This window comes from Tinamus guttatus, unplaced genomic scaffold, assembly GCF_059628265.1.
Source record: "Tinamus guttatus ecotype Peru unplaced genomic scaffold, ASM5962826v1 Tinamus_guttatus_pri_ptg000076l, whole genome shotgun sequence".
Taxonomy (NCBI): Eukaryota; Metazoa; Chordata; class Aves; order Tinamiformes; family Tinamidae; genus Tinamus; species Tinamus guttatus.
This window is the reverse complement of record NW_028288610.1, coordinates 466358-610536: the sequence shown is the minus strand read 5'-3', so window position 1 is coordinate 610536 and position 144179 is coordinate 466358. Positions and strand designations below refer to the sequence as shown.

General features: G+C 39.1%; 2 protein-coding genes and 1 pseudogene across 4 annotated transcripts; 2 read left to right on the top strand and 1 right to left on the bottom strand.

Moving 5' to 3' along the window:
• Nucleotides 1–31517: 31517 nt before the first annotated feature.
• On the bottom strand, nucleotides 31518–32348 carry LOC104565429 (GTPase HRas pseudogene; annotated as a pseudogene).
• Nucleotides 32349–63425: 31077 nt separating this feature from the next.
• On the top strand, nucleotides 63426–108709 carry SPIN1 (spindlin 1). 3 transcript variants are annotated; one of them, XM_088519936.1, is made up of 6 exons: nucleotides 63426–63446; nucleotides 92661–92884; nucleotides 98306–98354; nucleotides 103516–103769; nucleotides 104668–104901; nucleotides 107922–108709. In XM_088519936.1, the coding sequence occupies exons 2-6, from the start codon at nucleotides 92833–92835 to the stop codon at nucleotides 108119–108121; spliced, it is 789 nt and encodes a 262-aa protein (XP_088376062.1). In that variant the 5' UTR covers nucleotides 63426–63446; nucleotides 92661–92832; the 3' UTR covers nucleotides 108122–108709. The 3 variants fall into 3 exon arrangements, with proteins under 3 accessions (XP_088376062.1, XP_088376061.1, XP_010226257.2); XM_088519935.1 differs by lacking the exon at nucleotides 63426–63446 and adding an exon at nucleotides 63611–63708; XM_010227955.2 differs by lacking the exon at nucleotides 63426–63446 and having other exon boundaries at nucleotides 92646–92884.
• Nucleotides 108710–125444: 16735 nt separating this feature from the next.
• Nucleotides 125445–133409, top strand: NXNL2 (nucleoredoxin like 2). Its single transcript, XM_088519933.1, has 2 exons — nucleotides 125445–125749; nucleotides 133070–133409. Exons 1-2 carry the CDS (start codon nucleotides 125448–125450, stop codon nucleotides 133236–133238), a joined length of 471 nt encoding a protein of 156 aa, XP_088376059.1. The 5' UTR covers nucleotides 125445–125447; the 3' UTR covers nucleotides 133239–133409.
• Nucleotides 133410–144179: the final 10770 nt, after the last annotated feature.

The window sequence follows — 144179 nt, the reverse complement described above, 5'->3', positions numbered from 1 at the left end:
CAGGAAAGATCTTTTGTCAGCAGAATAAATATAAAAGTTTTAACTGAATTGCAGCTTCAGTGAACAAGCTTTATTAGCCCATTTGGAAATCAATTTAGCTGAGTTACAGTTAAGTATTTCTTATAAAATATTTTTGTGCATAGCAAGGGCATGTTGAAAAAATGGGGCTGTAAAATAAGTGGTTATATTAACGCATGTGTTCGTTATGTAGACAACTTGATCCAGGGGTGAAGAGATATCCTATTAAAGATCCAGTGGTGCTTCGTAAGCCTCATGTGGGTCATTATACCCTCAAGAAGAGCTCTTCTGAGCGGCCATTAAGGGATTTCTGCTCTTTTGCAGAAGAACTTAAAAATACACTTATTCTAAACTATTCCTTTCCCAGCTCCTTGGTTGTAACAGATAACACATTATTATTTTAGCTAGTGTATTAAATCTGTGTCAGCATTCCATTGAAATATCCCCCGAATACTGTCTCTCCTAGTGTTTACCCAGTGGCAATACGAAGATTTAAACATTTGTGCTCAAATGCCACCATTGGGATTGACCAGAGCTTCTTTGTATAGAACATCTTTCACAGAATATGGAAACTTAAAATCAGTTTTTCCTTCATCTTTATGAACTCCTGCTCTCAGATTTGCTTTGGTTAAGATCAACTATTTAAACTGTTTTCCAGTGCCTTTACAAGTTTCTTTTCCAGTTCTCCTATAACGAGATCAAGACCAATCAAGTCAAGCACTGACAATCATATTTGCCTGAATTTGCCACCAATAAATGGAAAAGGAAAAAAAAAAAAAAAAAAAACAGAATTTGTAATTAGAACAAATAAAGATATGCCATTGGCTGTAACATCATCATGAAAATCACAGAATCACAGGACGGTTGAGGTTGGAAGGGACCTCTAGACACCACCTAGTCCAACCCCCCTGCTCCAGCAGGGACACCTAAAGCACATGGCACAAGGTGGCATCCAGGCGGGTTTGGAAGATCTCCAGAGTCATCTCTGAACCTTCTAGAGCTCTTGCGAGGGATCTTAGGGATAAGCAAGGAACAGGATGGACAATTTGTGCATCATCCTATAAAGTAAAACCCTCCCCACTGAAAACTCCTGGATCCAAAAAAATAAAGAATTAAAACAGCCAACCACCACAGATGCCTGTTTTTAACTCCATACCTACTCAGAACTACCTACTCAAAAAACCTTTCCAAAATCTATGTTTAGGTTTTCTTGATAAGAAATTAATTAGATATTAATTACAACAGCTCTATAATATACACACTTGCTTAAAACAAATGATCAAGTACAACTTTGCACACTGCTCCTAATACTTAAAAATGCTGTGCTTGCATCAGTCTCTTCATTCAAAGCATACTACATTCAGGAGGCTTTTTCATGATGCAGGTATCACAAACTACGTAGTGAATTTATGTTGCCGTAAGACTTCCCTTTTACGAATCTTCCATTCTTTTTCCAGAAACTAATTTTTTGCTAAAGCTGAATAGTCACAATTTTACCCCTTCTAAAAGGGCATTTTTCCCTTGATACTGTTGAAGTAATTGCTCTAGACTTGCATACTGCATCATCTCTACTCTTTTTGGCTAAATAAAACATATCCATCAATCCATAAAAATATTTATACACTGCTTTGGACTTAATGCTTTACATACAAGAGCCACAGTAAAATTCAGCTCAGCTCCTTTTAGCTGTATCAGCTCCGAAATACGAGTTAGAAAAAGTTGTATAGGAGCCAGCAGTCAGTGGGACTGACTAGTAGGAGAGGATATCAAATTAAAAGTTGAATCTGCTTTTACTTACTTTTAGTGACTCTGAATTTCTGATTCTTCTTATTTTTCCTGACCTTTTCTTCATGGAGATGTCTCTCCAACAGTAAACGTAACAGGTTAGTACATCAAGTAAGGAAGTGCCATTTTGCATAACTGCTTGATAATTGATTGCTGAAAGCCATTTGAGATTCCAGAGTGCCTCTTAGTGGTCAGAAAATAATTGAATTGCAAGGACTGAAAATAAATCTTCATAATACTTTATTACTATCTATGTAAAATAACAACAGTTATTGCAGAATAGTAAAAGCTCAGTGAGTATATTTCAGTACAAACAAGGAATTCAAAGGAGATTGTAAATACTAAGCATGCATGCACTTCACTATGCCAAAAAAGTGATCTACAATGGTAGTCTATTAAAAGTTAATACAACATCAATAAAAATAATCACACATTTCAGTCATTCACAGATTCTGTTTGCATGCTTCATTAACTTAACATTAGCAGAGTATTAACATTAGCAGAGTACAGTGATCTCATTTCTGAGGCTGAATATTCTTGTAGTTTTATTTTGCATCCATAGTTTGTTCCAGGCATTGTAAACTTAGTTTAAAGCCATTTTTTCCCCATATCTTAACTTTCTAATTTGACTGTATCTTTGTTTACTATTTTGCTATTAACCTAAGAACAACCTTCCTTCAGTCAGTGTCATTAAGCCATTAGCTACACACTCTTCAAAGCTGCAGTTCAGTTTTGCAAACCAAGCACATAAAAACAATCCTTGCTTAGGTGACTTCAGGCTTGTACAGCTTCGGTTCCAGGAAATCCCTGGCAATGATACTACTCAGGTATAAAGCTTCGCTACTTATCATTCCTCACAGAAGCAAAGCTTGTGCTAGTGAATGAAGATAGGGGTGTATAGGATCAGACACTGAAATGTTAAATGACTGCATTTCACAAATTTCTTGTGCTTATTAAGCAGGAAAGTGAATAAAATACAGACTTGAAGGGAAAAAAAAGAAACACTTAGGAAAACCTCAAGTTGAATATGCTTCAGAGAAGCTTTATCTTAAAGATAGCCTCTCTGAGAGACTAAAAATCTTTTAATCTTTTAAGGCATGTATAGTCATATTTAAACAATCAGATATTTGGGGTATATTTTCAGTTTTGTGATTATTTTATTCTAAAATCAGACACTGCAAGAGATTCTCAGAAAGCACAGAGTCCAAAAGAGGCCTGGCTCTAAGCCAAAGAAAAGGAGAATGACAAGAAAAGAAGAGATCTGTAAACTAAGAGGAAACTTTTTTATTTTTCCAAATGAGGCTGTATAGCTGTGGATATAACCGAAAATTCCATTTGGATCTTTTTTTATATGTGCTTTAGGCACAATTCTTATTGCAAAACGTTTTTCTTCTTTCTTGAGCACTGCATACCAAGATGATACAAAACCAGCAATATCTAAATACTCCAGGGAACTGTTAGAACAATTCACTGACTACTAGTTCTGAGTAGCATTTTTAAATTGCTTTCAAATACTCTACTTGCTTTTTCTCTTGTTCAGCTTCTTAGTTCTGTTTACTGGACATGGGAGATGGAACAATTGTGTGAATGCTAAACACATTTTGTTTCACCATAGCATTCTAATTTATTATTATGAAACTCCCACATTAGGAACTGAATGCAGAAAACATTTATTTTTTAGAAAGCTAATAAACCCTCTCTTCTTATACTGCTTTATTGGTTATGCATACATTTGAAACAACCTAATGTGCCCATGCAGATTCAGGCAGAATTATTGTTATTTTTGTAGTTGTTTTTATTATTATCATCGTCATCAAAATACCTTACCTGTATTACCATAAGGGCAAGGACAGCCTTCAGAAATTAGAATGAGGGACAACACTATGAGGTTAAGCTTGGATGTTTTCCCTTCTCACAGAGCAAGTCAATAATGCAACTCCAAGTCTTTTCACAGAACGAAGACCCAACTCGGGCTGAAGTTGGGATTTGGCTGCGCAAGAGCTGACAGCAGTTTCAACCTGTGCTGTGTGTCCTGACATACCCATCCATGTCCTGAAGGTTTCTGCAAACCCAACCTTGCCATTTACATAATGGTGAGCACCCTCTGAGGCTCCTTCTAGATCTGCAGAGGTACCTGACTCAGTGCAGCAGTGATTAAAGGGAAAACAAGGGCAAAATTTGCCAGCTAGATGCCCTAGGTTGTCCGAGGGTGTTGCAGAGTATATTCATATGGTGGCACCCCTAAGGAGAACCTTTAGGATTGCTGCTCTACCCTGGCTTTCCCGAATATCACGTGGGACAATAGCCATGTGTTTGTTGTCTGAGATTTTTCCCATCCCTCCTAGACAGCAAGCAAGGGGACATGAGGCGCCTCATGCTGAGGTAGCAGAGATGAGGACTTGGCTGGATCTGAGTCCCATGCTAGTGATCAATCATTTTTAACTTAGCTAAAGATGTAGTTTACCAGAGCAGTAACTCTCCAGTATTTGTAGAGCTTGGCTGGATGGGTAGCAAGGTACCGTCACATGACTCCTTCCTCATACCAATTGCTGTATCTGGATGTTTCATCCCCAGCCTCTCTGAAGAAGATTCTCCGTGGTGAGTAGAGGCTGAAAGAGGAACAGCAAAGCACTCAGCAACTGCTTCCCATTATGCAAGAGTTTAGAGGAATGTGAGCAGTCTGCTGAAAGCCAAAGCCATGTGACCAACATCATAGCAACAACACAGCCCGAATAACAACCAAGCTCTTATGTACCAGCATAAAGACCCAGTTAGCAGTGCCTGATGGAGGTCTAGCTTTACATGGGGTGAATATGAATTCAGTGTCAGCAGGTTGTTCAGCTGGCTGCTTTTCAGCTGTGCGACAGTATTTTAATTAAATTCCCACCTTACTATCTTTAGTATATTTCCCATTATGGCTGGACGTTTTTCATCAAATCTTTGAAGATTCATCTCTTTGCCGTCTGTGAGATTTAAAAAGCAGGAAAAGAAAAACTGTTTTACGAAACTTGTGACTATGATTTTTTACTTCTGTCTTGTAGGATCAGGAGAGGAATGGTTCTTAAAAGAAAACAGATGCATTCCAGAGTTGGACAATCATTTGTAAAAAAAAAAAAAAAAATCCAAATTCAAGTCATTATTTTAAAGATCTTAGATCTAAGAAAATAGTCCAAAGATAGCCAGATTAGTCTCTTCAGTTTTTCTGGTCACAGTTACAAACTGTAAGAGCAAAGAGCTTGCCTGTAATACAGAGATTGTGGAGAAACTTAAGGACAGAACCTTAACCTCAGAAAGAACGGCCCGTGTATGGACTATGCTAAAATAATTCCGTAACAGGTCAGAAATTTCTGTTTCTTTTGGGGAGTGCAGCTCCAAGGCCTTTTATTTTTTCATACTTGAATTGAGAAGGACAGCCATTTCAGTCATGTACTTTTTGACATTAAGCTGTGTTGCCTTTTCATATTTAAATAGGCTGCTTTATGCCATCAGTTGTCAAGCCAGCCCCTCAGTGTCTTAAATCTGTCCTGAAATACTGAGTGTGGCATGCTTCTGTATCTTAAATGTATATATTGCAGGCAGCTGTCAATGCTTGTGTAAGGGAAGTTATGCCATGTTTATTAAATATTTGGTTGCTCTTGTTGTAAGACAACAATAGGTATTTCAGAAAAGAATCAGATAACAGATATTTGGAAGAAGATCACAGAGGTTGCCTTATTGTAAACTGGTAAAGCAAGTTCCAGTTTGTTGTCAGCAACACATTATTAAATAGAAAAATCCATATCAATTAGTAACTAAACAACTATCTAGAGAACTACCTACCTTCTTTACCTACTGTCTGCATAAAAACAGTATGTGGTAAGTGCACTTCAGGCCATTTTTCCCGCAGACAAGCGTTCCCTCATCAACAACTGTGTACACAGGCGCAAGCCAATCTCAGGACAGATGGAGACCCTTTTACCACAAAATGGCTGCACTTCAGCCCTTTCTCGGTATAGGGGAAGTGGTTACCAACTGTGTATCTAATCACAAACAGCACACAAGAATAGTTTGGTTGGAACATGTTGACCACATCCAGATTTGATGATATAAAACTAACCCAGGGCTTTCCAAGTTGGAGCTATGTTCTCCTTGGAAGCAGCGAGTCTGCAGTGAGCTCCCCTTGAGTCAGGATGCGGCCTAAGGAGACTCCTCGAAGTTTAGAGACCTCTCTCATTTTGGGGGGTGAGTGTTTATTGTGCATTTGTACATTAGAGACTAAGACCCCCATGTGGTAGAGAACTTCCTATACTGACATCTGAAACGTGCTTTCCAAAAGTTACATTTGAATAAATCACGCTATCCATAAACACAGCTAAATATTTTGAATGCAGCCAGACTTATAGACTGTTTGCAAATCTGTTGCTGTTGGAGTCAGACCTGTAGCTACCACCGTATTTGGCATCTCTATTTAGATGTGAGTCCAGGCACCCTCATTCTATCTAGCCTCTGAGGATTGGCTGGAAGGCAAGGGAATTCATCTCTTTCCAAATTTGCCCTCCTCAAACCTCAACGGGGTCCAAAAAAACTATAGCAAAAATTTATAATTTTGCTGCAAAGGCTTTTGCTGACAAACATGTGATTTTTAACTAAAATATTGCTCTTTGAATCTTAAAGTTTTGGACTGAAAAACCTAGAAAGCTGCTGTCCCAAGTATGAGTCAGACTATCACAGCCTCAAAGTTATCAGAGGACAAGCGTTAGATAGCTGTGAGTTTTAGACACATGTTTACTTTTGCATGTCAAAGTCTACTCAGAGTTTGACTCCTATTTGCACATCTTTTTGCCCTCTCCTCCCAACAAGGCATCATGTCAGATGGTGACTGTTGGTCAGCTCATCCGTAAGCTCCACTGCACCTTCTGGCCTGGTGATGGTTCTGCTGCAGATCTCTGTGGTCACATTTATCTTCTCATCTTCCTTGCTTTGTGGGTCTGGTCAGCCCAATGACTCAGAAATTAGCAAACACCCAGGCATACTCCACCCCTTCTTTCACTTCAGAAGGATATTTATAATCTTGCTAGTTTCAGGACAGCCTTACAGAATCATTTTGTGCATCTTTTTTTGTTCATGACCAAAAAATAAAATAAAATAAAAGATTTTTACCTCAGGGAAATCAAAAGTGGTTTCTGCTAGTGTTTTCAATCTTGTAGCTAAGGTTTATCTTAATTCCATTCAACAGTATCTCTTGTAAGCTGGATTTAATTTAACCTCAATTAACTATAATTACAGAGGTTGACAGAACAGCTTCTTTCTAGCAGAATTGTACATTGCAATAACTGTCTTTATGGTAATGTACTCTTTTAAAAATGAACTTACAGCTTCAAACGATTCCCTCCTTAGCAAGTGTGTGCATTCAAAGCTGAGCTACTTCTTGTTTTTAAAGGAAACTGATCTACCTTGTGAGCCTGACCTCCACTGAGGGTGACTTAAGATGCTGGAGGCACTATAGCTCCACTAATGCTGGTGAGAATGAGAACAGCAGAGTAGGTCTAGGGGACTCAGTACCTGCTTGCAACCGTGTTATTTCAGTTAGCCACTGAAACTACCTGGTACCAAATCCACTCTGAGAAAGTCTCATACAATAGGCAGCATAACTAAGGACTTAACCTACTGCATAAAAATTTACTGCATAAAAAACAGTAGCAGTTAAGTTTCTTAGTTTCTGAGGTAATGATGTATATCTTTGAAATATCAGACAGAAGAAAGATGTTCAAGACTTCTTCAGACAAAATTGTTAGAACTAGGATAGATCTTTAGCAAATAAGTTCATTTGCTCTTTAAAATAAAAATATTTTACTGAAAGTATCTTTATAATGTCTGCTGGCTGTTTGACATTTCTTTGGTATTCGGATTTCTTTTACATTACAGCTTGTCACACCAGTTATTTGCAACATGGCATTCTCAACCCCAAGAAAGGAGGTGTTCAGGGCTGCAAAGCCCAGTACATGACTCCAGCTCACATATTTAAAAAATAAAATAAAATAATAAAAAATAAAAAACCCACCATATGTTATGAATTTCAAACATTTTCATATTTTGATGGCCAACTTGGTATAATAATAAACAAGAGATAAGGCAAATTAGGTCTGCTAAGAGAGACTAGATAATATGGAAATCTGTGTCAAAATCTTCTGCAACTAAGTATGCATATATATCAGGATATTGGAAACTGCTGTGATGGGAGTGTGTGGAAGATTGATTCATTGGGTCGGTTTTAAATTTCAGAAAAAAGTTTTATTAGACAGATATTCATTAGCAATACACATTGCCAGTGGTTGTCCTTTATTTGATATTAATCATTGGCACTACATATTCAAACACTTTGTAATAATCTCATCCTAAATTAGCTCTGAGGATGCCATCATGTTAGTGCTGTTGGCTGTAGCCCTTGGTGGTATTAGACTGAGGTCCCATTGATCAGGCTTGAAAGTCGATTGAGGAACAGAGAGGAAGCTGAAAGGGGCAGCGTTTTTTCTTCACTACTTTTGTTTGCTCATCACTGGCGTTTTAATGCTTCTTGCTCCCTCCAGCACAAAAAAAAAAAAAGAAGGTGGAGATCTCATCTTCTGTTGTCTTACTTTTAGGACAGAGGACGTGTTCCGGTTCCTTCAGACATCTTTTCTGCTTATTCAACAGGCTTATTCTGGTTTCTCCAGATACCTTCCCTGCTTATTGAGCATCCTTGGTCTTCCAGGTTGACTGCTTGAACCGCTTTTAACACATTTTCCTGTACTCTATTTATGCAGCCATCCACTTGCTCCTTTGCAGTTAGGTATTATGTGTATATTAACGCTTATGTTACATAATGCTTATGTTACATAATGCTTGTAGGTCATTGCCAGTTTTACTTTTAGCAGTATTACAGCATTAAGAACAGCATACATGATGACAGACCATTTCACTACATTTATGCCTATGTTCAAGGCAGTAATTCTGTACATTGTAATTCTGCTTTACAGGTGCAAAAGGCCTCTACTTTGCTGCAAGTTATTTTATGTTAAACATTTGCTTTCCTCACACTTAAATACCAGTAAAACTCTCAAGATTATTTCATGAATCCTTGAACATAAGAGTTTGCCAGAGAAATGCTGTAAAACCCTTAAAATATGACTGTCAACTCGGATCTTTAATAGAATTACTTCTCTACACTGAAGACCTTGGTCCTCCCTCAAGGCTATTCAAAACTGAAATGTGTGATTTTTTAACAGTTGTTATCATCCAGTGTAAAAGATTATAAACCACAAACCCAAGTGGTACAATTTAGCCTAGTGATTTTTTTCTACATTGTTTTCTCTAGTAGTCATTATTACTAGGCTGCTGTTTCTTCTTTTACATTATTTTTAGATTTGATTTCTATTCTGTCATGTTCACAGCAGATAAGCAGTTCCCACTATGCATGTTTAGTTTAACAGCAGTATGACTACTTTCTATAATTACCAGGATGCACTCATTAATCATGCTTCAAATGGGAATGATGATGGTATCCAAAACAACCACAAACATATGTTTTTTGTATATAATCATTTGGATAGATTAGCTTCAGAATATTCACTGTTACAATTGACCCAACTTCTAAACATTAATGTATTAGTTAGTATTAGCTAGTATTAACTAGTATTAGCTAGTTATTGTAATAAACCCATAATAAGTGCCTTAACCTTAAACTAAAAATTTATAGCAGTTTCCTTATTGTACTGTTTGAAAAATTGCCATGGCTGCTGTCTGCCTCTAATTTCAATTTAGCTGCGGAGAAAATTATTGTCACAGGTAACTTTGGGGTAACACAGGTAACTGTATCTCAGATACAGAATGTATCTGAGATCTTCTCAGGAATTCAAGCAAGCACTCCAAGAGCATAAAAATAATGAAACAAATTTGAGTTTGTCCTGTCCCATATGGCAAAAGTACCCTAATAAATACAGGAAGGTTACTGGTTATGTCTGGGTGACTGGTCCTCCCTGTTCAGCTGAATTGCCGAGATTCTGGGGAATCTGCAATGTGAAAGACAGCTAATCCCATAGATCTTTAGTGGCCCTACTTCCAAGGCGATGATGTTGTAGGAAAGATTTCCAGGTGGGAAGTCACTTTCTAGTATTCTGTTAAAGCACGTAGGATGTAGGATTTTTTTATACCAGTGTCTCCATTTTCATTGGAAAACAGTCCTGAACAGCTGTCCAACAAGTCACATGGTAGCCTGTAGTGACCATGGAGGAAGAATGCAGGTAAATAACAGCTTATACTCATGTGATCATGAGAAACATTTAAAAAAAAATGGTTTAAGTCACAGAACTTGAGCCATCCACTACAACTGCCGATAGACCTGAACTTGGAAGTAGCCAAGTTTGCAGTGTTTTTTTACTTCGCCTAAAATTAACAGCAAATTTCCTTATGCTTGAATTACTGTTGAGTAATGCACCAAATTCTGGTGAGTACAGGGAAAGTACAACCTGGCCTGAACATAGCCTAATATACCTAATCTAGAAGGTAAAAATGGGATGCACATGGTCATCATCGCACATGGTCAGTGACCTTCACTTCTGAGAGCCAGCCGCCTCTACTGCTAAGTATTAAGCATCATTGTTGATATGTGCTAGCAAAAAAATGATATCCTTGTTAGGTAAACTAACTCCTCTTTTCAGTCTTAACCTTAGCTTTGAGGGAGGATAATGTGGCTTATACCAATTTAAGTCCTTTAAATAAACTTTTCAGAAATTTGCTTTATGCTTATCATTCTTGAAGTCCTTCCTTCTTGAGAAAGCAGATTGGTCTGGATAACACTGGCATGCTCAAATGCATTTCTGGCAGCATTCCAACAGCTTCTTACAAAAAATCTGAGAAAAAAAAATGAGCTTCTAGAGAGGGTCCAGCGGAGAGCCATGAAGATGATCAAGGGACTAAAGCATTTGTCATATGAGGAAAGACTAAGTGAGCTGGGCCTGTTTAGTCTGGAGAAAAGAAGGCTGAGAAGAGATTTGATTAACATGTTCGACTATCTGAGGGGTGATTGTAGGGAGGATGGGGCCAGGCTCTTCTCCGTGGTGGCCAGTGACAGGACAAGGGGTAACGGGTCTAAGCTGAAACACAGGAAATTTAATCTCCATATGAGGAAGACCTTCTTTTCTGTGATGGTGACAGAACCCTGGAACAGGCTGCCCAGACAGGCTGTGGAGTCTCCTTCTCTGGAGATCTTCTAAACCTGCCTGGATGTGGCCTTGTGCCACGTGCTCCAGGTGTCCCAGCTGGAGCAGGTGGGTTGAACTAGATGATCTCTAGAGTCTCTTCCAACCTTAAGCATTCTGTGATTCTTTTAAAACTGCTCCAGAAGATAACATGTGAGAAGAAGATCAGCTTTTCTGAGACATTTCAAGTTTCCCAAGGCAAAGCCTTTTTCTTTTCTTTTTTTTTTTTCCTGCAAGAAGAGAATCCTAAAATTTGTATTCCTGGGAAACATGTCTGAACACTGTGCAATAATCGTTATTGTGTCATGTGTCATGATTAGCTAAAATAGTACATCAGCTCTTTTGCCAGTTCAGGTCCCACATCGTACCCATGAGTGTCGGGGAAACTTAAGATCATCAGCCACCAGATATGAATCTGACCCTAGGTTACCACTGAGGAGAAGTTGGAAATAAAATCAGAGCAAAGCAAATTTTAAAGACACATAGCAGTTATTCCAGCTCAAGCTGGGTACCTCTGAAGAGGGACTCTGTGTGAAGAAATCACTAGGCAATTATGACCTTGTTCTTCTTGTTCTTCACCGAGTCTTGTCTCTCAAGGTCCTGACATGAAGGAGATAATCCAGGCCACTGCAATTAGCACTATTCAAAGGGCGAGAGGAGGTGTTTGTCTCTCCAGGTGAGGGCAGAAGTCTCTTGGCGCCCAAGTGAACCTTATCCCAAAGTCTTACCATCCTCCCTTTTGCAATGTAAATCACAGGAATGCAGAGTGCTAATTGCAGCCTGATGCTAAGTGATTAGCTCAAGATAGTTCCGATTAAGATCTTGTCATCCTTCACCTATATCGGGGAACATAAAGGAACTTTAAATTCTTCCACAACTTTCCCTCACCTGCCCCTTTTTTTTGCATTCCTGCTAATACAGACAAAGCTTCCATGGCGTCAGGTGCACAGCTTCCTGCACAATTTCACATAAAGGGATAACAATAAAATTAAACAAATAATAATCAAAATTAATACTATGACTACAGAATGTAAAATTTGATTATATATAGTTACAGTTGTAGGGGACCAAGCAATGAACATCGTCGGTGTTCACCTGTTTTCTTAACTTTTGGAATGCTTGGAAAATTTCTCCTACATCTTGATGAACTGTACTCTTCTCCTCATTACACCTGTTTTCTAATAGATGATTTAGATGATTATGTTCTAATAACTTCTTTATCAATGCTAGCTTCATTCTAATGGGAGTAGATGTTCTTTCCTCATGTAACATGTAATAGATTAGTAATTGGCTTGATGTTACAGGAGCTATGTAGACAAAGTCACACTCTTTGATCATAGTAGAGTTACAGATGGAAATATTCAAATGATTTTTATACTAACAGTTATATCATCTACAGCAATCATAATACAAAGAGTTCTCATGCACACACATCCTTTCACAATGCATATGTATATATAAGTAGTTTCTGGTGTTGTACAAGGATGTACTTCAAAATTTTGAATTTTTTGTTCAGTATCGAGACTGATACCTTGAGCCCTTGAAGTCATGAATAAACTCTTGTTGCTTTCATATGATACATACATAAAGATCAAAAGTTTTCTATTTATTTCCATTTTTCTGTGCCCATATTTTGTGTCCCACTGGGTAAAATATTGTTCCATCTTCGTTAATTCCTAATACAACAATTAAAGGTATTGTCAATACTGAGATATTAAATGTAGTTAATGTAAAAGCAATGATTTTGTCTTCCTCAATGGTATAGGTAGAATTTACTAATTTACACAAGGAGTTCTTTCTCAAAATTTCTTGTATTTTCCGAAATTATTTTTGGGATTGCTTGGTGTAGGATCCCTTCTCAAATAATTGCAGCTGTTATGGATTGTGTCCATAGTTGGGTCTGGATACAACTTAATGCTAATGAAATATTATTCTGAGTTACTCCCAATGCATCTAAAATTAAGTTCATAATCTTTGTAATTTATCCACTCCCATTGAGGTAAAATCTCAGATGACAGCCATTGAAATTAGATTTCAATTAGCCATTAGCTCCAGGAGCTAATAGAGATGATTGCATTGCATGTGTCAATTTATGTAAATTGCTGCTTGTGGTGCACCATTTATTCATTAATATCTCAGCATTGATTTAAACTCTCATTATTTTAAACTGCCAGTTCTGTCCCGATAATGTCACTGACATCTTTTCTAATTTGTATTAGTTTCAGTTAGCATCTTTCTAGAGCTAGGCCATGAATCACAACAGAAGATCTTCAGTTAAATATCTCAAAGTAAGATTAAACCATACTCAATTCCCTTGTTTTATTCTAGTTAAAGAATTGTTTCTGACTATCCGTATCTCCTTGTCACATTAACTGGAGACTGCCATCCTTTGTACTCACTAAAGCAAAGCAAGATAGTCATCATCCAATACATTTTCAATTTATAAGAGGTGTTCCTTCAAAATTTCATCTGTAACATAAAACATACCTGATGTTTTTACATTTCCTCCAGCATCAAATTTCCTAGTTGGAAATGTTTTTACTCATCTTGACAATTGGTCAGCTATTGCTAACTAATAAGTGTTTTAATCCAGCAAAATCTATTTACAAACTTTGAAAGGGAAAGTACACTCAAGGTTTTCCTCATAATTCCAAATTTTCTCTATGATCTGAGAATTTTTGACATGTTAAAAAGCTATTGGTTTTCACTTTACAGCAGCATGTACTTCAGGAGCAGCCTATGTCAGATTTGACACCACCTCTATTCCCTCTGGCAACTTATTATGAAACCTTTGATCTACTGTAAGCAAATACTTCTTTGACAATATCATTGTACCACCAATTGTCCAGATTCTTCTTCTTGGCACACTTCCCACTTTTTTCTCATTGACTCTTTTCTTTTAGTGAACAATCCTCATATATTAATTTCGATTCTGTAATTCTTTTGGTGTGCTACTCAAGTAAATGCAACAAGTTCTTCTCCTTGAGCACTCTTACCAGCCTGCAAAGGATTTGCTTCAACAACTTCTTCACTGTCCACTATAGCATCTCCCTTCTTGCAGCCATCTTGGTAATATGGCAGTCTATCCATATAATAAATTAAATCTGGATTACTCAAAGAAATGTCTGCTAAACCAACTCTTGTTTCACTAGAGGTTTGGAGGACATCAACCCACTTATGGTGAGCTTCTTCATCTGGCAAAGGGAGCAATGTCACTGGATTCAGGATGCTACACCATTCAAAAATTGCATTTTCACATTAAAAAAAATCATTTAATACTTTTGTGCTCAATGAAGAGAAAGAGCCTGCATTACATGTTTCTACTTTGTGCATCCATGGGTAGCCATGGATTACCGGGTGGCCCAGGATTAAGGATTGTTTTTTTCCAGGATTACAGCTACTGCAGCTTTTGCTTTAATATGGTTTGGAGTTCCTGGAATTACTGGACCTAATTGGACGGAATAATATGCAACTGGTCGCTGATGCAGGCCTATAGGCTACATTTTTATTCCATTTGCCACTCCTTTTCTCTCATGAGTGTACATATTAAATGTCTTTCAACCATTTGGGAGATCTAATGCAGGTGCAGTTATGAGGGCTTTCTTACAAAAGGTTTTTCTCACTGGGTCGTCCAAGCAATTGGATATGTTTCTTCATTTTTAGTAGTTTCTACTGGAGATTTTATCAATTCCACTAACCCTGCTAACCAAGATCTGAAAAATCCTGCAGGCCCTAAAAATCCTCTTACTTTTCCTTTTTTAAAGACATAGTCAGATTTAAAATAACCACTGCTCTGATAGGGTATTTTAATCTTTGTCCCTTTTTCAAAATAAATCCCAGATATTTTACCTCCTCTCTGCGTAACTGCAGTTTCAATGGAGATGTTTGGTGCTCCTTTGCTGCCAATGCAGAATACAATACTAATGTATCCATTGTACATTTTATTCATTTTCACTAGGCTGTACTCAATCATCATCATGATGGATTAATACAGATTTCCCAGGTAATTCTACATCTTTTGGATCATTCTGCAAGATTCAGGAAAATATTGTGAGGGAACTGGTAAACCCTTGGGGAAAACATGTCCATGACAACTGGCTGCCCTTTCCAGGTAAATATCAATAGTGTCTGACCCTCTTCTGCTAAAGACTGGGATGCTAAAGAAAAGCTACTGTTAGATCAGCTGCAGTAAAACAAAACACCCGTTTTGGTATTTGTATTAGCATAGTAGATAGGTTTGGTACTACCAGATGCAGGGCAGTAACATATTGGTTAACAGCTCATAGATCTTGCACAAATCAATATTCAGGACCTCCAACTTCATCTAATTTATTTATTTTCACCAGCAACATGGAAGTATTAAAAGCAGATACACTCGCATCATGTATTCCTTAAATTAAGTATCAATCTATTTGTTTTTGAATACTCTTCTCTTCTCTTGATATAGGATATTACTTTACATCTGGGAACAGTTTCCCTTTTGTTTTTATTATCACTGGGAATGCTGACATATCCTTGGTAGAGGATTTGCTCCATTGTTTAGCAAATACCTTTTGTAGCATTCCTTGTATTTCTATAGCTTCTACCATCAGTGCTGTTACCACTCTAACTCCCATTATTACCATATCCATTCCTGATGGGGTCATCCACAAATCTACATTCAATGTCTGTAACAGATCTCTCAATAATAAACATGCTGGGGGCTCCTTTTTCAAAACTAAACCTTCCTTATATAGTTTTTTTGTAATCAATTGTTTATAATAATGGTTTACTTAGTGTTTTTTCTTCTTTCCCTAATACCCCTTAAATTTTTACTATATCAGAAGTTCCCTTAGGGATAAAATTTAATGGTGAAATAGTAGCTATAATTGTACAATTACCAATTTTCCCTTCAGCTTCGCATTTTTTTAGGCATCAATAAAGTTAATAATCCACCAATTTTCTATCCATTTTCCTCTATAGTCATCTTTTAGGCTGTGAATCTACCTGGCCTACAACTTGTGACTCCTCTTCATTCCTCCCTATTGGAGATTGTGGATGAAGGGGATTCCCACAGCATACAGCCCCAATTCCCATATAATAACATTCAACATCCAGTCTTCTCTAACCAGGATTTCTGTTCTGTACTTCTCCTCTTCCTTCTCCATATCTAAAATCATCTGTGTCCTCTACCCCTGCTTCCACCTTGCCTTCTATGCCTAAAAGCACTATTCCACAGAACTGCTGCCATAGGAAATGCCTTCCTTCTTTCATTTTCTTTTCTCTTTCACCTTTTCTTCCTCTCTTCCATTATATGTGAAAGTATGTAGGCGAACAATTTCATCAAATGATCTTCTTGAGCAAAACAGTACATGTTTGGAAAAATATTTCTTAATATCAGACCTACATATGTAAATGCTATTAAAGGTTGATTTGTGGCATTTTCAGGATCTGTAACTCCCCCGAATAAACAAATTTGTTTAAACAAACAGGAAAAAAAGGCAGAGTGGTGTTTGTCGATGTGCTGCTGACATTCTCTGATTTTTGACCAGTCGTCAATACTCTGTCCAGGAAAACAGAAATCTTCTTCTAAGCCCTGTCTAGCTATTTGCAATTGTCTAGTCATGTTTTACATTAATTTGCCATGCAGGATCCACAGGAGGCCCTGCTGTTTGACCACCTTCTGAGTATTGTGCTGCCCAATGGTGGATGGTCTCCATGATAGCATTTTTTTCATCGAGGCAAATAAATCTTCCAAAAGCATCTGAACATTGTTCCAAGTAGAGTCATACTCAAAGTATCCCTCCTCCTACTTGTAAAACTTTACCTGGATCTTCCCAAAGCCTAGGAGTTTGTTGACTCCAGTCAATTAGGTTTTGGAAGCCCCCATGGTCAATAAAACCTAATGGAGGCTACACAGAGTACCCATCTGGACCCACAGCAGGCATGTCTGGAAGGGTCATTACCCATATGGGAGCTTATACTACACTATCATGGAATGAAGGATATAAGGTGTGTCCAGGGGGATATGGTGGGCAAGGAGTTTGTAAATCTGCCTTATCCTTCTAAGTAGCACTTGCCCATTCCAGCCTTGCAGTTTCTGTTCTATGTCCAGTTATCCCAAACATACCAATCATCTATTTGTCTGAGAACCTGTCCTCCAAATGGCAATGCAGGAAAATTAATTCCTGATGATTAAAGGTTCCTTACAGTGGCTATTGTTTGTGCCTGGCTACCTTCCTTTGGAATAGCCAATCTTTCTAACATTGTTGGATGAACTTTTTTCTTGGGTTTTTGGTACTATCAATCTCACGCCTGTTTTGTAAAATTTTGGCTAAGGGTGTCCCCATGTCTCATACTGAATTCTTGATCAGGCAGTGCACTTCCTTACACTATACTCATGTCCCAGCAACGCTAGAATTTAAATTTTCCTCACCCACTGCAGTTGATGTAGTCACAGTATCTCACTCTCTCCAGGAAATGCATTCCTACTACTTACTGTTAGAACTGATGTCCTCTTGCAGTGGGCAGTATTATCAGCCGATGGGTGACCCCTCGGTTCCTGGGTTTCACATGCACCCATACTAGTTACAATAGCCAGAACCATCCATGCTCACAGTAGTCACAGTGACTACAGGTTTCCTTAGCCTGAACAGACTGAGCATCTGCTCACCCCTTCTGGCCCAACTGAGATAGGATTTGTACCTTCTCAAATCCCAGTGGTGGGACTCTGGCTCCTTTTCCCCAAACTTTATTCCTGGTACAGTCACCAGTGCCCTTTGTTACCAATCCAAAATAAATTTTGGTGGGAATTTAAGACTCATCCTTTCAGCGCCTTCCATTATCAAAGGTCCCAAGTGATCTTACCTGATGGCACCACATGATCATTTGGAGAAAAGCAGTCTTGACTAGGGTCCCATCTGGGTTGCCAAATTGTTATAGTGGCTGGCAAGCGTTAGGTTTCCATAACAACAGGTTCAATAGCTGGTTGAATTATTTTTCAAAATTAAAAGTATTTTTTTTTCAAATATTTTGTAGCATATATTAATCATATATATATGTTAATAGATTGATAATATATAATTTAAATTCACTAGGAAAAAATCGCAGAAAGTGAATATTTTGGATGTTTTTCTGTGGAAGCTACACTTATGCAACTAGTCTGCCTGTATCATAGAATCATAGAATCATAGAATGCTTAGGGTTGGAAGGGACCTCTAGAGATCATCTAGTCCAACCCCCCTGCACACGTAGGGTCACCTAGAGCACGTGGCACAGGACTGCATGCAAGCGGGTTTTGAAGATCTCCAGAGAAGGAGACTCTACAACCTCTCTGGGCAGCCTGTTCCAGTGCTCTGTGACCCTCACTGTTAAAAAAATTTTCCTTAAGTTCCTGTGGAACTTTTGGTGCTTCAGTTTGTGGCCATTACCTCTAGTTCTGTTGGTGGCCACCACTGAAAAGAGGCCAGCACCATCCTCCTCACTGCCTCCCTTGAGGTACTTATAGACACTGATTAGATCCCCTCTCAGCCTTCTCTTCTCCAGACTGAACAGGCCCAGCTCCCTCAGCCCTCTCCTCGCAGGGCAGATGCTCCAGGCCCCTGATCATCCTTGTAGCCCTGTGCTGGACTCTCTCCAGCAGCTCCAATCCCTCTTGTACTGTGGAGCCCAGAACTGGACACAATACTCCAGATGCGGCCTCACTAGAGGGGCAGGATCACCTCCCTCGACCTGCTAGAGACGCTCTTCTTAATGCACCCCAGGATCCCATTGGCCTTCTTGACCACGAGGGCACACTGCTGCCTCATGGTCAACTTATCATCCACCATGACGCCCAGGTCCCTCTCCGCAGAGCTGCTCTCCAGAAGGTCGGTCCCCAGCCTGTACTGGTGTCTGGGGTTATTCCTTCCCAAGTGCAGGACCTTGCACTTGGCCTTGTTGAATTTCATGAGGTTTCTCACTGCACAGTTGTCCAGTCTGTCCAGGTCCCTCTGGATGGCAGCGCAGCCCCCTGGGGTATCAGCTACTCCTCCCAGTTTGGTATCATCAGCAAACTTGCTGAGGGAGCACTCTGTGCCTTCATCCAGGTCATTGATGAATAAATTGAACAGGACTGGACCAAGGACTGACCCCTGGGGAACACCGCTAGCTACAGGCCTCCAACTAGACTCTGCACCGCTGATCACCACCCTCTGAGCTCTGCCATCCAGCCAGTTCCTAATGCACCTCACTGTGCACTCATCTATCCCATACTTCTGGAGCTTGCCCAGGAGGATGTTGTGAGGGACAGTGTCAAAAGCCTTGGTGAAGTCCAGATAGACGACATCCACCGCTCTCCCCTCATCTATCCAGCTGGTCATTTCATCATAGAAGGCTATCAGGTTAGTCAAGCAAGATTTCCCCTTGGTGAATCCATGCTGACTACTCTTGAGCACCTTCTTGTCCACCACATGCTTGGAGACAATGGCCAGTATGAGCCATTCCATCACTTTTCCGGGAACAGAGGTGAGGCTCACTGGCCTGTAGTTGTCTGGGTCCTCCTTCTTGCCTTTTTTGAAGACTGGCGTGACATTGGCCTTCTTCCAGTCTTCCAGCTCCTCCCCTGTTCTCCAGGATCTTTCAAAGATGATGGAGAGCGGCTTAGCTATGACCTCTGCCAGCTCACGCAGCACTCTGGGGCCCCATCAGGGCCCATGGATTTGTGGGTATCGAGGTTCCTTAGGTGCTCTCTTTGTATGCTTGTTTATATGTCTATCTGCATGTCTTCCTACCCAAAATAAACTTTGGACATGTTGGTTTATTCAACTTCTGAATTTAAATCAAAAGATAGAATCAGAGAATCATCGAATAATTATGGTTGGAAAGGACCTTCAAGATCATCGACTCCAACTGTAAGCCCCTGAACACTGTGCCTGCTACACCATGTCCCTAAGCACCTCATCTACACATCTCTTGAACACTGCCGGAGATGGTGACTCTATCACTTCCCTGGGCAGCCTGTTCCAAGGCTTCACCACTCTTTCCATGCAGAAATGCTTCCTAACGCCTAACCTGAACCTCCCCTGGCACAACTTGAGGCCATGTCCTCTTGTCCTATCTGTAGTTATGCTGGAGAAGAGACTGACCCCCACCTTTCAGGTAGTTGTAGAGAGCAATAAGGTCTCCCATGAGCCTCCTCTTCTCCACACTAAATAACCCCAGCTCCCTCAGCTGCTTCTCATAAGGCCTGTGCTCCAGCCCCTTCACCAGCTTCGTTGCCCTTCTCTGGGCACGCTCCAGCATCTCCACATCCTTCTTGTAGTGAGGGGCCGAAAACTGAACACAGTATTCGAAGTGCGGCTTCACCTGCATCGAATACAGGAGGACAATCACTTTCCTGGTCCTGCTGGCTGCACTGATACCAGCAGTTCCTGATATCAGTCCTTGGCCTTCTTGGCCACCTGAGCACACTGCTGCCTCATGATCAGCCAGCTGTCAACCAGCACCTCCAGGTCCTTTTCTGCCATGCAGCTCTCCAGCCACTCTGCCCCAAGCCTGTAGCGCTGCATGGGCTTGTGACCCAAGTGCAGGACTGGGCACTTGGCTTTACTGAACCTCATGCTGTTGAACATGCTGTTGAACTCAATTCACCGATCCAGCCTGTCCAGATCCCTCTTCAGAACCTTCCTACCCTTAGCAGACCTACTCTTCCTCCCAGCTTGGTCTTGTCTGCAAATTTGCTGAGGGTGCACTCAAGCCCGTCCTCCAGATCATTGATGAAGATGTGGAAAGATGTGACTGGGAACAGCAACAGAACAGATTTTTACTTGCGCTGCTTAACAAGAGGAAAGGCTATAAGTTATTAAACAACAAAGAATCTACATGAAACAGCACTTCCTAGTGTCCTGAAAATGGGAGAAACTCCAAAAAAGAACTTATTTCAACATGGAAACAGGAGACATAGATTCATAGGAATCCAGTTTTCTCCTTTCTTTGTACACTCCTTTTCCCAAGGAAATATTAGATGAAATGTTTAAGGCCAGGTTATAAAAGACAGCGTCTTTTTTTTTCCTGATGTTATCAAAAATAATTTATTTTTCATGAAGTACACAGTTTTTGTTTCTAGCTTTATAGCTGCATTTGCAGACCTTAATTCTGCATTTCTTATGAATACTGAGGCACATGATGAGCTTCTGGCAGTTAATAAGGGGCCTTAATACAGACAACATAAAGACTAATTTGCCCTCATAGAATTAATTAAGATGATTTGAAGGAGCAGCAAATTATGTTTTGTTTAACTTGATCACTAAAATGAGGCTAATAGTTTAAATGAGGATTTTCCTTCTCTCTCTTTAATTAATTAATTTATTTATCAGGGAAAAAATCAAAAAGGAGAGGAAATAGAAAAGGAGGTAATTTCAGATAACTAAAGCCTCCTTGGCCAGTAGTCAAGAGTTTACATTACAAATATATAGAAGTTGAGTATACTGAAGTAATGCCAATTCTGTGTCATAAATGTCAGTAATGCTGTTTCTGTCACCTTACTCTCTGGATTCCAGTTGTCCTTGCCGGTTGTTCATCCTATTTTGTTAGTTTTATATGTGAGGGTCAAATGTTTTGGTCACAATGAAAGTATAAAGGGCAAGTAACAAGCAGAAATAAAACAGGGATCGGGAGCAGAAATGAAAGCAGATTGAGAGAAAGGAATCAGAGCATTGGAGATAGACAGAACAACAACAGCTATGTATATATGTATATGTAAATATACATATATTATATATATATAAGTGAGATGAAAGTTTCTGCTGGTGAGACCAAATGCATTCAAATTTGGCTGAGGTGTCTGTTTACTAGAAGTTACTTACACTTTGGCTGTTACGTCAGCCAAATCACTCTGCCAAGTTTCTGTCCCTGGAGTTGATTTAGCCCTTCATCTAAACAATATATGCCTTTGGCTACAACGCTGCTTGAAATAATCACTCTTTTGAAGAGCTGGAAAGTTTTCAAAATGTTGAACTACCTCTACAAATACAACTCAAGGAAATTTTTTTAAAGAGGCATCTATTATTGGGTACGTCATGCCTACTTCTAGCAAAAATGGTGCTTTCTTTTGATGTTCTGATGTTTTGATGTTTGTTGGCCCTCCAAGCCATGTCACTGTTCTCAGTTCAATTCTCCTCCTTAGCCTACCCTGACAAAATGTCTTGTTTCTTACTTGCTCAGACTCCTCTTGGACAGTCTAGATCAACAAACCACTACCCTAAAGTGTCAGGAAGTGAAAAAAAATAGGGAAATAATAATTTTTAAATGGTCTTCAGGGAGATTGGAAGCTGATACGTCTTTTTTTGTTTGTTTTGTTTTTCAATTTGGGATGACTTGTAGCATCCAAAGTAATTATGGAGAATTTATAGGGTAACAGAATGACAACAGAAGATGTGGCTGTGTTTGCGTCTTTGGACAAACTCCTTCAAACAAACAAAAAAAAAGTCTCCATCCCAGAACAAATCCAGTACAGATGTGTTTAGAGCTAAAAATATGCACAGACTGAATTCTTTTGGCTCATGTAAATGGCCACGGATTCAGAGACAGCAGAAATTACAGATCTTGAACCTTTTTACAGAGAAATTACAGACCGGACAGTAAATGAAAGAAGCTTTGAATGAACAAACTGCCTCCTGGTGATTGATTTCTCTCCTATGCAGAGCAAGAGACTTTAGACAATATATTTGTTAAAAAAAAAAAAATGTATCAGAGATGACATGCTCTGTCTTCATCCTCTTACCATTGTTCTTCCTGCATAAACTTCTGACCAGAGAGTTGAGTCAACAGAGGTAGTGAGGTGGTTGGAATTACCCTAATTTTTCAGTTTCTGAGCAAATATCTTTTTTTGTAGTTTCATATTTAAAGAAGTCACACATTTTGGCTGGGATGAAATTTCCTCTGGAAAGGTTAAGGAAATGTTTACTTGCAAATGGAGACACATATCAGTTTCCAGACTCTGCCATCTCTTACACTGGCATATATTTGAGCAACTGTTGAGAAAAATAAAATTACTCCATAGCTGTCCTTGTTGCAGATCCAAGACCTCAGATTGGCTGCTGCTGATGGCGTTGATAACCCCACTTGCTTATGCTGGTGCAGGATTTAGTAACAGCAGAAGATGTTAGATTGGCTTAACATAAGCAAGCCCAGCCTGCTTATTTTTATCTTTTTATTTCCGCTCACATTGTTCCAAATCAGGAAATAAAAGGGAAAGAATGTGTGTGCATATGTGCATAAGCACACATTCTTATCTCTGCTAAGATAACAGCGCTCTCCAGTTGTTTAAGAGGAAGAATAGCAGACCCTTCTAGATCCGGGAGTGTGACTAATGGAAGAAGAATTCCCAGGAATTAAGTGGGATTACACTAGTCTTTCATCTTGCTCCACCTCCTGCAGAAAAAGATCATGAAACCAAACATCCTCTCCAGAAGTCCTTCACTTCCCTCTTTCCAGCCACTCCCCCCGCCTATCTCAAGTTAAAAATCCTCCATGTTCCTCTATTTCAGGGCTCATTCTGAACAGATGTTGTCAGTTTGGGATAGGGATTTAGTACAAAGTGGAGATACGTAGTTTGAAAACCCCAAATGGAGATTTATTTATTTATGGTTATGTTAGGTCCGGTTTTCGAATCGACAGAGAAAGAGGCAAACACCATCGATATTTTGTGCTTTTAATAATAGGAGAAAGATAATAAGTATTACCAGCTAGCTGGGGTCCGGGCTTTCCCACGCAAGGGTCACACCACGGACCCCGACTACTTCGGTCGTCCCTCTTTTATACCGTTTTCACCCCAAAAATGTTCCCCCCTCCCGTTTCTCTGTTCTACTTTCATGTTAATGTTATCTATATTTTATTGCTAACTAGGACATCTGGACAGGCAACCCCTCCATGCGGAACCTCCTGACTTGCCATTTTTTTAGGAGTCGTCCTTGTAGATAGGCAACCCCTCCATGCAGAGCCATCTGCCATGCCATTTATCAAGAGTCCTTGCATTTTGAGACTAAGTATTGACTAGCTTATTAGTACATTCTACATTAACTATTTAATCCCCATTAGTACACTCTACATTAACTATTTAATCCCTACAGTTATAGCACACTGTAGTTTAAATCCCAGTTTTCCAGGTTCACTCTAATCCAAATGCATTTTGTCCTAGAATTACTCCAGAGTTGCCAGCGTTTTGCCCATGAACCTCGGCTCACATGTCCCAGAAAGTCATCTGTGGATTGAAAAAATAAATAAATAAATAAAAATCCCCAGGAAGACCTCTGAGGTGCCCAAGAGTTGTGCACCCTCTCTTTGCACTCGTTCAGCTGACCTTAGCTCTCAGTTCGCTTTATGAGCTGTCAGCTGCAGCCAGAGTGGCAGAGGGCACAGGGAGAGTGAGCTCAGCTCTGCCATTTGCAGAGTTTTACTAAACATTTTTTATTCAGTCCCCACTGTGCCTGTGTTTTTCCTTCCTGTCATATTTGTTCTGTAAAGAGCAGTAACACTGCACTTACCCATACACTAGAGTTAATTAATGGCCAATTAGGCTGACTCACTGACTAAACAGACCACAGACTTTGTCTGTGCCTTCTCCTGCAATGGACAGTGGATTTTATGTATCCAAGTAATGTATGATTCCTTGTATTAGTTCCAATTATATTTCCTGCCAAAAATGCCATTCCGGTGGGAACCTCCCCAGTATCGTCTTACAGCAATTGAATCTTGTTACACCTTCATCTTGACCTCTGGGCTTAGAGCACTTTGCATGATACCACCATAACTTTGAGCTTTAATTTTTCCTAGTCTGAAGTTTCTTTGTTCACAAGACTACAACATTCCTGAAAACGGGTTTTGTTACTGAACATCACTGCCATCCTGTTGGCAGTGACACTGCATTTCTCCTTTTTTTTTTTTATCTTTGAAGAATTAAGCTCTCAAACTGAAGAAGTATAAGGATAAAATAAAGGGCTGTTGCGTAGAGGCAACTTGGGCTTAACAAAACTGATTAAACTTAACAAAATCATTTTGCCAGCAATTATTCTCCTGAAATCTTTTGTGTGCTCGTTGCCATTATATTCACTTGTAGTTTTTCCTTTTCATGATGAGACACATTGTTTATTAAACAGGATTGATGATGAATACATACGAAGGAACCATTCCACTGACACTGAATGCTCACTTTTCCTTGCAATATTCTCCTGGTCTTTTCCAGAAACTCTTCTTCCTTTCCCTCCCTATCATCTTCTTCTGAAATTTATACTTTGTGAATATGATAATTTCATAACCATCCAAAATGCATATACTTTTCTGATATGTGGTCTCTCCCATACTTTCTGAACACCAGTTCTTTGTCTTATAGAAGCCATAGACAGTTACTAAGTGCAAAAAGGTGATAGAGATGAGAAAAATACAGAAAAGTGAAAGTGAAAACTACAAATTCATCTATCTATTCAAGATACTATAAACCCTGGTGCATTAAAAACCTGGCTTCTCTAACAAGCATTTGTACTTTTATTCAGGTTTTGCCTAGTACCAAGTGGATGCAACTTGTGAAAATAGTTTCCCAGATAAGGAATGCCTACTACTAACAGGTCCCCACTAAATATAAGCAAAAGAGAAACTTTTAAATAGGCGGCTCCAGAACTTGACAGTGCCATGCAAGCTAACAGTTAGCCAGTTTTACTTTAACAGCCTCTAGAATATACTTTTTGTTTTAATGAATGTTTATTTCTGCTTGGGATCGTGAACTTGCTGCATGCACATGCCCATCACTGCTCTGTGCTCTACTCAGTAGCGTCTTTCTGTGTGTTTTATCTCCAGGTTATGGTGGTACTCCAGAGAGCAAAGAACCAGAGCTAGCAATAAAGTATGGCTAAATCTGATGGCTCTGTTGCAGAGAGATGGTTACTCTGGGTGCAGGCAGTCCTCTAGCTGGGAGAATTGATTTATTAGCAAAAGATCACCTACCAATCACAGAACCAGGCGAGCAGCAAAGCTGCTCATGGCAGCTGCGAGGTGCCCCAACAGCAAGATGCCCAAAACAAGGGCAGTCTCGAGTGTTTCTTCTCTAGACACTTTGGAGGAGGCTGGCCTCGGAGCACAGAACTCTCAGGCTACTTCCTGCTTTGTCAGTAATCTGTATTTAATTGTTCCTACTTGTGCAAATAAAAGGCAGCTCATCCTAGTGAAGCTTGGCAAAGCCTATTCCTGAGTTGCGAGCTATGCTATTAGTAAAAGAACTTCACCATGCTTGTTGTGGAGTACTAATCTGGAAGAAAAATGCTTTGGGAGGCAGTAACACCTCCCAACCAGACCACCAACAGTGTTGTCTCATACTAACCTTACGATTGAAGTGCCCGCTAAGAGGTCTAGACAAAGCACGTCTTGATGCGGGAGTGCTGTCTAGCTCTACCACCAGAGTGAAAGAGCTTTCTGCTTATCTCAGGAGTATCCAAGGAAGAAAAATCACTAAAGCCACTTGCATCAACATGTTCCCAACCCAGCATTTCTGTGCTAGCACCTGCATTCCCATTGCATTGTTTAGGAATTTAGCCAGACTGGAATTGACGTTGCCTTTTCTTTGTTTGTGGTATTTGTATATGGGCACTAGCGTTACTCTTCTATCCTATGCCTGACAGGACTCTGGATCTGCTCTCCTTTTCTTCCTAATGCTTCCCAGCTCATTAGGAATTCTCAGGACTGAAGAAAACTGGACTAATTCCAGGACCTTAAATTCTCTTTTTCACTGAAGACTAAACAACTTCTTCCAAGGATTAGTGAATCATCTTGAATACAAATAAATCAATCTTTCTCTGTGGTCTTTATTTTTGAAGGATAAATGGCGCACCGTCAGAAACAATAGGAGATTTAAAAAAATAATAAATGGAGAAACAGGAAACTGAAGTAATTCAAGTGTTCTGGTCACGCTGTCATCAACCTGAAGCTAGCAGCTGTCTCACCAGTCACTGAGCAAGACACACACAATTTACTCACATTGAAAGGACAGTTTCATAATAGGCATATTGTTAGATAGATTATTTTAATAATTAGCCTTCCAGGCTAGATAACACTTTCTCCAAGCACAAATATCCTATCATGAAGGTAGGATTCATATATGCGCTGATATTCTTTAGCAATGGTACTCTTGGACAAAATAAAGACATTATCATACTTGCTGTTCCATTTTCTTTCAATAACAATCTTCAGTCTTCCACGACACTTGAAACAAACTGCTGCCATGGACAAGTTAATAATCTCAGTGTACCTTGGTTTTCCCATATATTAAGTAGATAAAATTTCAAAACAGCATTATGAATATTAAATTACTTTGACAGACTTTGATAGCTGTCACTATACGTGAAATCCATAGATCTGTGAATTTATATGAGTATTGAATATAAGTTTGAATTTTCCTTTTGTCTTTTCTTTACCTTTAATCTTCTTTCCATTTTTTCTTGTATCATAGAATGCAAATAGTGAAATCTTGGCCCCATAAAAATTTTTGGCAAAACTCCCAACAGTCTGAAATGGAGACAGCATTTTTACTCAGTAAATCTGGTTGATTGCTTTCTGCATTTTAATACTATTTATTTTGTCTTTTTTTTTTAATCTCTACTGTTTTCACGGCATATACCGCTAAGTTTGTATTTGAGTTGCATTTTATTCATCTGAGTAGTTAACAAGCTAGTGTGCATATGCATATTTACAGAGTAATCTGAATATTATTTCATCAGGTTTAAAATGGAGTACACGTGAGCTGCAGTCCTTTGTGCTCCTCTGTTGGGTATTCTAAAGCATCTGAAACCTCTTCTGATTTCTCACAACAATTTGAAATGTCTGTTACCTTCAGTATATTTCACAGAAAATGTCCTCAGCATTTTCCAGCTAAGTTCTGTGCCTTCATTTCATTTATGAGGAGAACTCCTTTGTTAGGTCTTTTCAAGTTCTACACAATCCCAAGACATGCTTTGATCACTTTGGAAGTAGTGACAGGCTACACTCAAACTCTTTTCATTTAAAAGAACAGGCATGGCAGTAACTAAAGTGACAGAAGTCAGCACAAATGCATTGGAAGAGTTATTCTGTTCAAGATCATGCATATATCACATAAAAAGTTAAAGAAGCAATTGGATCAGTGAAACAATAGGAACAATCTAAAAATTGAAACAGCTTTAAAATGTGAAATACATCATTTGAGCAAAGAGAAAGCAAATCAGATTATCCAAAGTGTCTCAGTGGGGAGAGTGAGCTTACAGATGGACTTTTTCCTAGCCTAGTTTTTTCATTCTTCACACTAAAAGGACATAGAAAAATTAACTAAGTGCACATCTTTAGTCCATCTGCAATTAGACTTCCAGAACTTGTGAAGTTTGATATACATTTTTACTTTTGAGGTGAGCTCTCCAATTTTTGTGTTTTAAGAGCATCAATTTACTCGATGATACTTTCAGATCCTTATGTTTGAGAAAAGATAGCTACAAATGATCCAAACAAGCAAAAGGAACACTGTGTATGGCAATCTGTGGTACGTCTGTGATGATCCCTATATCCCCAGGGAAGTCATTTCACAGTGACAAGCAGTAACAAGCCAGATGCCAAGTAGATTTAGCTGAGCTTCATCTTTTTTGCATTCCAGCATATCCCACTATGCCATAAGAGTGAAACTGTCAGCCGTGATTTTTATCATGGTGTTTTAAATAGTCTTTTGAGTAGCATGGGTTCAGGCAATGGAGGAAAGGATTGGTTCTTTGAATTGCATTGGGAATCCAAGTGCAGACAGATAGTCCCCATAAGCTGTTGCTGAGGATCCATCACAGGCTACTCTGTACGAAATGGAGTTTCCCAAGTTCTAACAACACCATGCCTAGGTATAATGACTTTCTGTGGTATAGCTGAAATATGGTGATATCTTTAATCTGACGAGATGATGCCACCATCTTTCAAGAAGAGAGTTGCCTTGCTAACAACTTCATGGGCAGGGGAAGGAGAATAGGAGAAAGATAGTTTTCCATCCTGATTCAGTGGGATTTTTTTTTTCCTTCAGCAAGCCTTGAACTTTCTTAGCACATTTCACTGGACACTGCCATCAACTTAAACCTAAAGGGTTTTGTGTTTCCATTTTCTTGTACCTCGCATTTAAAATCCATCTTCACTACATAGAGCACTGCATGACTCATTGCCCTAATGAGTTCAACATTTCCTTCTCAATAACTGTAGCTTTTATTCTGCAGATTTCAAAGGTTGTTACTAAGGAATAACTGTGTCTTTTATTCCATACATTTCTAAGAAAATGAAGAACTGAGAGGACTGTCTGTTATGAAATGTACCTACTATGGATCTATTCTAAAAGAGCCATTAGTGGTATCTTTGTAGCTGCTCATTTGGTCCCACTCTCCAGTGTTTATTTATGGAAAAGGTTTATAGATAGAACCAGCCATAACACCTGACACTAAAGTCTGGTGGAGGAATTTGATTCGTTCCACTACTGCCAGGCACTGATCAGTGAAAAGTTTGAACAAAACTTTGCCATTCCTGCCTATATGAGCTCTCTTTGGTTTTTCATGTTTAAACTTTCTTTTCTTCTGAGTTATATTTGATATAGGAATTTTTCACCTTAGCACATTTTATGTGCTCCTCTAGCTGCTGCATGGCATGTCTTCCATATTAAATGATTTGATTTCTCTCATAAGAGGACTGAATTTTCATTTTATTTTAAGAATAACTTTAAAGAAAGGGATATTCAATTTGGTGCTGAACTTCACGATTTGATAAAAATTCATTGCATTTAACATGCATATTTGTTCCATATTTTTCTAAGTAATTTGATTTCAAGGTTATGTGTATATATATATCTATTCACATTGTGTCTCTGATGAATTCTCAGCTTTAATTAGTCGTTGTGAGTACCAGAATAACATTTGATACGACCAAACTGATACTAACCCTGAGATACTAACAAAGAGAGATAGCCTAGTGAGAAATGTGAGGGTTGGTGGCAGTCTTGGCTGCAGTGACCACGAGATGATGGAATTCACAATCATGCGAGAAGGAAACTGGACAGGATGGTAGGATTGCAACCCTGGACTTTAAAAGTGATGATTTTGACCTCTTCAGGGAGCTCCTTGGAGGAATTCCCTGGGCCAGTGTCCTAGAAGGAAAGGGGGTCCAGAAGAGTTGACTATTCAAACACCACTGTCTCCAAGCTCAGGATCGGTGCATCCCTATAAGAAAAGTCTAGCAAGAGGGTCAGTACACCTCCATGGATGGGCAAGGAGTTGTTGAGTAAACTTAAAGAGAAAAAGAGCATGTACATAATGCGGAAGAAGGGCCAGGCCACATGGGAAGAATATAGTAACATTGTCAGAGAATGCTGGGATGCAATGAGGAAGGCCAAGGCCCATTTGGAATTTGAGTTAGGGAGAGATGTCAGGGACAACAGGAAGGGCTTCTATAAATACATCAGCAGCAAGAGGAAGACTAGGGAAAACATCATCCTTAGTGACAGAGGATGCAGAGAAGGCAGAGTTTCTTTACTGCTAAGGCTAGTCCCCATGAACTACAGAGCCCAGAGACAGGAGAGAGAACCAGGAGAGAGGAGGACTTTCTGTGGGATATTGAGGAGCAGCGGTCTCTGGAGGTGGTGAACAAAAACCTTTATTTAGGGTTAACACAATTTATAGAGCTTCCCATTCTGGAGCAGCCCCGTTCTGCCCAACAGCACGTGAAGCCCAGCAACCCCACCAACCAACCAGGCAGATGATCACACGCAGACCATGCGGGAGGCCATCCAATGAGCTTCCTGGTCATGTGCTGGCTGAGTGGCTGCAGGTCCCGCTTCTCCTGCTCAGCCCCCTCATCTGTCGAGGAGACACTCCCCATCACCGGCCCCATGCTTATCCCAACATCTCCCCCTTTTTTTGTTTTCTTGCCTAAGCGGTGTACCAAGCAGTGATGTTCCCAAGGTCTGACTACAGGCTGACAGAGTTCTTCAGGCCAAAGTGGCTTCTTGTCATCCAGCGTCTCTATCAATATCTCCACGCAGTCCATCAGCATGAAGTTAATGTTGTTCCTTAAAGCTGCATTCAGTGCTGCGTTTATTGTGGATCGAACCAAACGTAATAGGCATGGTAGGCATACTACTATCACTACAAAAGCAACCACTAAAGCAAGCACTCCAAGAGAGCTAAAGCAGTTGCATTAGTTTGCTGTAACAACCAACATCCCAACTTTTCCAACCTCTTGTGTGCAGCTGCAGCAGGCACTCCTGGTGCAAAATGACAGGGTGGCATTCTCTGTAGTTTGATTGCACCAATATGTATGTGTGTGGGGGTGGGGATTGGGGACCATCAAATAATAATTTACTGTGACTCAATCTGTGGCTTTTTACAGTTGTCGGGATGGGAGGAGGCCAAAAGAGGAGAGGATGGGAAAAGAAAAAAAAGTCATCTGCTGCAGGCCTGGGTGAAATGTGAGATACTCCATGGAGGGGCTCATGCCCCCCCATCCTCTTCCTCCTCCTCTTCCTTTCCCCCTCCCACCACACTCCTACCGTAAATCCATTTGTTCCTTCTTTTGCTTCACCTTTCTTTGCGCTCTGCATAGTGGAAGCCCCTCCAAGTCTCAGTCTAGGCAGCTTAGTCACGATATCATACATTTACAGTTCATGCAGCCAGGGCCGCTCTCATCGGGTGGATTCAGTTTGTGCAGCTTGTGCTGATGGATTTTCTGCACTAAGGTGTAGAAGGCATCTTCAACACCCTGTCTGGTTTTGGCAGATGTTTCTATTTAAGGGATCCTATAACTGCGGGCCAGGTCCTGTGCATGCTACCTCTCCACTGTCCAGGCATTTATTTCCCACCAGGACCATGAGAACATTATCTGAGTCTTTCACCCTCTTAATCTGTTCTCTGTCCTGGTGACTGTCCTCAAAAGACTTTGTATTGTTAATGGTGAAGACGCACAGGAATCCCTCCCGTCCTCATGTACTGGTCTCTCATGGCACTGTACTCTTGTTGCCCCGCTGTGTCCAAGATGTCTAACAAACAGGTCTCTCCATCAATGATGACTTGCTTTCTGTAGGCATCCTCTATTGTGGGGTCATATTCATCAACAAAGTGGTTCTGAATGAGCTGTATCGTCAAAGCGCTCTTCCCAACACCACCAGCTCCCACCACCACGAGCTTGTACTCAGTCATCTTCCAGCCGACCCCAGCTCCGGACTTCCAGGAGCACCACCACCCTTTGGATGGCTAACCAGTACAGCAGAGAAATAGGGTCCTCTCATCTGGGGATGGCTCCAGACCCCCCAGCTTGCGTGCCCCGCCACACGGGAGGAGCCTCCTGGATGGGGAGAGGGGGATGGAAGTTTTAAGGAGAATAATAATCTTTTTTTTTCCCTCTTCAGAGTGGCAGGGTGCTGATGGGCATGCACATCCTTGAACTACAGAATTAGTTACCACTACTTCTTTCAGCACATTGGGAGGGGGAGAGTGAAAACCTGTCTTCCTCTGGCTCTCCACCCAGGGATAGCAATCCTCTGGCCACAGCAGCACAGGCCTTCCCTCCCTGGGTGGTGGAGGAGGCGCCATCGCTTCAATCCCAGTGGCTGAGGTCCCCACAAACTTCCTTAGAATCTCCTAGACAATTTGCCATGGTCTCAATAAGGAAGATGTGGTCAGGTCCCTGTGAGTTGCCCAGTCCCATAGCAGTATTCCAAAACTCCCAGGCCCCAAGGTCGGACACCATTGCCTCACTTAAAGCATTACAATTTTCCAAACCCCATTTTAAAAGCTGGATGGGGTCCCCTGGCTGAATGTCCTTCTCTTTTCCAGACTTATGTAAAATGTGCGGCAGAACCTGAAGCGCCCTTTCCTGCTCCTTAGTCATGTATCCTCCTATGGTCCTAGACAGCTAGGCTCCCCTTCCCAGTGGCTAGAGCTTCTGAAGTTCCCACTACCAAGTGGCTCAGAGCTTCATTACCATTTAACAGTTGTGGCCACGTAGACATTCTCCCCGGTTTGTCCCATTGAGCTTACCCCACCATGCAATCTTCCCCGATTGCCTATCTCTGTCCCTGTTCAGGTGCTGTTTGTGGGGTATTGAGGAGCAGGGTCTCTGGAGATGGTGAACAAAAACCTTTACTGAGGGTTAACACAACTTGTATAGCTTCGATCCCCGAGCAGCCCCCACTCTGCCCAGAAGCATGCGAAGCCCAGCAACCCAGCCAGCCAATCAGCCAGGTGATCATGCACCGACCACACATGAGGCCGTCCAATGAGCCCCCTGGTCATGCGCTGACAATGTGGCTGCAGGTCCCGCTTCTCCTGCTCAGCCCCCTCATCTGCCAAGGAGACAAAGGAGACACTCCCCGTCACTGGCCTGAGGCTGACTGCAACACTTTTCTGCTGGTCAAGGAGGATTGACTTAGGAATTATTTAGGCAAACTGGACACCCATAAATCTATGGGCCCAGATGGGATGCACCCAAGAGCGCTGAGGGAACTGGTGGGGATTATTGCTCAGTCGCTCTCCATCATCTGCGAGAGGTCATGGAGGGTGGGGGAGCTGCTGGTGCACTGGAAGAAAGCCAACAAGTCTTCAAAAGGGCAAGAAGGAGGGCCTGGGAAACTAGAGGCCAGTCAGCCTCACCTCCATCCCTGGAAAGGTGGTGGAGCAGCTCATCCTAGAGACCATCTCTAAGTATGTCAAGGAAAAGAAGGTGGTTAGGAGTAGTCAGCATGGATTCACCAAGGGAAAGTTGTGTCTGACGAACCTGATAGCCATCTATGATGATGTGACAGGCTGGGTGGAGGATGGGAAAGCCATGAATGTTCTCTACATTGATTTCAGCAAGCCTTTCAACACAGTATCCCATAACACCCTCATAGGAAAGCTCCAGAAGTGTGGACTGGACGAGTGGACAGTGAGGTGGATAGAGAACTGGCTGGATGGCAGAGTCCGGGGGGTTGTGATAAATAGGGCCATGCCTAGTTGGAGGCCTGTGGCCAAGGGTGTTCCACAGCAGTCAGTACTGGGCCCAGTGCTGTATAGCTTGTTCATCAGTGACTTGGAGGAGAGCACAGAGCGCACCTTCAGCAAGTTTGCAGACGATACCAAAGTGAGTGGAGTGGCTGACACTCCTGATGGTTGTGCTGCTATTCAGAGAGACCTAGACAGGATGGAGAGTTGATCAAAAAAGAACCTCAGGAGCATAAACAAGGACAAGTGCAGGGTCCTGCACGTGTGTAGGAATAACCCCAGGCACCAGGACAGATTAGGGGTTGATCTGCTGGAAAGCAGCTCCATGGAGAGGGATTTGGGAGTCCTGGTTGACAACAAGTTAACCATGAGGCAGCAATGTGCCCTCGTGGCCAAGAAGGCCAATGGGGTCCTGAGTTGAGGGAGGGGATTCTGCCCCTCTACTCAGCTCTGGTGGGGCTTCACCTGGAGTATTGCGTGCAGTTCTGGGCTCTCCAGTGCCAGAGGGATATGGAGCTTCTATAGAGCTCACCTGGATGTGACCCTGTGCCACGTGCTCTAGGTGTTCCTACTGGAGCAGGGGGATTGGACTGGATGATCTCTAGAGGTCCCTTCCAACCTCAACCATTCTGTGATTGTCTGATTTGAGGAGGATTGACAGTTTGGACTTTATATGACACATTTTTGGAGAACAAACCTGGCTTCAAGTGGTAAAAGTTGCTTCCCTACTGATCTGTAATGTTATGTCTTCAACCATCCCCACTGACTGATGCTGAGGGGAAGGAATATACCAAGTTATTTTCTTCTGTTCGTTTGCCCTCCAAACTAATGCTTTTTTTTTTTTTTTTTTTTTTTTTTTAGTGTTATCTCCCTCCCTTTTCTTAGAGTTGCCTGTCTTCTCAGCATATGAATTGAACTGTCATTTAGGAGACCCACTCTGTCAATAAAATCTAGGTCTTCTGGCGTTTAGAGCCTCTGTTGTATTCATTCCTGGTTGTGTCAGTGGTAGTATCACAGAGCATGGCTACCTCTTGGTTCAAGTGCCCACTTTAGACAATTTGCTCAAACTGGGCCTTATTTCAAATATGCCAAATAAACTTTGCTGGATCACTTTCACAAATAAGGATGAATGCTGTTAAATACTTAAGCAAAAGAAAACCCTCTCTGAAAATCATGAGTGGCAGGCACAGGAGAGGCTCATCAAAGTTCCCCTCCATGATTAGCTTCAGTGAATCTGAGTGAAAATCTGCTTGATCCAACCTGATTTCTCCTTTGCTTCCCTTCAACTGCTTGCTTCACGGTGCTTCAAAGTGATTTACGATATTTTGCAATACTCTTTGTCAAATAATTTTAACTACTTGTATCACTTTTGTGTTACAACAGAACATCATTTCTCCATTTTCTGAATGCTTTTCACAATCTGTACAAAATCTGTTTGGAGAAAACCTTCACAGAAAATCTACTCCTTTACCTTTTTTAAAGAATTAACTATATAGAGATTATTATTGGTACAAGTGAGTTTGGTTTGCTCCTTATTCAAGTTCATGAGATTCTACAACCTCCTTAATCAACCTACCCTTGTGCTTATCTGTTTTTAAGGTTTTGCTGGTCTCCAAATTGTTTCTCACTTGCTCACAATGCCCTCTTTTATCCAGTGCATAAGTGGGTTAGATTAGTCCATTTCTTACTGTAGCCACCTGGTGCGTATTTGAATATTGTTATTGTGTCCCTTGATTTTTTCCTCCTTTCAACAAAATAATCCCTTGAACTTTACTTACAGATCCTAGTATCTAGACCTTGCATCCTCCACTTTGTCAGATGCCCTATTTTATGGTACAAGTAGGTTGTCTCAGGAAAAAAAAGAAAAAATAATAATTTTTTAAAAAGCCTATTAGTGAAAGCTGGAGTGTTATTGTTTGGGGGGACAGAGAGATAAAAAGTTACAGAACACATTCATTGAATACTACTATACATAAATTTGAATAAAATGGAAATATGACTATTTAGAAATGAGAGATGGTAGGAGGAAGTTTGTCAGTTTAGTGCTTTGCTGTCTTCAGTTTATTTTAAGACTTTTTTCAATATTCTATAATACATTCATCCTTAGAAGTTTTTCCTGAATATACGTCTCATCACATAGGTAGAAAGATTTTCTCATCCCATTGATATCACTGATAATAAATGATCATTTATAAAGGTCATTTATAGCTCTTTCTTCACTTTTTCACACAGCTTTTTGTCGGTTTGGTGAGACTTCTGATGTCATCGTACTCCAAAGGTTTTATTGCTTCTTAAGTGTCTCTACAGAGAGATGTCTTAACTTACTAAGAATTTACTAAGACACCCCTCAAAGAGGAAGTATCAAATCTTCATGTTGCTTGACACCAAAAAATGATTCCTGTCTAGATGAGATGAACTTTCTCCACCAGAATGAAGTCACCCCACAATTGGCTTGGGCACAGAACAGGCATTCAACCAACAACCCTATAGCTTTTATAGGCCCTGTTACCATGGCAGGAACATTAGCAGAGAACCTCTGATCACCCCAGCTTCTGTAAAAGGCTCTTACTTACTAGGGGTCAGCAGAGGGAAGTAGCCCTCTGTTGCAGCTTGCCAAGGAATGGGCTCCAGTATCCAATGTCTTCATCAAAGACATTTTATTGATCATGAGACAAAACTTATATACCGTACTAGTTCGGATACAATAGCATATTTGTCTACAAGCATGCAAAGTACAGTTACTAAATAAACCAATAATCTAAAGGCTTATATTAAAACTACCCAATCATCTTCATGGTTATGTAGCAGCTGTACAGTTGCTTTTGCTTTGTCTGCTGATAGAACATCTGCACTGCCGTCCTTGAGGTTGATTATCTACTGACAAGACATCCTGTACTACTGTCCCTGAAGCAGGCCTCCACAGCCCGCCAGCTGCTAAGATGTGTTTGTGTTGCAAATTGCTGAGCACTGTAATAAAATGAGCCCAGGACTGGCAGAGAAGAAAGAGTATGGCTTAATGTGATTACATAACCTCTACCAACAGCTGCAAAACCCCTGCCAATGCTCTGTCTTCTGGACTGTAAGAGGCCTCCTTTGACATAAGAAAAGATTTGACCAAGCTCTTTTCCCTGTTTTAAGAGTAATGAAGTCTTCTGTTTTCTAATTTCTTTGACACCATATGTGTTTAGTATATTTCACAGACAATAAATAAATAAATAAATAAAGACCTGAAGACTATAAACCTAGATTTCATTCTAACAGCCTTGAGGTCTAGGTTTAACCTCATGTTTAACCTCATACATAGACTACAGTAGCTACAATAGCCCATTAAATAAGGTGATCTATGCCTAGTGTTAAGAGACAGAATACATTTCATCCACGTGTATCAAATATTCTTCTCTTACAATCCAGACAATACGCACACATACATATGTGTTGGGGGAGCTGGAACGGGGAGTATTAACTTTGAATTTATTGCAAACAACTTAATTGAAGATGACAACACAGCATAGTCATATCAAGTGAATCTTACTGCACAATTGTTGTTATCCAAGTTTCCAGCGGTTTCCTGTCAGAGGTTATCTTAATTAATGGAGTGTAACCTTGAGAGGCATCTCCACCCAAGGGGAGATTCATCGTTGTGCAAGAGAACTCCATGGCTGAAGTGCTATTTATGGCCACAGAGTTTGACTCATGTTCATATCATATTTGGTACGGAGATGTACCTCTTTTGCTGATCCTTTTTCTGGCCTCACCAGTGTCAACCAGTATCACCTAGTTCCTCCTGTTCAGTGCTGGGCACTCTTAGTTATTTGTGGTCAGCTGGGCCTGAGATAAGAGGCAGGAGGGCAGTTGTGCTCCACCACAATAGGTGTTTGTTCTTTATGCACTACAGTGCTTTAATATATTGCTCCTTGTGACTTTCCCAGGAAAATTATAGATTCTAGATTTCTCACTTTCTGCAGATATGAAAAAAGCCCGTTGAATCTTCCCTGACTTTATGTGCTTATATCTGAAGATCAGTCTTGATCAGTCTTGATACAGCTGTAGTTAAAAGTAGGGACTCTCCTTGATTCCAGTGGCATAAGATCAGGTCTTCATTTTCAGTTGCTTTATTTCAGTCTCAGTGCCCTTAACTGGAAGAGCCTCCTACCTCACCCTTCACCCGCCCTAGGAACCAAAGAAAGTGCACTTTAACTTCCTGGTCCTGTGGTAAGTGCATTCTAGCTAGAATTTGCATTCATATATCCACTAAGAGGATTAACGTACGAACAAGCCATCCACTCTGAAAGCAGCACCTAACTGGGCTCATTATTTCTGTCCAATTTCGTAGCTTATTTCTGAAGCAGCAGAAATTGAATGAAATGGAACTTTGTTTCTGACATTCTTGGCTGTGGCAGGAAAAGAGGTAGGTGGCACAAAGAGTGCGTGATATGAATAGCTGAATTTTGCAAATTAATCTTCAGATGTGGTTCCCATTCTTTTAGAAAGATGAATGTATTAATACAATGCCTGAGAGGAAGGCTGCCATGGCAATGGAGAGAAGAGATGGACAAGTTTTAGCCTTGAATAACAGAGTATCATTTCCACAGAATCAGTTAGGATTTCATGGACATCTCATTATATGACTTCACCAACCCTATCACTCCTTTATCATTTTTGCATGTCAGTCCTCTAAATAAATTGCAGCCATACTACAAAACTAATTTCTCAAAATCAGAGACAGGTTACTTAAGCATCCTGCTCAAATAAACATCTTCTATGCAGAATGAAGAATAGTCTCATGGCAAAGATTAAATTTTTAGTCTTGATCTTTTAGTTAGAAAAGTGGACTGGGATGTTGGGACTTGTTGGTTGTATTTACTTCTGAACAGAAATTTTTTGATAAGGCAGGGGTGTTCATTCTGCAATTGATGTTACCAAAATTATCTGTAAAAACAAAGTTATTTAAACCTTGCACAGTTATGATGAAACATTATTTATGGACTATATTATAGCACATAATTTATCTGATATACAAGATGGCATTATTTATATATGTGTTATATTGTGTGTATATATATACACACATATATCTATATTCTCAATAATGCATTTCCAGTCAATTCTGGTCTAAGATGATACTCAAATTATAGGACAAAAGAAGAAGTATGTATTACTACTCCATCCTATTTTAAAATCTTTCTGTGCTCCTTTGGGAGACAGATTTTTTCTGTAATTCTTAATGCTAATGCTGTATTAAATGGAATATAGCAAAGATGATAGGGAAAACAGCCTTAGGATAAAGGATAAACACACTTGATACATAGCTTATCACATATTCTACACTACTATTTATTTTCTGGGTCATTAAGGCAGTTATATGTTAGTAACAGTTCATGACAGTTATCCAGCTTGAAGGATAGGGAATCTGTAGAATATAATTTATTTGAAAGTTCCTGAATCTTTCACTTTAAACATTGAGCTAATTCAAACTGACAAAATGTAATCATGAGCTCTACAGTAAATGCAAATGCTACCATCCTGATCGATTTCTGTTTTGGTTATGAAATCTACGTCCATGTCATTATGTGTGTAGGTTCTTAATTTGCTGTTGCTGAAAAACGTATGAGTTGACCTAAATATAATTGGAGAACAATAACAGTATCTAGATTTAATTAGACCTTGCAGTGTAGATGTGCATGGTAAGTTAAATATATAAGTAAAGCAATATTTAAACATTGTAAACTTCTCCTTTTTCAGGTGCAGTGGTAAGCAATGTCAACATCAGGTGTTTCAGAACATTCATGTCAAGAACAGGTATTCAAGCATTCAGCAAAACATTGCTTCCTAAAATCTTGCCAGAGCTGGCTACATTTTAGAGATTTTTTTTGATCTTACATTAAAAGGGAGCTGGCAGTGAGCTTGACAGTGAGATCCCCAATTTCTTCAATACATACAATTGTACCTAAGTAGAAATGTAGAAATGACTGTGTCATAGAACAAGTACTGGAAATTATGTGCACCATTCTTTACTGTTATGTTAGATACCTGAGGTTAATTAACAGTTTATTCATTCTAGATAAACAAGACCATAATGCCAGCCAATGCAAAGGTACATCTAGGTTTTAGGATTGTCTTGAATTGCTCCATGTTAACCATCATACCTGGGGTGAGCTGACTGTACTTAGCTCAGGAAGCTTAATGTTTTCGTACAATGTTCTTGCAAATATCGATTCTGGAATTAAAACCTTTTTTTTTTCTTTTTTTTTTTGCTTAAATTCATCACAGTTGTATAAAAGACACAAAAGTGAGTGTAGATTTACCCAGAATGTTGAATATTTCAGTCTTCACAATGCAATTAAATAAATCAGAGGCACAGGAGCTGTCAAAAGAGGGAGTCCCACCACGTCTTTCTTCTCATCCCCCCACCCAGTAAACTGTTCCAAAAAATACATATATTATTAATAAATATAATATTGCTAAATAAGTAAAATGTTCCTAACAAGAAAGCAAATCAAAGACCAAAACAAGATATGACCTGTTGGCAAAAGCACAGTTTCCACAGCTTAATTTGAACCAGTCATAAGGCTGCCTCAGTGAATGACAAGAGGGCTAGGATATTTTCCACTTGTTTTTATTTATTTTCAAACTTAGATTAATGTTGATTGACCACCGATGGGATTCATAGTGGAATTGTCATGTGTGTTGAACTTACTGATAGTATCCATACACCTTAAATGTAATTTCACTAGCCACAAGCTGAGCGTTGCTCAAATGCTTTTCAGGCCTTCATACACTTCTTGAAAGAAGAGAGTATAAACTTAATCCAAATGTTACTCCAGGTCTTCTTGTTGCATCTTTACAACATTACTGAAATTTCTACTTTTCTTTTTATCTTTCATTATCACTTTATCATTGTACCACTGGTCTATCCAAAAATGGAATTGAAGTAGCAATGCTGAGTCTCACATTTATGCACGAACCCTAGTTGGCAGGTTATCACACAAGCTCACACTGTAGAAAGATTTTTCTGTGGAGTTACTCCCATCTTGTTGATTGATTCACAAAACCAAGTCTCCACGATTCAACAGCAGTGCAAGACTCTGTAATTATTTCCCTTTTAAAAAGATACAAAAAAAACCCAGCAAAGTATAAATAATAGTTACAGATTGTACAGCTCTAGATTGTTTTTGTTGGGCTATTTGGAAAAAGGATCAGAAGAAACTGAAATCAAAACTGAAAAATAATCTGGTGTTTTTTGTATGTCCTGCTTATATGTCCCAGTTCTTTATGTACACATTGTGCTTTGGATGTTAGGTAAAAAAAAAAGTATATATTTAAAAATAAATTTATTATTCAAAATATTCATTTATTATTTAATTTATTATTTATCTGTTATCTGGGAGAACCTGGCTTACATAGGATGTCTTTCTTAAACCATGATAGATCTCTCTGCGTATCCAAGAATCTGCAAGAAACTGCTGTAAGATTTTCTTTGTTAGTTTGTTTGAAAGGAGATATCACTAACAAAAGATTGTTAACCTTTTGATCTGTTTGTTTCTGCTGCACAAGCAAATAAGTTCCCAACTGTGATGTGACTGTTTAAATAGTAAACTTTTATCTAACAATCAGCATATTTCATACCATCTGTTATTTAGATTCATGTCTGCGGATCCTTCTCTAAACCACAAATAATATGAATTTCAAGTGAACTCATTCAAAATGTTATCATTATTTCATCTGGGGTTATCATTATTTCATCAGGGGGATTCAAATCAAATCCATCACTCAAACTTTCTTAGCATGAATTAGTAGTTTTTGGTCAGATATTTAGAGATAGTCATATTCTGGGCAATTAGTACAAGTGGCAAATTATTATGCTTTTTTATCTTCTCCTACCAAGAATCTGATTCAATAAACAAACAAACAAATAAATAAATGTAGGGGGAGACTCTGATATCAAAGAATATCTAAATAACCTTCAGGCATGCAGGCATATCCTTAAAGCTGAGCAAGCACAACATAAAAGTCTCTTTATGCATTCCTGAGAAGGTCTACAATTCAGATAGCTGACAGCTCCGTTGTGGGAGCATATCTAAATAACGGAGACTTCCCGATAGAAGACGGATACGATGAGCCAGACTAAGACCAACGCAAAAAGATCGTGGGAAAGTCACCAGCTGCAAGAACACAGAAGTAGGAGAGAAAGAACCTGTAAACAAGCTTATCAGTGCAGGATAGAGGACTGTGTGCGGGCCAATCATGTAAACGTGTGCCCCGATATCTACAGCCAACCTAGTACAGTAGAAGACGCGTGGACAGTAGTATGCAACCAATCGCAATGTAAGCGTACGCGTGGCTAGATGATTTAACAGAAATGTAGTAGATAAATAGCGTGCTGTAACGCGAATAAAGTGATTTCTGTTAGACTCATATTGAAGACTTCAGGAGTCGTCTCTGGCCTCCTGCACTCCGTATCTACAACAAGGTATTAAATAAAACATCTGGATGAAGATTGGGCATTCTATACCATGAAACCGTACTCTCATGAGGCTGGCATGCCCACAGATGAGCCACACATTTGTCAGGTGAGGCTGACGGACTAACCAACCAACTTGTCAATGTCCTATTTTTTTTTTCCTGTAACAAGCAATGTAACAAATTCAATGTGAAACAGTAGAGCAGGCGGTGCAAAAAATTGCTTGATAATGGGGAAATTAGAGAAAAACTAACAGAAGTTATGGCATTACAGAAGCTTGCTTGGTGTGAGATACAGTTGCCACTTCCAGAATGGTTGGTACGCTTGGACTCTACTCCCCTACGGTTCCCTAGGCAGCATAGTCCCCCTCCTTGCTGCTGCAAAGAGGAGTAATGGACGGTGGAGTGGAAGGAAGACACTGCAGCCAAACTCTGATGTACTCCCTGCGGAGGTGGTGAACTGAGGGTGCCATGCAGCTAGTAAGCCACACAGTAGCTGTCTGATAGGAAATATATGATAATGTGTCCGGTGCTGGGCCAGCAATAATGGCAAATCAATCTCTTTGGATGGACTTTCCTTGAACTTTGCTCATTATAACTTCATTATAATACCAATGCACACCTCCATCCCAAAAGTTACCTGCCTCCAAGGTACAACCAACCCTTACTTAGCATGAGTTTGGTATGTCTATTGACCATACCTTTAAATGAAAAGCGAGAGAATTTTACACCAATAAGTCTGACTAAAGTCACTCAAGTTCTTTCATATATATGAAAGGTGAACTAAGGAGGGGAGAAGTTAGCAAAGATTCCATCATAACTTCTGGGATCACTGATAGGCTGAACCTGCCTTTCTCTCCTTGCATCAGGACGCCGCCTGAGGAGACTCCTCAAGAGAGAAACCCCTCTCCCATCTTCCTGGGTGAATGGTTATTGTGCATTTGTACATTGGAGCTAGCTAAGAATCCCACACTATAGTAGCGAACTTCCTATACTGACATCCAAAATCTGCTTTGTAAATGTTGCATTTGACTAAATCTTACTATTGGTGAACTCAACCACTTAATTTGAAGGCAGTTGGACCTATAGCCAGCAGACTGTGAATCTGGTGCTGCCAGAGTCAGGCCTGTATCTACCACAGTATTTGATATCCCTATTAAGAGATGAGTCCAGCCAGCACCAGTCCTTCTAATCTCTGAGGATTGGCTGGAATGCAAGAGGATTCATCTCTTACCAGATTTGCCCCCCTGCTTCAAACTGCAATACAGGCAGAGATTATTTTTGCTTTAAACAAACTGATCACACTCAGTTGTGTGCATCCTTTCATATTCATTTTTTTCATAGTCACCAGACACAAAATATGTGTATCCAATTAGTTTGGCCAGACTTTCTTATGTGTGACCCAAAAGGAAAGGGATGGCCACTCTCAAGTCCTTGGCTTGTCTCCTGCATTCTTGTGACTGACAACAAGCAAGTGGTTTTCAGACATGCCCCTTAGGATCTGATCATATTACATCTCTTGCCTCTTTACCCCATCTCTCAAAAGTCACTGTGCAACTTTGCTGATTTACTCAATTCTTGTCTCTTTTTGTTGGGTGACCTATGACTCTAGCTCTTCTTTGCATCTTTCTGCCGTCATCTCTTAATGGCTTCAATCAGTCCTTTGCTTCCCTGTTCGTGTGAAATATTTCTACCATGTCCTTCAGTCTTGAAGACCTGCTTTTCTAGGTGCCATTGTCCAGATAGCTCCTTAAAGGAGACAGTAAAATAATCCAGAAGGGTAATAGCCACTAGGCTTTATTGAGTTGATTTTATTCACCAAAACAGTATCCACCATTACCTGGCATGATTGCTGTAGGGATCAGCTTATCAATTAGTAAATAGAAAAAAGCAACTAGCGGAACTAAATGGATTACACTGCTTGTCCCAGTAAAATGCTATCATATTTCTTCACCATAAGTGTAGAGAAGGCTCTCAAACTTCCAAGGAGTTGACAAACACTGGTGTATTTCTTCTTCCTGGATGTACAGGAGACTCTCAACCTTGCAAGCAATTACCTACCCCAGCATCCCAGGTAAGGAATACTCATGGTCCAGGAGGAGTTGGTCTGCTGTCATTCCCGATCTCTGCTCAACTTGTCAATGATAGACTGTCCTTTATACCTTTATGGGGACACCCTCATAAGCACGAGACTATGGTCATCATTGTAAGGTGATCCTTCCAGACCTTCAGCTGAGACACGTAAGAGTATCTGCTCTTTGCACTGTCAGCAAGGCGAGTTTCAGTACTTTAACTAGTTGGGTATCATTTGCAAATTTTAGCAAAGCAATACCACCCTGCCTCTGCAAGACTTCCCACTTCCCTTTCTTGATTTTGAGGAGAGTACTCACAGTTTCTCCATCCTGTTTCTGCCACCTTGGCAGAGGTCATGCAACTTGATCGTTTCGGTTGTTAACTCTTTACTCGCCCATCACCTCATTCTTTTAACTCTTCTTCAATGTATTCTTGTGTTTTAACTCATGTACCTTCACTTTTTTTTTCACACGTTAGTATTTCTGCTATCAATCTCCATACTCTCAATAGACTCTACAGGGTTCTACAAACTACACTTAAGGAATACCTCCCACTGGAGATGTATTGTTTACCTCCAAGGAAGACTGTCTCATCACATCCTTCCAAAGCAGAAATGATTTATGTCCATAGAAAGTGTTTTCTTGATCTGCATCACATCTGATATATGCATTCATCTTGGTATGTGTGTGTGCCACATTCTTGATTCCTAGTTTTGTAGCTGGAAATTCTCCTGGAAATCTGGAATTCTCCTGGATCCAAGTTTTCTAACACTTAAAGCAAGACCAAGGATACATTTGATACAGTCTGGCTGCCTTTAGTGAACAGAATTAAGTCTTTGAAAGTCTAAAAAAGTAGTCATAGAAGTATTCTAATAGGACAATGGGGGGAAGGCTGAATTCCATCTGAAACTTCATCCTAAATCCTTTGTGCTATTCTCTAAAGCAGGTAGGACTGTCTGTAAGATGTATAAGAGCTAATTTAGCAGCATTATGAGATTACCAGTCTCTGTTCTGAGGACATCTGTTTTTCTTCTTCCATTATAAGGGCTTTTTTTGAAATAATTATCCTAAGTATTTCCCCCATGAACTGGATTACCACAACACAGCACACTAAATCTGCTATTATTTTCCTTAATAGAACCACCCTTTCAGCCCTTAATGACTTACTCATTACATCATGTATCAGGGAATAATTCACTTCTAGACTCTTATTCAGCAATATATGCTGAATATGTATCTCAACATAAATGAGAAACAAGCTTTTAAGGCAAATTCTCATTTTTATTTTCATTGTTAGGACAATAAAAGTGAGACCTGCCATATACTTATGTCACCAATGGTATCATATTTTATTATCAGTCAGTATGAATTTTTTCTGATTTTTTTTACACAGGACTTTAATTCAAGGATAAGTATTCTTCAGGTGTCAAAAGAGCACAGACACATTATCTCCATAAAATGCAATCCATTCACAAATCATCTGAAACGTTTAGTTGCAGAATCAAAGGAAAAGGAATTTTGCTTTAGGTTTTCATAACAGATTCCTGGTTGTAAATGACAACATGTAATATTAATAGAGTGATACATTCAGATATTCCTGGAGTTCATTCACCATAGATGCAAATTAGATCACTGCATGCCTTAGTGGAAGATCCATAACTGAAACATAGTGAATGACCATATTGAGTCAATTGTTAGTCCTGAGGGATGGTATCAAACCAGTTCTTCATCTCAAAAAAATTTCCATGAGAACAAACCATACGCCAATCGTCAAATTTGGGATTCAGTCATAAGAAAAAGAACACAGCGACATTTACCTTAAAAATGGTCTCTCTTCGATGGTCTCTACCCATGAATCCCATGACTTGCCAACCTTCCCCACAGTTTGGAGTCTTTATCATCTGGATTTCAGATGGAGGAAGAACTTAAAGGTAGGTGGTTCCTTCTGCCTGTAGGCCACAAGAGTGCCTGAATGCAACAAGCAAGATGCAGAATAAGCAAAAACAGCCTTTCCATAATCTTTTGTAACAACCATATATCCTCAAGGACAAGGAACACTAAGTATCTTAAGGACTTGCAGTCAATGTAAAGGTGATTTGTTATTTGCTGTTAACTCCCTTAAAACGTAACCATCCTATAAAGCAAGCACAATAGCTGATTAATAGTTATTGTTGTTTTATTCATTTGCTGCCTCATTCATCTGGAAAACTAAAATCAAACTTGCCTGCTTTGCTTCCTTAATCTGAAGTAAGACCTCATTGCTTGCACTTTGAGAAAATATAAAGACAAAGAGAAGTAAATCAAACTCAGTTATGTAGACACACAAAAAAAAAAAAGAAATAAAAAACATTTGTTATAAAAGCTTTATATTAGATTAGTATTCTGAGAGATTCTTTCCTTTTTTGTTCTTTTCCTCTTTGTTCTTTGAGCTGCAGTGATATTTAAATGGATATGTGAGCCCTCTATGTAGTCTCTGCTTGGGGTGGACTTTTATCCACCGGCTCTTTTTTAACACAGTAGTAACAGGGATATTTTGTGTTCTGCCATTTCTTGGAAATAATTGAAATGCATCCATCTGCTGATTTCCATAGTGTTACAGTTGTGTGAGTGAGGTGGACAAAAAAATGTGGTTTTATATATTACAGCTGTGACAACTTAGTACTATTTTGTTTCACACAAGAGGAATATGGTGGGCTCAGGTTTTCTTTTTAACAAATGTTCATGTGAAACAGGGCAATAAAATTCCAGCTGTTGCTAATCACACAGGACTTCCTTCATTCTTGATCCAAATTTCCCAGAGCCACAAAACTACCATTTTCCACTATTGTTGCAAGTTACAAACATTTGAGGTGTTAACTACAAATCCCTAAAAAAGAAAAAAAAGAAGAAAAAAAAAATGCCTACATCATTCCGTCATTGCCTACATTAGCCTTTTCTCAGACAGAAGTAGGTTTGCAAGGCAGGAATACTTCCTCCCGCTGTTAGTCCTAAAGCATCCAGTACAAGGTATTCTGCTAGTGAGATTAAACTGAAGTAAAAGGAGATCTCCAGTGAAATATTAGCTAACTGGAAAATTTGGAAAACCGGGAAATCATGCTGTATGCGCCTGCCATGCCAGGTAGTTCTTGTCTTTCTATGTCTCTCTCTTGACATTTCTGAATTATATTTTAACAGCCATATACAAAAAACATTAAGATATGTTTTTTTTTTGAAATATATACTAACTTACACTCTTAGTGTCACATTTAACTGTGGTATCACTTAAATATATTGATCATAAATGTCAATTCATTTGTGACTTAAAGGAACATCAAATATTTCTGTAGGTACTTTTGAAAAGTATATAGATCTCTGTTATTTTCATGTCTGTTCATCCCAAGCCTCTTGCCACCAATTTCGCACCTTCTTCCCTGCTCTAACGATGTCAGAGGTTTTTCAAATATTAAATGATTCAAAACTTTTTTCCTGTAGTAGCACAAATGTTCTTTCTGCAACACTGGAATCCTTATTAAAATAACGAATTGATATTAATATAATGATATTAGCTATATTACCATTTTTAATTCACACATATTCTGCGTAACAAAAAGTTGGAAACTTTTGGACTCATCTATTTGATTTATAGATCATTAAAATTTGGTGATGGATTGAACTTAAAGATTGTAATATCCACTTTTTGCTCTGATCAGTCAATTCCCTGTTTAAACTTTTCAGGCAGCTCTCTAAACACTTCCATTGATTAGTTCTTGTTTTTCTTTTCATCTTCTCATTGTATAGTACTATACATACATTATGCCGTTTTTTTGCTTCACCTTGTGAATTACTTTCTTCAGAAGAATCCCTGGGTATAAAAATAGCAAATTAATCTGAAAACCCTTTTATTCATGGACAAGGATATGGTAATTTGTAATATTGATCTTCCAAAAGATTCTCCTTTCATTGCTCTCTCAATCTGACTTTTCTTACACAGAAAAGTGTATATTTTTTCCAAGTAGTAATGGACATGTATAGCTTCTAAATGTATCTTATCACCTGTGCTCAGTTTTTCATAGCATTATCCATGTTATAAGAAACAGTAATTGTGAGGGAGATAACTAAGCAGGAGGATCATTTTCTATGTCGACGGGATTTTCCTTAAGCACACAGGTTACTTATTGTATCATCTCCTCCTTTTTTTCACATTTACTATTTAATCACCAATACAAACATACAAATAATTACAGATTCAATCAGATCCTTGATCACTGTTGACAAAAGCAGCTAAAAAATCATAAAACCATATAAAACAAAGGCATGACAGACACTGTAATCAGCAAAGACAAGCTATTGTAGATGCAGAATTTAGTCAGGAAATACATAAAAAAGTAAAAAGAAAGCATTTTAACCTGCATTTCTCTATACTAATGATAATAATTAGAAGTAGTTTAAGAGGGTTACTTTCTCCCCATACACACAAAAAAAACAACAAAATAAGCTGAGCCCAGACAAGATAGTTATGGAGTAACCATAATCCAAGTTACATGAGTCTTCTTTGTTTTATGGCAGCCTGGCAGGTGGGTTGTGAAAAAGATGTTATTCATCTCATAAATATCATTTTGCAACTATGTTTTATTGACTCTAGTAATAAATTAATGTATGCCATGACTGTAATTGTCTGAGGTTTTATTACTGCCTCTCCACACATATTTTTTGATGTATTGATGTTTATCGATTTTGTATTTATAATCAATCGTTTTTCATGACTCATCTTTATTCTGCAGGCAATTTAAGCTTTTCGGAGATTTCAAAAAAAGTCATATATGATATTAACTGATCATGTTCTTGCTGTCCTTTTGCTGTTTAAATATCTAAATATCTTCTTCTACAAGAACTGCAGAATATGAAAATATTAAAAATATAAAGCAAGGTCTACTTATTCTTATGTCACCCTTTCTGATATTTTCATGTGAACTGAGATAGCATTTGCTATTTTTTATTTACAGATTTGTTGAAATCAAACTTTAAAACATCTGATAGTATCTAACACTCACAAGAATGCGCTTAGATGCTTTTTTTCCCTCAGTAACAGGGAAGGAAAGAGAGACGTATAACTCTCCAGCTAAGAACTGCTAAGGACTCAATAAATTAACACTCGAAGTGGTGATACACATTCCACAAATGTATTCCATACATATTCTTGAAACTATTTCTCAATATGTGAATTATTGGAGAAGGTAGGTGAAGGATGGTCACAAGCTGTTTTAGGTACTTCCTGCTTCTCAGGATGCCAGGTATTTCCCAAGATAAAATCAGCAATTCTGAGCCTCAGGTTTGTTAGAAGCATATAGTGACAGCCACATCTCCATAGGTGTTATTTTTTTCATTTATGGATCCCTGGAGCATACACGGTGCTAGATACCTTCACACTGCATTTGGAAGGGCAGAGCCTTCTACAAGCCCTTTGGGAGAGGACTGGGAAGTGAGATATTTCTCCATCATGTTTCCAAGGTTGTCTTTAGGGCATAGAGTACAGGCCAGAAGTGCCTCGTAGCATGTCCGTAGTTCTGGATCACCAGTCGTCCTGACCACAAGAGATACAAGAACCTACTTGTCTCCCTCCCTGCCTCTCTGCACAGATCGCCTTGCAAAAGAATCTGGGACACATAGAGGAATTCTGCAGATTATTGTAGCTTTAATACAGTGAAATGCTTTTAAGATTCTCTGTCTGAATCTATTCAGTGCCCTACAAATCTATTCACTTGAATGATTTATCCATCATAGCTGCTCATCTGATGCCTGCAAGTCTTTTCTAAGATGGCATTATGCCCTTGTGGGTGTGTGTCTATATGTAGAGAGTGTTTGTTTTCAGGTTGATACTCTGTTACATTATAATGTAAAGGGCATATGCCTTTTTTTTTTCTGTCAGATAGTAGGTACATGATACTCTACTAAGTATGACAAAGAAAAAAATTTAAAATGTGTAAGCCAGGTCTCCATTATCTGTTTTAAATTGTCATTTGAGTTTAATCCTTCTTCCATCCAACGCTCACAGCTGAACCATGATAATTAAAATTATTGAAATGAAACAATTGCAGATTTAAATGTTAAATGCCAAGTTGTTTTCTGCATCTTTCTCCATAGGGAGGTATGGAAAATTGACATCTCTTTCATTTGATCATAAGCAATATATTACCACCATAAAAATGTAAACTATCCTGTATGGCTAGGAAATGCAGTGGAAATCTGAAATGATTCAGGCATGCATCAGTCTTGCTGGGCTTGGTGTATTTACTGAATGCTGTTTATCACAGGTTTATGACTTCAAGCGAAAGAGTTAGGGACAATATTCTTTATATACAAGTGTTAATAACAGGTTTTGCATGAAATTCATAAATAAGTGCAATCTTTGATTTGTTTAGACAATGCATCTTCCACAAAATTGTGTTCTGACTTTGAAATAACATGCTACCTATTTAAAAACAATTACAGATATTTGTAACATCTGCAAGTTATTTGCATTAGCACAGTACTTTAAAATTTTAATTTCATTGGTTCTTATTTTACCTTATTTTACCTTTTATCTTATTTTATGTCATGGTTACCAGCTAAGGTGAACCCATGCCTTCAGTTTTATGTAACTCAAGACAGAAGAGTGGGACTGGTCGCCACATTCATGTATGAAAAAACAACAACAACAAAAATGTTGTTGGGTTGTGAAGTAAAAGGAAGGACTTCTTTTTTTTTCATATCAACTAATAATGTTGTCCATAGTAGAATGTACATTCCCGCAAGCTGCCCGCACTGTTGGGGTAAAAGCTTTCTAGAAAGGTTCAGGAGAAATGAACTGTTGACTACAGAAGGAAATGCATGCTACATCCTTCATGGGAGTTTAATCCTCTAAAATGTCTCCTGACCTGGTATTTCATAGATACGTTAGCAAAATACAATCTAGATTACAGCTTGCCTGTCTCTTTACTGGTTGTTAAATTGCTTAGTTGTCACTACAAGAAGGCAGATTTCTTAGTTGGGAAGGAAATTATATTTCTACCTCATATGTTTATAAGAACATTTCCCAGCAGCTGTTTAGAAAGCTCTGAGTTGCTTCCACAAGGAAGGATCCTTAAGGCAAAGGCAGGATGAAGACATTAAAGAACTGGGATTTCATTATTAGAATCACCGAAAAAGCACAGCTTGGAAGGGACCTCCGGAGGTCATTTACCTGCCCTAGGTAAGGATGACTTAAGAGTTAGATGAGGTTGCTCAGGGCCTTATTCTATCCAGATGAGTTTTGAAGAACTGCAAGAGCAGGAATTCCACACTTCTGGGCAGGTTGTCATAGGGCTTGACCTTTCACAGTGGGAGCAAGATGTTCTTTACATCCAGCCAGAATTTCCACTGTCTCTTGTCCTTTTGCTGTGAACCCCTAAGAAGTGTCTGTCTGGTAGAAGCTAGAGCATGCCCAACTGTCTTGAAGAAGAATCCTTATTGTAAAGTAAAGCACAAGCTTAGGGAGCGTATAATTAAGATGATGCATATAGAGATGGCAAACAGCTGCCAAAATGACTCTTGAAAATACATCTTTTTCCACATATTTTACATTAGTCTGGCTAAACCTATCTAAGCCATACATAGTTATGTTGCAATAAGTGTAGATAGGTACAAACCTAAAGGAATTGATAACTCATCAAGGGCCTTATCTAAAACATGTAGCTATCTTGTGACTAATTTATGTGATCTGCCTCTGTCCGTGTTGAAATGAGAGGCTGTACCACAACATCCCTTTTATGCTCAGTTAGCACTCACTTTTAACACTCTTGTTGGTTAGGCAAGTTATATTAATTATCATGCTAGAACATGCATTTGTGTTTCAACAGCACATTACACAGCACATTACGTTTTGAGTTAATGGAGGAGACTTAAGAAAGCTCCATTCCTGTCAAGCAAAGTGAAGGACATCCTCATAAAAGAGGACCCAGTTTAATTTCTTATAGCTGCAGGCTTCCTCTAATCTTCTTTCAGTTTTCAATATTTCCTTTGCTACACAGCTCTCCATGTAGGAAATGTTGCAACACTAGTATCAAAGCTCGAAGTGAGACCCTGCAGGGACAGAAGGTGGTTTTATTTAAAACAGAACCGATTTCACTCACACAGCCACATCCACATTTTCACAGGCAATCAGGTTTATGTCCAAGCTCAACACAGGCAGCAGGAAGTGGGAAATCAGGTGTTTCTCCAGTATTCAGGCTTCCTCAAGGTGACAGTGGGGAAAAGGAACAGCTCAGGTATCAAGTCCTCAAAACATCTTGAGAATCCTCTTTTTATTACTGATTGTGTGCTGGCTGTGGATGCACCTTTTTGTACCATTCCTGAGCTGAGAGATCCCACCTCACCTCTGCAGATCACTAGTATTTACTTATTGTCTTTTATCTCCCAATCACTAGGATTTACTGTCTTTTATCTCCCAATCTCTCTGTCCTGAGGAGATGCAGGGGGATGTGCTAGGATCTTGATGACCTGCTAAGCTAGGTGCCATCAACACATGCCCATTCCCATATCTCTCCTGCTGTGCTTTGTTCCGCAGGCGCATCCGCATCCACACTTTGCCATTAATAAAATTTTGAACTTTTCTGCTACAGTTCTCTACATCTAGGTAAACTAAGAATGTCATTTATTAAGTGGTGCCTGTTCACAGTTGCTGTCCCCAAACCTCCTACTTTAGATGCTGTGTATGCACTTTAGTTTGCATCTGTGCCTATTTGCTGCAGTGTGCCTGTTATTCACAAGCAGCTGTACCAATGCAGCACAGGAAGTGGTGAAAAGTGGGGAACAAGCTGCAAAGAGGAAGGTAGCAATAACTTAATACCCCTGAGGGACATGCAGACACAACCGCAAATCCCCATTTGGCATCTCCATCTACGCTCACTTCTCCCTCCTTCCAATTAGGGTGAGTACTATTACATTGCTAATTGGCATTAGATGCTACTTGTTCCTTGTCTAGAAAAAAAAAGTTTTCCACCTGGAAAGATGGAGAAGATACTTCTAAGTCCTCATGAGTTACAGGCAGCAAAACTTCCAAGGATTATCGTCCTCAGTCTTGCTACAGTTTACAACAACTGCATCTCAAATCTTAAGGTATTCAGTTACAATCCTGTTACAAAGACTGAAAATTTCTACAAGTGGTTAGGCATCATTGCATGGTGACATTTTGCAGGATAACTTTAAACATCTCCTACCAGTAGAAATTTCTCCTGTGTTTTGTTTTTGTAATAAAACCAAATCCATTCCAGATTGAAAAATAATAGGAACAGTTTACCTATGTATTTTTCAGTCTACATAATTTTTTCAGTAGTTTTGCACCAGCTACAACTTTATTCACTAAGAGAAAGCACAGGACTACTGCTTCATCAAAATTTTCACATCTAAAAATTTATCTGCATAAGTAGAAATATTGGGAGATTGTTTTGCTTATTTCAGATGCCTTTGGTTCTTTAGAAAGTCAAGCTAGAACTTTATGAGGCAAGGCCCCTACGTTTTTCAATAATAATTTAATTTCCATGGGATATTATTTATTCTCCCCAGTAGTCATCTGATTTTAGATTATATAATTCTTTACCACTGCAGAGGAGAGTTAAAACTGAATTCCTATATGAAATTGAAGTGAAATGCTCATTTTGCTTAGACAGGAATACGCTTTCCTCAATGAAACACTTAAAATGAAAATCTTACCAGATTACTTACAAAAAACACTGTAGACTGTTTTGTAGCCTTCCATATTTTAGAGATTGTATGGGGTAGTGTATTGGAGATGGAAATTTTTATGATCTGTAGAGTCATAAATAAGCATTGTGTGAAACAAAATCCAGACCTTGGAGGGAAAACACTGAACCTTGATAATGCTCAGCAGAGGCCACTAACAAAGGAAGGTTGTAACACCCGCATCCCTGAAGAAGAACGAAAAGCAACGTGTTATCTAAACCAACAAAGTAGTAGCTAGTTCAGAAGAAGCAAGAACTGCTGTTCAGGCTGGTTTGCAGCCAGCCTGACTACAAACTGCTGTCTAAGGAAGTTTGAAGGCCAAAGTCACTGTGAGAATGAGAAGGATACGAAAAGCGAGACCACCAAATTGAGGGATGAGACTCCCTTCTGGAATTTGTTCAGGCGCAGTCCTAGAAGGATTGTATAACAGGAAAGCGGAGATTTACCCATCCCCAGGTGGCCACCTGGCACGTACTGGCCCTACACGACTGGATGCCCCAGGGGATAAAATACGAAGGGCAGATTTGGGGGATGGAGACTCCCAATATCGAGGCCAATGTTGTCTCCCGCGGGGACGCCCGCTATGATCGAGAGCCTGCCGGCCCCTCCAGCCCGCTACCTTGAAGAGATGCGTGCTCTCGTAATTCTGCTGGCAAGTATAATTCAGTAAGTAATCTTTTCATATTCACATGTACTAACTAATTTGTGTTCATTTGTACTTGTATCTATGTTGTGTTAATTAAAGGCATCATTGTCATTAAGTCTATTTTTTGTCCTTGGATTGCTGAATCCTGAGCCCATCTGGCACATAATTGGCGACGAGGATGGAATTCAGCAATTAAAGTGGTGGAGCTCACTGGTGTGGTGCAGAGCTGGGTGAGGCTGTGCCACCAAAAATCATTTTGTGTTGGTTGTGCTATCGAAATAGTGGAGCTCACTAGTGGGGTGCATAGCTAGGTGAGGTTGTACCACTTGATAGAAGTCGTATTCGTGCTGTCAAAGCGGTGAAGCTCACTAGTGGAGTGCACAGCTAGGTGAGGTCGTGCCACCGAATTCAGACTGCACCTGTGTTATTAGTGTTGGTGACATTTGTATGCCACAGGAAAATCCAGTTTTGTGTTTTAGCAGTAGTTTTTGAAGGGATCCATAGTAAGAGCATGCTAATAGGAACAACAGAAGTATGCTACACTTTTTCCTCGGGAGTGCTGCAGGCAGCACTGGTGAGGGAAAAGACACAGCACCCCCACAGAAGCATCCTGACTGGGGACGGGAGCCTTGGAACACGCTCTGGGAACGACGGCTAACAGCATGAAGTATCTGGGTATTATGTGGAATTCAGGGAAGCAAGAAATACCTGAGCAGGTACAAAAGTCTATTCAGGACTGGCAGACCCCAGAAACAAAGCAGCAGGTACAGCAGTATTTAGGAACAGTGGGATTTTGGCATGCTTATTTACCGGGCTTAGCCACTGTTTTAAGTCCCCGAAAGAAGTGTAAGTGTACCTGGATGAAGGCACAATTTGAATGAGGTAAATCACAACAGGATGCCTTTGATAAATCAAAATTACTTATTCAAGAATACATGGAGCTTCACCCCATACTACCGGGGCCAGTAGAAGTGCATGTGTCCCTTGAAGCTGATGTAGCCATGTGGAGTATGTGGCAGTTACAGTATGGCCGACGTAGACCACTGGGTTTCTGGTCCTGTTGGCTGTCCAATGCAGAAATCAGATATACTGGTTTGAAAAACAACTCCTATGCCTATATTGGGCTCTCATGGACACCAAAGCCCGAACACTGGGACACGAGGTAACTGTGAGGACCCCATCGCCTGTGGTCTCTTGGGCAGTGGGTACCCACAAAATAGGGCATGTTCAGGAAGCCACTATAATGAAGATGCGGTGGTACATACAAGAGAGCGCCAAACCAGGGCCCCATTCCACTCATACGTTACATGAGCAAGTGTCACAGGGAGTGGAGGGGACCTTTGATGGCTCTCCACAGATATTAGAAAAATTCCAGATGGGAAAGTGGAGAGCCCCATGTGAGCAATTAACAACAGAACAGTGAGAGACGGCGTGGTTTACTGGTGGAAGTGGTGTTACCAAGGGAAAATGGACCGCTGTAGCATATAATCCGCATACTCAAACCAGACTGGTAATGACAGATGAGGATGGCAGTAGCCGACTAGCTGAACTGGTAGCCGTGTGGCAGGCCATAGATGCCACTCCAGAAAACCACATTTGCCATACGGACTCCTCGGCGGTGGCACAGGGGCTAGTACACTGGCTGCCAAAATGGAAGAGGGATGAGTGGAGAGTAGGATCAAAGGAAGTATGGGGAAAGAGTTCTGGATTAGGATCGATGAAGCCTTACAGAACAGACACGTGTGTTCCATGTGGACACGCATACCACTCAAACCACAGAGACTGCATTGGGTAATGCGGTAGCAGACAGACTCGCAAGAATACGTAGTGTAGAAACAAGTGATGGAGAAGAACAGGCTATGGCATAGTGGGTCCACAAGAAAAGTGGCCACAGATGGAGAGAAGCCACCATATCTTGGGCCCAACAACAAGATGTCCGATTATCACTACAAACAGCACAAGCTGTAATCGCTGCCTGTGAAACATGCACACTGTTAAAGCAGAGGGAGGCGTTCTCCCAGCCTTTAGGCCATATACAGCAGGGAACAGCAGGAGGAGAGGTGTGGCAGATGGATTATATTGGTCCACTTCCAGAATATCGAAGACAACGTTACATATGTGTGGCAGTAGATACTTACTCAGGCCTCATGGTGGCTACTGTCAGTTGGTACGTTAATGCACACACGACCATCAAGTGCCTAGAAACCACAGAGCTGCATTATGGTACTCCTGTAGAAATACAGTCAGATAATGGGTCTCACTTTAAAAACAAGCAAGTGATACCATGGGTAAATGATTGACATATTACCTGGACATATCATCTGCCATATCACACTCAAGAGGTTGGTCTGGTGGAACGTATGAATGGGTTATTGAAACAGCAATTGCGAAGGTTGGGGGGTGGGAAATATCCTAAGTGGATAGATCATCTACATGAGGCAGTAAGAGTGCTCTATAACAGAGGTCTGACACAGGAAACAACACCCCTCACCTTGATGAAGGGAATACCTCACATAAATCGTGTTGTGGCTACTTCAGTTATAGTGTATGAGTCAGGGATTATGTTCAAAATTTTCCCCCCAAGGAAGCACTGGTACCAAGCCATAAGGAGATGCTCGAGTGGCATCCTGGAGGAACTTGCTGGTTACGACCAGACGTCCAGATCCATAGTGCTCCCAATGATGAAATTCTGTGATTGGTTTATCTTGCTCCTCGGGGAGCTGCCCAAAACAATTGCTTTTATTAAATCCTAGTCAGAGTGCTGAGAAAGATTTGATATTGGGCATTAAAAATTCATCTAATCAAGAAATTAAGTTATTGCCTGGGCCAATAGCGACTGTCATCCACATACACCAAATTGTACCTCAGAAGAAGCCATTCCAAGGATTTCCTGGTGGTAAAGTATGGTACATCCCCCCAGATACTCATACTCCAATAACAGCTGAAGTAATAGCTGCTGATGATTCCCAGGCTGCGACTATTGCCACAGAAGGGAATCCTGAGTAGAAAAGAGTTCCAATGGACCATCTCAAAAAACGTGTAGAAAATAAAAGAGTAAATTAATCAATGCTGTGTCCTCAGATGTTGTCAGATTACAAAGTTAGACTGGGAACTGAACTCACAAAAGGTTGTGAAACACTGTTTGGTACAGATCAAAATGTGTGTTAAGAGAGATTGTAAGAAAACATATCTCAGTGCTACCCACCTGGCTGTGAAATGTTCAGGTGAATTTTTGCTTTAAGAATGAATATACACTACAGAGAAACATCTAAAGTGTTCAAATGTCTGAAAGGGACAGAATAAACATCTATAATTAAAATACTGCAACCTCATGGCTACCTATGAACAGTTATTGTGGGTGGGGGGAAAGAGGCAAAGGTAGACATTAAAAAAAACGTACTTGCTTTGAAGCCTAAACACTAGATGTGTTTCTCTTCCAAACTAAAATAGTAGTAATAATAATAACCTACAGAAGCTGAGAACTTCTATACATTAACGGTGTCCCTTAATTGATATCAAGGCTTACAACGTGATCCTTCTATGGCATAGAAATTGTAGACTAAAAATACATTTTGCCTGTTATGTGCAGGGTCCAGACTATGGAAGACTGCTCCATAGGTTTATTATTCCAATAGTGCTGTTAAACAAAAACAGATCGAAAAGACATATTTTCAGACTGTATATCATAGAGTTTCATTACATGAAACAATTATGTCTGGTTCAGCCTGGCAGAAAAGCATGGAAAACTGTGACTGTCTTTATTCAGGCATTTATGCACACAAGAATTTTCAGCTACAGTAACTACAGCAATATTTATGTGTGGATGAATACCTGCTACTGCATGTGCTGATCCAAAGGGAGTAAAAGGGGGGCGAGTGGAAGAAGAATAAATGTTGGGAGGAGGGGCAAAATTCAAGCTTTTTCAGGACTGCAACAGGAGTAACACATACCTAAGATCACCAAATGGAACTCAGAACACATAAGCTAAGAACAATTCATCTAAATTTAACTGGATCATGCTAAACAACTTAAAAAAAAAAAGAAAGAAAGAGAGATTAAAAGTTATTTGGTGAAAAAATATACTGCTATCACATGGGAGTCTCCATCCTCACTGACTCAATACAGATGAGCAGTGGTTCCTTAGCTTAGCTCACGTTGTTTTCATGATGACTTGTGAGGCATCGAAGGAAGTCTATCACACATTGGTAAGCGCATGTATAGAATTCCTGAATTTTATGGTTCACATGTGGAAGCGGGGAGGTACATTCTGTGACAGTTGTGAGAATCTACTGCTAAACCTTTTTCTCTAGCTTGTTTGGGTCCATCTGTTTCTATCTGTGACACGGTCTCCTGGAAGCCTAGTCCTCGTGTGCCTCACTAGGCTAGGGGGAAATGCGGTTTACTTGACACGTTAGTCTTTTTCTGATTTGTACCTCTAGTTTGTACTTAGTTAACAAATTCCCCTGGAAGTTTCAACACAGACTGTTATGTAATAGCCATGTGGGTATGGTCTGTGTGGGTTATCACTTCGTTTTGTATGAACTCTATGCACAGGGTTGTTTTTTTGTTTTTGTTTTGCTTGGCTTGGTTTGGCTGGTCGGGGTTTTGTTTTGGTTATTTTCGAGTCGTTGCAGTGATGAGCCACTCAAACAGTACTTCCCCTGTGAACTGTCCTTATCTGGCAAACTTGTTTTGGGTTAACTGTTGCAGATACAGCTATGCATAATATAACCAAAGTTTTTGTGTGAGGTTGTTTTGGATGGTTCTTGGTGTTCTGAAGGTAGATGTGTCAGTTTATGAGTTTAAATGCACTTCGAAGTCTATCAGTTGTCATTTCCTTTTATGTTTCTTATCATGATACAAGTTGACTTGATAAACACCCCCACCAAAGCAGCCTCATTTATATCCTTAGACCATAACAGCTGAGACAGCAATAAAATGTAGCAAATCATTCTACCAAGTACGTACCCTGTCTTCAGTATCAACTCAGAACAGATTAGGACTTAATTTTCTTTTTATAAAACTTGTGCATAAGAACTAGCAAATGCATCTTAACTACAAGTGAGATGACTGTAATTATATATATATATATATAAAGAGTATTTTATACATAAGTGAATGAACAACAAACAAGAATAAAAACTAATGAGTAAAATCATGTAATTATGATGGAAAACTGAAAGAGAACTGGAAGCATACAGTCATTCTGTAACTTCAAAATAATATTTGCTGTAACATTTGCTAATTAATCCAATATAAATGAGAAAAAACACATAATTATATGCCTCATTTTTACCTTTGTTATCAAAATGAAAAATTGATCAATATTTTATAGATTTTTCTCTCCTATCTCAGTATTTAATCTCTGAAGGACTAGAGCTTCCCTATGTTCTTTGAAAGCTACCAATAGGTAAAGTTCTGAGGTCATGTCTTTTTTTTTCCTGAGTTTTCTGGGTTTTTTTACTGATGCAGCTTTTTTTTTTTTTAATATATATATCTTCCTTAGGTAGCTCCAGGGGAACTGTAATGCACAATAATTAGACAGCCTATGTGTGTCAAATGTTTCTGAATCTGCTTTAATGCACAAATTCTCAAGATGGAAATGACTATTGCATATTCGCAAATTACGTTGCTCATCAAGCCTCTCATGTTTCAAAGTCCATATAAAGGAAATAAAGGGGAAAAGGTATAATTGCAGTACATACATATTTTGTCTACGATAACAACTTTCTCTGCGTACATGGAAATTATTGGGGGAAATAACTGCTATACTTTGTCTACCAAAAGCCTTGGGATTACTGCTTCTGTGCTTGGGTTAAAGGGAGAAGGCAGATGCAGGAAGGAGGGTAAGAAAACAGTTTAAGTTTCTGCAATTATAGTATGATTTATCTGGTATTCTCTCTTGCTGTGACCAAAGAAAGTCTATTGAAGAAGGATCTCATCTTACATGACAAAAAGTTATTTATGTTTTAAAGCTATGTCTGGCTAATATCAGTGACTTTTCTTTCCAGGCAAATTTATTACTTTTTTTCTTCTCTGTCTCTCCCGCTTCAGCAGTTTGTCTTTCCTTGACACATAGTAGGAATCATGTACCTAGAAAATGGTTGTAATTACGCAGCTAAAAGTGGAAGAGCTTTGTTGATAGAAAGAAAATCAGATAATGGACTGACATTGAACGATATGGTGAAAAACACTACCTCCAAAATTTTTGCATATAGACATATTTTGAGGATGAGAATTGAGAATCTTGCCATACGTACATATACACGTCACATATCTCTAGTTGTTACTTTTTGTTGCTGCCTTGTACTAGGGTGAACTCATTCAACCCAATAAACCTAATGCTGAGCTAATTCAACCTCTGAAGCCCAAGACAGCCACTCAAATCTGTTGGCTGTTGGATATGCAGACTGAATTCCTGACTTCTTTTAAACATGTTTTTCAATGCTATTTTGGTATATTTTTTTATTTCTAAATGAGGCAAATTCTTTTAGCCTATTCAGATGTTACAGCTACATTTTACTTAAGTAGTATTTGGAGAATTTCTCTTAAAAACTGAGTATTATTAACAACTTTGTGCAGTATGCAAGCATTCACTTAAAAATTATTATTTTTTTAATTAAATCACCTGAATATGAAATGTATTAAGTTGCTAAAAGACAGATCATTGGCTCCTACCAGCATGATAAGTCTCATCAATATTGTAAGTACATCGGAAAGTAAACAGATTGTTTCTCTTGACCTTAGGTAATTCCTGCTGTAGTAGTATGGCAGATTGCTTGGAAAATACAAATTTGCCAGGTAGCCCAGTAGCTATATCAAAGGGACAACGGGTCCTTTAATTAAAGCTGAAGTGGCTGCCTGGTAACAGCCTTTAAAGATGCTGATTGCAGATCAGCCTCAAGAGAACAGATTTCATTCTTCCTTCAAATTCAGATCAAGCAAGGATCTTGCCACTTGCATTCTGAGGGTTCCTGATTGTACCATCAAGTTAATGGCCATGATTCTTCAGTAGTTAAGGTAGATTTTTTCAAGCTGTGAGGATATCCAAAAAGCAGTGTTTTCCAGCACCATGGGAAAGTGGTTCCAGTCCCAGACTTCCCAAGAGCAAGAGGTCACCCATTCTATTCATGGCTGAACAGCATATGAAGATTTCATAGCTTTTTATTTTTTGAACTGCTAAGACAAAGGGTGATTTCAGAATACTAATAATTAGATTAAGTTGCATTTTGTTTTCACGGTATGATGGCTTTCAGTCAAACTCTGACTTTTAAGGCAGAGGAAACCAATAGCTTTCATCATGCATGAAGGTTTTTGTCCAACAATGTCACAACAGAACACATTACAAAATCTAACTAGAAAAAAAAATCCCTGATTTGTTAATCAAATTTGTTGTTTGGGCCTCACCTGCCCACCATTTTTTTTTCTTTTTTAAAGCATTCATTTAACAAAGAAGAATATATTTTCCTTTTTTTTTTTTCAATCTAAAGCTATAAATGGCTTGTGGAGTTTTTTCCCTCAATGATGTAACAATACGTGATGATTTGGCGACCATACATTTTATTTTCAGCACTTTGCCTAAGCTTTTATTTTCACTTCTAGCAGAACATCTATCGTTGAATTCTGCTTTCTTTCCTTCCTTCCTGTGATGGTTTTTGCATGTTTTTCTTCGAAAAACCCTTGTATAACTTACTGAATGTCCTCCTTGCATAGTTCCCTAAATGGTGCACGTTTCATTAAGTTGAAAATATTGGCCATCATTGTGGTCAAGTCAGCTGCTTCTTTTTTTGTGTTGTTCATATTCCAGTGGATGACACTTGCCCATCTGTGTGCAAACAGCCAATGCTCCAGGTAGTCCTGAAGACCTGCAGCCTTTGCACCCATGTCGCCTCATCTATTTCCCTTCGACCTAACAGAAACACAAGGATGGGCAACACTCAAGAAGATCTATCCACATTATATGAAGAAACTTAGGGTTTTCGTTTTTGACGATCATTTTTCTTCAATTACTAGGTTTCTCATTCCTGCAGATCACAAGAAGGGCACACTGTAGATTTTGAAGAAACCCCGTGGAAGGAACTACCTTTCTGACCAAAAAAAAAATCCCCCAATTGTCTGTCCTCCAAAACAAGAAAGCATGGTATTTTCCTTTTTTCTTCCTTTTTAAAAAATTATTATTATTAAAAAAAAAAACACACTACAGTAAATTCAACGCACCTATTTCGGCACTGCGGCAACCCCCAACGTTGGAGCCCGACCCTTTACCCCCTCCCGCGCGCGCAGGGCGCCGCGTGCCCCCGGGCAGCCCCGGGGCTGCGCGCGCTGCCCCGGCGGGGCGGGGGGAAGCGCCGGGGCCGCCTCCGCCACCTGGGCGCGGGCCGGCGGCCGTGTGGGGGGCAGGCGGCGCATGCGCGCTCAGGGCCGGGGTGGGGGGAGCGGCGCCGCGCTCCTGTCGCAGTTGGGGCCGCGCAGGGCGCCTGCGCGGCGGGGGCGGGGCTCGGCGCTGTGTTTTGAGCGGCTCGCTGCGGCTGGCTCACTATTTGGCAGGAAGGTGAGGAGGCCTCTGTCCTGGCGGCGGAGCTCGCGTAGGGAGAGGGGGATCCCAATGTGGCAGAGGCGAGCAGGAGGAGGCGGCGGCGGCGGCAGCAGCGGCGGCGGCGACGGCGGCGGCGGAGGGGGGCGAGCGAGAGGAGAGGCGCAGCCGCGCCCGCCGCTGCCGCTGCCGCCGCGCAGGAGCTGAGCGGAGCCGGGGCGCCGCGGCGGGCGCAGCGCTGGCCCCGCCGGGCCCCCCTGGGCGCCCGCCCCGCCGGCAGGTGAGGAGCGCGGCGGCGCCGGGGCGGGGGGGCGCAGCCCGTCGCGCCGCCCTTGGCCGGGCCCGGCCCCAGTACCGAGCAGCGCCGGAGGGAGTCGCTGTGGGGGGAGCCGCCGCCCCCTCCCTCTTTCTCTTTCTCTCTCCCTCCCTCCCCCGGGGCCGACGTTATTTATGCGTTCGCCGCGGCCCCGCGCCCTCCCCCTCGCTCCCTCCGGAAGAGGCCGCCGGGCGGGCGGGAGGCGGCGGCGCCCGGGTCGCCGTGTCTCCCCCCTCCCTTTCCCCCCTCCTGTCCGAGGGGACCGGCGGGGGGTGCAGCGCGGGGCGGCGCTGCTCGCCCCTTCCCCGCGCCCCGCTCGTTCCCCTCCCGCCGCCGGGCGCGGGGGCCGCCGCGGGGCTGGAGGAGGCCGGGGCCGGGCCTGGCCGGCAGGGCGGCGGCGGGGGAGCCACTCACAGTGTGTGAGTGCGCCTGTATGTACGTGTGTGTGTGTACGTACATACATACATACGCGTGTGCGTGCGCGCCCCGCCGGCTCCCTTTGTCTGCCGCCGCTTCCCCCTCCTCCCGCCGCGCAGCCGCTCGGCCCGGGCCTCCCTCTCCTCCCTTCCCTGCTCCTCCTCCCGCCGCCGGGCCCCGAGCGCCGCTGCGGCTGCAGGTTTGTAAATACCGGGCCCGCACACACACACAGATACACCCGCGCACGCCGATAACACCCGCACCCAGGCGCGCACGCACAGGCGCACACACAACATGGCTGACGCTCGTCCTGCGCCTCGGCGCCCTCTCCCTCCGCCGCCCGAGCTGCTGCTCCCGCGTTGAGGCTTTTGTTTTCTTACCCTCACCCCCTCCCACCCGCATCTCCCCCTCCAAAAAAGAAAAAATACACCGAGGGGGTGGGGAGCAGTTTGCCCTGCTCATTGCGCTCATGGCGGGATTTCAAGGGTAAGGATCCCCGCTTTGGGAGCTTTTTCTCCTTTCGTTTTGCCGCTTACAACAAAATGAAACCCCCAAAGCCGAGGGGATGGGGGAGCCTGGCAAGGCCTGCGGCGAGGGAGGGTGGTTTGGGCAGAATGTGGGAATCTCTCCCTCTTCAGGGAGGGCTGCGAGGAGGACGATGCAGCGGGGTGCTCGCAGGGATGGGATACTGTGTGATACCAGCCGCATGAGCAGAGACTGTCGCTTTCAGTTTAGGGTATGAAGTACCAACTCAGCAGAGTTGCAGTTTAAAAACAGCTGAACTAGTTATGTCAGAGAAGGCATTGTGTAGGTTAAAAGCTATAGCATAGGCTTTTTAGGTTGCTTGATTTTCTCTGTGTATCTCAGTGTCGGTATCTTAACTTGCTGGTGGATCATGGGCTACAAAACTAGAATGAACATTTGTCAGGTGTCTTTGTGTTTCTGGTTTTCTCTCTTGGATTAATTTGCCCTTGTGATGACAATAGTACAAGCTGAAGCAGTTTGTTTTTGTCAGAAGGAGCGCTCCTGCTTTCCAGATTCGTTCTATTAACAAAAAATGTAGAAAAGGCATGGCATCGTGAACTGACATGCGCTGCTGAACTAGAGCAAAACAACATGTTTCTGACCTCTCCTAACACAAGGCAAATGTTCAGTTCAACACACCCCAATCTCAGTTTTTCAGAGCACCCACTTCTGGCTTCAATGAAAATTGTTTATTTTTTAATGCCTTTATTTATTTTTAAATGACGTAAGGCCAGAATAACATTTGGAGATAATTTCTTGCACATATCTAAAATGATGTTGTGTGGAACGGAACTCTTTCCAGGTCGTAACTGAAGGGTAAACAATCAAAGTGTGAAGGCCATTGTTACCTAGGCATATGTGCTACTGTAATTCATAGCAAATGGCTCATTTTACAAAGATTATATTTAAAGGAACTGTCTTTATTCAAAGCATGTACACATCGATAGCCATAACTTTGTCCATATCTGAATAGTACCTTAAAATAATGTCCCATCTCTGTGGCTCTTGGCTGCTTTGCTTTTGGAAACATCAAATGGAGAAGCACTGGTATATTTGTTATATACATATATAAGAATAATATTTCTTAGGTAGAAATAAATGATTACTAAGCTTAAATGCTAGAATTAAGTATCGTATGTTGATACTTAATCTGTAACTGTCTTCTGCCTTTTGTGATCCACATTAATAAGTGGTGATTAATGGGGGGTGAGGAGAAAATAAATGGCAATATTGGAGTTTACAGCAACGTAAAACTTGAGTGGAGTCATCCAAGTTACAAGATCATTTTGGAATGTGTATCTACGTCACAACTCCTGAGCACTGTAGTACTTCTGGATGGAAAAGTCTGGGCAAAAATCTGTAACTTGATATGTGGGTAGATTCCTGCAGCAGTCGCTTACTTTTCTTTTTAACCTCTTAACCGCTCATTCAAGAAGGTAATGCTGGTAAAACCACTGGAGGAGTTTGCCAATGGTAGATACATTGTCATTCACTGGTTTAGCAGCCAAACTTTGAAATTATTACCATTACTGACTTCTGTATTGTAAGTGTGAAATGTACTAAGAGAGTCAGCTTCTTCCCCTGAGTAGTCCCTTTGATAGTCCCCCACTGGTCCTTTTCGCTCCATAACTAAAAATAAACAATCATATGCAATGAAAATAAAGAATTCATATGCAAGAATGCATTTGGGTAATGAGATTAGACTCAAATCACTTCAAAATAGTGTTGACGTTTCTTATTCTAGTACGATGTAGTTTTACTGTTAGAACTGAATTTTATTTTATGAAATTCAACTTCACATTATTAGCTTTAGAACCTTTGTTTTATGCCATCTTTTATGTAATTTTTAATAATGTTCTTTCGTATGATACCTAGATTTTTTATTTTTAATTCCTACCTTGGTTGGGCTAGATGAGTTTGTCCAAAATGAGCATTGTTGATCTTCTGTAGTATACCTTGGGAAGCTGATCTTGTTGAAGAACCAGCTGAATCTTTATGCATTTGGTGCCACTAAAATGCTGTAGTGTGCTTGTTGTGATGGAGAACGTTAGACTGTGGTTACTAAAAATTATAAAATAACAATGTTTCTTAAATTCTCTTTAAAAACAACAGCCAAAAAAACAAAAAACATCCTGTTCCTTTGCTCGTATAATGAGCTGAGGTAACCAAAAATCAAGAAATGGACAGCCATTGTGATGGCCTTGCTGGAAGATGTCAGAAGCGAACTGATTTCTTTTCACCAGAAATATATTTCAATAAATCTTTTGAATGAAGAACAAATCATGTCTAACTCTTAGCTAACTGTAGCTGTAAATATCTGGTAAATTCCACTTGGTATACTGCAAGTGTCTGCTACCCTGTGGACTTTACATCTTATACTTTTTCTGATCAAGTAATATTCTTTATTCAGCTTAGTATTTCGTATCTTTCATTGCCAGCTGTTGCCAAGCTGAACCCTAACATGTTGAGATCTATAAATATCCTACTGATGCAGTAGCTGTTTTAAAGTTCATTAAATGCAGTGTATTGTTTGCTAAATTTTTGTAAAATGAAACAAGAATTGTCAACAAGATTCTATCTTCTGAGGAAAATGAACAGACATGTTTTTTGACATTAAAGCCTTACTGCTGTAAATGTTTGTGTTTTTTCTTCCCCCATTGTTTCATTTCTTATCTTATATCAGGTGTTACATCAAACTTGACTTCTTGATGGTATAGCATGAGAGTATGTGTGTTTTTTTTTTTTTTTAAGAACAGACTGAAAAACTAATTTGACAAACTGGCTTTAAAAAATAGTTTTAGAACATGGAAACCTAACCAAGGGAGAAAAATGATGACATGAAGACTCCTTTGGATATTTCAATTCCTTGTTTCTGAAACCAATATATGTATGTGTACATACATATATATCCATATATACATTTTCTTCTTTTTCACTCTTACTACTCTTCTTGGTTGATACTCTTAATATTCTGAAGGCAAATAGTAGTCTTCTTGCTTATTGCTCTTTCTAACTTTGCACTGATGTGCACTGTGTGTCTTCCTAATCAGTACTTGCAAGATGTAGCCCACTTGCTACCCAAGGCAAACACTGTCTAGATGTCAGTGTGCTGCCACATGACTTAAAAGAATGGGGAATGTGACCTTTCTTATATAAATGTCCAGATAACTCCATCCACATCTATGACAAGGACAGGTGCTGAGTTCCTTGAAACAGTATAATTAATCGTTATTTCAATAATCTCATGTCTGTTTTTTTTGTCAAACTAACTTTCAAATAGTTGTTATTTAATTACAGTACTTCCTACTGCTTTTGTTGTATGATAGTGGTTGAATTTAAATTTGTCTTAATCTCAAATGTGACTTTTATGTCTTGCAGATTTTAGGAGGTGGATTGATATGGTTATCAGGGAGGATATTTGAGAATGTGTCTACAAAGGAGATTCTGTTTTTATGTTCCTTTCTATAATCTATGTTACAAAACTCCTCTAAATCAACATTACATGATCTCTTGCTTGGTTTGCTTACTTGAAAACTTAATTGTAATGGTTTCACAAACTGCTGAAGTACATGCACGTTGCAGTCATGAACTTCGACTGTATTAGACTTAAATATTACATAATCACATTCTAATATTTGCAGTTACCACAAGGTGGTTTAGATGTGTTGTGTTTTTTATGTTCTTGAGAATTCTGGTTATTTGGTACTGCATATCGAAGTACCAATAAGAGTTAACTTTACTCTTAAAATTAAGTTGTATGAATTTCAGTAATCTAATAAATACTGACTGGTAAACTCTAGACTCTAGTTTGAACAAGGCAGAATTGTAATGGTGTGGATTTTTTTTCTCTCCAGTTGTTACTCTGTTTCTTGCTAATAGTCTAGTTGCTTTTATAACAATGACTTGTGGTAGCCTTGTATAGGGAAAAAATTCAGTCATGGTGGCTGGTTTTCTCAATCCTCTTGCTGTCTTTTAGGTCATCCTTGTATTTTCATTGCTGCTGCTCCTGGGATAGCTCAGATTCTGTTCCCTGGTCGTGTTGAAGCTGGTATACCCTTGTATCCTATTTCACTTAGTGCTTTGGGTTCAATCCATACACTTCCATTTCTTGGGAGAGATGTGTGGTCTTCAGTAACTTGACTACTCTTAGTGGTTGGAGTTTTTTATTTTTTTCACTTGGTGTCAGAGTCTTTGGGAGCCTGTCTGTCTGCTGAAGTTTCCTAAGACTGTTTATATTGACAAATTTGGAAATGTTTTAGTGTTCAAATGCCCCAGTAAAAGGTGTTGCTGCATTTAAAGTCGTTGGTGGATCTTCTGTCTTTCTCATCCCTGTGTTTCTCATCCCAGAGTGTATTTCTAATGGTTCACAGGTACTCTTTATTCCTGAGTTCGCAACTTTGCCAAATTAACTGTGTGACTTGGGGAACCACATTTTGGGACAGCTCCCCTAGAGTACGTACCTTTAAGGCTTTTATTTCTCTCCACTGTGTTGCTTAGTGTGTGGAGGGGGATTTTATTCATTTGTTTATTTTCTTCTTCTTTCTTTCCATTCTCCAGTTTCCTGCTAGACCTGAACAATTGAGAATGCAGAGAACATTTCTAATTAATTATGTTTTAGGATTACTATGCTGATGAGGTTGTAAAGTATAACATTACCTGGCAACTTGAAGTCTACTAGTGGTATCGTTTCTTGGAGTGATACTACTCTACCGTGATGCTCTCAGTTGTTTGTAAAAATGAAAGAGGAATTGTCTGTCTTATAGTGATCCTTGACTTCTAAAGCATGCTAAGCTCTTCCAGAAAAATTATACTACCATAGTGATTTCGTTAAGATTTAACCCATGTGCATTTTGATATTTCCTCCTTTCTGAAACTCAAATAAGAGTGTTTTTTTTTTTTTTTAATTGTTTTACTGGTTTAAATATAAAAGAACAAGCTTCACTAGCCGGCGACCTCTTGCCCTAAGAAATGTAGTATAAAGACGTATCAGACATCAAACTCCTCCTACTCTGGTATATGTTAAAATCAAACACTGTTGCAATCAAATATCTGTTGCAGAAATCAATTTTCTAGCTTAGTGTGTGTTTTCCTTGTGAAAACTCTTCTCTGGCAATTTTGAACAAAGGTGACTTAAATCCATAGTGTGCTCTCTTGTTTGCTGTTGAGATTTTTAAATCTGGAGGTTTCTATATTTCTGCTTGTAATACAAATGTTGCATGCTAGGCAGCACAGAAGAAAACATGCCCTGGAATAGTGACGTTTCTTGTGATCCTTATTTCTAGCAAATGCCTTAATGACCATAAAGGTCTCTAAAAGTACAGTGACTAGGTCTGCAGTACTTTAAGATAAGTAATTGTCATGTGGGTGAGCGTTGGGTCTTCTGTGTGTCTTCAACTTATTTCTGATCTTCAACTTGAATTGTACATTTGCAGTGTAGGTTGCCTTTATTAATTTTTCTAAGAGTGACCTACACGCACAAAAAAACACACAAGGCTTTGGGGAAGTGTGTCGTCTAATGTGTCTTGTGCAAGAAAGGCACAGCACCTTGATAGGATTTCCATAATTTCATATATTTTAGGCAGTGATAAGAGTGGTAAAGAGAAATCAAAATGGAAGCAAGTATTTCAGAGATTAGTTCTCTACTTCCATCTCAGAACACATCAGTTGCAGAGAGATGTTAAATGCATGTGTGTGTCATTTTCCATCTAAATCACCTTCATAAGATTTTTGCCTTCTTTTTGAAAAAAGATGAAAAAATTTGTTAATAGTTGATTCACCCTTGATGGAACTGCAGTTATGAGACAGGGTATATGCTGATAGGAGTATCTTTATAAAACAGCTAAGCAGAAAAATCTGCTTCCCTTGTGTTACAATGACTTTTTTTTATGTAGCTCTTAAAAGCATTTGGAGTTAGGAAATGCATAGGTGCTTTGGAAACTGGAGAACACTGGGAACTGTTGTTTGACATCTTGCAGTTAGGGGATCATTCCCAAAGGCAGGTTTTGATGCCACAGAGTGGCTTTGCACTGCTGAAAGGAGGAGACTGGTTCTTAGAAGTGGATCAAATGGAAAACTTTCTTGGTCTGCTGGCTGCAGAGGGCACCTAAGGTGACTACTCCTCTGTTTCTGGTATCATCAGTGCGAATCAAATCTCTCTGCTCTTCTGCTCCCCTGTTTTGTCAGTAATGGCATATTTTCCTGCTGGTTGATGCCAGCCCCCAGGCAGTGAGGGCAAGCAAGCTGTCTTCTAGTTCATGTGCTATCATAACTGTTCATTTTAGTTTTGAGGGGATTCATTCCTACCTTCAGGTGTTGTCACTAACGAAGAGAAAAGCAAGACAAGCTTACTTGCACAGGAAATATGACTTAATGATTAATAGAAGGCATCTTTTTCTTTCACAGTATTAACTTTCCCCAAACAGGGAGAAATGGAAGAAATATTCCATTATAGATAGCTTTTTGATGTGGTTGTTGAGTGAGGAAAATATTTTTTATGGAGTCATATCAGGGAGTGTTTCCCCCTTTCTTCTCCAAAGCTGTATGGAACATAATTGAAGGAACGGTAGGGAGAAGGCGTTCTTAGCAGTGAATAAACTTCCTGGTTTTCAGTCAGGCTAGGGCCTCTACCCCCTTCAGGGAACCTGTGTTCTTCAGTAGGAGAGGAGCAAGATCAAATATGAAGTAGGGGTTGCCTTGAAAGTGAAATCATAGAAGATGTGGTTGTCTGTTTTTGTGAGTGCTGTGTTTGTCTGTAGGACAAACTTCTAGAAAGCCTCACCTACTTAAAAGGAGAGAGATACCCTGATATCTGAGATAGAAGATATCTGGTTTTCTTTCCATTTCTGAATTACTGCTTTCTGCTCTTCAGCTATAAAAGCTCAATTTTAGATTCAGATACTAATGATTAGTCCCTCCTTTCTGCAAATAAGTCTCTATTTTCAAAATGATTTTGTTTTTGTTTTGCTTTTGCAGCTTCTGTTACCCAGACTGATGCAAATATCAGTGTAAGACGTAGCTAAGTGTTTGTGCTAGTGAATCTTAAGTCTAGTCAGACCTAAGCTTTAAAGAAGATGAAGACCTACCCCTATTTCTCTTTTATCGAAGTTCTCACTCTTAAGTCCTATCTAGAAAATAAACCATTTTCTTTTCCATTTGTGCTTTATGCCAAATGAAGTAACTTACAAGCAGGGTTGTTGAAAATAGAAATGTTCTTAAATTTTGACAAACGTTTATGTTTTATGTAGGAAAGACAAGTTTTGGTAGGGAACAGAAATGGTTTCAAGGTGGTCTTCATTCTTAAGAGTCTTGTGGCCACCATTTTTCCTCTCTGCTGCAACCTGTCAAGAGGATATATTTGAAGCAATTGTTTTTGCTTTCCGGTATAGGCAGGTATTCAAGGCCAAACAAGTCTATTCACAGGTAGTCCTTCCAGTTTTAGAATCTTCTGAAGTACAATTCCAAAATAAAATTACCTTCTCTCTATACTGAACTGTCTCACATCTAGGTGTTGGTAAATGCTATCAAATAGTGTCTTGGTCCACAGAGGGAGTGGTGTATTCCCAAGATACGAGGTATCTTGCTTTCTGTAAAGAAAAAGTAGAAAACAAACAGAAAAAGAACACTAGCCAGGGGGATGAGCACTGAATACAGTGTGAATTTGAGCTGTACGTTGTTTTTGACAGCTCAGGTAGAAGAAATTTGTTGACTTAAGCTGTTTTCCTAATATCCAAGCTAAAGCTGTTTGTAAAACCGTATAGATATTATTGGAAAGCACCTTCTACCACAATCCACCGAACTTCTCACTAAAATTTGAGACAGTTCTCTGTCCTCTTAAAAAATTCCTGAAGATCTTTTGGTTCTCATTATTTTCTTGAATATGCAGATATCCTTTAGTTTGTGAGCCAGTTCTTTGTCTTGGTGCATTGCTCTTCCATGATCTCTGTTCTTTGCTCCCCGCCACCCCCCGCCGCTTCTTAGATGAAGAAGAGTCTCCCCAATCCCCACTTTAAGATGGGTTGTTGTTTAAGATGGGTTATTTATTTTCCATGTGCATAAATAGTATTTCTGAACTTGGAACGTTTTCTCTGTTACATTACAATGCTGAGGGTTCTCACCTTTTATGGTAGGGAGGAAAAAAGGGAGAAGGAAAAAAAAAAAAAAAGGTCAATCAGTTTTAATGAAAAAGTTGTTCTCATGTTCTTGTGGTTTTGGTGTTGACTGTGCTATATAAATGTTTAGTATACTGATCCCTGAATTCTTTTATCTAGAGCTTAACTACGTGGCTTCTAGTGATGCTTTTTAAGACCTATTCTTCACTGACCCTCCAAACTTACCAGGAAATAAACAACAACAACAATCTGGCATAGTTGGCTTTGGTTTTGGTGCCTTGGTGTTAGCTACTACGTTTTATAACTTCAAAAGTGAATAAAATTCGCCATTTAAAGCTGATAATCTTTGCTCTCCATCATCTTTGAGAGATCATGGAGAGTGGGGAAGGTGCCAGCATTGGAAGAAAGCCAGCATCACTCCATGTCTTCAAGAATAAAAAGAGGGAGGACCCAGGAAACTACAGGCTGCTCAGCCTCACCTCTGTCCCTGGAAAGGTGGTGGAGCAGCTCATCCTAGGGACCATCTCTAGCAATGTCAAAGAAAAGAAGGTGACCAGAAGCAGTTCAGCATGGACTCACCAAGGGAAAGTCATGTTTGACCAACTTGGTAGCCTTCTACGATGGAATGGCTGGCTGGCTGGATGATGGGAGAGTCGTGGATGTTGTCTACTTTGACTTCAGCAAGACTTTTGACGCAGTCTCCCATAACATCCTCATAGGAAAGCTCCAGAAGTGTGGGTTAGATGAGTGGACAGGGAAGTGAATTGAGGACTGGCTGGATGGCAGAGCCCAGAGGGTTGTGATAAATGGGGCTGAGTCTAGTTGGAGGCCTCTGGCCAGTGGTGTCCCACAGGGGTCAGTAATGGGCCTGGTGCTGTTCAACATCTTCATCAAGAAGAGACTGCGGCCTCAGCGACTTTGCAGATGATACTCCAGAGGGCTGTACTGCCCTTCAAAGAGACCTAGATAGGTTGGACAGTTTGGCATAGAGGAACCTCATGAGGATGAACAAGGACAAGTGCAGGGTCCTGCACCTGGGGGAGGAATAACCCCAGGCACCAGTGCAAACTAAGGGTTGACCTGCTGGAAAAGCAGCTCCGCAGGGAGGGATTTGGGAGTCCTGGCTGACAACAAGTTCACCATGAGGCAGCAATGTGCCCTCGTGACCAAGAAGGCCAATGGGATCCTGGCCTGCATCAGGAGGAGCGTTGCCAGCAGGTGGAGAGTGGTGATCCTCCCCTGCTGCTCAGCTCTGGTGAGGTTTCCCCTTCTAGAGAGGGTGCAGTGTAGAGCCACAAAGATGATTAAGGGACTGGAGCACCTGTTGTATGAGGAAAGACTAAGCGAGTTGGGCCTCTTTAGCCTGGAGAAGACGGAGAGGAGATCAGAACAATATGTAACAATAAGTACCTGAGGGGAGAACGTATGGAAGATGGCACCAAACTTCTCAGCGGTGGCCAGCGACAGAACAAGGGGTAATGGTTGCAAAATGAAGAACAGGAAGTACCATCTGCATGTGAGGAAGAACTTCTTTCCTGGAACAGAGCTCTAGGTGACAGAGCCCTGGAACAGGCTGCCCAGAGAGGTTTTGGAGTCTCCTCCTCTGGACATCTTCAAAACCTGCCTGTATGCCACCCTGTGCCATGTGCTGTAGGTGTCCCTGCTGGAGCAGGGGGTTTGGATTGGATGATCTCTAGAGGTTCCTTCTAACCTTACCCATTCTGTGAGTCTGTGATCACAGATGTAAAATGTTCTTTTTTTAACGTATTCTTATATGTAAAATATTCTGCTTATTCTTAGGAAAAAATGCCAGGTCACATTATTGGTTAGTACCCATGGCAAGAGACTACTTCTTCACAGTAAATTCTTTTCCTTAAATGATTTACTTTCCTAATGTCAACAGTTATTTGAATGTGTTCATGTTTAGCAGCTACTTGGAATCTAAGCTAAAATGACTAGAGGTGAAGAAAATAGGTAAAACAAAACCACTTGATGACTGGTTGCTCATCTTTTTCAAGACATAAGTAAAAGGCAAAAAGTCATTTCTGCGAGTGCTGTGTCTGTGGTTTTTGTTTGTTCTATTTTTTTTTGTTTTTACAGGGTGAAACTTGTCACTAATCTTAATTGCCTGCTCATGTCCATATTTTTTTTTATATAATCAGCTGTGTAGCGAGAATGGATAACTTCTTCATGCTTTGGATCTTTTTATTTGTGTTAGGCATCAGTTTGCAAAATGTTAATGTTTCATTTCTGGTATTTTTAGTGGATTTTTCCCCTTTCTTGTGACTAGAAGATGAGTATTCACTGTTAATTTACCAATTATTACAATTTTATTCTAACACCTGTCCTTCCCCTCCTGCCACTGGCTGATTTAAGAAAGAGAATTAAGTTTCTACCGGTGGAGAAGCAGTCAGCATTTGGTTAGGATGGAGGCCCAAATTATTGCCTGTAATAAAAATACACCAGGAGTTCAGTTGTGTTCATTATGGGAGGAGTTTAGGTTTGTGTGTTTCAAAACTGTATAATGGACTCATACGACAGCTTTTTTTTTTTTCTCCTGAATACAGAGCTAATACCATGTAATTGCCTTTTCTAATCCTGTCTCCTTTTAAATATTTTGTTGGAGTTTATTCGTAGGCGCCTAAGAGCTTCGTCAGTATCTTCATTGGTTATTTAGAGCTTTAGATGAAACAAATGTTTCAATGCTGTGAATAATAGTTCTGTCATTTTAAAAATTTTGAATCTGCTTTTAAATTTGGTTGGTAGTTGCTGTAGTGCAAATCTTAATTATTGATGGATAGCTATTTGGCTTAGTCTCCCCAAATGCTGTTTTTAACATCTTCTGACGATTGACTTCTCTCTCTCTTCCCCAACTTGGCGATCTGTCAGTGCTTATCTTAAAGACAAATAGTGATTATGTTGCAATACATTGGGAGTTAGTTATAAAGCAGCTACAGTAATTGAGTGTAGGCTTTAATGAAGAGTTCCTGAAGTATGAACTGTGTCACCTCTGAACATAGGCAACAGAAAGTCTTCTCTATTGTGGCCCTCTATGAATGCAGCTCTAGAAACCTGCTGTGTTAGAAGCTTTTTCAAGTATGTCTTAAAAAATAAATGACCTCACGTTCTTTCCAGTTTAGTGTTACGGTGATTTCTTCTCAGTGCGCTAGACTCTTAAGATCTCAAATACGTGTCTTGGAACAGTTTATTACATGTGGTCCACAGACTCCCCAGGAGCTGAAGAGGTTGAGGAGGTGGACTGTCAAATGGCAGATCTGCATTCTTTTCATCTACTTTAAAATACCATGCCAAACTTAGGTTCTCTCAAAGCTGACGTGTATGTATATTGCTCTCTGCTAATTTGGGTAGTTGAGATAGTTGAGAACTGACTGTTAAATTTTGTTTAGCATTCAAAGTGTCCATGAAAGATAAGTCAGCCTGCTGAAGAGCTGTGAATGTAAGAGTTTGATTTACAGTTCTTTTTTTTTTTTTTTTTTAAATACTCCTTAGCTAAGTGATGGTAACCAACCATTCCACTACTTTCCCTAACAGTAGATAAATGCCCTTGGACTGTTTCTTTCGGAATGATTGTGTGATTCTTTTGGTTTTTGAAGCAATGTTTCTCAGACTTAAGAGCAATTAAACTTAGTCCTGACAACAAAGCTAATTATCCAAGTGCTATGTATGAGGTGACAAAAAAGAGTACTTCCGAAGTAAATATTTCACCCTCTAATTCCAGAGATTTGTCCTCAGCACTGTTATCAAGCCAATATACGTGTAAATTTCCTCACAACTATAATTTATTTGTTAACTCCATCTGCAAGGCTCCATCTCCACAGCAGAATAGTTGCTGTGATGCAGAAGTGTGCACTGTAGGACAGTTAGCACTGCGTCAGCTGGCCCGTGACACCTTGTTACCCCTAGTGCATGCTCTAGGGCATGTTCTTGCCCTGTGGTTAAATGCAAGGTAATTTGAAGTAGACTGCATGATTATGAATGTGTTAAGGTTACGTCTGGATTTTTGAGTTCCTAAGGTGTAAAGAAATTCAGGGAAGGATCTCGTGGATTGGAATTAGTGGCACATGCCTTTAAGTTGTTGTCAAAAGGACGTTAGCATTTTATTTAAAGTATGGAGTACTGTGCATTTATGAAAAATATGGCCAGTGTGTTAAAAGATGTGCAAGGCTTATTCAGTGTCTAGTTTTGCCTTACACATAATAATAAATATGTGAATGCTCTAATATGTCATTGTGCTTCAAAGAATCCTGGCATGTTTTGTAAAGAGGAATTGTATGATGATGGGGTGAATAGAGATGAAGTCATATCTGAATATTCCCCTCCCCCCCCAAAAAAATTTTGCAATCTAACACTATTGTTCAAGCTAGTTGGATAAACTGTTTTTGCTGTTTATGATGGCTTCACAGCAGAAGACGTGAAAAAAATAGAGAAACAGAACTGGAGAATTACTGCCATCCTAATTCTTTCCCTGTTGGCATAGAAAAGTCATTTCGGAATAAACAAAAGGGTTCTTGTTTATCCATGCTGCATGAAGGAGGTGTAGCATACAGCTCTAAACGAACTTTTGAAAAGTCACTGTGAGTACGTCCTTAGTGTTCTGGTATCAGAGGTGCAGAAAATTCTGCAGTAATTGGCAACCTGCATTTTAAAAATCAGTAAAGTTGTGTCAAAGGATGACTTTGAAAGGTTTGTTCATGGATAATTATTTTACTTGCTCTTCCCAGCTATTGAAAGGAAATAAACCAGAAGTTGGAGCTTTTATTTTAAAATCTGTGTTTGTATTCATTTGGAACTTAAAATTATATGTTGACAAGACTGTTTTCTGCTTTTCAGTTAAGCTTTTGTAAGCTCAGCTGACATCATCCCAACTCTTCCTCCTCCTATTGCCTGGTTCCTATTCAGTGGAAAAGTCAATACATGTTTTTAGTAGTACCCTACGGATTAAAGATTCTTGAGTTCAATTTCAGTGTATGTTTTTTGGACTAATATGGGAAACAAAGAATAATCATAGGGTAAAAATATGGCAAAATGTCATTCGGTCCCTTGACCCAATATTATTGAGTCTGATTGTCATGTTGGTAATGTGGGAGGTAGATCAAGTAAGAAATTATCTCATTTAAGTTAGCTTAGTTTTAGACAAATGTTTAATGGTTGGCTTTACTGTTGAGCTGAGCCATCAAATCCAGAACAAAATTGCAAGGGTGTTTGCAATATATTCGTTTGGAGAGGTTAGCTTTCTTTTGTTTTTTAGGTTATATATTTTTAAAGTTGTAGGCACATAGTTGTCCTTTGCCCCTGAAGACTGAAGGAAATTTCAGAAAGCTAATTTTACTTTAAAACTAATAAATATAGTATAATATAATAAAATATAGTAAATAAAACTAAGTTTAGAACCTGTAATTAAAAAGTTTTATTTCTTGCTCCTCCCTTACCTTCTCCCTTCTAGTCACTTTCACCTTATATGCATGTGTAATTTCCTACTTCTAACCCTATTGTCTCAGGAATTTAATTTTTACTGCTTTCATCACTTCATCTTTGTGTCACTGCTTTTAATTTTTGCCTGCGCGTGTTGATGTCTGGCATTTTTTTCTCTCTTTCCTATGCCTATAGTTAGTTGTAACTAGCAACTGATATATTGACAGCTTGCCTTGATAGATTTTGTGAATATGTATTACTATTACTACTGCTCATCTTAAAACAGATATGTCTGGCTTCAGGGTAAGTGTTTGAAGATCACTGCTGTTTGGATAACTTAAGAGTACTTTTCATAACTTAACAGAGCTCCTTGAGTAGTGAGTTATAGGTCAGTCTCGGACTCTTTCTGAACAACTCCAGGAATGTATAGAGCTACACATAATCAAACATTATGAAAAAGGAGGCATTTATCTGAGATTCCCAAAGTTTTTCCCATTAACTCAGAGCCTAGTGGGAGAAACCATTACATGGAACAGGAGCTCCATGGCTGGACCAGCCAAAAATGACCCCTTTCACAGATACCTCTGTTTATCAAGGAAAAAGTCTGAAAATCTCTGGACTGAGACAAGCTAATTCTGTATACAACAACACAACAACACCAAATAGTCCAAATAGTGTATCTGTTGAGGGCAACAACACTGATAACTTCTTTTTTTTTTGGTGGAAGAACAAAGGATGAAAGCAGCTAGAGCATGATAAAAGTACACCTGTATTTAGATGAAGGCAAAGCATTGTTGTTCATCCCTTTGGTTTTCTTATTTGTTTTTATTTATTTATTTTTTATTTTTTATTTTTCTCTTACTACCCCAGGTGGAAGTGTATCTGGTCTCTGTTTAGCTTATTTGCTTGAGAGGGAAAAGGGAGATTAGATTTTTACATTTGAACTTTTATAGAAAGATTTTTTTTTTTCCAGTTTATATGAGTATATCCAGATGCAGCAGAGGCTGTGTGCTGTGCAGGTTCCATATTTGTTGTGGAGCTCTGCTGGAATTTTTTATGGGCCCTTAAAAGTTTCACATACTTGTTCCAAGCACCATGGTTTTGGTGCTATCCCCAGCTCTGTGCAGTGCAAAAGGAATTATTCATTCTCTTGTGAATTCGGAGAACTCTGGTCAGTTGAAGCATGGAGATTAATCACTGGCACAGTAGATTTGAATAGGGTAAGTTTGTCTCCAATTACTTGTGGGAAATTCTTGCTTTCAGAGTTTGCATTAGCTTCCAATAACCATTAGTCAATCTTTAACTCTTGAAGGAAGCAGATTTTGCAAATCAGTAGTGATTTGCCCTACATCTTGGGTTGATTTGCTCTCTAAGAATTAAGGAATCGCACTTCACTGCTTGCCTGGCTGAGAGATGAGGCATGTCCCTCAAACCAATTGCTGTTATTGAAAACTTGTGAGGGTAGTGGAGATTGTGTGGTGTTTGTGTGTGTATTTGTTTTTCTTTCTTTAAGTTGATTGCTTTAGTGCCATCATATTTAAGTAATACTTTCAGACACTTTATTTGGTGATTTTTTTCAGGTATTTATTGTGTACCAAAATCTGTCTCTGATTTTTTTCATCATTACTTACTATTATTAGTTATTTATTTGCTACTTATTACAGTTTTTTGTTTGTTGCATAAAAGCCTTTCACAATGGTAACGACAGCTCTTCTGAATTTCTGTGGGGAAAATGTAATGTGCTAGGATGAAAGTGTTTTGCTTAACTGCAGCGAGGTGCGCTAGGGGAAGTTTTGAGAACAGGTGGTGAGCTATGTTCAACCCCCTGCAGAATCTGCTAGCATGCATTTTGTAGATGTCTTTTATAAAACCCAAATACTGTTAATAACATGAGGGCTTACAGAGGTCAGAATTTATTACAGCTGTAATGCTTTGACTTAAAAACTGGCATGCTTAGAAATACTAGTAAAATTCTTGAATGAATTGACTAATATTTTGGTGGATGATAGGTACTGGAAAAATAGGAATATAGAATGAATTCATTTCTCATGCTCTTAGCACAGAACTTGTTTGGTATCTCTGCGCCACATGTGAACCAAACAGCAAAGCATCTCTTAGTTGATCTACAGAAGGATAATGTGGCTTTGTCTCTGATCAGTTAGCCTTCAGATGAAAAATGTTGCTTTAAGCTTCTTACAGAACCAGTAGCATAAGAAAGGAAGAGAGTATAGGTGTACTCTGAGTAGTAGCCTTCATTAGAAGGGCTCATCTTCAGCTGTAGATTATTCTTGTAGGTGTAATTTCTCATGTGATCTCTGAGTTCTGATTACTTAACATGTCCTTGAATTAGTTTTCAAGTTGTATTTGTGATTTGGAAGATGAAATGAAAGTATGCTTATAAAATTTAAAGGAAGCATTTTTGGACTGCATCGTTTCTATAAAAAGTAACATATCCTAAACTTGAAGATAGCAAGCAGAAAAGACTAAGCTTGGAAAATACTGTTTAGCTATAATCATATAACCTTCCATCAGGGAAGCAGCCTGAAATAGATGTCTGTTTCAAGAACTGTTCAGGCCTACTTCTCTTTGAGGCTATTTTGTTATATATGCTACAAAGGCGAGGAGAGGAGGCAGGATTCATTTAGTATCTGTCTCCTGAAGCCTTCAGCATTCAGAACTTTGCAGAAATAGTTGGAAAATCTGTAGGCTGCACAGACATGTTCAGGACAACCGTTGTCTCATTTCTGTATAACTTAGACTTTCGGGCAGAAAAAGTTACTAGCAGAAAGAAATGTTAATGAAAATCAAACGCATCTTTAGAATTCAGTTATAATATGGTGTTTTGCATAACACTTTTAGTGTTTTGGGGGATTGTGTGGATCAAATTGTTTACTGTGAGGAAAAAGCTATGATAAACTAAAAAAACCATTATAACTTTTTGTCCTAAATTGTGTCAAAATAAGAATTAAATGGCATAGAATAATCTACTTTGCTACTGAAAATCAGGAATGGCATACTGTGTTAGAGGTTTGCGTTGTCTGCATATTAGCAGAATTAAGTGTTAAGGATCCTAATGGAAACAATAAAATTCACCAGCTTGTCAGTGAAGTCATAAGTTAATTGCTTGCATCCTGGGAAATTAAGATAATAAAAACAAGAGGTTTATTTTCTACCAATTATTTTCATCTTTTTATGTCAGTAGAGCAGAAGCATTTTCTTCATCTCTAACTTTACCAATGCAGAAAAAAATCTCTTTAACATTTTTTTCCCAACAGAAACAAGATTACATTAAATGGCAATGCTACATTTTACTGCTTTACACCTAGCACTTAGGCTGGATTGAGGGAATTCAGCATGGATCATGGAACTTGATTTCAAACTCTACAGGTGGACAGATTAAGTATGATGGAAGCTGGGAGTTGAGCACAAGCTAGGTCTTAAAACAGAGGGTTGAAATGACCACTCAGTTATGTCAAGGGGTGGAAAAGTTACCTGCTGTTTTAAGACCTGACCTGTCAGCAAAGACCAGACCTTATGCCTGACTATTTTACAAGGCAAGTTGTATGTCCAAGGCAGAATTGCAGTAGCAAAGAACAAGAAATTACAATGCTCTGCTAGTGGCACTTGCTGCCATGAGGTATATATGTGCTTCTGAAGATTTCTCTAGGAATAGCTAAAGATGACGAGTTTTTGAAATGCTTAGATACTATTAAAAGCAGCATGAGAAGCAGATGCAGAATTTCTGGAAAATCAGGTCAAGTGCCCAATGTATTGCTTGTAGCTGGAACGCTTTGCTTCTAGGAGGATATTGACAGTACCTGGAGTATTTTTAATATTGGTAGGTTTTTTGTTTGTGTGGTGGTGGTTGTTGTTGTTTTCTTTTGGCACAGGTCTTATACTATGTAGAAAAAGATGGAATGTCTCCAAATTGGAGAGGGATAGTTTTGGAAATGAGGAAACACTCCTCTGAAAACTTCCTCAGCTGCAGAGAACAGAGGAGAAACTGATGTATAGGTAGTAGTCGTGCTTACATATACACTGTTCCAACAAAACTGTGGATTGTGAGCAGATCTGGAGGTATTACATGGTTGTCTCCCCTAAATGAGAAATGATTTAAGACATCCCCTCCAAAAACACAAACAAAATGTCTGTGCCTGGAACAGGGAGTGTACGCCTGTCAATGAATTCATAGACTTTACCTACAAAACAGGAAAATGTCTGCTCTTTTCAGAAATATTGATTATTTTATTCATGTGGTATACCTTGAGACTGTCACTTGTTCAATGTTTGCAAGATGTTTATCTGTAAGATGCCTTTTTAATATTTTTAATTTGTTTTGAGTAGTATTAGTTTAAGTTGTTCATGGTTGTAAGTGCCTGTTGTAAAGCCTGGTGGGCTTTTCAGACTCTTAAGGTAAAGAGCTCACATAAATAACAAGTACAGCTTCTTGCTGTAACTAATTTTGCATGCATGGATACATGTGCTTGAACATTCTGAACAATTTTTGTTGTTGTTGTTTTGGGGGTTTTTTGTTTGTATTTTTGTTGTTTGGGGTTTTGTTTGCTTGTTTCTTTGTTTTTTAAGCATTGACTGCTGAAACCTGAGGTTCCCCATTGACAGAAGAAAATCAACTTTTTTTCTGTTGCATACTTGCTTATCATGGGACAAAGACTGGTGGGATTAGGCCTAATAATGGAAGTGGATGGCGTTTGGTGGAACTTAGTTTCAACAAGATTAATTTTGATCCATTTCAGAATTTGGCCAAGAAGTGTTCAGCTTAAAATTGGATCAAATTTAAAAAAAAAAAAAAGTGCAGTGCAGGGATTTTTTTTCCTCTTACATCAGAAAAATTGTTCTACTTTCTTGTGCATGACTGCATTTTTCTTTGAACTGGCTAGGAATGTTGAATACTTAATATGATTTCTGATTTGATGCTAAATATTAGGTAAAGGTGTGGGGGGTGTGGGTGTGTGTTTTGTTTTTTGTTGTTGTTGTGTGTGGGGGGGGATTTGTTTATTTTTTTGTTTTTGACAAATTCCTGAATGAAGATTTGGTATGAGACTGTAATGAGTGAATTGCAAACTGCTGAAATGTTAGCAGATATAATCACCTCTAGATTGTCACTGAAATAGTAGCTGAGGAACTGAATCCTGTTTTATGCTCTTTAATGAATTTGACTGGCTTACTGTGGATTTACTTGTAAATGAGAAATCCCAGAGCAGAAAGGGGGAGGTTTAAAGAAAGATGCCTTTTACAACCCCCTGATGGCAACAACAGTGGCTAGAAGCTAGTTGAAGTTTGAGTTGCTCTAAAATAGAGGATTAAAAATTGTGCCCTTCCACTTTGGAAGGGATATGGCATGCTGCGGCTTCTAAAGAAGGTGTAGAGGAATCCTGTGGTACTGGAAGAAAACAATGTTGCGAGTCTGTCTACCGTTCTGTTTAGGCTGGAAGCTACTTCATACTTAACTTTGGAAGCACTTGTTTGCATTTGCTTTTGGCTGCCCAAGATAAGTCATTAAGAATTACATCTCTCATTCTGAATGTATGCTTTAAGCTATTTAGAGTGAACTTCTAAGAAGATTTCGGCCAAAATCACTTACTGTCTTTATAATGATATAAGTAGGAAAAAATATTAATGCTTTTTTTTTTTTCCAGAGAAAGAGGCTATAGTCTTCTGCATCCAATACTTAATCTTTTAAGGTGGAGTGATGAAACTCAAAAATATGCATCTCTGATACAGACCTTTTTTTTTTTTGCTAATGAAAGCCTCTTCAACTCTGGACAAACAAGTACAAGGCTTGAAATGGCTTTTCACACGTGCTTAGTTAAGACCCAGTGGGGTTTGGCAATGAAGTTCTCTGAAGTCCCCTCTTATGTATTGTTTTATGAAGACCAGATGAAGACCAGAAAGACATGTATTTGTGTTTTTGTCATGTTTTACGCTCTTTTTACACAATTTGGGCATTGCCTGAAATGCAGAGATTTTCAGAAATGATGGCTATCGTTCTTTGTGACAAGTAACCCTCAGTGAGAAACCAGAAAGCACAGAGAAGCATGTATTTCAGCTTGCTGTGCAAAGAGGCTGGGGCAGGGAAAAAATGCTGCAGTGATCCCAAGAGAATATGGGAAGAGGAATTAACACAGAGAAGAATTGGGGAGTGAATGGGTTGGTCACTGTAAAATAGTTGAAGAGTCTTTTCTAGAAAGAGACTATAAAATGACTTACAAGAGCAGATGGAGGCTGAAGTTGAGAAAGAGATAAAAGAGAAGGAGTTTTTGTGTAGGCAGAGTCTGGAGAGCAAGGTCTTCCAGTTCAGAAAGAATTAAAAGACTTGTTTGGCAACAAACGGTTTTGGCAGGTCAGGAGACTTAGCCAGTCTAAGAGGAAAAGTGATACATGTGGGTAGAGTCAGGCAGACTGGATCCTCCCAGTGGCAGGGACATAGCCCACAGCCTTAATGGAAGGACTTGATCGCTTTGCGAGCTGTGCGATGATTGCCTCGGGGAGACTTCATGCCCTTGCAGATTTAGAATATGTACTCTGTGTGCAAAGTATGAACGGATGAGTTTACTGTGTATGTGTTAAGGCTTGTTTCACCTGTTAAGACTGTTATTATTCACATATTTAAAGTGTTGTGGACTGTCAGAAGAGCAGGCTTCTGAAGAAATTTGCAAAAATTAGTCATTCTTATATTCAAAGCAGCATGTGATTAGAGTGAATTAAATGTAACATGTGCCAGATTGTCTCTGTATTTGTTTAATTCTTATTTAGTAACACTGTATTGTGTGTGGAAAGCACTCAGGGTTTTATTGTTTAAAAGACTGTTTTCAGTGATCTAGTTGCATGCTTTAGAGCAACAGAAAAAAAAAATCCCAGGAACTTTTGTATAATAATTCAATATAATAAATTTAAATTTGATTTACTTTTTCAAGCAATATATGTCTGCAAAGAGCTTGAAGTTAAAATTGGTATTTATAGGGCTTGATACATATATATATATATATATATATATATATAAAATTGTACTCTTAAATGTAGTTGTTGGATAAGAGTCAAATACATTGTATTCAGGATGCCCTGTATTGCCCAGAGAAGGGCAGTGAAGCTGGTGAAGGGGCTGGAGCACTGACCTTATGAGGAGCAGCTGAGGGAACTGGGGTTATTTAGTGTGGAGAAGAGGAGGCTCAGGGGAGACCTTATTGCTCTCTACAACTACCTGAAAGGGTGGGGGTTGATCTCTTCTCCAGCATAACTACAGTAGGACAAGAGGACATGGCCTCAAGTTGCACCAGGAACGGTTCAGGTTAGACGTTAGGAAGCATTTCTGCATGGAAAGAGTGGTGAAGCCTTGGAACAGGCTGCCCAGGGAAATGGTGGCGTCCTCGTCCCTGTCAGTGTTCAAGAAGCATGTACATGAGGCGCTTAGGGACATGTTTAACAGGCAGGGTGATGGGGAGCTTACGGTTGGATATGATCTTGAAGGTCCTTCCCAACCATAATAATTCAGTGATTCTTTGTCTTTTTACTTCACATGTTCTTTGATTTTTTGTTGTTGTTGTTCTTTTTTTACTGCAAAACACACAAAAAAAGACTAAGTAAAATCAGTTTCATTATTATGTTGGATGTCCCATAGCATAGGTTATGACAGTTCATATTGTAGTTCTGTAATAACTTAACCTTGGGATGTGTTTTATAGGATTCATAGTAGCACTACATATATATGTATATATATATACACATATACATATAATATATATATTAAGAGTAAACAGATGAAGGGAAAGTTGCCTTCTGTTCTGTTGCAAAGTGAGCTTTTTGGTGACTTTGATCAAAACCATGTGCCCTGGGGTTCTTGTTGCCACTTTGGCTTTCTTTTGATGACTCCTACTGTGTTCGTAAAAGATTCTGTGATCACTGATTTTGAACAATTTTGAACATACAAAGTGATTGATATGACCCAAGTGATGAAGCTGAATTATAAGTTTATATATGCATATATAATAATAATATCAGTTTCAAATCTGTCACTCTTAGTCGTCTGACAGTTATACTTTGCTGCTGAAAAATGTGTTGAGGATACTGAGGCGTGATGTCAAGCCTGCACTTGATCTTGTAGATCTTCTTGTTAAGTGACAGAAGCATCTATTTCAAATAAATTATTTCTACGTGCCACTCAGTGTAGGGTAAGGTCTAATTCTGGTGAGTGGTTAACTCTGTTCTTAATGCCTTGTGGTTATGGTGCTCTTCGAAAGTAATCCTTTGACCTTTTTGTGAAGTCAGCATGAAGATAGATACAGCTCTGTTTAACTTGTTAATGTTTAAGGCACTTAAAATGACAAAAAGTTTAAAGATTTATCCTTAATCCTTTAGTTTTATCCTCTGACCTTATTTTAATGCTAGAAAAGAAATACCTAGATGGAAATACTTGTTAAGCATTGATCTCTTGGCTCTATAGATCTGAAGTATAAAATCTCATTGTCATAACTGCACATTCCTGTGCTGTGATTTCTTGTAGTAATTGAAAAAAATAGAATTAACTGAGATAAAAATGGGGTTTTTCGTAGGTTAGGTTGAGATTTACTTACCTTTACAATCAGGAAATTTCTGTGTCTCTTGATGGATCAGACTTGCAATTTCTGATTTTGTGCACTAGGAATATTTATAGACAGTTTCTTCTCTGAGCTCTTACTTGCCCCACTGAAGGTTAAATAGAAAAGCTACACTGGTACCATCTGGGGCATTATAACTCTGAAAGTAAGTACCAATTTTCTTATGGTACATTCAGACATACTTTAAATTGTTAAATGGTGTGTTTGAACAGGATGAAAATATGTGGGTGGTTTTTTTGTTTGTTTGTTTGTTTTTCGTCCAAATGAAAGATTCTCCAGAGAAAGAAAGCTAGATACTCCCTGTCTTAGGATATATCTGATCAGCAGTTGAAGTGCCAAGTGGATGTCTGGGCATTCAAATAGATAAAACATGATACAAAGTTTGGGAGAGAACAGAGTGAACAAGATGAAGCCCATATAGGCTGGAGTACCTGCTGCCTAATCTTAATTTCTGTTATAAGGCTAACTATCTTCAGCTGTGCTATCTTTAATCTAGATTCTTTTCAAATACAAATCTAAATATATCTGAGGTATGTATACATTGTCACTGGACAGATGTTCAGTGACACTTTTGGGCTATACCAGACTAACCCACATCTGCTAGTTGAGGCATCTGAGGTCCATTTATCTGGGGCGGTTTGCTGTTTATTCTGTTTCCATCTGTGGTCTTCTGAGTGAAAACACTGGTGCTTGTAAATGCAATGCTGTTCTTGAGAATCCTTTGGGATTAAATATGTTGTATGTCACTTCTGACATTCAGAAGCTGCTGTTTTTTAAGGGTATAATACTGCTTTCCTGTTGGATATGGAATACCCACTGTGTTCTTAAGGCTAAAAAAAAAAAAAAAACTGAAGTGAGATGTGGAGGAAGTGATGTCAATGATCAGTATGTCTGAAAGAATGGCAACAACATTTACAAGTACTTGAAAAAAATTGTGTTGCTGCACTTTTAAAATAGGAGTTCACTTCTGTATGCCTAAACTTCCAAAAAGTATGTTATTTTTAACTTACTGCTTTCGTGGCCTGGAAAAATATTTGGGAAATCTCACATTTTATGGTTATTTTTCATATATGGATTTTATTTGAAGAATGAAATGCATGCTTCTGTGACTGTTTGAGACAAATACCCTACCCTTCATTGTAGGGCACTTAGATTTAACTTCCTGAAATGGATCCCTGTCCCACTAATCCCAGGCTACACGAGGAGCAGATGCCAATGAAATGTCCAAACTCTTGATCCTTGAATTGGATATAGCATGTTGTTCTTCTAATTTGGAGCAGCGGTACAGCATGGCAGTGTCAGAGGTAATCGGTCTGATTTGTGGTGTTTTTTATTATTTTTTTATTTTAATGAAGGTGGAAGATCTTACTTGGCTTGCCTGATTTTTGTTTTTGCAGTGTTGGTTTAATTTTTTCTCCAGGCTATTGACAGATGGGCACTGTAATACAAGAACATCTTGCCTTGCATCTCCCACAGTAACTAGCTATGTTACAAGCTTTCTGAGGAAGTATCTCTTTAGCGCTTAAACTGTAGTAACTGTTTTTGAATTGGAATTTTGAATTGGCTCGCTGTAGTATTGGTGAGAACCATTTGCTTTCATACTGTGGCCTTTTAACTGTACTTTTAACTGTAGAATGGCAATTATGTAAACTGGTAGTGATATGCCCTTCAAATGCTAGCAGAGTGACCGTTGACCCACTGTAACTTAAAATACTAAGCAAATTCATTAACATACTGTTTTGTGATGCTGGTTTCTGTAATGAAGTTCTTACTGCTGGCTTTGCAAAACAGCTGATTTATAGAATCCATCTCAGTTTGTTTCAAATATTTTGCAAAAAAATGCTCTGTTCTTAAATGCTAAATTGAATAAAGTAAGAGAGAGTGCTTTAATGATTTGTATGTCATGAATAAAAGTGGAAATACAGGATAAACTATCAGTTGAGACAGACCATCATACTAATTCAAGGGGAAAACGTGTAAAGGAAAGGAAACACAGGCAGGAAACATCATAAATGATAATTTCAGGATTTTGCACCTAGTTGTGTGGTTTGGTTTGTTAAATGCAGACAGTGTTCAGGGTTGCATATATTCCGTTTAAAATTACGCAAGTGTTTCAAGTTAATACTTGATGAAAAATAAAATTCTTCGGTTCCCAGATCGTGTGGCTGTGCTAGGCACCACGCAGGAAAGGTGGGAGCCCGTTAGAGGCCTGGGCACTGGTAGCACCGCTACAAGGCCCTAGTTAATTGGAGAGGTACATACCCATGTTCCCAGTTCGGCCTGTCACACCTGTGCTTTCGTGCTATGTAAGGTAACCTCCTTCAGTGCTGAGGGTCCTGCAGGGTCCTGAAGCTCCAGATAGCATGCAGCAAACAATTGGGCTCTGGGTTGCGAAGAAATCTTTGTAATTTCATGGAAAACAAGTGTGAAACATACACAGGTAATGTCTCTGTTTTCATGGGATCTTCAGGGCTTGTGGAACAAAGACTTTAATGCTTCTAACTAATTACTGGTTTATGGAAGGAGGTGAATTAGTTCTTGAGGAAAGCTATTTAGTCTGTGTACTGAGTACTGTTTTCCTCCTTTAGCCTTTTTGCTGCAAAAAAGAGAAATGCACAGTACTTGTATTTTCTCCTGTTCCAGATACTGCTTTCCTCACTATCCCTAGCCTGATGGTATCATTGAACTAATTTCATTAAAAGAAGTATAGAATAATGAATGACAATTTAAAAATTCAAAATCGAGCAATACAAAGTATTCACGTAGCTGCTACAATCAACTTGTGTGTTCTGACCTAAAAAGGAAAATGCATTCTGAGTATTTTTTTTTTATTTTATTTTTATAAAAACAAACCAAATGCTGATAAGTAGCTGGAGTCAATACCTAATTAGCAGCCTGTTTGTCTTCAAGTGAAAACCTGCAAATGAGATGCTGGGGCCTCCAGTGTAGGGGAGTGGGTGACAGGGATTATAACGGGTTATAACCTTGCCTCTAAAATTCACTCATAGTGGGTAAAGACAGTATAGACACATTCTCTGGATGTGTTAGGTTGGATCCAAAAATACCATGTGTTGTTTGCTATATGAAAGAACAAAGTGGTGGGTTTAGAATTTGTGTACTAGGGTTTTGGTAAGAAGGCTGATGTCTCTTAGCTTAGTGATACATTTCAAAGGGACTTCACACTTTCTCACTTTAGGTTGTTCATACAATATAAAGTGTTCAATACTAAACTCCTAATGCTGATAATAGAATTATGCTCAAAAGTAGATGGTTTCCTAAGGCAACTTAAATGCATCCTTCCACCAAGGAATTTCTGTTCTTCTTCAGCAGTTGCTGAGGCTACTGGCTCAGCTTGTTGCTACTTACAGTTCACAAACCCATTAAAATTGTTATACCTCTGTATGAAGCAGAGTGTTTTTTTCTCTTGCTTTCTTTTTTGTAATAAAATTCTGAAATTCTGTAATAAAAGGTCTCGAATTTTGTGAGTTGACCTTTTTGCTCTCTTCCCTTCCCTCCTGATATTAAAGATTTAAATGTGCTTTTTGTTGTTCATCATGTGTATGTTAATGCTGTCATATTTTAAAAAAGTTGTAATTTTTTTGTATGGTAAATGAGTAGTGTGGTATGGTAAATAGCATTTTAGTATGGTAAATGAGACTTAGTTATGTATACTTTAAAATTCAAATACATCGGTTTAGCAAATCTGTTTTTCATCTCTCCCTCTTAATGTCTTTTGTGTGCAACTGAAATTTCATTGTGAAACTGGAAAGTTAAGAGTTCAGGTTTTAGGCAAGTTTACTTACAACTTGTACAGAAAGGAAATGAAACTTATTTTGAATTAGAGGAAGTTACTGCTTTCATTTCTAGAAAATCTGTTTGAATTGGCTTCTCATTTAAGTAGTCTGGTGTCCTTCGGTTCAGAGAGCACAGTAAAACACTTCATTAAGCATTAGCAAATGAATTGTGACCTTAAAAGGATTAAGAAAACTTTTTTTTTTTTCTCTTCTCTTTTTCTCTTTTGTTTTCAAATTGGTGCAGTAGCAGTGAGTAGGTACAGATTACTCCAATAAAACCCATAGTAAAAGAGTCAAAACTGGGAGAGAAGGTGGGTTTTAGTTGCTGAGTCTTAATAGTTTTCATAATATTTTTAAGTTAAAATATAAAAATATACAATACTGAGTTCATTCTCTCTAAACCATAATACTTTATCTGGAGGAAAAGTGATCATCTTTTGCATGTGGTCAGGATGTTTAGGAGACTAAATGTGGAAATACCAGTGCTCTGAATTCAGAATTTGTTTCAATAGCCAGAGATGCCTCTTCACTAATCAATTTTAAGCTATAGTAAAATATTTTTGATGCCTATCAGAGCAGACTAGTTGCTTCCTATTTTTCTTTTTTTTTTTTTCAAATGCTTTTTAAACTTTGAGTATTCTTCTGGAATTGTTCACAGTTATTACATATAATGGGCAGCTTTCAGGAGAGGTGGTCTGTTAGATTCTTTAAATGTGGGGGTTTTTGCCTTTTTTTGCTGCCTATAGATGTCTAAAAAGCATCTTCCTTATGGTAGAGCAGTTAGTGTTTCATTTTTTTTTTTTTGTCTGTCCGTTGCTCTTTATTCCAGGGAATATTTGTCTATGTTGTTGTAATATTCCCAGGAATTAGTGGATATGAGTCACAAAAGAACTAGGAAAGTGTTTGTTACAAGGTGTAAACACAATTTCTTGTGTAGTATCTGTATGATACATCAGCGTGCTTCCGTGTGTGTTCTACTATTCAATAAGGCATGAACATAAGGTGCACTTTTTCCTGCCTTGGGACTGTAGTTAGTAGCATTCCTCTGTGCTTGGCCCTTTGGTCGTAATTTCCTCAAAATTGACAGTAGCTTTCAGGGCTGCTGTCAGGAGAAAGGAAGTGCTAGGGAGTCTCTGCCAACATGACTGGCAGGTTGCAGAGAACATTATTAGAGCGGCCAATTTTTTTTTTTTTTTTTTTTTTTTTTTTTTTTAGGAAACCAGACTAGAAGGATGAGTCTAACCTGTTTTAGCCACAGGCAGCATAGAAATGAATGGATTAATCAGGATGAATGTCTGCTGTCCAGAGACATTAGTCTGAAATCGTTGTTGTAATTCTTCCAACTTCTTTAGCTGATTGCAGGAATCTAACTTAAGTCCTGAAAGTGACTTCAAAAAGTCCTCACTTATCTGTTTCATCTAAAGGAATGTGATGGCTAAATGTTTCAAGAATGAGGAATGTAAGAGTAGAGTTTCACCAACCACTTCAGCAGATCTTCTATAAACCAGTGACTCAATTAACAAACTGGCAAGTCAGGTAGTTGTTTCAATAGAGTTTTGATATTGTTTTGTTTTGTTGTTATTATTTTGTTGTTTTGTTTTTCCCCTGCAGCAGTTTTTAAAATCAACTATTAGGAAGTAGTTCTGTTATGTGAGCTTGAAGCATTTTCTCTTTAACAAATGAAAATAACTGACTTGTGCTTTATCCCTGGTGAAAGTAGTATAGTTTCTCTGGTTTTACTTTTGTCTCTGGATAACTCTGTCTAGTACTTTTTTTTTTTCAATATGGTGTATGGCATTTGCACTGTATACATTAAGAAATATACCAGCCCTAGTACTCATTTGGCTGTGTTCTTACCTATCTGCCCTTTCTTTGCTGAATGTGTTCATAATATCAGAATATGAAAATATGAAGTGACACCTTATTGAACGTCAAAGCAAAAAAAAAATCATTTTAATGCTTGTTTCATCTAGTGATTATCAAGTCTCAAATCAGACTGCTTATACTTTGTTTGTTTTGTTTTTCAGATTATTGTAATTCAAAGTGCTACTTCTATATTTAATGAAGAAAAAATTAATGGTTGAATGGTGGATTAATAAATAGTTATCTTCTAAGAGTAAGAAGATTATTTGGGGAGTTGTGAAGAACTGCATTTTCACCCTAGTCCAGCAGCTTTGCTGCTCACTTAAACACAGATGAATGAAGACCCCATTTGGAAAATCACCAGGTCAGCGGTCCAGAGCTGATGCAGGTGAGGTGTTTTTATTTATTTTAGTGACACTTTTAGGGGAAAGTTGCTCTCTTGGTCATTCTAGAAGCATTTGTTGAGTGCATGTGTTGCCCATACATTTATAAGTTGCTGTAAAACTCTTAATGATTTGGTAGAAGCAAATTAGCTAGTAATCGTAAAAGAGCATCTCTTAAGCAGTTCAGAAAGGTTCTTCTGAATGTGTGCAAAGGTCTTTATAACAAAACATGTTCGCTACGTTGAAATAGGTTAATCAAAGTATTTTGAAGCCATCCTTTATTCAAGGAACGCCAAAATAAGAAAAACTCAACTTTTGTGACTGGTTAAGAAAATTCTAAATCTTACAGCTTGATGGACTAGTAAATCTTGGACAGTCTTGTGCACTTTATAATAACGATTGTCAGCAATGATAAAGAATTAAGTTACTCATCCAAAATTGTATAGCCTACTCTACAATGAAGATAGGATGTGAGACGCTTGAATATGAAGTTACAGAGACCAGTAGAGGGTCTACAGCTTCCATGTATTTGTGAAAACAGAGTATTTTTCCAAGATACAGTTTCAGTAGCAGAGCCAGCTGCTGTGTACGTGGCACCATGCCCGGTCCCTCACTAGTCAGTGTGTGGTGGCCCTCCCCATTATGAAGGAATGTGTGGGTTTTTTTTTTTTTTTTTTTTTTTTTTTTCTCTGTCCCCACACTAATGCCATCTAATAGAATTGACTCTAAGATAAGTTGACTTCCTTTGCGCTTACATCTACATTTAGCCTTTTTGAGTCATCTCTTATGTCATGCTGTAAAAGTGCATGGTATTCTACAGCCCTTCCCAGCTGGTGGGATTCTTGGCCTCTGGAAGGTAACAAACTGATGGCCAGAAGTGCACACATTTTTGCTTATTGGAGAACTTGAAGAGACAACGGAGTATTTTTAATATAGAAAAGCACTAGACTAAGTACCATACTTAGTTATGTAGTTTATTCAATTCTAAAGGATTTTTTTTCCTTTTTTATATTGTCCCTATTGATGAGGCTAAGAGTGTCTCACTCCCTAGTGTGATTTATTTATTGAGGAAATTTTTTTTGCCAGAGTGAGGAATTCATTTTTACCATGGTCTGTCTTGATTAAAAAAACTATCTTCCTTTCCCCAAACTTTTTAAGCTGACATGGAACAATATTATGTCCAACAGCATGTGAATAAACATGTCTGCAGCCTTCTTTGCATTCCTAAAAATAATTTTGAAATAGCTACGAGGTAAAAAAAATAATTCCTGTATGATCGTATGGTTTTCTTGCAGCATCCTTTGCTATATAATTTTAAAATGTTGAGGTTTGCTGCTTGCTTTATAAGACAACGAATATTATGAGAAGTGAGATGCTGTGATGTGAACGCACTTGATTTTCAGGGACTGAGTGGAGTTTGTCATCTGATATGATGATAATAAAAAGAATGCTAAAAATTAATCCTGCTGTCCTGATACTTGTCATCCTTACCCTGTCCCCCAGATCTGAAAGTAGAGTGCACTCCACTTTGACTCAGCAGTCTGAAAGTTTATTTCTCTTACTTCATTCTCAGAGAGAAAGAAAAATGGTAAGGTGGAAGAGTTCAGAAAGGAAGGTTTGAATTGAAGAAAGTTTCACTGTTCAATCATAAGCATCTAGTTGGCAGAATTAACTCAGGCCAAGCTGAAAATCAAATACTTAGTTCTCTTACTCTCAACTGGGACTCTGAATTACACAAAATATTTATTTTTGTAGTCCTAAGAGACTGAACAATAACTTCTTTCTTTCCTCAGATCTGTCTACGTTTATTGACACTGCTTATTACAAAGCAGTGTGAAAACAATCCAATTAATTATTTTTTCCAGTAATAATTTTTATAGAAAGCTAAAAATCAAGTTCATCTTAATTGTACAGTGTTTGTTTTGTCTAAAATTGTGGGGTTTCAGTGTGTTCTAGTTAGAATTGTGATGTGTCTCATTCCATAATAGCAAGGTGATATAGGGTTGTGAATTTAAACCATTGTAATGAGGATCTGATATGTCTCCATTTTTGTTCTCTAGTTAGCATCAACGTCTTTGAAGTCATGTTACTGCTCTAGCAAGCTCTGCTTGACCCGAAAACCCTTGGTACACCGATTTTTCACTTGAAAGATTTGTGTGATAGTATTGTCCTTGAAATTGTTGGGGAATTTTACATGCCTTTTTGAATGCCTTCTTGAATTAAGCACTTGACAGAGTGACTAATGCTAATTATGATTCCGTGAAAAATGAACAAGATTTAGACAGGGGTTTCAGAGTTTGTACAAGTAAAATTACTGCTTTGTTACGTTTGGCAGCCTTTTTTTGCTAAGGGAGATGAAAAGCTAAGGAGCTTGTGAATTGGTCTATGAGGAGGCTTAGGTAGAGCTTTTTGTGTTTCTGTTTAATCGTGAGTTAGAATCAGCTGTTTCATGTTTCTTAGTCTTTATTTTGCTTTATTTTTGGTATCCTTCCTTCTCAAAAACCCTAGCGTAGACTTTTTCTTCAAAGCAGTCCCTTTCCCTGAGTATTTCTCAACATGAAAACCCTTGCTTTCTATAAAAACATGTATGTATTTTTATATTTATTAAATGTTTCTATAATGATGTAGGATTTTTATTTGATGTAAAATATCTTGTAGTCATGAACATAGTAAAAATTAGAACATCTAAGTTTTATGCCTTTAGAAGCAAAGGTCTTGTTAAAGAAACTGTGCAAGCTGTTCGGAAGCAAAGAGGAAGTCCTCTGCACAGCTGATTTCTTAATAAGATGCAATTTATGTATGTCTCATGTTTTGATAGTTTATTTTTTTCTGTAATCTAAGGAATAAATGAAATAAATAGGCATAAAACCATCTTATACTATCAGAAGAAATCTTAATATCCTAATTCAATTTCAAATCCCTGAACGGAAAAGAAAAATCAAACAGCATTTTTAGATGTTGTGAATTTAAATGAGTTTTGCCACTTGAAGGAATCATGTTTGCAGGCATTCAAAGACTGCTTTGCATTAACTGCTTAAAACAAGCATTTAATCTTGGCATGAGTCAGGTAATATTTCACAACAGAGACAAAAGTAATTGAGGTGCTTTGTATTCCATAGCTATTCTGTTAGGTGTAACAGTTGACCAGCTATTTAGGGTTGATGTACAATGCTCATATGCTGCACATCAAATTCTGTGTCTGTTCAGACATGAGAGCTTTTTGTGCCATTTCTGGATTTAGGTGTAAGCCTATGTTAGGGAAATTGTTTTAAAGCATTACTTTTTCAGATGTTTTTTATAATGAATGGCAGAAGAAGCAATTTGAGCCGTGGTATGCTATTACTGTTTTACGCAGGTACCATCTTAGTTTTCTTGTTGCTGAAAATGAACCAGGCAGGGAATCTGGTGTACTGTGTGGGAGTAGCTGCTCTGTAAATGCAACTGCTAAATCAAGCTATCTTGTTGCTGTACATGTGCTTGAAAAGCATTTTAATTCTAATACTTGTTTTATTGTGCTTGATCATGCATACTCATTATCATACTCTTGATCTCGAAATCCTCACATTGCAACAATTTTTACTGGTATACTGTTGGAATCTAGCTTCTTTTTCAGGGAGAGAAAGAGGGAGAAAGAAGACGGTATTGTACACATCGTAACACACACATTTTTCTTTTTCCCTCCTGAAGTTCAGAAATTGCTTACTTTGTGGTTGCTATTGTACATGGACACTACAAATAATGCATAGAGTTATTGTGATTTTTGTTCTGTTAAAATTAAGTGGTAGAACTAATGTTACTGAAGTAATTCATGTAAATAAATGAAAGATTGAGACAGGCAGATGATCAGGTGATTCTAGATTTGTCCCTAACTGTGTAAGGATATTGCGAGGATAAATGCAAGTATATTATGTTCTTTTCTTTCCCTGTATATAGCTGCCGTAAGGAAGTGAAATGTTCAGTGAGCTCCTGTTAAAATCCAGAGCATGTCTAGGCATGTGAAGTGATATACAGCTCAGAAATTTAAACTAAGGTTTGCTTAAAAAGTTTGCATTTCTTTGGGATATTAATGTACTTAGACAATATAAAGAACAAATATGAATTGTAGTCAGTACTTTAAAGAATTGTAGTCAGGCAGGCTTGTTCTTCACATACCCTGCTCTTGTTTCTTCTTGTAAATAGGTTATGATCATGTTAAATATCAAGAGCATCCAGTCATCCTAATTGGCTTTCACTTAGAGCTCAGTACTTAGCAAACAGGTTTTCTATTTAGCAACTGTTTGGTTCATTCAGGGGTTAGTGTTAGGGGCTGGTCCTGTTTAATATCTTTATCAATGATCTGGATAAGGGGATTGAGTGCACCCTCAGCAAATTTGCAGACAGTGCCAAGCTGGGAGGAAGAGTTGGTCTGCTTGAGGATAGGAGGGCTCTGCGCAGGGATCCGGACAGACTGGATTGATGGACTGAGACCAACTGTATCAGGTTCAACAAGACCAAATGCCGACTCCTGCACTTGGGTCACAACAACCCCATGCAGCACACAGGCCTGGGGCAGAGCAGCTGGAGAGCTGTGCGGCAGAAAAGGATCTGGGGGTGTTGGTCAACAGCCAGCTGAGCACGAGCCAGCAGTGTGCCCAGGGGGCCAAGAAGGCCAAGGGCCTCCTGGCTGGTATCAGAACAGAGCAGCCAGCAGCACCAGGGATGTGATCGTCCCCCTGTGCTCGGCGCTGGTGAGGCCGCCCCTCGAATACTGTGCTCAGGTTTGGGCCCCTCACTACAAGGAGGACATGGAGGTGCTGGAGTGTGTCCAGAGAAGGGCAGTGAAGCTGGTGAAGGGGCTGGAGCACTGACCTTACAAGGAGCGGCTGAGGGAACTGGGGTTATTTAGTGTGGAGAAGAGAAAGCTCAGGGGAGACCTTGTTGCGCCCTACAGCTACCTGAAAGGAGGTTGTAGTGAGGTGGGGGTCAGTCTCTTCTCCAGCCTAACTACAGTAGGACAAGAGGACATGGCCTCAAGTTGCGCCAGGAACGGTTCAGGTTAAATGTTAGGAAGCATTTCTGCATGGAAAGAGTGGTGAAGCCTTGAAACAGGCTGCCCAGGGAAGTGGTGGAGTCACCATCCCTGTCAGTGTTCAAGAAGCATGTACATGAGGCGCTTAGGGACATGGTTTAGTGGGCACACTGGTGAGAGGCTTGTGGTTGGACTCAATCTTGAAGGTCTTATCCGATCATAATAATTCAATGATTCTCTGATTTTCACCTGTCTTGCTGGCTGTCCAGACCATTGTAGTGTCCTCTGGCTGCAACACAAAGTACCTGGCTCTTACAGTTTGATATTCAGGAGTAAGATAGATTTTTATTGATAGATTTTCAGTCTATACATATCGATTGGCAGATTTTGAATAATATCATAATCCTTTATATTGTAGGTCATGCAGGAGTCTCTGCCAGCATGATGAAGAAAAGAACTTCCCACAAGTAAGTTAATTTTTTTGCTGCAATATAGCTCTTAATAACTGAAAGTACTGTTTTAGAAATGTCTGTTTTTTTGTTGTTGTTTTTTGTTTGTTTGTTCGTTTTTCCTCTTTTGAAAAGCAAGTGGTGCTGTATTCAGCTCCATGGTATATGTATATAGTCAGACTTAAAATCTTTTGGGACAGCAGTTAAAAGAGCATTTCTCTGCTAGAGGTCTGAACTTTATTTTGAATATTACTCTGAGGGAAATTTATCCTGTGAAAACAATTCTTTACTTTGTAGAAATCGGAGAGATGGTATTTCAAGCCAGAAAGTGGGTGTATCTAGTAATACTATTCTATGACCTCTGCCATCTTGAACAGGCCTGATAAATTGTCACCAGCTCAATATAAAATTATTAATGTGAACTATGCCTTCTGAAAATCCAATTTGGATTTAATGTTAGAAATATTTAATTTTTGATTCAGTAAAACTCTAGCTTTTTGTATTCTTTTTTTAATACAAAAGTGCCTCAGTATGCGCTCTAAGCTGCTGTTTTTGCAAACAGCAGCTGCTTTTTGCTGCTTGCAAAGGATACCTGCTTATCTTACACAGTCACAACATGCGTTATTTTTCATACTATATTTCAAAAAGTAGCAGATAAATGTTGGTGAGTATGTGTGAGAAAAGATGTAATAGTTGGGACATAATTGTTTTTAGTGTCTAACACCTGTTGCTTCTGGCTATGTGTCTGGCGCAAGAACTCTATAACAAGCTGGGGAATGTGAAACTTGTTAAAAAGCTCATGGTTCTAGTTCTAAGTATAAATACCTATAGCAGTGGTGTAGAACATGCAGCAACCTAAAATAATTTGTTTGGCAGGTGTGCCTTCGACAATTAATATATTTGAATAGATACAGTAGTTTTACAGTAGTAAAACTACCCTTGTCCCCTCCCCAGCTCTTCATACAAAGCGGAGAAACTTTTTTGTTTTCTGGAGACAGAGTTGATTAAATTTTAATATTTCTTGTTCTTTTTCAAACGCTCAGAGAAAGGAGTTTATGATGGGAAGACTATCAGAGGTGGGTTGCCTTTTGTACTTGAGGGTGGCTAGATTTGTCTTTATTGTTGTTGATAAAGACTTTTTAAATATGTGAATAAGTTGGGTTTTTTGTTAGCATAAAGGCCTACATGGGACATATTAAATTTCATTCTGGATGACATGATTCTGGGGCATCTAATCTAAGCACTCGATTCTGTTTCGCCTAGCTTCATTGATTTAAGAAATGCTTTGTGAAGGTTTTGTTTTTGTATCACGCTAAGGTGACTTCAAGGTGACAGGAAATAAGAGACTAGGTTAGAGTTGTTTGGCACTTGTTACTTGCCTTTTTGATATGTGTAGGTAACATTTGTGATGTAGATGTGGTTGTAGTAAACAAGTCGGATGTAAGTACGTAAAAACGTATGCTATCAATACTTGGAGCTGTTACAGCCTTCTGCGAGGTAGTAGCATGTACTTTGTTTTAGTTACGACGACTTGTATGGTAATCATTTAAAGAAAAGAGGTACAAGCCTAATGGCTCTTTGAAGGCCTTAGGCGAGATTTTTAAACTGGGTTCAGAAGGTTTGCGAATGATGGAGAGCCAACAGGATGGAAGAGGACATAGTCCACAAATGGAAGATGTGATCCAGTGAGCCATGTGGATTAGTCTTCCAAGCATTCTTTAGTTAAAATGATAGTTAAGGATTGGCCCATTGGAGAGGTTTCCCATGGTGATAGCTCGTCCTGAGTGAGTTCTCTTGAGTGCCTGGTAATGTTCTCTATGAACATACGAACATGACACTACTGGTGTTAAACCAGTCAGTCTCTTGGCTCTCTTCCTTTTCATACCAAGGAAAGAGTGTAAGTATAAAAGGCATAGCGTAAGTATGAACTAATCCTTTCCTCCTGTGTTGTTTAGGTTTCTTGTAGCTGGCATCTCAAGGACTTTGAGGCAGAGGTTGTACCTAGAATTTGACTACCAAAGAATTTAACCCTTTCGAATTTCTGATCCCACCTTAACTTGTAATCTTGGCTCTTCAGTGTCCTAAGAAAACAGATTTCAGAACTGAATGATGGCTCTTCAGAGAGCACAGAAAGTGCTTTATAACTTCTGCCTCAACCTATATGCCTCATAGTCTGAATGTTGTAAAAAGTAGTGAATGCTCTGCTCTTTATCCAGCTACTAGTGATAGTTTGTAGTAACACCAAACTTCGGTAAGTTTTGAGACCTGTTTTTAATAACTTTTCTGCTCGGTAAGAGGAGAAATTGAAATTGTGCTGAGCATTGCTTTTCTACACCATAATATTTTATAGGTTTCTGCTTTGTTCCTTCTCAGTTGTGCCTTTTTTGCATGTCTGAGTGTAGGGGTTTTTTCGTCCATCTATGTTTTCCTTAGTTTTAGTATGTGATGTTTTTCTCAAATGAGATAAGTAGGAAGAAAAATAGAATACCTGAATGGATCATTTAATTTGATTCTTTTTGTGGAGTTCCTATTCTCCTTTTAAGACTAGTTTTCCTTTTAAGCACAGCCTTGAAATAATAGTTTGTTGCTGTCAGTCCTAAGTAGTTCTTCACTGTTCTGGTTTTCTAGTGACGCTTACCAAGAAAAAGTTTGTGTGAGTACTGTTTAAGTGCAGCCTTAAAAAATTAGACTTTTTCATGTAGCAGGGTTTTGTTTATCAACCTAATGCCTTCATGATTAGAAAGAGGTTCTGAAACTTACTGAGATCAAAAGACCACTTAACCGTGAGGACATAATTGATCATCAAGAGCTATTTGCAGGAATGATTATTCTCAGTTTTCCCAGCTCCATAGGTTCTGGTATCTAGGGAAGTCTATTCTATCAATCTTTAAGATGAAGTAGGTGAACTTTAAAGTTAGTTCTGTTAAAAGGAAAATACCTTGTCTTTTTCTTCTAGTGATAGCATCTCAAAAGGCTGTGTACATTTGGGGTTATTCTGCATGTCACAAAAACAACAGACTTATTGAAACAGAGATTTAATTTGATTACTGTTGTTGCCAGGTATGGAAGTATTTTGGTAGCTTTAGTTCTTTGCATTACAAACCTATATGTTCTTTCTTATCACAGTTTTTCTTTGCTAATTTATTAGCTTGTAAGTCATGTGAAGCAAAAGAGAATGGACAACTGTTCAGGAGTAAAGCCTTCAGACCAAGAAAAACCTGAATTGCTACACCTTGCTGGTGCTTGACTTGCAGCTGCGTTTGTGACTTTTGCTCACTGCAAAGTGATTTAAAAAGCAGTTACCAGTTTCCATCATGATCTTTAAAATAGCTGTGTAGTTTTTCACTAAATCATTTTTATTTTAAACAGGGGCAAATGGTATGATTTTCTGTAGAAAGTAAAATTAGTCATGAGCTTGAATAAAATTGCTTTATTTGTGCCCAAGGACTAGATCTCTCATCATGTTTCTTCATATTAAATATTACAGAGGTAGTTCTAATTTAACGGAGGAAAAAAAAAAAAAAGGATGAGAGTAAAAACCATACCACCTTTTGAGATGTATAGAATTTGAAAATGCTGAAGTTTCCATGTAAAATTAGAAGCAACTCTGGGGAGTCCTTTTCAAATGGAAGAGGTTCATATAATCTGTGTTATCAAGGATAAGAATATATGGTGCTTGTGAAACTGCAGGCTGATTTTGCTGAAAAGCTCACATCATAGCAAAAGTGAAAGTTAACAGAGTGCTGTGGAACTTCCTGCTAGGATTCATCTTCATGCAGAATGAAAGTCTGAAGAGGGCCAGTCTTTACACCTTGTTTTTCATACTCGGATTAAATCTCCCACATTATTGTATGGTACTTTCATTACTCTGTAAGACTGTTCATGAAATTTGACTGGTGCCGTTCGTCTCTTCCGGTGCTCTGTCATATCTGGGCTGTTCTGCTCTGAAAGCTCCCCTCGTTACTGGAGACATTTCTTTTGGGTCACTGTCAGTAATCTAAGGATGAATGTTGCTTCCTGTAGTTGATGATAATAAATAATTCAGCAACTGAATTTTTTTTTTTTTTTTTATACTTGTTTTTAAGCTTGCCAGTGTTGTGCGTACTTAGCTGCAATTTAAATGAAGTGTGCTACAAGTGGAAACTAATCCAGAAGTTTGTTTAGGAACTAGTTACATCTGTGTGAATGTTAATCAGGCAGCCCTCTAAATATAGTTTTAGGAATGGTTGTAAATTTGTACATTTGAAACATGTGAAAAAAATATAGGCATATCTTGCCTGCACTACTCTGTCATAATAATATTCATATGTCTCTTTGTATTCGAAAGTATCAATTCCTGTTCCTAATAACAGGGTAGAATAAAATTTGGGTAACAGTGGCTTGAAACTGTCAGATAGCTTTCAGGACAACTCAGAAGTGCAGCAGATGTTCACCAGAGGGATTCTTTCAGAGTAAGTTGAATAAAGAAAGCATAAAATACTGAGGAGGGCCGAAAAAGTGTATTTAATCTACTTTCTGTTTTAAGGAGTATTCCTCCTATGACTTTTTCCATTTATGTTGTGCTAGAATGTAGTGAGAAAAATGCTGTTGCTACCATTATCTTTAAAAACTCAAAGATATCTGTAAATGTAGAGGGAAGCTAAGTTTTTCAGGTGAGAACACAATCCAGGTTGAGAAAATACCTGGGAAGAGTTTTAGTCCATCATCACTAATGTTTCCATGGACTTTCTCCGCCTGCGGCAAGGTTATTATGTTTACTGTTATGCAAAGAGCAATGAGGTAACAAAATACTTTCAGGTAACTTCACTGTTTGAGACCTGATTTAGGGTCTTTATGGCTGAGTTCTACTTTGACATTTAGGGTAGTAAGGGCTAAAATAGGCCTTTTAGTTGAAGCAGACTCATTTTGGAAATCAATTATTTCAAAAGTGTTGCACTGCTACTTAGTGTGTGGGGTTTGTTGTTGTTGTTTGTTTACTTTTTTTTTTTCCTCCAGTGGAGTATAATACACTTTGTACCTTAGTGTGAGTAAGGTATGGTGTTATACAAAATAGCGTGTCTTTATAATTCTGCCTTATTATATGTAAGCCGCATTTTGTGAAAAAAGAGCATACAGCTCTGATTCAGAGTAGAGTATTGAGTACATACTTTTTTAATACTATATTTATATCTGTGTACAGAAAACATAGAAACAATGTGGGACCAAGCAAACCTATTTCTCAGCCACGAAGAAACATTGTAGGCTGCAGAATACAGCATGGATGGAAAGAAGGTAGTGGACCTGTAACACAGTGGAAGGGCACAGTTCTTGATCAAGTTCCTGTAAATCCTTCCCTCTATCTTATAAAGTATGATGGATTTGATTGTGTGTATGGACTAGAACTGCATAAAGATGAAAGAGTTTCAGCACTTGAAGTCCTTCCAGACAGAGTTGGTAAGTGCTTTTCTTTTTCCTACAAGCATATACACATATATTGACATTTAATACTAAATGTTTTCCACTAATGATAACATTTGAACAATTCAATTTTATTAGCTGTTTCAGTTTTTTACACATGACAGGCAATTTAAATGTGCTGTTGTTTTTTTCTTGATTTCTCAAAGATTTGATGATATCAGAGCATGCTGTTTTTTTTATATAAATGCAGTGCAGTACGTTCTGTGGTCATAGTCTTTTTTAAGTCTTATCCTGAAAAAGCTTTTATAAGGTCAATATTAAGTTTCTATTAAAATTGAAACTCTGAACAAGCTGAGAAATGTTTTGAGTGTATGTTGTCTTTTCTTTGTATTTAAGAGTGATACCACATTTTTCTCATGTGTTTTCCCCAGTTATTAATGTATGTGCCCAAAAAAAGGCATTTTCTAAGTGAAACAGCTTAATTGATTATAAACTTGATTTGGCACTTTTCATAATTATGAAGGAATGTTTAACTGCATTTTTTTCAAACAATAAAGATCAAAGGCTCAAGGTATCTTTATTAATAAATTTGAAGAGCTGCTTTGTGATGGCCTGTCCTCCGCTCCTCCCCCACAGGTGCAAGCATGTATTCAAAATGCAAACCCTTTTTATTGTTGTAGTCTTCATTGGTCTCCATTCAGTTCCTTGTGTTGTGATGGTTTGGCTAATCTGGAGGGTAGATTAGAAGTGGTAGCATACTAAAATAATTCTTAATTTCTGCAGTTCTTTAACATTCAAATCTCTTGAATAGACATTGTTTTGTGTGTGAAATGGCTTAGAGTTGTCAGATCTATTCCTGAATGTGGATAAATACTATTTTTGTCAAGACATGTCTGTATTTGAGTGACTTATGTATGAATTGCTCTCATTTCAGCTTCATCTCGAATTAGTGATGCCCACCTGGCAGACACAATGATAGGCAAAGCTGTGGAACACATGTTTGAGACAGAGGATGGCTCAAAAGATGAATGGAGGGGGATGGTCTTGGCTCGCGCTCCTATTATGAACACATGGTTTTATATTACCTATGAGAAAGATCCTGTCCTATACATGTACCAACTCTTAGATGATTATAAAGAAGGTGACCTTCGCATTATGCCTGATTCCAGTAAGTAGACCAGTTAATTTTTTTTTTTTTTTTTTTTGGCCTGTGGAAAGGGGCATGTTTGGCTTATGGTTATTTTTAGAAAGGAGAGTTGACAAAATGTAAAAGGTGGTAACAAACAAGATTCTTAAATACCACAATCAAAAAAAGATACAGCTCAACCAGAAATGCACCTGTTTTAATCAGTACTTTAAATATAGAAAAACTGTTTTCTGTATTTTTTCCTAATTCTGATAAAGATATGGGAAGATAAAGATCTCTCACTGTAGGAGAGATTACTCTGAATTTTCTTCTACAGTCATTGACAAGCTAGAAGCCTTCCACTCTTGTTTTCTTACAGAATTATCCTACCTTGAGATGACTCTGGATTTGTACTTCTGAAGCAGTTCTCGTAAGAACAATATTTTGGGACCAGCTAATATAGTCAGATTAATTTTGAGTAGCTTCTTGGAGGGAAGAAACACTAATCTTTTGAAAAATCATTTTCTCTTGCACATTTAAAGGCATTGGTAGGAAAAATGTTAGGTTAGGAGGGATTTCTCTTCTCCTTCTCAGCCTCTGCCCCCTCCCACCCAAATTGAAATTTATTTGAGTCTTTCCTGATAATACAGAAGGATTTTTCACAGACCTTGGATAGCCAGTATGAAAAAAGAGCATACTGCCAAATACTGCAAAGCATGTTGTACTCTTCTTTCTCCCCTGTAACCAAAAGGTATGACTCCGATAGAGTCAATTTTGGCTTTGGAGTAAATTGTTAGTTAGATAAACATGTTTTCTGGTTACACAGTACACTGCATAAATACTAGTTAGAGTTCATTCATGGAGTTCCTGAGACTGTCTTCTGTTGGCTCTAGCACTGATGATAAATAGCCTGATGGCTGTGCAAATAGGTGAAGTTATTTGCGTAACCTCTGTAGTAGTCTTAGGTTTTTAGATTTTTTTTTTTCCTGGTGACAAAAGGCAGCATAGCTGTGACTTGAAAAGAATGAGCTGCAAAATGCCTGCAGAAGAAAATGTGACCTTTCTGAAAAATAAATAATGAGGCTCTCTGTTTTTTAGATTTGGAAGTGCCAAATATCTTATTTAACTAAAATATTAAAAAGAAGTCAGGAGGTATTTTAAAGTTCTTTGGTAGACTGCATTGTAGAAAATTGAAGTCAGCTTTCTAAGGTGTAAGAAAAAGCTAAGGGAAAAAAAGGCCTACATGTTTTCCGTATTTAAGAATTAATTGGTTTTAGTGCTTATCCTGAGTTTATCCACTCTGTTACCAAGATACTTTGAAGTATGCATTATTAGCATTATCTTCTTAAGTCAAAGATTGTATGTTAGAGGTAGCAGTTTTCCAATAGGATTTGGATCCTATTGGGAGTATGTCTATGAACTTCACAGAACTGACCGCAATATTCTGGCCGGAACTTTCAGAGGAGTTGTTACCCTGTACTTCTCATGTTGTATTTGCCTATGTGAAGAGCCTGAAATGTATACGGTAACTTTTAATGAGGGAGGAAAATGTTATGCTGGGCCCAAATATTGAAACTTTGTCAACCCTTCAGAGTTGCTTAAAAATTGAAATGCAAGAGTTAAACTTGCATCTTTACTGAGGAATGTGCCTTAAAAATTTTGTATTAAGAGGATACTCGCTGTGTATGGCAGTGCATGCATAGAAGAAATAAAACAAACTTAGACAAACACCCTAAGTTTGGTGAAGATATTTGGCAGCCTCAGTTCTTTCACAGTTGTATAGAGCACAAGGAGCAATCAGGATCTCTGTTTATCCAAGAGCTACAGCATAAGCATTTGCGTGGGGCAGAACTGTAAGTCTGGACTTCCAGTTTTCAGTTGTGTTGACTAGCAAGTAGTTCAGGGGCAGGGAATCACTGAAAAAGGAAGGTGTTTTTATCTCACTCTTTTCTGTCAGAGATGCTCTTGAATAATGAGACCTCATTTGCAAAAAAAAAAAAAAAAAAAAAAGTCTAAAAAAACAATTTCCACTTTGGTCATCATTAAGACTTGCAAATTGTCATGCTATTTCCTTTCTAAGGATGAACTAATGAAATAATTTATAGCTGTAAAATATCAAGACAATCTCTTTGCACCACAGATTTTTTTCCTTGATTTTGGAGGTTTAATGTATGAATTGAATGTATGAATTGAATTTACTTAATGTATGAATTGAAAATAGCTGTGCCTGTAAGATTCTTGTTGCAGAACAAGGATGTCAATTTAAAGGCTTGTCTTTGGTTTTCAGAATAAAAGGCACACGGGTCTGGCCATTACTAAGAATGTTCCTCTCTGGTTTAGCTCTCCATATTGCTAGTGAGGGTGTAGTTAGCTGTGGTTAGATGTGGTTAGTTTCCAGTTCTCCCGGTGCAGTGCTGTGCCCTTTATCCCATTTGTTCTGTCATTGGCTTGTAACTAAACCTCTGAGGGCGGGCAGATTGTTATAAAGCTACATCTCTTTGTATGTTGACTTGCCATAGATTTGTTCTAAAATCTGGGGATACTTCCAAGGGGGGTTTGACTAGATGAGCAAAGAATATAGTCAAAGACTTGATCAGACTCCACACACATTCCAGTGCGGAGTCAACAGAAACCCTTTAGCAGCAATACTGGTTATAGAATTTATACCTATTGCCATTTTAGAAGATGTAGCTTTGCTTCAGTGGCTTGGCTGCATAGAGGTTTTCCATGGCCGCTTTTCTGTTGCGGACTTAGGTCCAATTGTCCACATTTTTTTTTTCTGTAACTTGTGTTAACCTTTTTGTTAAAAGAATACGTATCAAAACAACTGGAATGTAACTTTTAATAAAGCTAAAAGCAGTGTTTTCCCTCACCTTCCCCCCAAAAATCTATGGCTGTACTTCCTAGAAGCTTGGCCATAGCTAGGTGTTTGAATAGCACAACTTATATTATGAGTGTTCAGCAGTTAAGAGTTGATGTTATAAATCTTAAAGTTTGGCAGTGGTTTTCTATATTGAAAAGTTCTTAAATACCTACCAAAGCACACCATTTTTGTGTTGCAGATGATTCGCCTCCTGCAGAACGAGAACCAGGTGAAGTTGTGGACAGCCTCGTAGGCAAACAAGTGGAATATGCCAAAGAAGATGGCTCAAAAAGGACTGGCATGGTCATTCATCAAGTTGAAGCCAAACCATCTGTCTATTTCATCAAGTTTGATGATGATTTCCATATTTATGTCTACGATTTGGTGAAGACATCCTAGACATCATCGTGAACTTTTGCCAAATCTGTGGAACTATTAAATGTAAAATTTGTAGACACAAAGACTTGACTGCTTTCCAGTTTAATGAAAGCTTAAATGTCCCTGCGAGCCCACAATCTCTGCCAGCAAAACTGTTTTGTTTTGAATAATACAGACAAATTTATGTGAACGTGACACATTTTGTGTAAGAACTCCTTTTCTTGAAGGAAGTCAATATATTTGGGCGGGAGGGAGTTAGAAGCAAAGAACAGCTGCAAATTCAAGCTGTGTAAAGTTGATCTAGTATTGTAATCATTAATTTTTTCATAGATTAAGTTTTTCTTCAACCTTGCACTCACTTGTTCAACTGCCACATGCAAGTGTAGTTTGATATTTTTGATATGCCTTCTTTTGTAACATTAAATTTAATTTCTTGGCTACTGGCAGTCCTTGTTTTCAGGGTTGGATCAGAGGTGACTTTCCTGAAAGGTTTAAATGGTTTTTGCAGCATTGAGTGCCTAACCCGAGTAACATCAGTCTACTGTGTTTCTACACTTCATTTCAAATTCAACTTTTTAAGAACTTGCAGTACATGGAAATACTTGTGCATTTTTAGTAGTCACAGGGCAGTAGGATATCAAATGTTTGACTTAGCACCTTTCAGTGAAAAGGCTTTAAACTACAAAAAATATATTTAATCTGTATAACCGTTTAACTAGAAAATGCAGGTTAATGACCCATATTTACAAGTCGTAGGAACCAGTAATACACACGCAACAAGGCTGCCTTTGATCCTAAGTGTTGCATTTCTTTGTTTTGTTATACATACTTCTCAGCAAAACCTAAGTGCTTGGTGCCACAAAGTTTAACAGTATCCATGCTGCTGCAGAAGACTTTGGACTACTCATTGGCCATCAGTAGTCTCTCTCTTGATATCAAAACTAGCACCCTGAATGCTTGTGTGGATTTAAAAGCCCAACAGCTTAATCTTACACGTGGTAAACACAATCCATGAGAGAGGAGGGGAAAGTCCTTTTACATTGAAGACTTTAGGGAAGGAGAAGCATTTATTGCCTTCTGCTCAGTCAGCTACATTTCTTCGTTGTTCTCTGTGTGTGTGTGTTTTTTTTTGTTTGTTTGTTTTTTTGTTATTGTTGCTTGTTTCTAAAGCATTTTGGTTCAAGAAGGCATCTTCCCAACATGTTCATTTTTCTGGCTTTTCCACACAAAGGCGTATCTGGACAAATCTACAGCTTAAACATGTTGTTGCCTTTTGTGGTGTGCATTGTACTTGCTTTGAGGTATGCTGTTACTGTGAATTTCATTCTGCGAACACTAGAGTTGTGCATGCCAGTGCTGTTCTATCTCATGGAAGCTATGGGCAGTCTCAGTGGTTCAGTCATCTGCAGTAGATTGTGGATGGAAATAGCATCCCACAAGAGCAGAGTCCTTTCACAGATTTTATCTTGCGAGATAGCTGTAAATCAAGATTAGTTTGGGGATTTCCTTTTTTTTTCTTTTTTTTTTCTCTTCTTGTGTGGCAGCTGTTTAAAAGCATCAGAATTGCAACAATGATCAGCACAGCAACAAAATTGTCATGTTTCGTTAAGGCAGAGGTCTGCAGGTTTCAAAGTACTGCGTTTCTGTGAAGCAGTACTATGTGACGACAGCGCTGTTGAAGGGAGAACGGAGCACAGAGTTACCAACTGTGTGCCGCAGTGGAAGGGATAGCCGGAAAGGTGCTGTTAATCAGAGAGACGAGGTCCGGATAACCTCAACTGTGGGTGTTCTTGATATTGAAGACTCAGTGGTTTAAGCCCCTTTCTGTTGTTTTTTTTGCCTGATTTCATATTTTTAGCCTTAAGGCTTGTGCCTCATTATGCTGTTGAATGGTAATAAACACTCATCATATAAATACAATACCTTAATTCTTTGTCCATTGCTACTGTATTGCATTATGTCCAGTATTTCATCATGGGCAACCAAAGGCAGGCTATTGTCTTTCAGTGAATAGCTTCTCAATGCAGTCCTTAAGCACTAAGTACCTGAGTCCTAAATGTTCCTTGTGTTTTGAACAAAGTGAGCAGATTTGCAACACAGTGTTTTCATCCTGCAGATCTGTTATGTGTTTTCTATTGACTCTTAAGAGTCCTGCATGTAAATCTCAAAGCTGAGCCTGGCTCCATGAGCCCAAGTTGGTATTTGTGGCACAAGAATGAGTGAGTGTATTGATTATACACAAGGTATATGAATAACCTAAATACGGTGAACTTTGGGCTATACATCTAAGAAATACAAGGTTTGTTTTGAAGTACCTGAGGTTTAGGTCTACTGAAACATTTTTAGCATTAGGCTTGCATTTGTGGGTTTTCTGCAAGCCCGTTTAATACACCACATATTCTGCCAATTAGAGTATACTCTGTAAACTGTAAATTTTATGGTTGTTCTTAGGTGTCCCTGTTGTCCGTTGCGTGGGTTTTTCTTTTCATCCTTTTTCTCTCTCCTTAAAACTTTTTCTTTGATAGCTTAAACCACCTTCTTGAGGCTTGAGACTAATTCCACTCCCTGCCCATCTGCTTTGGGCTTTGTTTTAGGCTCATGTTTCAGATCTGCATGCAGTGCTTGCGTTACCCTGGTAACTAAATGTTGGTTCCTTGTTCTAGGGGTTCAACATTACTTTCCAAAATTATCATAGGGCTTGTGATGGCACAAGCCATGGATCTTTGTATAAAAGTTATTGGCCTTTCTCATTTACCTGCTGTAGTATTGTTGTATATTGTGTGTGTGCGTGTGTGTGATGTCAGGCTGCCATGTAAAACTTTTAAAAAGGAAAAAAAAACTTAAATGCAGACCATCCTTTTTTGCATGCTTAGAGGATTAGAACGTTCAATGTAACAAACTGAAGTTGCATGTTAAAATGTTTAGGTTTTGGTTTTGTTCTGTTTTTATTTTGTGTTTTTTTTTTTTGTGAATTTGCTTATTGTGCTGTTTTAATGGTTGTTAGTAGGATTAAATGCACCAGTGAGGCAAGCATAGTGCCAACGGAAGGTAATTTTCCAGTTGTATGTGTCATACAGCATTTGAAGGGACCATGTATTCTGTTTAAGAATAAATAAAATCACAATCAATTAGTAAAACACTACATTTTTCTTCTTTCTTTTGAGTGCCAAACCCTAAAATAAGTTGGAATAGACTATATGAAGACTGATATACTTTGGGGAAAACCCTCTTTTTTGCAACATGTAGAAGCCCTTTTTAAATGTATTATTTAAAAGTGGAGGCTTTTATCTTTTTGTAGATAGAATTGATTACAGTCACTTCAGGGAAATGGAATTATGGTTAAAAGCAGTTTCTGGTTCCTTGAAAATGCTGTGCTTTTTGTATTTTACATCATTAGTGCAATTTGGATGGTTCTTGGTATGTGTATAGTTCAAAGGTCTTCGTGTTCATATTTTAAAATTAGATAATGACTTCATCTTTAGAGCTTGGTTTCATTATTTTTATTTTATTTTGAACAATGTAGACAGTTCCCTGTTCTCTGCATTTAGAAGTATAAACACTTTAAATCTGTTACTTAATTCTGTAAGTAATTTTTATAATTATGATGTAACTCTATCCTTAAAACATTTAAAATAAACCCTTTATGTGCAACTTACGACTGTAAACTTTGTTCTCATGAGCAAAATGTAGTGATGTGATTTTTTGATTGTGGAGAAGCAGTTTCTTCAGTTTTCTAATTAAAGAAGGATTTATTATTTTAATGCTGAGCCGTGTTATGCTGGTATAATACTTTTCCTATGAAATAAGTTTGCTTGCTAAACGAGGTCTTTATTCTGTTTTGCCAAATAAGTATGAATGTTGATAAGAGGGAATTTGACTGAGGCAGAGCATAATGCTTAAACTGCAGAAACTCCCCTTTAGGGTTACCGCGCAAGTCTGAAGGAGGCTCCCTTTCCAGAGCACACCACAGATCACACTGTTAGCAGGAGCTCAGTAGTGAGGAACACTAGAAGCATTTACCAGTGTTTAGGTGATGCGTTTGTCTGCTTTGACGTACTGTGTTTAATTAAATTGTGCTATTATTTTGCTAACTAAGTGGAGTTGTGACAGATTAGAGGTGATGAGCAGTGATAATGGCATAATGCTGCATATTTTCTGAAGATAGTTAATTGTTCACACTAAGGCATGAAGACTTGATTCTTTTATGCTGTGCTAGGGTAAATTACCGAGCCTGACTTGGAATACTGGAATGAAGAGACTTCCCTTATTTTTCCATCTCCCATGGTTTTAAAGGGGGGAGATGGGCTCCCATATGGATACTCCCCCAAAATACCTTTTTTGGCACCAAATTCAGCAACTCTGCCAGAACTATACTGAAGATGGTGCAGGGTATTAGCTGTGCAGTTGGGATCAATATCCAGGGCTCTAATTCCCTTAGTTCAGCCTGATGTTTACTGTAGTCTGTTGCCTAAAAAACTGGTCATGTTGAAGTCTGATATTCTGCACATGATCTCATTAAGGAGAGCCTATGACTTTGCTTAACAAAAGCACCACATTTCAAAAGCAGATGCTGATCTGCATGAGCAGGCTATACTCAACTACGGCTAAAACAGAGATACTGAAGTTTTACGACTGTAATGCCTGGTTTGATTTTGTTACATCTGGTAAACCAGACTCTGTCCTGCAACATCTTTTAACCCTTCACAGGGGAAGGAGCTTTCTAAAACCCAAAAAGATGCTTTTGTTGGAATGGGTTTACAAGCACCTCTGCAATCTGTCCATTGAAGCTGGTAACATCTCTCCCCAGGGAGATGGGAAGAGGGGACCTTGCTGGCACAACAGCTTTAATCTGTAAAACTGTACTTTCACATCTGTCAGAATCCTCATATGCCTATAAACAGTCTAAACTTGCAAAAAGAAATAACTTGTTCCTTTCTTTGTGCAGCGAAGCATCTATTTTAAATTAATGACTTCTAATTTGTAAATTAAGCAACCAAGTGCTGATGCCAGGAAAGGATGAGCTTTTGTAAAGGGCCTATGGAGGACTTCAAACCCTTTGGGGTACTAAAGTAGTACTTAGAGAAGTACTAAAAGGAGAAGTAAGAACTGTGAGGAAATCACAGGTATGTTCTGTCCTCTTGAGCTGGGTAATAACTGATTTGAGCTTTATATGCATAGATATTTTTTGTTTTTCTGATTCTAGCTTTCTTTTTCCAGCAGTAAAGTTCCTGCCTTTCTCTCTTAGCATGTATCATTTGACATGGTTTTTTTTCCCTTGCCAATGCCAAAAGTCATTTTTAGGATTGGCAGACTGAGAAGAGTTATCAAGCTTCTAAGCACTGTTTTCAGGCTCTGTTATTCCCATTTTACTAGTTTGGCTACTCTGAATTAATTTTTCTTCCAAATTTCAAGTATGGAAGCACTTTATGCCCTCAATGCATTTTCTATGGTTTACATAGTTTCAGTTGCACAAAACTTGTGCAAATGGCTCTTGTGGTCTGATGGTTTGAACACTTTTTTATTTCGGCACATTTTTTAAAATCAGTTTCTAAATTTACTTGCATTCAATTCAATTCCACTCTTACTTCAACAGATACTTTTAAAAAAAAAAAAAAAATCTTCTCCATACTTTCTGGTGCAGCATCATTACTAAAGTTTCTGAAGTTTCTATACAAGACTGACGTGTTTGAAGCTGACTCTGGCAATGAATATAGACCACTGTATCTATGCTTGCCTTGGTCTGAGCAACCCTTTTTTTTCTGAAGCATGTTCCACCTAAATTCAGGTAAGCAATTAAAAGTCTACTTTACTCTTAAAGGCACACTTGGGTTAATGCCATCCTAGGTAAATAATTAGTGTTTCAGGAGAGAGGACAGTTTTATTTCTAGGAGGAGCAATAATAGTGTATGTGGAAAAGTAAGATACTTACGTGTTTTACGCTAAAAACAGAATTGGTACTGCAGATTTTTAATGCTGAGTTACTAACGAGCTACATGTGGTATATACTCACTTTTGACCTGGACTGTGGGATGACTTAAGTTATCTTCACTCTGATCTACCACTGGAGTCATATGTGCTGGGAAGACTGTTTAAGTTTTCCATTAAAATTCAATTACTTTTTTTTTTTTTTTTTTTTTACAACGCTCATTACTGACTCTTAGCTATTTTTAACTTAAAAGCAGATGTCTAACTGAAATGCTCATGAATTTAATGAATTAGAGAACAAAGTAACCCTTAAGCTCAAAAAAGCACTAATAGCAGAAGCAGTATAGAATATGTATAATGATTCAGAAAAAAGTCTATGATATTTAAAGATCATGTACAAATACGTAAGGACAAAGAAGTTGTGCAAGTAACTTTTTTGCTTCTGATACATTGTTGCACACTGCAATGGGAGAGTATGAAGCTGTATCTCATGGGGAATCCCCGTAATCTTAAGTCTTGTAAAACAATTCTTAGCTTTTTGCCTTCAAAAACAAGAATTTGTCTAACTAAAAACTCTTTATTAGTGAGGCTTTGTGAATTGTATGTAAAGAAACTGGAATTAAAGAAGAAAGAATTTTTAAGAACAGTGCAACTTCTCATATTTAAGCATCTCAAATGGGAAAATGGCCAAATTAACCTGCTCCAGACATGCTCCAATTCAGAGTTCTTACAATTCAACAAATAAGGTTGTCTTACACTGTTCACTTAAGGCTTATCTGAAAGAAAGAAAAAGGAGATTGGAATTGCCTGATAGATAATATAGTGTGCAGAAGGAAAAATGACGTGAGGAGTGCTAAAAATACCACTGGAGAAAATCTTGCTTGTGATCATTTCCCACAGAAATATCATTCACTTCCCACTCCATGTTGAGATCACAAAATCATAGAATTGTTAAGCTTGGAAGGGATCTTTGGAGGTCATCTAGTCCAACCCCCTGCTCCAGCAGGGACATCTAGAGCATGTGGCACAGGGTGGCATCCAGGCAGGAATATCTTAGATGGAGACTCTATAACCTCTCTTGGAAACCTGTTCCAGTGCTCTGTCAACCTCACTGTTAAGAAATATTTCCTTAAGTTCCAGAGAAACTTCTGGTGTTTCAGTTTGTGGCTTTTGTCTTGTCCTATCAGCGGCTACCACTGAAAAAAGGCCAGCACCATGCTCCTCACTGCCTCCCTTGAGGTCCTTGTATACGCTGATCAGGTCTCCTCTCAGCCTTCTGTTCTGAACAGGCCCAGCTCCCTCAGCCTCTCCTCATAGGGCAGATGTTCCAGGCCCCTGATCATCCTTGTAGCCCTGCACTGGACTCTCTCCAGCAGCTCCACATCCCTCTTGTACTGTGGAGCCCAGAACTGGACACAATACTCCAGATGTGGCCTCACCAGGGCTAAGTAGAGGGGCAGGATCACCTCCCTCGACCTGCTGGAGACGCTCTTCTTAATGCAGCCCAGGATCCCATTGGCCTTCTTGGCCACGAGGGCACACTGCTGCCTCATGGTCAACTTGTCGTCCACCATGACACCCAGGTCCCTCTCTACAGAGCTGCTCTCCACAAGGTCGGTCCCCAGCCTGTACTGGTGTCTGGGGCTATTCCTCCCCAGGTGCAGGACCTTGCAGTTGTGCAGTTGTCCAGTCTGTCCAGGTCCCTCTGGATGGCAGCACAACCCTTCGGGCTATCAGCTACTCCTTCCAGTTTGGTATCATAATGTTCTGTGATGTTCCGTTATGCAGTAAAAGCTTATTTACATTCAAGATAGAATCTCAATTGCAAACACAAGTGCTGTTGATGACTTTTTCTCCACTTATATCAATAAAAAGAGAAATTCTATGTTGCTCTGCTGAAGAGAGAAAACTGCCAACTCCACCTTTCAAGTAAATTTCTGCTTTTCCACTGTCCATTATATGCTTAGTAAACTTAGAAATAAAGCAATTTCATGATTTTTTTTTCCTTTTTTTTGCAGGAGAGGGGAGCAGGGTTGGTTTTTTGAACTGGGATTAGCTACTTGCATGGCTGCTTGGCACGATGAGCAGAAATAGTTGCTGTAGGAAAGGGTGCAGGGGAGTAGTAGGGTGACTTGGCCCCCTGTCTCAAGTATGGATCTCCTCCCATGGAGGAGCTGTCCAAGTGGTTGGCATGGATAACAGGCTCCAGCAAGGGAGAGTGGCAACTGAATGGACTGGGTTTGTCTGCTCTGAGAGGCAAATGCTCACTCCTTCGCAATAATCGTTAAATACTTAAACCAAATTGGGGTTGTTCCGGTCCCACAGGGTAGCTCACTCTTTGCAAGGTGATATAGAGTGGGTAAGGAAGGTGCAGTCTCAGTCTGCAGTGACACTGAGGGATTCTTGCCCCATTCTGAGTGTCAGTTACTTGTTTTCAAGCTAGTCCAAGTCCACCTTGGAGGAAGAATCTGTGCCATAGACAGTCTGAGAAGTATGTTGTGATAAGCCCTTGCTGCTAGTATTAAAGATTCATGATCTGAGGCTTCCATCTATACAGACAACAGATCTACCCATATATCCAGAAGGGCGCTCTAAGCCCTCTGATCTTTGCAGAGGTCCATTTTTCTGCTGTGTCCCCATTCCGGCCCTCTCATCCTGTGGCTTGACCCCAGAACCATTCCTAGAGCAACCTGTTTTAGAGTTCACACAGTTTTCTCAAGTGTATTGTGACTGCTTGAAAATGATTTGGGGTAAGACAGTAAAAGAGGTCCTGTTGCATACAGCTATAGACCTATGTGCTTTAGGGTCCTCAACCCATGAACCGCATCTCACCTTTTGCAGTATTCTGGAATAGGAAGAAGATAAGGATACCAAAATTCAAATATTTCCTCTTTAAAACTGTTACAGTCCTGGAACAAGCTTTGGGATGGGGTTGCCCTTTCTTCTGGAGGCAAGAATAAAATAGCATAAGAATTTATTCAATAATCTTTTCCATGATACCCAAACTTTTTGAAACTGCTACTAGCAGCTGTGACATAGCTGCGTTGGCGGGCTACTTTTTTGCAGGACTGTATCCTAGCTGTCGGTCCTGTAATATTTTTGTGGCTTGCCGCTTTTCCTGGACCTGGACCTTAATTCAGTAATGATGAAAATCATATAAGGGAAAAAGGAAATGGGCACATTTGTGAAGCAAGGCTTAGTATTCAAAGCATGTTCTGGGCTTGCAATGGTCATTCACAGTATATATCTGTAACTAAAATGATAATGTAATGAAACAAAAGGTTTCTCTCATTAAATCAAGAAACTTTTTTGATAGCATTTGGTGCATAATGGCATTACTTAAGGCTTTCTTAGTAGTGTTTATAAACAGGGACTTAAAAGCATATTTTTTATTCTTTAAGAGTAGAGTTTCAGCTCAGTTGAAACAATTCTTTGGTTATGGCTATGAACAGCTTTGTAAGCATTGCTTGCAAGCTGTTATCTATAAGCATTGGTAGTATGTGGATGTGTTAAGCCCAGTTTTAGAGAATAGATAGCATTAAGTTTGATCTTTATTATAAATTGTATATGGTTTGCAAAGATCTTCCTGTGCTGTACTTACATTTGAGGATATTACCCAATATAAATAAACCACTAGTTTTTATAGACGCAGTGCTTTGTGACATGCAGCATACTGATTCTCTCAGTATGTTTGTTACTGAGTTGTTTTACTAGCTGACAGTGAGCATGTTCCATGTTTCCAGAATTCATTCATCAACCAGATTTTAATTCTCAATAGAACATTTACCTGAACCTGTACAGCTCTCTATGTAATATTTCTCCAACTCATAAATAAAAAGACTTCATCTAGCGTGAAATCTATCTCTTTGAAAGGATTATGCTGAATAATTGAGAAAAGTCTTGAGAGGTGGGTACATATGTGCATGCCCTTGTGTGCTCTATTACTATAGAGCCAACCAGGAGAGATAGAGTTCTTTTTTTGAAGAGGAATTTTGTGAGGAAATCCAAATTCCTAATACACAGGGATCATAATCTGCAAGCACACTGAATTAAAAAATAATGTGTTTAAAATAACCTTTTTTTTTTCCGTATTTGAAAATCTAGTTAGGCAAAGACACTTGTATAAACTATAATAGAAATGTATCCTTAAATGACACATTCCTCAGAAGGCTGAAAATATCACAGTGATCTGTTAAACATTTTAGTAGTATATATAAATAAGCTTTAGGTCTGTGTTTTGGAAATAGTCTGAGCTCACCTTATCATGAATAGGCTGAGAATGTTATAAAATAGATAGGGCTGAACTAATATGTAAATTATCTGCTCTGACAGACAACAGTTGCTGTATTCTCCTATTAGTGTTTAAGAGGAGAATATGGAAATGGAAGAGCTGTGGTGTGAGAAGACCTGTCTGTTTTAAAAATAGAGGTATTAGGCTGGCATTCAGGCCAGGACATACAGATTTCTCATTTAGTTCTGTCAATGTTTTTATTCAGCCTAAGTTTTCAATAAATATGGAAAATGCATAATATACAATTTTTACTGTCAAATGTTTGGGGATTATTTTACAATACACAAATTAAGTCTTTTGTCTGAGGAATAGCTTTGATTTAGAAACCTAGCAAGGAGGTTCATTTTAAGCTTGAGTTTTAAGAAAGACTTTAAGAAACGCATTTGTTATGTACTATGAATGATCCTCTGGAATATTTGGATTAACTAAATTATTCAAAGTAAGTCAACCTAGATGAAATAGAGGCTGCCACCAAGAATTCCAGAATAACGCGCTCATTGAACTTTCCATGAGTGAAGTCTGTGCCTGCTATTGGAGTCTTACTGAAAGAGGGTGTGTTGATGCAGAGAGCCCATCTACCTTCTGTGTGTTTATGAAGTTACTTAGCAAAGCAACTGGAACTAGCACCCGCACTCTGGAATCTCTCCTGCCAGAGTCCTGGGCGCAAAGAGGGTTAGACATTGGTTCTTGGCAACTGCAAAGGACTAAACTGTATTACACAGGAAGTTTCACCCAGCCTTAGCGTTTCTAATAAAGTATAGAAACCCTGGATCTAATGTTAGCTGCTTTTGATCCTGAGAGAGAGGGAGCTAGTCTGATGTCTCATCACGAAGACATGTCTACTTAATTGTACCAGACTGCCAAAAGACTTTTAAGAGGAAAGTGTGTCTGAACTCAAATGAACTTGAGCAGAATTTCATTTCAGTATTTTTCCATTGCTGCAGGCACAAATGTTATTCCTTGTTGCCATGTTGCTACATCACTCAGAATTGCTTCCCCATGATCCTTGCTTGAAACTCAAAAATGCTAGAGTGCTGACATTTAGAGTATCTAACACTAATTGGCAATCTGACGCACACTAGTAAGGACGAAGTTAGGCACAGGAGATGTTTGAATTGGGCTTTGTGTTCTGGAAGGAGGAATCTGAATACCTAGGTTAATTCCTCAGTATTGCTGTGATTTCCAACCCAGGAAGCAATGCTAAGAGTGCAGTCCTGCTTTTATTGCCTTTCTTATAAGGCAATAATAATTATATAATTAATATAAGGCAATAATTCTTATATAATTTCTTGTTTAGTGAGAATCAATTATTAGGCTTAAGTATTTTCTAGTCAAAAGAAAAGTATTTCTTGGCATCTCTTGAATCCAGCCAATTTGTAAGTCTTTGTAATGGCACTCTGTTTGCGGTATGTCCTATTGTTTATTTATGTTAAGAATCAATTTTAAATCGAGACTCACAGATAGATGCTAAATCTTTTTATAACAGTTATGAAATCTTTTGCTTAAAGAGGATCTTCACTAAATGATACCTTTTACAGTGAAATTCTTTGCTAATGATCAACTATTACAGCTTTTATTCACACTTACTTGATGCTGGAACTCTTCCTTGTAAGAACGAGTTACATCCCATCCTCTTTTCCCTAGGGAAAGCAAGACCATGCTTACAGACACCCTTTTCTGGCTGCACTCTGTTGTTTGCTTGGCAGTTCAAATAGAAGTAATGAGATTATAACTTACAGAATTCCTGTGCTATTTATTTTTTTCATTTTTCCTATTTGAGGAAAGGTGTATTATTACTTCTTTCTTGTTTGGAGGGTTCTCAGGCTACACAGAGAAAGTAGAGGTAGGAACATTTGTGAAGAAACTGTACTTATTACTGCTCACTACCCAGAAACAAACCTTGTGCTTGTGTCTCAGGATCCCATCAGAGGAAACAGTGCATCAAATACGGCAGATCCAAAGAGCCTTATGAATGCCAAATAAATATTTAGTTGACAGATTGTGCATTGTAAATTTGTTTTTGTTTTTTTTTGGCTCAGTGTTTTCTTCTCTGTGCTCTGGTACTTTTCATGTTTTTTGATTCATGTATTGGGTTGAAATTAAAAAAAAAAAGTAGAAAACAAAGTATGTCAGTGTGTGCGTTGCGGAAAATAATTTTATTGGTTTTCTTGTCATAACAGAAATAATTAGCCTCTTCTGTGAAGCATATTGAGACTTGGTGTGCATGTGAATTAAAAAACAACTATCTTATCTAGTTTTATCAATCATCACTATATAAATACATATATATATGTATGTGTGTGCAAACTCCTTAATCCACTGGGATTTTTCTCTTATGCTAGGCCTTCCTTCTGTTGGGATTTCCACTGGGATTAAATTTTTCTGTCTGTCTGTTAGACACACATAAGTGGATGCTCCAAGGTCAACTTCTAATCCAACTTCCTCAAGGGTTACTTTCAGTTTAGCTTTGCCCAAAATTAATCTTAATTAAGTTTGTCAGTTTTTAATTTTCACTTTTCAATTATAGTATAATTAGGTACACACATTGTGTACCCTGAGTACCTAGTAACTTTTTGCTGATGAGAGAACTGGATACAGGTGGAACAAACTCTCATCCCAGTAACCCTGCCCTTTGAAAACATTTGATCAATTTTTGTCTTGTATCATTAATTTTTCATGCTTATCACCCACCATGTACTCCTGAGCACCTAATTATTTTTATCAACATCCCCGGTATGCAGCCACAAACCTAGAACATCAGCAAACCATGTGTTCCCGCTGTGCAGATTAAACAAGGCCCACATGCACATGCTTACCTTTCCCCACATGCCCAGTGCTGTCCAGCAGTCCCGCTGACGTTGGTGGATGCTGGTGGCTGGCAGCCCCTTCATCTGTGTGCTACCTGCTTGGCTGGCTGGCTGCTCCCTCCATCTCTCTCAGCTATGTAGCAGCAGTTCCTCAATTTGGTGCACTTCAGGCCGTGTTTACGGTGCTGTAAAGCCCTTGCTGTGATAAGGGCGGTGAGGGCTGTGCCCTCCTCTCCAGTAGGGAAAGGCAGTGAGGTCTGTAACTTCTCCAAACTGCTTCATGACTGACCTCCAGCTTCATCTTGTCTACTAATGTCCAGAGTACTAGACTTTGTTAAGCTGCTGGTGTTTATGACTGTACAGAGATCTTTTTCAAGAGCATTAAAGGTATATTGCAACTTTCTGGATTAGAGATGGACTCGTGGCTTCACTAAACACAGACATGACTTGTTGATGTTAGTTGTGTTTTATAGGTAAGTACTTTCCCTAAAGTACACATAAGAATTCCAACAAACAAATAGAAATTCTGTGCATCTGCCCTGAATTCTTAAAAACATTTCACTTAAATCCAGTGTCATGCACACATAGCAAATGATTTCATGTATTCTTAAGGAACTGCTCCTTGGAAAAGGTTATCGGATCAAAGCCCTTACTGGCCACCTACGGAGAAGGTAGTGTAAAGAAAGGGTAAAGTGTATGTTCATATATTAAAAACAAGAGAAAAAAAGAAAAAGGACAAATCTTCAGTCTCCTCCTAAATTTAACATGTACATAACTTACAGAATTGAGTTCTGCAACTACAGAGCTACGTACCTAAGCTACTTTAAGTGTATTTTATATAGGAATTAGCAATCTATTGACTGGGCAGACAGTTATTACTTGTATTTCTTTCATGTCTCTTTTGTAATGTGCTACTCTATATAAATGAAAACAGAATTTTACTGATACAAGCTCCTACTATCTATATATATTTCTAAATTCTCACTACTAGCCCAGGTTTTGACAAGCAAATGAACTTGAATGGTAACTTAAGTAAAATACCCAAGGCACAAATAAGCACAAATAAAATGCAAGTGTTGTCTTTAAATTAAAAGAGAATTAGCTGGTGGCACATCAACATAATAGAGTAAAAAAAAAAATTTAAATACTTATTTTCTAGCAAAACCAGAAATTGAGTATTTTATGGTTTTGAGTTTTTATCTCAACAATTTGCCAGGGGTTTCCACTGAATGCATAATGTTTACAAATTTTCAGATAGTTTAATCTTATTTAAAGCTAATATCCTCTTCTAAGAAGGGATCTCAGGCTCTATATAAGTAGTTCCATTACTATCAGTCCAATTGAAGATTAGGGAATGGAATAACTAACAGTGTTAATGCCTTTGATAAGAGTAATCCTAGACAACCTGCATAGCAAAACAGGCCCTAGGCCAGTTGAGGTAAATTATAAAATCAAACTATTTTCAATAGTCTATGTCAGACTGTCAGAGACCTATTTTTGCAATCAAATTAAAGGAAGATGCAAGATACAATTTTTGTGGTTTTGTGCCTTTTTGTTTGTTTGTTTTTTGCTTGTGAATTTGTGAGGTCCTGGCAGTTGCTCACATTAGGCCTTCCCCAGAGAGTATCTGGTTTCTCATGCTTAATGAGACTACTTTGTAAGTAGTTTCAAGAAGTTTAATTTGACTGTTGTTGAGGCTTATCTGAAGCACCTCAGCCAATAATTTATAGTTTTCTTTATACGCTAAATGTGCCTTCATGTGCCTGCCTCTGAAGTAAACAGGATGAGGCTTTGGCCATACAGCCTTTTATGCGTATTTACCCCGTATTCTGAACCTTCTTCTTATATTTCTTCTATGCTTAGGGAGGGGGCAGGTATCTGATTTATGGATGGCAGTGCCAATATAAGAGCTAGTCCTTTGTATTAGCTGGAAAAAATACCAGAAAATTTGTGTTTGCCTTTGCATACAGATACGTTTCAGCAGGTTATGAACACAGGAAGCAGAAAAATATCCAACTTCTTCAGCTGTATGCACTGTCAGCTTGGATTCCAAGAAACCTTGTCTCACAGTGTAGTATGATACCTGAATAATCAACTTCCCAAACAGGTAGGTTCGGTGAGATAGACAGGTCTTCAGTCCTTAAGACTGATTGCAGGAAAGATCATTAGGAATGTAAGTAATAAACCTGTGTCAGCCTGAGTTTATGGGGGCGATAATTCTATTTTCCTGTGACTCTACAAGCTACCAAGGCCATGACTCCATCCTGTTCAAAAGCCGTCTCACGAAGGCAGGCAGTTTGTAAAACCAAAGGCACAGGCTCAGCTGACCTTGTCTTTTGCTTTTGGCATCAGAGAGGTCGGAGCAGGAACTGCACGTAACCGTGGTCACAACTTGGAGAAAGGAAGCATCGGAAAGCCAGAAGATTATTTGCTTTTAAACGTATTAGAAACAGGCATTTGGACTAGAGGTTTTGGATCAGACAAATAGAATAGTTCGTGAACTACGCATGAAAATGGAGAAATACTGCACCTGAATCAAAAACATTTTCCAAATGCCAAATTAATTTTCTGTTCAGAAAAGTATCACAACAGTAATTACAGATTAGCTAGGTGCAGGACATAGAGCACAAGTTTAATTTAGGGTAGGACGTAAGTAGTAAGGCTCTTAGTCCTAAAGATTAATCTGTATCTAACAATCTTTTAAAGAAAAATAATACTGGTTAAATTTTTGTTGTGCTTTTTAAGATGTATGATCTTTTGGACACAAGAACGCGTACAGCTCATGGAAATAGTGCTCAAGGAAAAAATAAAATTAAATTAAAAAGAGTAAGGGCAGATGAATTTATCTCCAAAATAACTCTCCTACAACTGAGCAGATCCTTTTGGTGAGCCTATTGAAACACTGCAGGTGGGCAACCTCTGTGGTGCTTCCATGAGACTTCTCTGAGATTGTCAGGTGCTTAAAATGATCATCCCCTGTCTCTCACCAGAGAAGTGGGAGCAGTTAACTCCCCAAAAGTTAGCTTTTTGACTTTGGAACAAGCCAAAGGCAGGGATGGGAAGATTTTGGAAAGATTTGGAAGACAGACAGGGAGGAAGAGAAGGAGAATGCTTGGGTTAGTGGGTTTTTTTTTTTTTTTTTTTCAAATTTCTGCTCCAAATTTAAAGCTTTTACTTCTAGTTCTGTAGTTCTCACAGAACATGTGCTATCATCAGTAGATGGTCAGAAAATGGACATCATTTTATCATAAACTTTGTTGCAATGTATCTAACCAAATGCTTCTTCTTGCTGGCATTAACTTCAGTCTAGTGCTCAGTATTTGTATCGTAATGTACACTGGCACAAGCCTGCCCTTTTCAAATGCAAAACTGACAGATTTTGGAGAGACTACAGCTTAAAAGTGAAGGATCAGAGATAAAAAATGAGTATTAAAACACTGAAATGCAATTGGATCAATAGCTGAAAAAAAAATCTGTAACAGCTTCATGATTAGCAACTTAAAGCATATAGTATAAATCATAGAATCATAGAATGCTTAAGGTTGGAAGGGACCTCTAGAGGTCATCTAGTCCAACCGCCCTGCACACACAGGGTCACCTACAGCAGTAGCACTCGTTCTGGGGGATGTTGATACTTTGCAGATTTTTTTTACACAAAATCTGTTTAATTTACAAAAATGAGACATTACATGAGGTGAGGTTTTTCATTTTAATTTAAAACTAACAAGTCTCCTGCAACCAAGTCTTGCTCCATTGCTTTCCTAGCTGAATACTTTTGCAGCTCCCTGCCCCTAGACATTTCATTGACCTTAACGCTTCACAATGCTCTAGGTAATCGTCTCATCTGCCTATGTGCTACTGCCCGCCTATGCATTAATCCTATTTGCTTGACAGGGTTGAGGGGGATGGAAGGTTCCGGAAACCTTTATGAGAAGGGCTCTGTTGCTCCGGGCCGCGGCAGAGCTGCTTCGGGCGTTGCTCCGGCGCAGAGCGAGGAGAGGGCGGGCAATTCAAACGCGCCTACCGTTGAGGCCGTTACCCGCCGACGCGGGGGCACGAGGAAGGGGGCGGGCCGCGCCCCCTCCCGCTTGCCCATTGGCGGGCGCTGCTGTCCGCCGGAGGGGGCGGAGCCGGCGCCTATAAAAGGGCCGGCGCGGGCCCGTGCCCGGCAGTGGGCGCAGCGCGGCGGGGCGGGGCAGGGCAGGGCAGTGAGGGCGGCGTGGGGGCTGAGCCCTGTCCGGCGGCCGCCCCTCGCCGCGGTCCCCAGGCCGCCGTGCTGCGGGGAGGGGAAGGGGAAGCGGGGCGCCCATCCCTGGGCGGCGGGATGGTGGACGTGTTCAGCGGGCGGCTGCTCGTGGACAAGGCGGGTCGCAGCGTGGAGGCGGAGGAGGCGCTGCAGAACAAGGTGGTGGGCTTGTACTTCTCGGCCGCCTGGTGCGCGCCGTGCCGCGACTTCACGCCCGTGCTTTGCGGCTTCTACACGGAGCTGCTGGAGGAGGCGGAGACGCCGGCGCCGTTCGAGGTGGTCTTCATCTCGTCCGACCACAGCGCCGAGGAGATGGCAGGCTACATGCGCGCCATGCACGGCGACTGGCTGGCGCTGCCTTTCCACGACCCCTACAAGCAGTGAGTACCCCCGGGCCCGGGGTGCCCCGGTGTGAGGGGGAACAAAAACTGCTGCTACCCGAGTCGGTCCTGATCGTGACGCACCCCCGCGCCCTTTCCATCCCCTCTCCCGCGGCGCAGTAGGGAATTGAGACCGTGGTGGCTTCTGTAATGTAAAACGGCCGCCCAGCACCCCAGGGTAGCTCTGCTTTCAGCCCGACTCCGTTACTAGCCGGCTCACCCTCACCTGCAGGTAGGCTGTCCATAAAATTAAGCCTGCTTTCATCAGAGAAATAACTTTAACCTGCTCTGTTAAGTATGTATATATATATATGTAATTGAGGCTTTAAAAGATTAGGGTCAAGGAAAGGTTAGCGAGGAATCTATGCTGTAACAAGATGACGTGTGTGGGCAATCAAAAAGACTAGGGGGGAACAAGGATCAAGCAACTGTTTTTTCAGCCTGGAAAAGTTATTGCTGAGGTTGTTCTGGGCTTGTATAACTTCACTAATGAAGTAAAGGAAAATGAAGGAGTGGCAGAACTCTCAGCTGAAAAACCTGCGTGAGAGCAGAGCGGGCTCTGCAGAACTTCAGAGGCATGTAGGTAAGCCAGTGAAATGCAGTAGCAGCTGTCACAGATTTAGGTGTGACAAGGACAAATGATAAACGTTGGTGGAGAAAAAGCCCTGTGCTTGTAAATGTATAAATAGTCATTAATTAAGGCATCTTCGTTGGTGCGCTGCCACGGTTGAGAGGGGCACATCCTCCTAGCTACACGTGCGAATGCTGACATGGGATGTAAGTCAAGGATGCAGCTTCGTCTGAACGACTGTCAGAGTACAAGTTAGTGCTGCTCAAGAAGTATGGAATGGGTTTACAATGCATAAAATGTTTAGGGGTGCTAAACATTGCAGTTGAATACTGAAAAGATGGATAACTTTTTTTAAAAAAACTTTGGGCAATGTAAGACTGCCTAATAGGATAGAAGTAGAAGCTATATATCATCTATGTCTTTTAATGTAAGAATAGCAAGGTGTAATGTCATGTAATCAAAGTGGTGAATTCAAAACTGGTAAAGGGGAACTTTTCCTTTCAAGTAAAATATATAGAGATTGTGGGGTGTGTTATTACAGATGTCACCAAAGTCAAGGAGTTAGCATGGCTTCAAAACAAAGACTTTAATGAACATCTACAAGAAGATTTCAAAGTGTTACAGTTAAAAGTGTTCAACTCTTTTTTTTTTTTTTTTTTTTTTTGTAGTAACTGAGCCGTTTTATTTAATGCTAGATCCATGCTTATGCCCTACCATGTGTACAGTCTAATGGCTCATTTGGTTAGGAGGACATTTGCTAATGTTGTTTTGTCGGGACACTTTGACCAACAGCAAACAGCCTGCATCCAGAAAATAATTCATCTTTCGTGAGATCGTACCTGGGGGTTTCTGCTGAGGATGCTGTGGGTTAATGTGACTTTATTATGTTTTTTAAATTATAGTTTTCACTGATTCAAAACTAGATTACAGTAACAATACTGTTTTCTGTAGTTCTCCAGATGCTACTTGCATTTGGTTGTTACTAATGGAATTCAGGCAGATTTTCTAGTGCATTCAGCATTTGGCTTGGTTGTGGGAATGCGCTTAGAGCCTCAGCCTTGGGGATTAGGCTTCTATTTCTGTCTGTGCCATGACTTACCCGAGTCTCGTGGATCGGAGATACAGAGATAATTTTATTTTCTTTCCTAGGAAGTCCGTAATGTCCTTCAGACTCCTCTAAGGAGCACGTTACATCCTGTTGCGTGGCTGCGGCACCATGGTGTATGATGGGGCTGTTTTAAGAAGAAAGGGCAGAGGGATATGAGAAGTAACTGACTCTTGAAGTGTTCTCAGCTGCCTAGGTACAAGAATAAATAACTGCATGGAGATACTCAGGAAATTTAACATGAATTAATACCAATAAGCTTGGCTTCAGAGATACTGGTGAGTTGTTGCAGGCATTAGACTAGGCAGACGGGGATTGGTTAAACCAAGTTGTGATTCTTACTAGATTCTCTGTTTCTCCATGTGAGGGGCATAGTTCTAACATCGCTCTGGTAATTGAGTAGTTTTTAAAAGGCTCATGGTAAACAAAAATAATTTGGTTGCTCTTCCATAGTCTATGCAAAGGAGACATGTCATTATTTTCAATGAAATTAAATATGCTAGCTGATGTCTTCAAGTGCTTAAGGTTTGCAGTGCAGATGGAAATATCTTTCCAGGCCAGGAGGAGCCAATTTTAAATTTGCTATCTAAAATGCAGTTCACACTTGGAAGCCTGGAGTTTCTTTGGGTTGAATTTTATTGTGTCAACAAATAGTGCACACTGTAGCACTTTGCAGAGAAGCAAAAATCTGAATTCACAGCAAGATCTTGGATCTCCTTATATAGTCCTATAATACTGACGGTAATTCTGGGTGGGGATGTCTGATGTGGGGCTGCATCTTTTTCCTCTTCGTAGTCTGGTAGCAGAAAATAGACTTCCTGGTAACTGCCTTTAACTTGATCCTTGCAGAAGAGGAATGGAGACATCCAGAAGGGAATGAGCACTAGGGGCTAGTATAGAGGAGGAGCTGGAAGGGATGTGGCAACAACCAATCCTCTTAAATGAGGATCCGTGTTTTTCTTGTGACTCACAGTAGAGTGGTGTGTTTATATGAAGTGAAATCAGTTACTCTCTGTGTGGCTGTGTGTGACAGGCTGCCAGATAGATAAGTATTTATTAAGCTTGTGTTTTGTCTACCTCAGTGAAAATCAGCATCCAAAAAGATTACTGAAACATGGAGAATCAAAAGTGTGTGCTTAAACTTAAGTACATTGAGAAGCTTTAAGTGTGATGGTGGATTGACACCTGCAGGGGTGTGTGAGGGGGGCCAAGAGAGTAATATTGAACGGGGAGGCTGAAGGCACCTGTGGGCAGTTAAGGCAGTTAAGCGTCTTCTTGGTCTTTTCTGAGTGCTATCCGGAAACTTTAATAGACACATTCTTACGAATTCTTTGCTTGTTTATGTGTCTAACATTTAAAAATGCAAAATGTTCACTCCTAAAGTGATTCACATACAGAGCTGTGTGTTGTGGTGAGTACTGCTAGAAGCAGATTAGGAAGGCATCCATCACTCAGACAAATGTCCTTTGAGTTATGAGCCTTATGCTATGCTTTGAATGCAATGTATCATTTTACCATATATTGCAAAAATATATAGCTTTTGGTTTCCTGGGTGTTTTACTTTTTTGGTTCTGTATGTGTGTGCTAACTATATTTTTTCTGGAAGAGCAGGAAGAAATGATTTAAGTGTTCTTTGCTGTTTGAATTAGCGTATGAGCTCATGTTTGTATTCCTGTCTAATGTGTTTGTATTTCAAGACTTTGACCGAATGGTAAAACATAAGAAAGTTCAAATACAGTTGCATAAAAATGTCATGCACCACGAAGAATGAGTTACTACAGTAAAGAAGAATCACTGTGTCCAATATTAAAAAAAAATGAAGTTCCTGCTTTGTATAATCTTTATAGCTTAAAACTTGATACTTATGCCATAAGGAAATGGCGATGTCATGCCATGTCATGAGGAAAAATGGTATTTTTTTAAAAAAAGAGCCTTTTTAAAAACTTTTTAGAGTTGCTGCTTAGCATTAAAGTTTATGTATGTACTGCTCATATTGTGAACAAGTTAACCTTGTCCATGTTGTCTCTATATCAAAGACCCTCTTGCTTGTAAATCTTAAACTCTATTATGAAGCTATTTACCTAGTAGCATTAAAACTTTGCGCTCCCACCTTCATCTTGTCTTTTCAATCAAACACCTAACCATTACGATGACTTTCTCAGTCTGTGTGAATTATCTTAACTTCATCTTTTTATCTTTCTTATGCAAATGAAAGATTGTCCTTCCACGTTATAACATCATGCATGGCAAAGGACTGGTATTTCAAAGTATTGTCTAAAACGATCCTTGTACCTGCACAAAAGTTGCTGGTTCAGTTTGCCTAAGTTATCTTCTGTGTACCTTACCTTTCTGCTTTTTCGGATTTCTCCAATCAATACGACACTGAACTTACAGTTGCAAGACTTACCTGGAAACATCTAGATTTAAAAAATATTTCATTAATTGTATCATATTAACGTAATCTGAAATTCCAACAGGAGAGGATAAACTTAGCAGGTTTTAAAAAGCTGAGTTTTCTTTTTTTTTTTCCAAGCATCTTGCACAGTGATAAGAAGGATTCTCTGCGCTCTGCAAAGATTCCTGAAACTTTCTCCAGGTACACTCATATTACTGATTGCACACAAATGCAAGCAAGATCTGATCATGCTTCAGTCTGGTAGGAGGCAAGTTACCTTCACTCCAGAGGTGGTGTAAACATGGTGCTGTGCTGGAGTGGAGAAGCTACATGGGTAGCTTCTTAGGAATGGAAAGTATTAGTTCCTGTCAGTCTCCATAGCAAATTACCTTCAGTTTTCTGCTGCCCTTATGTCTGTTTGTTAAAACTGCACCAGCTATTTTGTGTGTATGGGTGTGCACTGAACCAATAAAATGCATCTTCCCCCTATCTTGTTTATGGTGACAGTTGTACAAGACAGAAATCTTTTACATAGTTTCTTTTACATAGTTTCTACATGGACTTGTTTTGGAATGTGTTTTTTTGCTCTTGTTTTTGTACAACTTGGGATGGTCTGCGGGGATTCTTGATTGCTTGTTTTTATTTAGGAATTCTCTGGTAAGCACGCGAGCCTGTTGCTAGGCTACATTGTAGTTCCTCTTGAAATATTTTTTTGTGTTGCTGCTCTGCTATCTTGCTGGCACATCTTGGTGTCCTTCACCTGCTGTGCATTTTTATTTTGTATCTTTCTGCAAGAGAAGATCTGTTTTGAGAATTTCTTCTCTGGATCGATACGACTTGTCTTGGCTTATTTAGTTCTAAAAATGTGATGTTTTAACTCCTGTTTTCAAGGAGAACATAGACGAAATGTAAAGAACAGCTGTGCCCGTACAAATTTCTGATATTTTTGCACAACAGCTGTGAATCTTTTCTACCTGATCAACACTGTATGATGCTTGAGCTTCACACAGTAGATGCTCTTGTAGCATTAGAATTCTATTTAGTGTTTTCTGTTTGATGTCATTCTTGGACAAAAACAAAAAAATAGTATTTTGAAAGATGGCTCTCCTCTTATTGCTTGTTTTTTCATTCTCTTCTGTTTCTTATAAGGGTGCTTGATTTCTGCTCGTTTTGATGCAAGTCAGTGTAGGAAGGTATTTTCTTATTTAAAGTTTTCTATGATACAGATTACATTTGTTCAGGGACAGTGTTACTTTCAGATTGTTTATTGCAGTTCACTTTATTTTTATTCTGATACGTCTTATTCTGAAAGACATGACCACTTCCTCTATACTGATAGCATTTTTTTTCCTAGGAGTTCTTTGTATGCTACACTAGTAGCAAGTGAAGAGTGGATTTTTGTTTTTATGTTCTTCACTTTCTGTTAGTTGTGACTGTTGGTCACAGACATGCATTGTCACACACATGCAACATTACTTCCCACTAAATTTCCGGAAGATCTCTTGCAAAGCTGATATGCTACAAGGCATTCTCTTGAAGTTACTTTGCAAAATGAATGTACAAATTCATATTAATTCACTGATCTCTTATTCTGCTTGTCAAGCATGACCTCTGAATAATGTCACATGGTAGGAAGCACCTAATAGTTAATCGTTTTTGTATGTTGTCACTTAGTATGAAAGGGGGTTACAGACCTCCCTGGGGAAGTTATGACTTTTATTATCAGAAGTCTGCTTGCTTCTTTAAATCCAACACACAATTTCTTTTCTTCTATATTAGTGAAAAATATTTTGCTGTGCATTTGGAAACAGCTTCTTTTTTGCAGTGTTCTGAAAAATTAAGGCAGTAGGTGTCAAGCATTCTTCCTCTGCTTTTCTTTCTGTGATCTGGTCTGGAATCCAGGAAACACCTGAGGCTCCTCCTATTGAGAAGCTCTCCGAGCAACAAACACTTATTTTATTTGATGTCCATTGAAATAGTGCTGTGAAACTCAGATCTTTTTTTTCTTTTTTTTTTTTTTTTCCCAAGTTTCCTCTGTTATAACTTAATAAAGCTTTTGCCAGTTGGTGGTTGTCAGTGTTTTTTTAATTTTATTTATTTTTATTTTATTTTAGTCATTTGGTCACAGTATTGCTTTTACTGGCTTGCTTGTATGGTAAATTTTATTTTGTACCCTACATTGAAAATAGTAATTTACCAGCAGCCAAAAATTGTATTTTGCATATCTCATCAGCATCACTTCAAGTGAGGTGAATTTCTTGTGTTGAAGAGGGTTTCCAATTTCTTTCTCAACAAAAATGTTTACTTGTGCTCTGCTTTCAATTCAGAATTCTGTGTCTGATTCTCCAGGATGTATGAAAATAGATAGAGATGCCATGTGCTTTCCATCTTTTTTTTTTTGGTGCTGCAATGAACAATGTCCTCTAATGTTGTCATTGTTAAACTCTTTTCCTTGGAAAAAATATTCATCTTGTACTTCTCTGGACGTGTCATGGTCAACTGAAATGGTTTATGATGTGTTCCATGATATCTTTTCCATTGCTGCATTTTCCCTTTTCTTCTGCATGCAGCTCCACTCTTTCAACTCAGCTTTGTAGACAGTGAATTCTGTTTTACTACTGCATGTTGCTGTTAGGTTGCTGTTTGCGTACTTTCATCTCTGTGGTGTGTAATCAGTCGTCATGGCTTCTTATTTATCATGTGCCAATGTCAACAAGTATTCTTATTTCTCTTTGGATGTCAAATACCCCCTTTTTAAATTCTTCTTTTCCTTTTCTAATGTTAATTTTACTTCCAATATTAATATTTCATATAATGTATTTCCACGTATCATTAATTCAACCTGATTAAATTTCTATCCTTCAATGTGATAAGTCTTTTCTGATTAATTTTTCTTGAGTTCCTTCCTCGTCAATTTTTTGAATAGATTTTGTAGTTTTTAAATAACTTTATACAATAGGCCACTTAAGCAAATCTAATTCAAATTTTAGTGAGATCCTTCCCTTTTGTTGCCTCCTTGTACAGTAGAAGAACCTGAAGATATTTGCCAGTAAACACACCCACCCATCCATCCATCCTCATCCTTCTCCCTCTATTGGCTGGTTCTGTGCTCCAATCTGTCAGAAAGCCTAGACCCTCACCATTCCAGCTCACCCATGTGCACTATCCAGGATTCACTTTGTGAGAGACTAGAGTTCCTTAGATTCTCCCTAATGATGTTTTTTTCTTTTTTTTTTTTCTCTCCCCCAGTGATTTGAAGAAGAAATACAACATAACAGCCATTCCTAAGCTGGTGATTGTGAAACAAACTGGAGAAGTCATTACAGACAAAGGAAGAAAACAGATCAGAGACAAAGGGCTTTCCTGTTTTCGAAACTGGCTTGAGGCTGCAGATATCTTTCAGAATTTTTCTAGCTAAACAAAACTTGGCAGACAGGAGCAAGACAAGGCATCATGGAAAATTTTGTAGGGCTCTCGAGAGTGTTGCCTTGTTCAAAACAAAACGGGTAAGGCTGTATTGTTTGTCTTTGCTTGTAAAACAATTCTTGTTTTAGTTCAACTTGCAGATTAGATATTCCAGTAAGACAAATATATATATTTGTTTATATTGTTTTATTTATTCAGTATGAACCAAAGAATTCCTGATAATATCAAAGAACTTTAGGAGGGAAAGTTCTTTTAGGCAATAACAACACAGCTCTGTAAAATCTATGCAAATATCTGATTTTTGCAGATCTGTACAGTTAAAATTATGTATATGTCAAGTCTATTTTTGTAATTAGCAAAACAAAAGAATTGTTCAATAAATGTTTATGAAATACATGCATTTAATGTGTCTGTCGTCTATCTTGCTCTACACTGAAAATGGTGTGTTTTTTAATTGGCTCATATTTGTTTAACTGTCAGTACTGAAGAAGTGTGTGAGGGTTTTTTATTGCTTTTTGTGGGGGGGGCTTGTGTAGAAGTTGAGTATTCCTTATCCTTGGAGTTTTAAATTTGGTTCCCTAAGGTCAATAGTTATTTCTGAGGTCAATGTCAGGCTGAGTCAAAGAATAAGAGTATATAACAAGAGAAGGGTGTGTGTGTTGTGTGTTTTGTTTTGTTTTTTCTCCATCTTCTCCCTTTGCCAAAGTGTGTCATCAAAGAACATCAAAAATAATATCATTTATATGAGGTGATTGGTTATGATGCCGCAAATACATTATGGCCTAATTTCAGCCCTTTCTCCAGCAGTTGTTACATCCAAATTTGTCAGTCAGTCTTCATGACATGTGACTTGTTCCAAACACATATGCAGTCAGTGGGTTAAGAAACTCATTCTATGTAAAGCTATTTTTTATTAGACTTTGAAGAACAATTAAACAGAATTATTGTTAGTCCATTTGCTAGTATTTATGTAACTAACACAGTCTAGACTATGCAATTACTAGAACTCATTTCCAGTAAAGATACAGTTAAAAATGATATATGTAAACCTTTCAGTTTTCTGAAAGGAGGAAAAAAAATAAGAAAAAACAAAAAAGGCTCTTTCTCTGTTACTATGCTTACCCTTCATCTTGATTCTAAGCTTAATGGTCTTTTTCTAAGGAAGAAAAGGAGAAGGGAGATTATGGTGAGTCATCAACGTACTAAGGTCTTGGCTTGGATGGAGACATTCATCATGGGGATATCTTTGGCAGAAAGCTGCTTGTTTGTTCCCCCTTACTCTGGGAACCGTTTGATGTATAGTCACATGCTTGCCTGAGCATAGTTGTTCATGAGGCCTGATTACTTGCTGTTTATTCATTGATTTGCAGTCCATGTTGCATGTGATTTACTATATGTAATATGCTTTACATGCATTGGAAACTTTCTAATATCCCTAGGACTAGTTTACCCAGCTCCTAATGTCTGATCTTAGATGGAATATATGTACATTTCAGTGCATTCATTTTCAATTCTGAAACTTGAAGTAAATAGTTACTTAAATATAATGCATATATGTATTCATTTCATCATTATAAAATACAGAAAGGAAGGCCTGAGACTTGTATCTCTCTGTGTGGGTAATTTTCTCTCTTCAGCACAGGATGGTTGAGGTTGGAATGGACCTCTAGAGATTATCTAGTTCAACCCCTCTGCTCCAGTGGGGACACCCAGAGCACGTGGCACAGGGTGGCATCCAGGCGGGTTTGGAAGATCTCCAGGGAAGGAGACTCCACAGCCTCTCTGGGCAGCCTGTTCCAGGGCTCTGGCACCCTCACAGGAAAGAAGTTCTTCCTCATATGGAAACTAAACCTCCTATGTTTCAACTTACATGTTACCCCTGGCCCCATCCTCCCTACAATCACCCCTCAGGTACTTAACATCTTGATCAAGTCTCCTTTCAGCCTTCTCTTCTCCAGACTAAACAGGCTCAGTTCACTTAGTCCTTTCTCATAAGATAGATGCTCCAAGTCCTTAATCATCTTTGTTGCTCTCCGCTGGACCCTCTCTAGAAGCTCAATGTCCCTCTTGTGCTGGGGAGCCCAGAACTGCACCAGAGCTGAGCAGAGGGGCAGGATCCCCTCCCTCCCTCTACCTGCTGGCAACGCTCCTCCTGATGCAGGCCAGGATCCCATTGGCCTTATTGGCCATGAGGTCACATTGCTGACTCATGGTGTCATCAACTTGTGTTATTTTATTTCAACAGATAAAAAGATGATTTTCCCCTGACAAATATGTTTGGGGAGAAGAAGCATTAAAAAAAGAGGTCATATACTCCTCTAAAACAAGCCAAGAAACACCCTCCAACTACTCCAGAGAAGTTGAATTGAAAATGGACAGTATTAGATCTAAAAGTGATCAGCAATGCTGCAAGTTACAGCATCTCCTAGATGTTCTTAAAATTATGCGTGGGGCTACTGCAGACAGTTCCTAATTTTCACTATGTAACAATATAAACAGTTCTAGGTTTGCCTCTTAATGAATACTGAGCTCCCTAGTGAATTTTCTGTGAAAGTGATATGTGGGTACTGCTTGTTGTTCTGTGATCAGCTGATGGCAAATGTGTTTTCACCAATAGTTCAGTTGTAAGATGAGGAAAGAGTAGAACTGTTTCCAGAAGTTTATGCAGATAGTGTTATCTCAGTGCAGAATAAATGTCATTAGCAAAAACATCCGCTGTGGCCTAGTACCAGATGTTAGTCATTCTTTAAGATAAGATAGGTTTGTTGGTTGTGAATGAAAGAACACACTAGTTTAAGACAGCATTAGGGACCTTGGTGTGTTAGGGCACACTGATTCAGTAACACAGATTCAATTTAAAATTCAGCCAGAGATTCTAGAATGATGAAGATAAGTATTATACAAAGTAACTGCTATCCCGAGCTGTCATTTTTTGAAGCTAGATTTAGGAACTTTAAAATATTTTATTTTCCTTGTGATTGCTAAATTAATACATGTTTGATAGACAAGAAGTACAGATTAGCAGGAAATACATGCATAAAGTGTTACTAACAAGCAAATGAGAAGTTAGAGAAACATGGCAAGGATTACCTGTTGATGCTTTGTGAGTTGATCCGTAGAATGATTTTTGAGGAAGATGACTAGATTTTATGTTCAGATGAATTCCTATAGACTCTCCTGTGACCACTGAGTGTATCATTTGTGAGGAGGCAAAGCATGATGGCAGATTTGCTAATGAAATAAGTGGTATCACTGTGAGCAAACCCAACATCTTTTACTGTGTATTTTGCTCATCTTCAATCCCCCTTTGCGTACTGTTTGTTTAAACTTCAGGCATGCTGTGCTCTTCCTGAAGAGCTGTTGTTGTGGTAGTTCTGTTCTGATTCAATGTTTTGAAAAAATATGCTTGTTATAGCAGGATTTTTTTAGGTCAAGATTTTTAGGAGAAATACATATATTTTAAAAAGCAGAATGATGCTATGTGCTTACAATACAAAATTTTGAGCATAATTAATGTTATTAGCGGTGTCTACAACACAAACACCCAACTACCTTTTCTCTCTTAGTGTTATACACCTGGATTCATTTTTGATTCTTCTGGGTTTTGATTCTTTCTCAGCTAAGGTCACAACAAGTCTCTCAGCATTAGTCACCAAAGCTATCTCCCTACTGAATAATAATCCTTTACAATATGAGTATTTTTTCTGGTGTAGATACCAGGCTCTGTTTCCCTTGGGGTATAATTTGTGTGTATTTGTCTTGTAATTAGAAAAAGTCACCTGTGCTGTGCCAGAATGATTCCTATTTCTGCCCCTCCCCCACTTTTTTGCAGTGTCTTTATTGAAAATTGTTTAAAACATTAAAATCAGCATCTGACATAATTAAAATGCAAATAGGTATAAAATGCTGTTGTCTCTGGACAGTTGCTGTTACAGATGCAGAGACTTTGAAGACAGAGATTCTAAAAAAACTAAAATGAATAGATTTTAGACTGGCCTAAGTTTGGGTTCATCTCGCTGAATGGTCAAGTGGCTTTCTGGAGAGCAGCTCTGCAGAGAGAGACCTGGATGTCACGGTGGACGACAAGTGGCCAAGAAGGCCAATGGGATCCTGGGGTGCATTAAGAAGAGCGTCTCCAGCAGGTCGAGGGAGGTGATCCTGCCCCTCTACTCAGCCCTGGTGAGGCCACATCTGGAGTATTGTGTCCAGTTCTGGGCTCCACAGTACAAGAGGGATGTGGAGCTGCTGGAGAGAGTCCAGCACAGGGCTATAAGGATGATCAGGGGCCTGGAACATCTGCCCTATGAGGAGAGGCTGAGGGAGCTGGGCCTGTTCAGCCTGGAGAAGAGAAGGCTGAGAGGGGACCTGATCAGTGTCTATAAGCACTTCAAGGGAGGGAATGAAGAGGATGGTGCTGGCCTCTTTACACTGGTGGCCACCGGTAGGACAAGACGAAACAGCCACAAGCTGAAGCACCAAAAGTTCCACAGGAACTTAAGGAAAAATTTCTTAACAGTGAGGGTGACAGAGCACTGGAACAGGCTGCCCAGAGAGGTTGTGGAGTCTCCTTCTCTGGAGATCTTCAAAACCCGCTTGGATGCAGTCCTGTGCCCCATGCTCTAGGTGACCCTGCGTGTGCAGGGGGGTTGGACTAGATGATCTTTAGAGGTCCCTTCCAGCCTCAACCATTCTGTGATTTTATGATCTTTCCTTCCATATGAATTACGAAATGCTGGATACATATGTCTTCATTCAGCACCTCTTCTCTTCCCCTAGAATCAAAAGTGGAGGTCTTTGACCCGTTTTAAGTCTGATACACTGGGTACTTAATGCAATGTCCTATTTCCAGTTCACACTTTGTCACTTGTGTAAGTCGTAAATTGTGGCTGTTCCTAGTACTGAGCACAGCTGTAAAATGTGCATTAAACAGTATAGAACAGCCACATTCTGTGTAGCTTAGTAAAATAAAGAATGTTCTAAAAACACAAAAGACCAAGCTAGTAACATGTTCCCTTCTTTCTTCTAGTTTCTAGAAGGCTGCACCCCACAACGTTAATAGCGCTGCTTAAAGAAATTATGTCCCAGAGGCACATAAAAATACTTACATATGCATAAATATTAATAAATATGTATATTTATCACATTATTGTAATTTTTGATGACATGCATCAGTGGAAGGAATTTTTTTAAGCTCATATTTTAGCTTTTGGCTCTGTAACCTATAATATTCCTTGGGGAGCTCTGGGAAAAAAAGTACGAATCTTATGCCAGAATGTGATGTGAGAATGACACTTTCATCTAAGCAGAAAATAGTGAAATTTATCAAGACTGTTGGATTTCCTTTGTGAGTAGAAAATATAAGTTAACATTTTTTAATTTAATCACAGGATAACAAAATGTATAATTACGGGATTTTGGTTGTAGAAATATAAATCTAAAATGGGCATCGTCCATTCAATGCCTGTAATGATTTTTAAATGATGCATATATGACAATCTTTTGTTTTCCATGACATTTCTGACCTGCGCAAAAGCCATTTTTGCTTTTTGTGTGACTGAGTTGCTTGTGCAGAGCAGGCACTGTTAGGAGTTCTGTCTAGCCTCTGTCATGTATATAGGTGATATTAATGAATGGACCTCCCTACATTCTCTCCTATCAGCTTCCGTGAAAACGAACATGTAGAGGATCAAATTGATAACGGAGATAGATTTAAACCTTATACTTTCTCCATTTTGCTTAAATATCCCACAAATAAAGTTCAATGCAATTCTTGACTCTCTGATGTTAAAAACAGATGTCAATGTGAACCGCAGAATTTATAAAAGAAATGTTTCTATCAAAACACAAACAAAAAAAGCCACTGAATTTAAGCACAACAGTAAGTTTGAAAATAATTTAGGTTGCACAATTTGAAATAACTTAGTGTTCTCAGACTCTTGTAACAGTGAGAATCTAGCTGTGAGCCCTGACAATTCAGTTAGAGAAGTAAAATTGTACAGGCACATTTTGTATAGACAGAAGTACTGTGCAATTACAATGCACACAAAAAAATTACTAGTGTTATGACACTTAGAACAAACTGTTTTAAAGGACATGATTTTAAGCAAGTAGGTGTAGCTTTGATTCAAAATTTAGTGAGATTCTGTTTGTTGATAGTAGGTCTAGTTCAGCTTTGAAACTCATTCAGGTGTGTAACAGGACTGGTTGAGACCGAGACTTTCCTTGACAGTGTGCATAGGCATAAACAAAAATATTTTTAGTCATTTTTTCATATAGGCAGCCATCTACTGGATATGTTTATCCCTTACTTGGAGATTAAAATACAGTTTTCAGAGACTCAAATGGTACCTTAAGCCCCTAGTCTCATTCATTTTCAAAGTAATTTAGTCTTTCTACTCCCATTTTCTCTGTATAGCATATAACAGCAGAAAGAGAGCTGGCTCTGAAGACAGATTATTTGAAGGGTGCTTCTGAAGCTCCCAAGTATGCTGATGCATTGCTAGTGCCTGCCCTTTTTGACCCAGCATAGCAATCATCCTCTGGAGGCATCATCTCTTTCATTGTTTACACCTACGCAAACATCCATGGTATATGTCTGTGTAACTTTTCCTAGGGTTTTCCAAAGTTATTACCATGTGTGTAATCCTTTGTGGCAGAGAAAACAAAAGGGTAAGTGAAATGAGTGGCTTGAGACCTTGAGCATAGCCTTGTGCCCCAGCCCTGAACTGCGTGTCTGCAGTGAAATACGTGTGCTTTGCTCCCTGGTTCCATATTCAGAGTTGCAACTAGTCCCTGATTATAAAAAGTGCTGATTTTACTAATCCCCTTCGTTTTAACACCTATGGCAAGCGTAGTTGTCGCATAGTATCTCAACTTAGATTTGAAGCTGATATGTTTGTTGTCAAGCTCTTCCAAGAGAACAATTCTTTTCTGAAGTGGGATATGCTTTGAAAACTAAATGTGGGTTTAAGGTCACTCAAGAATTTGAGGTACGCGTGGAGGGTTTTACTGCATCATGTGCATGTCATGGCAGAGGTATCCCCCACGTGGAAAAAGAAAAGCGCTGTTTGGTGGGTAAGTAGTCATAACAAGTTAGCCGTAACTGCAATCATGAAAGAAAAACTTATGGGGAAAGTTGTTGGGACTGCTCGCTGAAAAATGTGTGGAGCTTTGAAAATAAAACCCTACTGTACTTGTTTAAAACATGCTACATTTGGGGAAGTGGGATTTTTTTGTTTGTTTGTTTGTTTTTTGTAAATGAGAAGATTGGACCCCATGTCAAGAAATAAAATCAAAAACCGGCCAGTTAGAAGATGGTGAATTGCAACTTAAAATCTTTGTGTTTTTACTTTGTGCAAGGGCGTCAAATCTGTCTGAAATTTATAGAAAAAGTCCAAACCCAAGCAACTTCTTGGTAGGAATTTTGTGAATCGGTGCCTAAAAGGAAGATACCAATTTTAGCCCACTTCTTGGCAATCTATTTTGTGTTGCATTGCACCTTCAGAATAGTCTGAAAAATGCTGGCTGGAGTTTATCCAAATTTATGAATCCTGGTAGATTGTTCCTTACTCAAATCAAGCCACAGTTTGTTATCTCACTACCATATCTGTTTTAAAACAGAGTTGACACACTGCTCCTTTGAGAGACTATCTGAGCTGTTTATTTTCAATCTCATCCTAAAATGTTGCCTGTCTAGTTGCCTATCTTCTGCCAAAGAATATGCTATATACGAGCTCTGAGGACACCACAACTGTGTTGAAAGTATGTGCTCTGTTAGAGCTTGAAAGCAAGCTGTGACAGTGAAGTGCAATGGCTAGGTGATAGTACTTTCCCAGCTGTGCTTGGTGACACTCTCATTCACACACCGTGTGTGTAATCCACTAACATCCCTACATTTGTGAGGCATTTGTGTGGCTTGCAAAAAAGAGGGTTCAGCTGCCCTGTTGGATAGAACCAGGGCACTTACTGGGACTGTGAAGGTCTCTTCCAATTGCAGTAGTAAAGGAGCATGTGTTAAAGAGCTAAGCAAGCTAAGACGTAGCCAGCTGCTTCTGTCTGTGATGGAGAAGCAAAAGGAGATTGAGTATCACTCTGGATTTGCTGGCTGGTGTCTACCGCTGTAGAACACAAACCCAAGCGTAGCTCTTGCTGTACCGCAAGGGGGAAGGAAGGGCCAGTTCTGCTCCTGCCATATTTCCTGTGCTTTTTCATGTGGAAGAGCAATGCTGAGATTAAGCCTGGTCTGAGTACCAAAAAGACAGGCTAGGTCCTTTGCTGGGCAAAGTGAAAGAGGGAAAAGAGTGAAAACTGCATTTGTTGCATTACCCTGTCCCCAGTCCCAAACTATGTCCACCATTTGAAATCCTATCATCTGTTGCATTGCCTTGTGATACTCAGAATTCACTTCTAAATCCTTAGGTTTGTTTTGTTTTGTTTTGTTTTATCTAAGAAAGAGATTCACAGTTTTTGAGTAGCCATGAGACAGGCTACCTTACTCTCACCGGGCGTCATACTTGATAGAACATCATGTCAGCGCAGCTCAATGCAAGGGCTTGCACTGGACTAGCAGTCACGTGTTGGTTTTCAGAACAGAGCCTTTACATTTTGATGTATTTCTCCAGTCTTCATCATGCATACCATTCAGTTATTTACATTTCAATCCACAAGCTCCTAAATTTTCAGGAAGGCCTTTACATTAGTAAGAGAAAATTCTTGTGCATTATCTGTATTTTACAAAGACCACGATGAATAGAATGGATACATTTTTAAATAAATGTATAAAGTTATATCAGTGAGTCAGTCTGACATTTAAGTGAAATAAATGAAGTTTAAAAGTTTATTGTCTGTGTACATGTGTTTGTTTTGAACACTTGGAACGGAGTTGTACTGTTTGATATCCAATGATCCCCCCTAGAAACAGCTTATTTTACAGCCCATGAAGCTATCCAATAGTATGTTATTGCATGAAGGTAATTCTTCAATTTATTCTTTATAATACTTCAGATAATTTCCTTAAGAATGAGACTGTAATTATAACAACTTGAAGATAAACATGAAATAACTGATGGCTCAACATGGATGACTAAGAACTGAGAAAACTAGGCTTATTGACCAGACAGGAAAACCTTTATAGGTAGTATCAGTTACTCAGTGTGAGATAGGTAACAAAAACAGTTTGGCAAAAAAAAAAAAAAAAAGAAAAAAGAAAAAGAAGACCATAAGATGAATTTTTGGTCTTTCTCAAGTTGATTTAATGGTGCTTTCTTCATTCCGTTTTTAATAAGCTTGATCAGCAAGGATGCACCTCGTACTGGTTCCTTTACAGCACATTGAGAAGCTCCATATCTTCTAGTTCATCTTGAAATATGAAACTGTTGCTTAAGCATCCATTTTACAGAAAAGAGACATCAAATATTTTCCAAGCTGTTAACTTCAGACTAGCCCCTGAACCAGAATGAGTCTCAAAGGGTAACTAACTCATTCTTTATGAACAATGCGATTCTTAGAGGAAAGAGAATAAGGACTCACAAAACTTGCACCTTATTACAGGTTTCTGAGATTTTAAAAGGCTATAAAGCTTTGAAGGACAAATCTTATTTCATTCTGGAAAACTGCTCATGGGGAAAAATAAGGGGTCTTTTTTCCAGAAATGTTATGCTTTATTCTGTGAAAAGGTTTAATGAAGCTCCAAATTTCTTTGATCTTCCTAAATCTGCTGTCAGATTTCTGTACGGAAATTGCTCATCAGTCTTTCACTTCTGTGTCTGGGTGGTAAATTATTAAGCAGTTTCACTGACCTGGTCCATTAGAAGGTAACTGTCTAATCCCAATGTGAATACTTTGGTTTCTCTGCCTTCTAGTTTATCATAGCAGGAAATGTGTTCCTGTGTGTAAAACAAAAAACAACTATAAAACAGTGCTTCTATTTAAAACGAATTTAACTGTTAATCTTCTTTATTTCCTCTGCTCTTCCTAGTTTAGAAAGTAAAATTGTGCTTCAGAAAGTGAGATTGTGCTGTTAGTGCAAGTCCGAAACTTCTTGTAGCATTCAGGAAGTTATGTTAAGCAGCAGTTAAGCAGCTCCAGCTTAGGAAAGTGGAGGGATGTAGATATATGTGATAACATGATAATGGGAACAACCTGGGACAAGAGGTCATAAATCATATCTGTAATGCACAGATATCCATACAAAACCAGCCAAAGTCTTCAAGAGAATTTTTCTCCTATGCCAGAAGAGGGTCAATTGCCTATTTCAATTCTGTTCTCAAAGAGAGTTTAAGTGGGATTTAAATGATTCAAAGCTTCAAGAATGATCTTCAGGCCTGCAGTTAAATTTGTGTTTGTCCCTGATACTGATCTCAGTACAGTCATGACATCGATCTCTAGGGATACTATTTTCTCTGTTTACTTCTGATTCCTGATCTAGAATGTCCCCAAAGTCTACATAATCATTAGCCATGATTTTTAAGGAAAATAAAAATGCAGAGTGACTTCCATAACTGAACAAAATAACTATTATCCTCCATGTAAAGTAGACAAGTCTAAGCCCTTTTATAATCATGCTCAGTCATAATGATCCTTGTCCTTGAATACTGTGCAAGTACATCAGTGGTACTTTTCCATTGTTACTTTCCACTATGTGGCAATCTTTAATTGGTCTAATATAGACTCTTAAAACAGCATAAGCAAATCAATGGAATCAGCAATGATGAAAAGCAGAATGTTTTTCCTCATAGGATTCAAATAACTGTAAAAGGAGTAGTAGACCGTTGTTCTTACTGTGGTGGAAACTAGTAAGCACAAGAAAAATGGCAGGTTCTGTTAGGGATTTTAAAGGTTCTGCTCTTAGCCTTCAGTTAAATGGCATGATTCATCCACTAATACCTCTGTTAGGAGAAAGAGTGCAGCACTGCTTTCCAATTTAATTTAGTAA

Excerpts from the sequence above, each read along its gene's own strand:
- NXNL2 (XM_088519933.1), top strand. The coding sequence starts at position 125,448 with ATGGTGGACGTGTTCAGCGGGCGGCTGCTCGTGGACAAGGCGGGTCGC. Across the intron at positions 125,750-133,069 it reads TTCCACGACCCCTACAAGCA|TGATTTGAAGAAGAAATACA; the intron begins GTGAGTACCCCC and ends TCTCTCCCCCAG.
- SPIN1 (XM_088519936.1), top strand. The coding sequence starts at position 92,833 with ATGAAGACCCCATTTGGAAAATCACCAGGTCAGCGGTCCAGAGCTGAT. Across the intron at positions 92,885-98,305 it reads GCGGTCCAGAGCTGATGCAG|GTCATGCAGGAGTCTCTGCC; the intron begins GTGAGGTGTTTT and ends TTTATATTGTAG. Across the intron at positions 103,770-104,667 it reads AGTCCTTCCAGACAGAGTTG|CTTCATCTCGAATTAGTGAT; the intron begins GTAAGTGCTTTT and ends CTCTCATTTCAG.